At 45.1% G+C, this 123,017-nt stretch overlaps 2 protein-coding genes across 5 annotated transcripts; one reads left to right on the plus strand and one right to left on the minus strand.

The window, feature by feature from the left end:
- The first annotated feature begins 28,686 nt into the window (after positions 1-28,686).
- On the plus strand, positions 28,687-36,891 carry ZFTA (zinc finger translocation associated). The gene is made up of 5 exons (XM_024255346.3): positions 28,687-28,932; positions 31,100-31,597; positions 32,162-32,548; positions 32,818-33,369; positions 33,538-36,891. Exons 1-5 carry the CDS (start codon positions 28,794-28,796, stop codon positions 33,984-33,986), a joined length of 2,025 nt encoding a protein of 674 aa, XP_024111114.2. The 5' UTR covers positions 28,687-28,793; the 3' UTR covers positions 33,987-36,891.
- Positions 36,892-37,484: 593 nt separating this feature from the next.
- RTN3 (reticulon 3) lies at positions 37,485-116,214 on the minus strand. Of its 4 annotated transcripts, XM_054523712.1 has the most exons (8): positions 115,786-116,114; positions 92,700-92,756; positions 47,174-47,381; positions 44,688-44,826; positions 44,196-44,265; positions 43,616-43,662; positions 41,174-41,232; positions 37,485-39,247 (listed from the first exon to the last, which is right to left on the minus strand). In XM_054523712.1, exons 1-8 carry the CDS (start codon positions 115,925-115,927, stop codon positions 39,202-39,204), a joined length of 768 nt encoding a protein of 255 aa, XP_054379687.1. In that variant the 5' UTR covers positions 115,928-116,114; the 3' UTR covers positions 37,485-39,201. The 4 variants fall into 4 exon arrangements, with proteins under 4 accessions (XP_054379687.1, XP_054934485.1, XP_054379686.1 ...); XM_055078510.2 differs by lacking the exon at positions 92,700-92,756 and having other exon boundaries at positions 115,786-116,214; XM_054523711.2 differs by lacking the exons at positions 92,700-92,756; positions 115,786-116,114 and adding an exon at positions 76,570-79,062.
- Between the last annotated feature and the right edge of the window lie 6,803 nt (positions 116,215-123,017).

Below are 123,017 nucleotides of genomic sequence, written 5' to 3' on the forward strand. Positions count from 1 at the left end.
TTGGTTTTGTTGATTTTCTCTATTGATTTCTTTTTTCTTTCTTTTTTTTTTTTTTTTTTTTTTACTTTCATTCATTTCTACTCTAATTTGTTACTTCTTTTTACTGCTTACTTTGGTTTTAATTTTCTTTTCTTTATCTAGTTTCCTAAGTTGGAAGCCTAAGTTGCTTTTATTAGATATCTTTCTTCTTTTCTCTTCTTTTTTTTTTTTTTTTTCTGAGACTGCACCCAGGCTGGAATGCAGTGGCCCAATCTTTTCTCACTGCAACCTCCGCCTCACAGGCTCAAGTGATCTTCCCGCCTCTGCCTCCCAAGTAGCTGGGAGTACAGGCACGCGCCACCATGCCTGGCTAGTTTTTGGATTTGTTTTGTTTTGTTTTTTTGAGATGAAGTCTTGCTCTGTTGCCCAGGCTGGAGTGCAGTGGCTTGATCTTGGCTCGCTGCAACCTCTGGCACCTGGGTTTAAGCGATTCTCCTGCCTCAGCCTCCAAAGTAGCTGGGATTACAGGTGCGTGCCACCACGCCCAGCTAATTTTTTGTGTATTTAGTAGAGATGGGGTTTCAGCATCTTGGTCAGGCTGGTCTTGAACTCCTGACCTCGTGATCCACCCACCTCAGCCTCCCAAAGTGCTGGGATTACAGGCGTGAGCCACCGCGCCCAGCCTAGTTTTTGTATTTTTTGTAGAAATGGGGGTTTCACCATGTTGCCCAGGCTGGTCTCGAATTCCTGTACTCAAGTGAGTTGGCCTTGGCCTCCCAAAGTGCTGAGATTACAGGTGTGAGCCACCATGCCCAGCCTCTTTCTTCTTTTCTAGTATATGCATACAATGCTATAAATTTTCTCTAAGCACTGCTTTTGTTGCATTCCACAAATTTTGATAAGTTATGGGTTTTTTTCTTTTGTTTTTCTTTTTTTGAGACAGAGTATTGCTCTGTCCGCCAGGCTGAAGTGCAGTTGCGGGATCTCAGCTCACTGCAACTTCCACCTCCCCGGCTCAAGCAATCCTTCCACCTCAGCCGCCTGAGTAGCTGGGACTGCAGGTGTGCACCACCACACCCGGTGTGGCTAAGTTTTTGTACTTTTTTTTTTTTTTGTAGAGATGGGGTTTTGCCATGTTGCCCAGGCTGTCTTTTTTCTTTTTTAAATTTATTTTTATTTTTAGGGGAGACACGGTCTTACTGTCTCCAGGCTGGAGTGCAGTGGAGCAAACATTGCTCACTGCAGACTTGAACTCCTGGGCTCGAGTGATCCTCTCGCCTTGGCTTTCAGAGTAGTTGTGATTATAGGCATGTGCCACCAAACCTGGCTAATTTTAAATTTTTCTGTAGAGATGAGTTCTTGCTATGTTGCCCAGGCTGATCTCGAATTCCTGGTCTCAAGCAGTCCTCCCGCCTCAGCTTCCCAAAGTGCTAGGATTATAGGCGGGAGCCAACCTGCCCGTCCAAGTTCAAAATATTTTGCAATTTCTCTTGAGATTTTTTATTTGACCCATGTGTTATTTAGAAGTGTGTTGTTTAATCTCTCAAGTTTTTGGGATTTTCCAGCTATCTGTCTTGTTTATTTCTACTTTCATTCCATCATGGTCTGAGAACATACTTTGTATCTTTTCTATTTTAAAAAGTTTATCGGCCAGGTGTGGTGGCTCATGCCTGTAATCCCAGCACTTTGAGAGGCTGAGGCAGGCTGATCACAAGGTCAGGAGATCGAGACCATCCTAGCTAACACGGTGAAACCCTGTCTCTACTAAAAATACAAAAAAAAAAAAAAAAAAAGTTTATCATCGGCAGGGTGCAGTGGCTCACGCCTGTAATCCCAGCACTTTGGGAGGCTGAGGCAGGTGGATCACTCGAGGTCAGGAGTTCAAGACCAGCCTAGCCAACATGGTGAAACCCAATCTGTATTAAAAATACATACATTAGCTGGGTGTGGTGGCAGGCACCTGTAATCCCAGCTACTCGGGAGGCTGAGGCAGGAGGATCGCTTGAACCCAGAAGATGGAGGTTACAGTGAGCAGAGATCACGCCATTGCACTCCAGCCTGGGTGACAGAGCGAGATACTGTCTCAAAAAAAAAAAAAAAGGTTGACTGGGCACAATGGCTCATGCCTGTAATCCCAGCACTTTGGGAGGCTGAGGCGGGTGGATCACTGAGGTCAAGAGATCAAGACCATCCTGGCCAACATGGTGAAACCCCGTCTGTACTAAAAATGCAAAAATTAGCTGGGTGTGGTGGCATGCACCTGTAGTCCCAGCTACTCAGGAGGCTGAGGCAGGAGAATTGCTTGCACTCAGGAGGCGGAGATTGCAGTGAGCCAAGATTACACCACTGCACTCCAGCCTGGTGACAGAGCAAGACTCTGTCTCAAAAAAAAAAAAAAAAAAAAAAAGTTTATCAAGATATCATAATTCCAGCACTTTGCAAAGCCAAGGCAGGCAGATCACTTGAGGTCAGGAGTTCGAGACCAGCCTGGGCAACATGGTGAAACTGCATCTCTACTAAAAATACAAAAATTAACCAGGCATGTAATCCCAGCACTTTGGGAGGCCAAGGTGGGTGGATCACCTGAGGTCAGGAGTTCGAGGCCCAGCCTGGCCAACATGGTGAAAGCTTGTCTCTACTAAAAATACAAAAAATTAGCTGGGCATTGTGGCAGGTGCCTGTAATTCCAGCTACTCAGGAGGCTGAGGCAGGAGCAACGCGTGAACCCAGGAGTTGGAGGTTGCAAGGAGCTGAGATTGCACCACTGCACTCTAGCCTGGGCGACAGAGGGAGACCATCAAAAAAAAAAAATTATCAAGATGTGTTTTGGCCGGGCGCGGTGGCTCACGCCTGTAATCCCAGCACTTTGAGGCCAAGGTGGGCAGATCATGAGGTCAGGAGATCGAGACCATCCTGGCTAACACAGTGAAACCCCATCTCTACTAAAAATACAAAAAAAAATAATCAGCTGGGCATGATGGCAGGTGCCCGTAGTCCCAGCTACTCGGGAGGCTGAGGCAGGAGCATGGCGTGAACCCCGGAGTCAGTGCTTGCAGTGAGCCATGATCGAGCCACTGCACTCCAGCCTGGGTAATAGAGCGAGATTCCGTCTTAAAAAAAAAAAAAAAAAAAAAAGATGTGTTTTATGTCCCAGAATGTGGTCTATCTTGATTAATGTTCCACGTGAACTTGAGAAGAATGTATACTCTGTGGTTGTTGAATGATGTCATCTATAGATGTCAATTTTAGACAGTTGATTGATAGGGTTGTTGAGTTCCACTGCATGCTTACTGATTTTCTGCCTGCTGTATCTGCCCATTTATTTATTTATTTATTTACTTATTTAAGATAGGGTCTTGCTGTGTCACCCAGGCTGGATCACAGCTTACTGCAGCCTTGACCTCCTGGGCTCAAGTCATTCTCCCACCTCAGCCTCTCAGGTAGCTGGGACTATTGGCATGCACCACCATGCCTGGGCAATTTTCAAATTTTTTGTAGAGACAGGATCTCCTTATGTTGCTCAGGCTGGTCTTGAATTTCTGGGCTCAAGTAATCCTCCTACCTTAGCCTCCCAAAGTGCTGAAATTACAGGCATGAGCCACCATGCCTAGCCTGCCCATTTCTCTCTCTCATTTTTTTTTTTTTAAGATGGAGTCTCGCTGTGTTGCCCAGGCTGGAGTGCAGTGGCGTGATCTCGGCTCACTGCAACCTCTGCCTCCCAAGTTCAAGCAATTCTCCTGCCTAAACCTTCTGAGTAGCTGGGACTACAGGCACACGCCCATGCCCGGTTAATTTTTTGTATTTTAGTAGAGACAGGATTTCACTGTGTTGCCCAGGCTGGTCTCGAACTCCTGAGCTTGGGCAATCCACCCTCCTTGGCCTCCCAAAGTGTTGGGATTACAGGTGTGAGCCACCGCACCCGGCCCCATTTCTCTCTTGTTTTTTCTTGTTTTTTGTTTTAGTCTGCCGATTTCTAATAAAGGGGTATTGGAATCTCCAACTGTAATAGTGGATTCATCTATTTGTCCTTGGAGTTGTACCAGTTTTTGCCATTGATCCCAGTTGTTAGGTGCATACACATTAAGAATTAGAGTCCAAGAGTTTACAAGAGTTTACAGTCTAAGAGTTTGAGACCAGCCTGGGCAATACCGTGAGACCTCTTCTCTACCAAAAATTTTAATAAAACAGAAAAGTTAGCTGAACATGGTGGTGTGTGCTTGTGGTTCTAGCTACTCAGGAGGCTGAGGTGGGAGGATCATTTGAGCCTAGGAAGTGGAGGTTGCAGTAATCCCAGATTGTGCCACTGCACTCCAGTCTAGGTGACAGAGTGCTTCATAGTGAATGTGAGTACCTTATGATCACAAAATAATCCCAATTCTGCCGGGCACGGTGGCTCACGCCTGTAATCCCAGCACTTTGGGAGGCCGAGGCGGGCGGATCACGACATCAGGAGATTGAGACCATCCTGTCTAACATGGTGAAACCCCGTCTCTACTAAAAATACAAAAAATTAGCCGGGTGTGGTGGGGGGCGCCTGTAGTCCCAGCTACTCGGGAGGCTGAGGCAGGAGAATGGCGTGAACCCGGGAGGCAGAGGTTGCAGTGAGCTGAGATCATGCCACTGCACTCCAGCCTGGGTGACAGAACGAGACTCCATCTCAAAAAAAAAAATCCCAATGCTTCTCTCTCATTCCTGTATTATTGCCATCATTCATTTCATGTATACATCAATATACATAAATATATGTCTATGTACATAATAAATGCATACATAAGTACATCATTATTATTAGTTTAAACCAACTGTTATCTGTTTTTGTTTTACTTTGTCCTTGTTCAGTGCTCTTTCTTTTTTTTTTTTTTTTTTTTTTTTTTTGAGATGGCGTCTCACTCTGGTTGCCCAGGCTGGAGTGCAGTGGCACGATCTCGGCTCACTACAACTTCCGTCTCCTGGGTTCAAGCAACTCTCCTACCTCAGCCTCCAGAGTAGCTGGGATTACAGGCTCCTGCCACCACGCTCAGCTAATTTTTTGCATTTTTAGTAGAGACGGGGTTTCACCATGTTGGCCAGGCTGGTCTCGAACTCCTGACCTCAGGTGATCCGCCCGCCTCGGCCTCCCAAAGTGCTAGGATTATAGAAGTGAGCCACTGCGCCTGGCCGCTCTTTCTGTCTTTATGTAGATTTAAATTTCTGACCTATACCATTGTCCCTCTCTTGAAAGAACCTCTTTTTACCATTTCTTGCAAGGTAGGACCACTGGCAACAAATTTCCTCAATTTCGTTTGCCTGAGAAAATATTTCACTCCACTCTTTTCCTGTTTGCATGGTTTCTGAGAAGTTGGATGTAATTCTTTGCTCTTCTATAGGTAATGTATTTTTCTTCTCCTCTGGCTTCTTTCTGGATCCTTCCTTTCCCTTCCCTCCCTTTCCCTTTCCCTCCTTTTCCCTTTCCCTCCCTTTCCCTTTCCTTTCCCCTTTCTTTCTTCCTTCCCTCCTTCCCTACTTCCCTCCCTCTCTGTCTCTTTCTTTCTTTCTCTCTATTTCTTTTTTTCTTTTCTTTCCTTTCTTCACGGTCTTGCTGTGTCACCCAGGCTGGAGTGCAGTGGAGTGTGTGATCATAACTCACTGCAGCCTCAACCTCCTTTGCTCAAGGGACCTTCCTACCTCAGAATCATGAGTAGCTGGGACTACAGGTACATGCCACTGCCCTCAGATAATTTTTATTTTTATGTTTTATTTATTTTATGTTTATTTTTTAATGTTTTTGTAGAGAGGGAGTCTCCCTATGTTACCCAGGCTGACCTCGAGCTCCTGGGTTCAAGTGAGCCTCCCACCTTGGCCTCCCAAAGTGCTGAAGTTACAGGTGTGAACCACTGTGCCAACCTTTTTTTTTTTTTTTAACAGATGGGATCTTGCTTTGATGCCCAGGTTGGAGTGCAGTAGCACAATCATGGCTCACTGTAGCCTTGACCTCTGGGGCTCAAACGATCCTCCCACCTCAGCTTCCCCTGTAGCTGAGACCACAGGCAGGTGCCACCACACCCAGAGAATTTTTTTATTTTTTTTGTAGAGACAGGGTCTCTCTGTTGCCCAGGTTGTTCTCGAACTCCTGGCCTCAAGTGATCCTCCTGCCTCAGCCTCCCAAAGTGCTGGGATTACAGGCATGAGCCACCACGCCCGGCTAGGTGTCATTTTGGCATTTATCCGGCTTGATGTTTTCTGACCTTTCTAAATATGTGATTTGGTGTCTGACATTAATTTTGAAAAATTACTAGTCATTGTTGTTTCAAATATGTCTTTTCTTTTGTTACTTTCTCTTTTTCTTCTCCTTCTGCTATTCTCAGTACACATCGTTACAGCTTTCATAATTTCCCACAGTTCTTGATGTTCTGTTTTTGAGGGGTTTTTTTTAAGTCTCTTTTCTCTTTGCTTTTTAGTTTTTGAGGTTTCTATTGAAATATCCTCAAGCGCAGAGATTCTTTCCTCGCTGTGTTCAGTGGATTACTGTACCACTAAGTAATCCGCCAAACACATTCTTCATTTCTGTCCTCATGTTTTCCATCTCTAGTATTTCTTTTTGGTTCTTTCGTAGAATTTCCACCTGTCTTACACTGTCCATCTGTTCTTGCACGCTGTTGACTTTATCCATGAAAGCCATCGTATTATTCATCGTTGTTTTAAATTCCTGGTCTAATAATTCTGAATATCTCCCATATCTGAGTCTGCTTATGATGCTTGTTCTGTCTATTCAAACTCTGTTTTTTGTCTTTTTAGCATGCCTTGTAATTTTCTCTTGATAGCTGGACATAATGTACTGGGTAAAAGAACCTGCTGAAAACAGGCCTTTGTAAAGTGGTGGTAAGGTATGGGGGAGTGTGGTAAAGGTTGCTATTGTCCTGTGAATAGGTCGCCGTCTTTCAGTAAGTCTGTGCCTCTGGACTGTTGACTTCACACATGCTGCTAGTCTCCCCACCACCTTTAGGTGGGTCTGGATGTGTACAGTGGGTTGGATTGGGGTATTTTCCTCTCCCACAGGGAAGGTTAGAGGGGTCTGGAGTTGGGTACTTCCCTTCTCCCAGCTGAGTTAAGCCCTGATAAAACCCAGAAGCTTAGGCCCTGATTTCTCCTGAGGGCAGACTTTGTTGAGAACAGAATGCTCTGGTGTATTTCAAAATGGTTCCTTTTCCCCTCCCACTGCTGGAAGCATGAGGGAATTTTTCTCCAATATTTACTGTGAAAACCAGGTCAAGCTCCTGGAGGTAAAACTCACAAAGGTGTGGAGGCCTGCCTGTGACTGGGTCATCCTGGAGTTTTTAACTTTCAGGCATTTTGTCAATTGCAGTTCTTGGTTTCTTCTCCAGCACTGGTTCCCCCAGAGGTTTCTCGGTCCCCTTCCCTCCCCTCCCCTCCCCCCCGCCCCCGGCTCACTCTGTAGCCCAGGAGGGAGTGCAGTGGCACGATCTCAGCTCACTGCAACCTCTGCTTCCCGGGTTCAAGTGATTCTCGTGCCTTAGCCTCCCAAGTGGCTGGGATTACAGGATTGTGCCACCGCACCTGGCTAATTTTTGTATATTTAGTAGAGACAGGGTTTTGCCATATTGGCCAGGCTGGTCTCAAACTCCTGTACTTAAGTGATCCGCCCACCTTGGCCCCCCAAAGTGCTAGGATTATAGGCGTGAGCCACTGCGCCTGGCCCCGTCAGAGGCTTCTGCTTGGGTAAATGGTGATTCTCTGTATTCACCTGTCTGTGTCTCCAATTTTGAGGACAGTGGTTTGCCCTGTGACTCCACTTCTCTTATGGATCTAAGAAGCGTTGTTGATTTTTCAGCTTGTTTAGCTTTTTACTTATTAACAGGATGGAGTGACAACTTCCAAGCTTCTTACATGCCTGATCCAAAGAACCATTATCTTTCATACAGAAGATTTTATCTTCCACTGGAGAGTGTTCTACTTTTACTCTTTTAGGTTAATAAAGTTAGAAATTGATCACCTCAATACAGTCAGGAACTGAGCTGGATTTAGGATGAGTCTGGCTACTTCTGTTTTATCCCTGTTCCACAGCCATGATCCTCCTGGGCTTTTGAAGGGGAGCCTGGAAGGTGTCTGTCTCTTCAGCTTATAAACTGTGGGAGATTTTGTTCTGTTATTTATTTATTTATTTATTTATTTTTATTTGTTTATTTATTTATTTATTTTTTAGATGGAGTCTCCCTCTGTCGCCCAGGCTGGAGTGCAGTAGCACAATCTCGGCTCACTGCAACCTCCACCTCACAGGTTCAAGCAATTCTCCTGTCTTAGCCTCCTATTTTTATTTATTGGAGACAAAGTCTTGTGCTGTGACCCAGGCTGAAGTGCAGTGGTGTGAACATAACTTACTGCAATCTCGAACTCCCGGGCCCCGTTGATCCTCACACCTCAGACTCCCGAGTAGCTGGGGCTATAGGCGTACACCACCATGCCCAGATAATTTTTAAAAATTGTTTTGTACAGATGGGGTCTTGCTATGCTGCCCAGGATGGTCTCAGACTCTGGCTTCAAGTGGTTCTCGTGCTTCAGCCTCCCCAAGTGCTGCGACTGCTGGTGTGAGTCACCTCACCCAGCCTCTGCCTTTTAGAGGTTTTGAGCCTCACTCTTTTGCCTCTTGACCATTGTATCTTCAAAATCTGGCAAATGTCCTATGTTTGGGACTTTGTCTACTGAACACTATGAGGCTACAGATTTCATTCTGCCTTTGAGGAGCTTCTAGGAGCTTCCACTGCCTCATGACCACCGAAAGCTCTGCTGGTTTCTCTTCTTACCAGGACAGTCCCTTTGCCTGGACTAAGCTTTTATGCCCAAAATGGGGGAATTGCCTCTAGGAAAAAAATTTGACCAATGATGGTCAGCTCATTCATTCTGGAATTTTTTTTTGAGGGGATTTAAAAAAACATTTTAAAGGTCGGGCACAGTGGCTTACGCCTGTAATCCCAGCACTGTGGAAGGCCGAGTTGGGTGGATCACCTGAAGTCAGGAGTTCGAGACCAGCCTGGCCAACATGGCGAAACCCCATCTCTACTAAAAATACAAAAATTAGCCAAGTGTGGTGGCACACGTCTGTAATCCCAGTTACTAGGGAGGCTGAGGCAGGAGAATCGCTTGAACCTGGGAGATGGAGGTTGCAGTGAGCCGAGATGATACCACTGCACCCCAACCTGGGTGACAGAGTGAGACTCTGTCTCAAAAAATTAAAAAAAAATTTTTAATTCATTTCATTCTCGTTGTATTCACAGTCTCTACTGTCTTTAAAAAAGATGATTCTTTTGTGGCCAGGTGTGGTGGCTCATGCCTGTAATCCCAGCACTTTGGGAGGCCGAGGCAGGTGGATCATGAGGTCAGGCGTTCGAGACCAGCCTGACCAACATAGTGAAACCCTGTTTCTACTAAAAATACAAAAAATTAGCCAGGCATGATAGCGGGCACTTGTAATCCCAGCTGCTCCGGAGGCTGAGGCACGAGAGTCGCTTAAACCTGGGAGGCAGAGGCTAAGTGAGCCTAGATCATGCCACTGCACTCCAGCCTGGGCAACAGTGCGAGACTCCATCTCAAAAAAAAAAAAAAAAGATGATTTTTGCGATTAAAATTTTTTTGTTTTGCAATGGGATCATTGGCCTGCTAAAAACTTCTATATCCTCAAAGGAAACAGAAGTCTTTTTGATCTTTTCCTAAATTGTAATACATTTTATTTTTATTATTTCTTCAAAAACATTTTTTTTTGAGACAGAGTTTCACTCTTTTTGCCCAGGCTGGAGTGCAATGGTGCAATCTCGGCTCACTGCAGCCTCTACCTCCTGGGTTCAAGTGATTTTCCTGCCTCAGCCTCCCGAGTAACTGGGATTACAGGCATGCACCACCAAGCCCGGCCAATTTTTGTATTTTTAGGAGACAGTGTTTCACCACGTTGGCCAGGCTTGTCTCGAACTGCCGAACTCAGTTGATCCACCTGCCTCTGCCTCCCAAACTGCTGGGATTACAGGTGTAAGCCACCATGCCCAGCCATGTTATTTCTTCAATTTTTTTTTCTTTTTTTTTTTTTTGAAACGGAGTCTTGCTCTGTCACCCAGGCTAGAGTGCAGTAGCGCAATCTTGGCTCACTGCAACCTCCATCTCCCCGGTTCAAGTGATTCTCCCGCCTCAGCTTCCCAAGTAGCTGGGATTACAGGTGCCCGCCTACGGGTGCCCACCACTAAGCCTGGCTAATTTTTTTGTATTTTTAGTAGAGACAGGGTTTCGCCATGTTGGTCAGGCTGGTCTCAAACTCCTGACCTCAGGTGATCCACCCACCTTGGCCTCCCAAAGTGCTGGGATTACAGGCATGAGCCACCGCGCCTGGCCTTTCTATCCATTTTTATGTGTGTCTTTCTGAAATTTTATTATCTGGGTATTTTTACTTCTACTTGTACCCTCTGCATCTTATAGTTTTTATTTTATATTTTCCTATTTTTTGTATTTTGTTTCTTTCTGGGAAAGTTACTCAAGTTGGTCTGCCAGTTCACTAATGATTTCCTGAGCTGTATTCATTCTATTTATCTCATCTACCTGGACTTGTCAGCACTTCTGGTTGTTTTTTTTTTTTTTTTGAGACCAAGTCTTGCTCTGCCACCCAGGCTAGAGTAGAGTGGTGCGATCTCGGCTCACTTCAACGTTCGCCTCCCAGGTTCAAGCGATTCTCCTGCCTCAGCCTCCCGAGTAGCTGGGACTACAGGCATGCACCACCACGCCCAGATAATTTTTATATTTTTAGTAGAGACAGGGTTTCACTATGTTGTCCAGGCTGGTCTCAAACTCCTGACCTCAAATGATCCACCCGCCTCGGCCTCCCAAAGTGCTGGGATTACAGGTTGAGCCACCATGCCTAGCCAGCACTTCTGGTTTAAAGGGCTACCAAGGAATAATCAGACTGTTGTATTCATTTGTTTATGCCTTCATTCATTTATTCATCAAATGTTCAATGAAGACCCATCTTCTGCTTTTGCATGGGGAATTCAACTTCCATCTATACAAAGGAGAGTTACCAATTTAAACCTCTAGATTAGACCCACATTTGCATCAGCCAACTTGATATCTCCACTCTGAGGTACCTCAAATTTACTGTGTGTAAAATTGAACCTGGGATCTTCCCTAATCAGGACTATCTTGGTGGCAAGTGCCAGAACCCCAACCGAAACTGGCTTAAGCCATAATGGAAAGTTATTGGCTCAATTAACCAATAAGCCCAGGGTCAGGGTGACTTCAGGGTAAAATGATATTGAGAAGACTCAATGTCTGTCTTTCCATCTCTTGCTTCTGGTTTTCTCTCTTCTGACTTCACTCTTAGGCCTACCCTCCTCTCACAGGGGTGAGATGTCCGCCAGCAGCTTCAGGCTTACATTCCTCAAGCTCAGCAACTCCCGTGGACAGAGATTTCTCCTGCCCAATAATTCTGTCACCAGCTCCATGCTCAAGTCTTGCTGACTTGGCTTGGGTTGGGTTATATGCCCAGCTATCAGTCAAACATTGTAATTGGGGAAAATAGTATTCTGATGGGCCAGATTTGGGTCATGGGCCCATATCTGCAGCTGATCATATGTTCCGCTAGCTTTGCAACCCCAGTAGAATGAGACAGGCTCTTTCCAGAGAGCTCCAGCAGATGTCCAAAGGATGACTCTCCTCAGCCTACCTTAGGACTCATGGCCTTTTCCAAATCAATCTAATGTCCTATTAATAGGCCTGGATGTGGAGTTGCCAGATTTAGCACATAAAAATACAGGACATTTGAATTTCGGATACACAATGAATAAATTTTTTTGGATTTGTATTCCCAAGTATGCATCCTGTGTTTTATCTGGCAACCCTACCTGGGTCATATGTCAACTCAGTGTGGGGGATGAGATCAGCTATACCCAAACCACTTAGTTTGAGTGTGAGAAGAGGTATCATTCCAGAAGGAAAAATGAAGCTGGTGTTTCCAGAAAGAAATGGAGGTGATATGCACAAATGATAGTGTACCTATGTATGCTCAGTTCACTGTGACCCACCAGCCCTTCCCAGCTCCTGTATCCTGCCAATATATGTCTGCTTGGTACAGGAAGTAGGTGGAAATCCCTTGATTTTTAGGAATACAGGCTCCCCCCGCAACCCCAGGGGATGAACTATGGTTAAACTACCAATGATAATTGCTTTTCCTGTTGTCAAATGCTGAATACAAATATTTCTAGCTTCCTTTGTAGCCAGAGACGACTATGCAACCAGTTCTGGCCAATGAGAGGTAAGGGAAAATTTCCTGGGGAGTTTCTAGGGAAGAGTTTGATTCCCAGATAAAAGACAGAGCCTCTGGAGGAAAGAACTTTTGCCCTTGTCTCTTTCTTCTTCCTTGGAATGCTGGTATGAGCACATATTTGGAGCTGTGGTATACAGCTTTTGATCGTGAGATAACAAACACAAGAGTTAAAAGCCAGCTAAAAATGATGGAGCTGAAGAGGGAAGAATTTGAACTAAGTCTGGGACCTCCAACCCCTGGACTTCTTACATAAACAACAAAGAGCTTTATATTTTAGCCTCTGTCCTCTGTTACTTTCAGCCAAATGTAACACATACACCCTGTCTGTTACTCAAGCTGATACACCCCTTCCTCCAAGCCCACTTCCCTCCTACTGTCCCTCAGTTCAATGAGTAGCAATACTATCTTTCTTTTCATGCAAATTCAAAACTTCATTCTCATCATTGGAACCCCCTTTTCTCCCCTAGTCCATCCCCTATTCTGTTAAACTTCCTTCCTCAGTAACTCTGAAATCTGCTCCTTTCTGCATTTCCTTCTCCACTGTCTGTTCCTGGCAGCTTCTCTTTCTCTGATAGTCCAATTCGATAGCCTTCTAATCAGTCTTCCTGCCTCTACTCTTTGTCCCCCTGAAATATATTTCCACAGTTATTCTATCAAAATAAAAATCTGGTAATGTAATCTCTACACACACACACACACACACCACACACGCACGCACCCACGCACACGCATGCGCGCACACACACACATACACACACACACACACACACACACACACACTCTTTAGTTACCTCCCATCGCTCTTAGTATAAAGACCAAAGCCTTTTTTTTTTTTTTTTTGAGACAGAGTCTCGCTCTGTCGCCCAGGCTGGAGTGCAGTGGCGCAATCTCAGCTCACTGCAAGCTCCGTCTCCCGGGTTCACGCCATTCTCCTGCCTCAGCCTCCCCAGCAGCTGGGACTACAGGTGCCCACCACCACGCCCAGCTAATTTTTTTGTATTTTTAGTAAAGACAGGGTTTCACCATGTTAGCCAGGAAGGTCTCGATCTCCTGACCTCCGGATCTGCCTGCCTCAGCCTCCCAAAGTGCTAGGATTACAGGCGTGAGCCACTGCACCCGGCCGACCAAAGCCTTTTTAAAAAGCCCTGAATGCTTGGCCTTGCCTAAGCCATACCTCATCTATGCTGCTTTCCTGTTAGTATCAATCTGTTCCCTTCCACCACAGGCCCTTTCCGCATGCTGGAATGACCTCTTCCCTACCCTCAAATCACTTGATTCAACTCTGTCCTTCCTTCAAATCTCTTTATTACCCTGGCCTTCTTAGGGGAGTCTTTTCTGACCACCCAGATCCACTGTTAAACTTTTTCAGAGCTTGACAAACTTCACCTTGAGTAAAATACAGAGAGACCCTTCCCATTGCTGTCAAGACCTAGGAGGTGTTCATAGTCATCTCTTCTCATCTTCCCTAGAATCCTGCCAGCTCTTTCAGCTCCTGAGATCCTTCTTCCCTGGAACAATCAGGCTACTTTGTTGTTGTTGTTAAGACAGGGTCTCACTCTGTCACCCAGGCATGAGTTCAGCAGCAAGATCACGGCTCACTGCAGCCTCAACCTCCTAGGCTCAAGTGATGACAAGGCTTGAGCCAGGAGCAGAGGGAGCTGTGTGTGCAAAGCTGCCCCCTTGAGAGGGGCTGAAGTATTGGTGGTGGGAGACGAGGCTGAAGGGGTAAGCTGGGCTGTAAAGGAACAGATTCTGATTCTGAGAGCAACAGGAAGCTGGTGGCAGCTTTAAGCAGGGCAGGGATGAGATCAGATTTGCTTTAGAAAGATCATTCTAGGGGCCGGGTGAGGTGGCTCATGCTTGTAATCCCAACACTTTGGGAGGCTGAGGTGGGCGGATCACGAGGTCAGGAATTCGAGACTAGCCTGGCGAACACAGTGAAGCCCTGTCTCTACTAAAATTACAAAAAAATTAGCTGGGCGTGGTGGCATGCGCCTGTAGTCCCAGCTACTTGAGAGGCTGAGGCAGGAGAATCACTTGAACCCGGGAGGCAGAGGCTGCAGTGAGTCGAGATCGCGTCACTGCACTCCAGCCCGGGCGACAGTGCAAGACTCCATCTCAAAAAAAGAAAAAAGAAAAAGAATAAAAAAAGATCATTCTAGTTGCTGTGTGGAGAATGGATTGCAGGGAAGAAGAATGGAATGGGGAGATACAGGAGAAGGCTGATGAAATGGAGTGGGGAGCAATGTCTGGCTCTGGAAGTGCAACCAGTAGAGAAGATGTGCAGGTTAGGAGTTAGAATCTAGAGGCATTTGTGGTTGATTTGACACAGTGGGGATGATTCACATTCTCCGGCAGTTATAAAGTCAATACAACCCCAAAGAGGACGTAAATGTCCCAGCAGCTTAGGTTGTGAGTTTTCCATGTCCCTTGTGCTGCTGCCAGCTTTGAACATTGGGCAAACCTTTGACTACTGAGAACTTGACATTAGAAGTCTGCTGTCCCTTCAGAGAACTTCCTGAAGGCCACATACGAGTGCCAAGCAATTGGACGTAGATTGTGTACGTGGGGAGATAAACATTTATTTTTATCAGAAAAATGCCCGTTTTTTCCTAAGGTTTTTTCCTAAGAATTGGCCAAATACATCCTAATGAAATACCGTGACAGTTTTTTTTTTTTTTTTGAGACAGGATCTTGCTCTGTTGCTCAGGCTGGAGTACAGTGGCATGATCATGGCTCATTGCAGCCTCAACCTCCTGGGCTCAAGTGATCCTCCCAACTTGGCTTCCCAAGTAGCTGGGATTACAGGTGCATGCTACAGTGTCTGGCTAATTTTTAATTTTTTTTTTTTGAGATGGAGTTTTGCTCTTGTTGCCCAGGCTGGAGTGTAATGGCATTATCTCAGCTCACTGCAACCTCCGCCTCCCGGGTTCAAGCGATTCTCCTGCCTCAGCCTCCCAAGTAGCTGAGATTATAGGCATGTGCCACCATGCTAAGCTAATTTTTGTATTTTTAGTAGAGATGGGGTTTCACCATATTGGTCAGGCTGGTCTCGAACTCCTGACTTCAGGTGATCCACCCACCATGGCCTCCCATAGTGCTGGGATTACAGGCATGAGCCGCTGTGCCCAGCCAATTTTTAATTTTTTCGAAATGGAGACATGGTCTCATTATTTTGCCCAGGCTAGTCTTGAATGCCTGGCCTCAGGGGATCCTCCCTCCTTGGACTCCTAAAGTGCTGGGATTACAGACATGAGTCACTGTTCCTGGCCTCTACTTATTTTTTTTTTTACTGTCACATAGTATTTATAGAATAAATATACCCTGGTTTATTCAGCTTTTCCCCTACTGAAGGACCATTAGGTAATTCCCAGGTTGTCATTAGTACCTGCCATGCTGCAGGGAACACCCTTGTCCGTGAGTCCTTGTGCATGTGTTTTTCTCCAGGGTACAGTTGCTGGATGATAGCATATGTGCATTTTGTAAATAAACTTTTAAATTTGGGAATAATTTAAATTTATAGAAAAGTTACAAAAATAAGAGGCTGGGCGCGGTGGCTTATGCCTGTAATTCCAGCACTTTGGGACATCGAGGTGGGTGGATCACCTGAGGTCAGGAGTTCAAGACAAGCCTGGCCAACATAGTGAAACCCCATCTCTACTAAAAATACAAAAATTAGCTGGGTGTGGTGGCAGGTGCCTGTAATCCCAGCTACTCAAGAGGCTGAGGCAGGAGAATTGCTTGAACCTGGGAGGTGGAGGTTGCAGTGAGCTGAGATCGTGCCACTGCACTCCAGCCTGGATGACAGAGCAAGACTCTGTCTCAAAAAAAAAAAAAAAAGAAAAGAAAGAAAAAAAAAAAAAGAAAAGTTACAAAGATAGTACAAAGAGTTCTCATATACCCCTTACCCACTCTTCCCTAATGTTATCATCTTACATAATCATGGTGTATTTATCAAGACTAAGAAAGCAACATTTTTATATTACTACGGGTTGGGCAACCTTAATCCAAAATCTGAAATGCTCCAGAATCTGAAACTTTTTGAGCACCAACATGACACCACAAGTGAAAAATTCCATACCTGACCTTATGTGATGGGTTGCAATCAAGACACAGGCACACAACACACAGTTTATTCAGCGTTTCCAAGGGGAAAATAAAATTACCTTCAGGCTATGTGTATAAGGTGTATATGAAACATAGATGAATTTCCCTTTTTTTTTTTTTCTGAGATGGAGTCTCAGTCTGTCGCCCAGTCTGGAGTGCAGTGGAATGATCTCGGCTCACAGCAACCTCTGCCTCCCAGGTTCAAGCGATTCTCCTGCTTCAGCCTCCCGAGTAGCTGGGATCACAGGTGTGTGCCACTATACCTGACTAATTTTTGTATTTTTAGTAGAGACGAGGTTTTGCTATGTTGGCCAGGCTGGTCTCGAACTCCTGACTTCAGGTGATCCTCCTGCCTTGGCCTTCCAAAGTGCTGTGATTACAGGTGTTAGCCACCACACCTGGCCTTAGATGAATTTTATGTTTAGACTTCAGTGGGTTCCATCCTCAAGATATCTCATTATGTATATGCAATTGTTCCAAAATCTAAAAAAATCTGAAATCCAAAGTACTTCTGGTCCTAAGCATTTCAGATAAGGGATATTCAACCTGTATTAGCAGATCCCAGACTTTATTTGCATTCCACTCGTTGTATTAGTCTTCTCAGGCTGCTATAACAGAATACCACAGACTGGTTGACTTAAACAACAGAAATGCATTTTCTCATGTGTATTTTGTACATATACAAACATACATGCACATTTCTCACATGTACATTTTCTTACATGTATCCAAAATGCATTTTGGAAGCTGGAAGTCTAAGATCAAGGTGTCATCAGGGTTTATTTCTGGTGTGGCCTTCCTTGCTGGCCACCTTCTGACTGAATATAACAGAATACCACAGACTGGTTGGCTTAAACAACAGAAATGCATTTTCTCATGTGTATTTTGTACATATACAAACATACATGCACATTTCTCACATGTACATTTTCTTACATGTATCCAAAATGCATTTTGGAAGCTGGAAGTCTAAGATCAAGGTGTCATCAGGGTTTATTTCTGGTGTGGCCTTCCTTGCTGGCCACCTTCTGACTGAATATAACAGAATACCACAGACTGGTTGGCTTAAACAACAGAAATGCATTTTCTCATGTGTATTTTGTACATATACAAACATACATGCACATTTCTCACATGTACATTTTCTTACATGTATCCAAAATGCATTTTGGAAGCTGGAAGTCTAAGATCAAGGTGTCATCAGGGTTTATTTCTGGTGTGGCCTTCCTTGATGGCCACCTTCTGACTGTATCCTCACGTAGCTTTTCTTCTGTGCTGGAGGAGAGAGAGAGATATCTGTTGTTATCTGTTGTCTCTTCCCATCTTCCCATTCTTTTCTTTTCTTTTTTTTGATATGGAGTCTCGCTCTGTCTCCCAGGCTGGAGTTCAATGGCGTGATCTCGGCTCACTGCAAGCTCCGCCTCTCAGGTTCACGCCATTCTCCTGCCTCAGCCTCCCAAGTAGCTGGGACTACAGGCACCCGCCACCATGCCCGGCTAATTTTTTGTATTTTTAGTAGAGATGGGGTTTCACCGTGTTAGCCAGGATGGTCTCAATCTCCTGACCTCGTGATCTGCCTGCCTGGGCCTCCCAAAGTGCTGGAGTGCTGGGATTATAGGCGTGAGCCACTGTGCCCGGCCGTCTCTTCTCATTCTTGTAAGGACACAAGTCCTGTTAGATTAGAGCTCCACTCTTTTTTTTTTTGAGACTGAGTCTCACTCTGTCACCCAGGCTGCAGTGCAGTGGCACAATCTCAGCTCACTGCAACCTCCACCTCTCGGGTTCAAGCGATTCTCCTGCCTCAGCCTCCAGAGTAGCTGGGATTACAGGCACACACCATCACACCCAGCTAATTTTTTTGTATTTTTAGTAGAGATAGGGTTTTGCCACATTGGCCAGGCTGGTCTCAAAGTCCTGACCTCAGGTGATCCACCCGCCTTGGCCTCCCAAAGTGCTGGGATGACAGGCGTAAGCCACTGCACCTGGCGGGGCTCCACTGTTATGACCTCATTTAACTTTAATTAGTTCCATGAATGCCCTGTCTCTAAATACAGTTGCATTGGGAGTTAGGGCTTCAACATATGAATTATCTGGGACACAATTTATTTTCATAACACTCGTCTTTTCATTAATGTTCTTTTCTGATCCAAGATCAATCCAGGATATCACAATGCATTTAGGAGTATGTGCATTTTCAGATTTAAATAGAATTGGCCAAGTTACCTTCCACTGTGGCCCTACTAGACAGATTCCCAGCTGTGTGTTCCCCTATCCCCATACCTTCCCTGATCATATCAACCTTTTACATCTTTGCCAATCAGATGGATGATTAACCATATCTTGCAGTGGCAGTTCCTTGAATGCAAGTAAAGTTGAGCTTTTATTTGCCAGCCACATGTTTTTCCTGGGGTATGAATTGCTTCTTGCTAGCTCTTGACCTTTTTTTTTTTTTTGAGATAGAGTCTCTCTCTGTCGCCCAGGCTGGAGTGCAGTGGCGTATCCTGGCTTACCGCAAGCTCTGCCTCCCGGGCTCACGGCATTCTCCTGCCTCAGCCTCCCGAGTAGCTGGGACTACAGGTGCCCGCCACCACACCCAGCTAATTTTTTGTATTTTTAGTAGAGACGGGGTTTCACCATGTTAACCAGGATGGTCTTGATCTCCTGACCTCGTGATCTGCCCGCCTCGGCCTCCCAAAGTGCTAGGATTACAGGCGTGAGCCACTGTGCCTCGCCTGGTTTTTTTTTTTTTTTTTTTTTTTTAATGTATTTGTCTTTTTCTGTATGAATTATAGGACCCTATAGCTTTTTTCTTTTTTCTTTTTTTTTTTGAGAAAGAGTCTCACTCTGTTGCCCAGGCTGCAGTGCAGTGGCATAATCTCAGCTCACTGCAACCTCCACCCTCCGAGTTCAAGAGATTCTCCTGCCTCAGCCTCCCGAGTAGCTGGGATTACAGGCACCTGCCACCACGCCTGGTCAATTTTTTGTATTTTTAGTAGAGACAGGGTTTCACCATCTTGGCCAGGCTAGTCTTGAACTCCTGACCTCGTGATCCACCCGCCTCGGCCTCCCAAAGTGCTGGGATTACAGGCGTGAGCCACCCGCCTGGCCTCTTGCTTCTATTCTTCATGATAGATTTGTGCAGTTTCAAGTCAGTCTCAGAGATCATTTGGCTGTCTATGAAATCCCCCAAAAAGAGTGTCAGGAGAGAGATCTGACTGGTCTTTCATGGGTCAGAGTGACCACTCTTACTGGGTAGGCAACTGTAGGCTTTTGGGCTGGAATGTTTGGAGGAAAGGTGGCTGCTGTGGGCCCCATTCTGGGTCGGGAGGGGTCGATCTTGGGGACAGCCCTTGGAGAGCTGGGCAGAGAGCAGAGGAGAGCCATTTCCTACAGGGCTGTGAAGGGATAGAATGGAAGGGCCAACCCCTAAGATGTGCCTCACTCCTGTTACTGTGTCTTGCTATTAATTGGAATGGTAATATGTTCTCAACATGAGTGACTAGACTTCTGTTCTTTCTGCTGTTCAGCATTACTTCGCATGTTAACTCCATCCAGTTTTTCTTTATAGCAAGCACCCTTAGTCCACATGGTTGGGAGTCCTGACTCCTCCAGGAGCGGGCCTCTGATCCAGGCTTGAGTGAATGGCATATCCCATGAGTTTAGTTTCAGTAACTGGTTGAAGGATAGGCTCATGATCCAATGTGATCCAGTGAGATTTAGACCTGGGATTTTGTTCACATTGTTGGAGGAGAGAAGATCTCTTTCTTTTCTGTGAGCCTTACAGTTGTCAGGTTGTGAGTCTGGAGGTGCTGGGGTTCATCCTGTAGAAAGACCTTTCCAAAAGGACAGCCAACAAACAGGGGAGCAGGGTAAAGATGAAGAGAGACAGACAGACAGACATTAAGATCACGGGGACACTGCTTGAACTTCGCATCAAGCCACATCTGAAGATCATTTTTTAATTTTCAGTCCCATGAACCAATACACCCTCTCCCGCTTTAAACATTTAAGCCAGTTTTATTTTTATTTTTAATCATTTATTATCAAAAGTGTGCTGATTTGGCTGGGTGCAGTGGCTCATGCCTATAATCCCAGCACTTTGGGAGGCCGAGGCAGGCGGATCACTTGAGGTCAGGAGTTCAAGACCAGCCTGGCCAACATGGTGAAACCCCACCTCTACTAAAAATTCAAAAAATTAGCCAGGTGTGGTGGCACATGCCTGTAGTCCCAGCTACTCGGGAGGCTGAGGCAGGAGAATTGCTTGAACCCAGGAGGTAGAGGTTGCAGTGAGCTGAGATTGTGCCACTGCACTCTAGTAGCCTGGGAAACAGAGTGAGACCCTGTCTCCAAAAATAAAAGGGTGCTGACTCAGTCTGAGGGGATTGATAAAACAGTAAGCAGCCACTGGAATACTCTGAGGTTATGGAAAGGGGACAGAAATACAAAATGTACACTTTTGACACATTTAAAGAGGGACAGGCTGGGTGTGGTGGCTCATACCTGTAGTCCCAGCACTTTGGGAGGCTGTATTAGTCTGTTCTCATGCTGCTCATAAAGACATACCCAAGACTGGGTAATTTATAAAGGAAAGAAGTTTAATTGACCCACAGTTCCACATGGCTGGGGATGCCTCAAAATCAGGGCAGAAGGCGAATAAGGAGCAAAGTCACGTCTTACATGGTGGCAGACAAGAGAGCTTGTGCAGAGTAACTCCCATTTATAAAACCATCGGATCTTGTGAGACTTATTCACTACCACGAGAACAATATTGGGGAAACTGCCCCCCATGATTCAATTATCTCCACCTGGCCTCACCCTCAACATGTGGGATTATAATTCAAGGTGAGATTTGGGTGGGGACACAGCCAAACCACATCAGAGGCCAAGGCTGGAGAATCACTTGAGCCCAGGAGTTTGAGACCAGCCTCGACAACATAGGGAGATTCTGTGTCTATGTTTTTTTTTTTTAATAAAAAAAAATTTTTTTTTTTTAATAAAGAGGGACAGGAATGAAGGCCTTGTTGGTCAGCTACCCCTTGTTCTTCATCCCTGCTCATGGTCTTGTCAAAGAGTTGGACCATTATGGGACCGTCCCTCTTCAGTGGGGTGGAGGGGTTAGGACATTGGGGTCATCTTAGAGGTCCCCAAAACCAGGAATTGGGGAGCCAGCAGCAGCCAGCATCCAAGGCTGGCTCTGAGAAGCACCGTCCAATGCATCTGTGGTTTTCCACACTGGCAGGGGGAACTCAGGCCACTTGTGCCCTGGCCCTAAGAATTATCCTTCCATTGGCACCAGCAGGTAGGGCCAAGAAGACTATCCTGTGGTTTTTTTTTTTTTTTTGAGGTGGAGTCTCACTACGTAGCCCAGGTTGGAGTGCAATGGTGTGATCTCGGCTCATTGCAACCTCCGCCTCCCGGGTTCAAGCCATTCTCCTGCCTCAGCTTCCCAAGTAGCTGGGATTACAGGTGCCAGCCACCACGCCCAGCTAATTTTTAGTAGAGACAGGTTTTCACTATGTTGGCCAGGCTGTTCTCAAACTCCTGACCTCAAGTGATCCACCTGCCTCAGCATCCCAAAATGCTGGGATTACAGGCATGAGCTACCGCTCCCGGCCGGCTATCCTGTATTTTCTCATTGACCAGGTCACCCCAGTAAATGGTTTGCATAGCTGAGGCATTCAGAGTGCTTCACTGTAGAGGACAATCACTGTTTGTACGGATGTGGGGAAGTCGGAACCCTTGCACACTGTTGGTTAGGAATGAGAAATGGTATAGCCACTGTAAATCTCACTTCTGGGCATTTATCCAGAAGACTTCAAATAAGATGTCAGAGATATATTAGCACTTCTATGTTTATTCATAATAGTCAAGATGTGGAGACAGCCTAAATGTCCACCAACAGATGAATGAAGAAAATGCTTTGTATACATACAATGGAATCTTATCCAGCCTTAAAATAGAAGGAAATTTTTCAACATGTGACAACATGGATGAATCTTGAGGAAATTATGCTAAGTGAAATAAGCCAGTCACAGAAAGACAAACACTGCATGATTTCAGGGATATGAAGTTTCTAAAATAGTCAAATTTGACTGGGCATGGTGGCTCACAACTGTAATCCCAACACTTTGGGAGGCTGAGGCAGGAAGATTGCTTGAGGCATGGGGTTCGAAACCAGCCTGGGCAAGATAGTGAGGAGACCCCCATCTCAACAAAAAAATTAAAAAATTAGCTAGGTGTGGTAGTGGGTGCCTGTAGGCCTAGTTATTCAGGAGGCTGAGGCGGAAGGATCCCTTGAGACCAGGAATTCGAGGTTACAGAGAGCTATGATTGTGCCATGGCACTCCAGCCTGGATGGCACAGCAAGATCCTGAATTTAAAAAAAAATTTTTTTTTTAATTCAAATTCATAGAATCAAACTGTGGAAGGATGGTTGATAGGGGCTGGGGATAGGAGGAAAGAGGGGTTACTAATCAATGAGCATAGAGGTTTTTTTTGTTTTTGAGACGGAGTCTCGCTCTGTCGCCCAGGCTGGAGTGTGGTGGTACGATCTCGGCTCACTGCAGGCTCTGCCTCCCAGGTTCACACCATTCTCCTGCCTCAGCCTCCCGAGTAGCTGGGACTACAGGCGCCCACCACCACGCCCAGCTAATTTTTTGTATTTTTAGTAGGGACGGGGTTTCATCATGTTAGCCAGGATGGTCTCGATCTCCTGACCTTGTGATCCGCCCACCTCGGCCTCCCAAAATGCTGGGATTACAGGCGTGAGCCACCGCGCCCGGCCTAGATTTTTTTATTTTGTTTTGTTTTGTTTTGTTTTGTTTTTTGAGACGGGGTCTCATTCTGTTACCTAGGCTGGAGTGCAGTGGCACAATCTTGGCTCACTGTAACCTCTGCCTCCCGGGTTCAAGCGATTCTCCTGCCTCAGCTTCCTGGGTAGCTGGGACTACAGGCGTGTGTCACCATGCCTGACTAATTTTTGTATTTTTAGTAGAGACAGGGGTTTCACCATGTTGGTCAGCCTCGTCTCAAACTCCTGATCTCAGGTGATCCGCCCTTTTTAGCCTCCCAAAGTGCTGGGATTATGGGCGTGATCCACCACGCCTGGCCAATGAGCATAAAGTTTTAGTTAAATAAGATGAATAGGCTCTAGAGATCTGCTGTAGAACCTAGTACCTATGGTCAACAATAGCGCACTGTACATTTAAAAGCTTGTTTAGAGGATAGATTTCATGTTAAGTGTTCTTACCCCAATTTTAAAAACAAAGAAGCCGGGCGTAGTGGTTCATGCTTGTAATCCCAGAACTTCGGGAGGTCGAGGTGGGAGGATCGCCTGAGCTCAGGAGTTTGAGACCAGCATGGGCAACATGGTGACACCTCATGTCTGCAAAAATACAAACATTAGGCCAGGCGCAGTGGCTCACGCCTGTAATCCCAGCACTTTGGGAGGCCAAAGAGGGCAGATCACCTGAAGTCATGAGTTCGAGACCAGCCTGGCCAACATGGTGAAACCCCATCTCTACTAAAAATACAAAAATTAGCTGGGTGTGGTAGCGGGTGCCTGTAATCCCAGCTACTTGGGAGGCTGAGGCAGGAGAATCGCTTGAACCTGGGAGGCAGAGGTTGCAGTGAGCCATTGCACTCCAGCCTGGGCGACAAAAGCAAAACTCCATCTCAAAAAAAACATTAATTAATTAAATAAAATAAAATTCCACACTCTCTCCCCTCAACACACACATTCAAAGCTCAAGGTTTTGGCTTAGACCTGGATATAATCCTTAAGTTTGAAATTCCTTTGGGATTTTACAAGGGATGATTTAATTTACAATCTACATAGGAAGTTCCTTTAACATTACAGCCTATATGACTGATCTTAGTTTTTTGAAGGAGTTTGGGTCTGCTCTCTGGAGAATGTTGAAGGCTACTTTTAGAACCAGCATTTTTTTTTTTTAGTTCTGAAAAGTAGAATCCAGAATTTGTCACAAATTTGGGTCTAGGAAGGTTAATGTTTTACCTCCTTAAAAACCTTCCTTTGGGAACACAATTCACAGTTCCTCCGTTTTTGTTGTCAGTGGCCCTTCCTTTAACGGGACCTGCCCAAGGAGCCACTGAAGCACTAGGAGAAGGCTGCCCCACTGGGGGACGCTGGCCCTTGCAGGCTGGGACCAACAACCTTAGAAATTCTAGGGCTGGCTGGAGACACCATACAGGGGACTAAGTGAATCTGAGTTAGAGAATGGAAGAGGTAAGGTGTAAAAATCAGGAGTTCTGGGTTTGAAATGGGCTCTAAAGTTCCCAGGTTGTGACCTCATTTTCTTTTCTTTTCTTTTTTTTTTTTGAGACGGAATTTCACTCTTGTCGCCCAGGCTGGAGGGCAATGGCGCAATCACAGCTCACTGCAACCTCCACCTCCCGGATTCGAGTGATTCTCCTGCCTCAGCCTCCCGAGTAGCTGGGATTACAGGCCCGCGCCACCATGCCCAGCTAATTTTTGTATTTTTAGTAGAGATGGGGTTTCACTAGGTTGGTCAGGCTGGTCTTGAACTCCCAACCTCAGGTGATCCACCCACCTCAGCCTCCCAAAGTGCTGTAATAGGTGTGAGCCACTGCGCCCGGCCTGTAACCTCATTTTCTACCTCCAAATCTACTTTTCTTTTTATAGCCCCATCCTCTCAATCCAGATACTTGGGAGTTAGCAGGGCCTTTCCTGGATCATCACATTCAAGCAGGCACCACGTCCTGTAATTCTATCTTCTTGATATGCTCAAGCTAGAACCACTACTAGCCCTCAACACTCCTGATCCCTGCCCCAGGCATAGGCAACTTTTAGGTATATCACTTAGGTAAGAAATAGCCCCTTGGTGAGAAGAGGTATCCTTTCTCCTGGCTCTGCTGGTACTCATCCTCCAGTTGCCTCCCCTTCCTCCTCCTTCTTGCCCTCCTCCTTCTCCCCCCCCTCCGTCCTCTTCCTCTTCACTCAGCTGGTATTCATCCTCCAGTTGCCTCCTCCTCCTTCTCCTCCTCCTCCTCCTCCTCCTCCTTCTCCTCCTCCTCCTCCTCACTCAGCTGGTATTCATCCTCCAGTTGCCTCCTCCTCCTCCTCCTCCTCCTTCTCCTCCTCCTCCTCCTCCCTCCTCCTCCTCCTTCTCCTCCTCCTCCTCACTCAGCTGGTATTCATCCTCCAGTTGCCACCGCCTCTTCCTTCTCTTCTTCCTCAATGCAGTGAAGTTTACACCATGATGTGCTGTGGCTGCTCAAATCTTTTGCCTCCTCTCCATTGGCCCTGGGGCTGCCGCCTTGACATGAGTCTTTGTTGCTGTCCCTCTCCCTAGCGTTCTCCCAGCTGCCTCCATAATTGTCCACAATTCCCAGCATTCCCAGTACCTTCAGGACAAACTGAGACTCTCCAGGTGGCACCTAAGGCTCTAGTCCCTGCCAATTTCTATTTCCTCTTCTGCCTCTCCCACCTGAAACCCTCCTTCATCCAGAGTTTCCCCAGCCTCTGCCGGGAAACCCTTGTTCCCTTTCTCCTTCTGGCAATACCTCCTGGTCTGTCTAGTCTTGGTTTAAACAATGCCCTCCTTAGGAAGTCTTCCCCAGTTGGGTGACCATTCCCGGGGCTTCCCTCTTCCTTGGTGCTTATCACCCTCTACTGCAATCAGTGCCGGGGACGCAGGGCAACGGAGGCACTGGTGCCTAGAGTGCAAGGTATTTTTAGGGGCTCATGAAAATGTTTTATTTTAAAATTAGATGAAAAAAATGTAAGGGTCAAAGAAAATGTGTTTTTTTCCTCACATCAAAAAAATAAATGCATAGGGCCCATGAAAATCTACTGAATTATTTAAATTTTTATTTTTTTTTAAATAGAGGAAGATACCTCATGAAGACAAAAACACCTAAGGCCTGAGAAAGTGAGACTGTGGCCCTGACTCACTGCCATTGGTTTCCTCTTCCCCCAGTGGGGTTGGGGGGTACCCCCCACTGCATTATGTTATTCTTAAGTCTCTGCACCCCCAGCCCCGTTCTCATCACTTATGACTGCTTTCTGAACAAGAAAAGAAGTGCATAAATAAATGAATGGCCTTGTGCAAGGCTCTTGACTCTCTGAGTCTCCATTTCTTCATCCCGACAACAAAGTTCCAGCTTCACGGGGCTGCTGCGAGGATCAAGTAGTGAGTGGGAAACTTTTAGAACTGCCGAGCGTGCAGCCGTTCCTGAGGTCGTGCAGAATGTGGGTGGGAAGGGGAGGGCAGAGGTTGTTGAAGGTGGCTCCAGGTGGCTTTGATACCTTTCTTCTGGTAATAAAATTACCCTTTTTATACACACACAGCACTGGAAGGACAGACACCAGAGTCTCACAGGGGTTGGCCCTCAGCATTGGTTCTCTGTGGAGTGAGCAACTAAACTAGAATAAAGCACAAGGGCCCTTGGCCCCAGAAGAACAGGCTTCATTTTAGGACATTAGGCTCTTTTAGCTTCTTTTCCTTTCTTTTCTTTCTTCTTTTTTTTTAAACCATACTACTTAGAAGTGCGTGAAGCCCAGGTCTCTGTCTCACTTTCCCTTTGTGTTCCCGGGCCTGGCACAGGTGAGGGACATAATGAATGAAGGAATCCCCCATCTCAGGGCTCTGCGTGGCACCCATCAGCATCAGGGCCTCTGACCCCAGTGGGTGAGAGGAAGTGCAACCCCCCCCCCGCCCCCCTGAGCGCAGGGCCTGCCGCGAAGAGAGCAGAGCTGTGAAACGGAGACTCAGTTTACCCAAGGTGGAGTCTCAAGCACGTCAACATGGGGGCTGAGGAAGAGACGGGACATCTCCGCGGCGACAGAGCCCAGAGGCATTTAAGAAATCTTAATTCTTGTCCCCTCCTCACAAGCACTTCGGGGACAGGTTTCCTGTGTTCCAAGTAATTTAATTCCCATGGCTCCCGAAAGGCTGGAGCGGTTTCCTCTTCAGAGGCTGTGGGTGCCTCTGAGAAGGAAAGTCACAGGCAGTATCAGTCTTGCCCATTTTCTTCAGTGCTGTGTGTCCAGCGTCTGAAAGCATGCGGGCACACAGTAGGTGGTGACAAGCGGACGAACTGCCATCGGCGACCGCTGGGTAACTCCCCAGTGCAGGGAACAAAACCCGCCTCCAGACAAGAAGACCCCGCAGGCCTCCCGCACCCTGTAATTTGGATCTCCAGGAATCGCCTTTGTTGTGGGCGCCCAACCTCAGGCAAAGCGAGCACCTGCTCCTCCCGCCGGTCCTCACAGGAGGACCCCAGGCTGCTGCGCCCTGGCTGCCTCTCCCGCTCCCTGCGCTCCGCTTCTCCGGAGCTGGGGGACCGGGGGCGCCCCGGGACCCGCAGCCAGGGTCCGCCCAGAGCTTCCGAGCCGTGGTAACGCGCCTCTCCAGGTGCCCGACACCCCGCCCGGGGCCAGCATTCTTCGCTTCCTGGGGCCGGGCCGGGGGTCTGGGGCTGCGTCAAGGGCCTCGTCAGGCACCCCCAGGCCTGCGGGGGCAGGATCCTGAGTCACCGCCGCGCACGCCCTCTCCTCCCGGCTTCCATCCTGGGGCCACCTCCGCCCCGCAGCGTCGGGCCCCGGCGCAGCCGGCTCTCTGCGGGTCTGCTGTGCGCCCCTCTCCCCAGCCCGAGTCACTGCGGCCGCCGCCCCCACCCCTGGCTGGCTCGGGGGAGCCTCCCTTGTCCGCCCCTCCCATGAGAAGCCCGAGCTCTCAGCGCTCCCGGGCGGCTCCCGCGGGAGGGGGCGCGGCCGCCCCCACGGCTCCACCCTCTCGGCGGGGCCGCAGCCATCTGGGGCCCCTGCCAGTAGCGGCCGCTCCGGGGCCCGCACCGAGCTCGCGACCCGCTTGCGCGGCGGGAGGCAGCCCCGGGCAGGGACCCCGGCCTCCCCAGCGGGCGCTCCCGGCGCTGAGATGCCCCGAGGGGGCGGTGGCCGCGAGCGGAGCCCGGGTGGAAGCGCGTCGCAGCGGACGCGGGCGCCCCTCGCCACCTCAGTGACCCTTTGGGAGCCGGGACCGGAGCCCCGGAGACGGCGGTGCTGGCCCGCGGGGGCGGCGAGGTCCGTGCCCCTAGCGTCCGGAGCTGGCGCAGGCTGCTGAGCCTCGGCTGGGCTCGTTGCCTCCCGCCTTTCCCCCCAGCCCCCCGCGAGCTGGCAGGAGGAAATAGCGCGCGGCCCCTTTAAATTTACCCAGGAGCCCTTAAAGGAGCCCCAGGGGCCCCAGACAGGAATCCCCACCCCGGTCCAGCCCGCGCCGCCGAGCGAGCAGCCTGCCGTCCGTGCGGCCGGCCGCCCCGTGCATGCGCCCCGCGCCCAGGGGGCCCGCGCAGCGAGCGCTCCGCGCGGGCTGCCGCCGGCCCCGCGGCCCCGAGCCCCGCCGCCCCGGGGCCCCGCTCCGCAGCGCAGCGCATGGAGCCCGGCGGGGACCACCGGAGCCGGAGCAGCGGCGGCAAGGGCGGCCCCGGGCCAGCAGTGGCCTCGGCACGGAGCCGACGGCTGCCGCCCGCCGGATCGAGCGGCAGCGCGGAGCCGGAGGAAGACGAAGGCGGTAAGAGCTGGGGCCGGCGGCCCAGGCGGGGGCCCCGGCGTGGGGGAAGGGAGGGCTGCGGCTCGGGGCCCCTCTCCGCCGCCGAACAAAGCGGGGGACGCGAGCAGGGCGGTCGGGGGCGCCACCTGGTGGGCGCGGAGCGCGGCTGCAGGGCTGGCGGGGGAGCCCCCCGCCCAGCTCCCGGGGTCGGTCCGCGGGGCTCGGGCGGCTCGCCTCCCCCTTAAAGGGCCCCGCGGCCGCCCGCAGCGCCCCGCCTTGGGGGCCAGGCCCGAGGGGCCCCACGGGGCAGGGCGCCACGGAGCGAGGCTGGTGGACTTGCAGCCCCCGCCCCTTTCTTTTTCAGACTCCCAGGTTGGTCTCCCTAATCGGGCTGTCTCTTAAAAGTCCGCCCAGACCCTGGGTCCCCTTCGGGGGCTTTTCCCCAGCGGAGCTGAGCTCAGCTCCGAACTCTGCTGTTTTAAATCGGCTGCTCCTCTCGTCTCGTGGCCTTGTGAGAGACATGTATCCTTTTTCTTTTCTCCCACATTCTCCCTAGGAAAGTGTATCGCTTGCGCCCCGGGGGCCCCCACGTCTTTTCCCACCGCGGGCAGTTTTTAAAACGATGGGTTCTCCCACAAAGGCAGACACCCCTCCGGCCGGTGCATTCTCCCTTCCCTTCTTTTCAGAATTTTTTTTTGCCCTAATTTGTCAGCTCTAGCGGAACCAACCAGTTCTCCTCGTTCGCTCTCAAAGGAGACTGTTTACTCATTTCCCGGCTGCAGGGTCACGCCTTAAGACCCTTGAAGGTTTCCTCCAGGCCAGGGAGACGCAGCCCGAATCTCCAGGCTCCCCTCCCGGTCTCTCCCCTCCCAGAAACGCCCCATCTCCTTTTGTTTTTAAAGAACCTCGGCTCCTCCCCCTTTTTCGGCTCTTAAAGGGCCAATCCACCTTAGACTAGCCTGGATCCAGCGCTGGAAGGATGCTTAGAGACCAGCCAGCTAGCCAGTGTCTTTGCAGACAAAGAAGCTCAGGCCCAGAGGGCGGACATGACCTATCAAAGGTCACAGAGCAAGTTACCAGTGAAGCCAGCACTTGAACCCAGGCCTATGACTCCGAAGCCAGTGGATTTTATGGCTCTACTTAAATAAAAACTAAAACAAACAAAAAAACTTCCACAAGGGCGACAGGAGCCCTTTCTGATCCTGTCTTTTGTTTTCCCAACCCTGTGATTCTCCACTGGGAGAATGACCAGAACCTGCCTGTGTGCCCAGGAGACCATTTTTCTAAATCAAGAGGAGTGGGAACTGTAGGGAGGGTAGGGGACTGCTCTGGGTGGGTGTCTGGCACAGGGAACACCATTGGGTTAGTGGGGCCTCTCCAGTGCCCAGCCCTTTTGACTGCTGGGCAGTGGCCGGCTCCCTGCCAGAGCAGCAAATAAAGCCCCAGAAGGACTTAATGGGCTTCAGTGGATGGTGGCCACTCCCTGCCGCAGTGTCATTAGTTGCCACTCTGGTGGCCCTGCTGCCATCCCTTTACAGGGTCATTGGCTCCTCCAGAATCTGGAGAAGTTTCAGTCTCAGAAACTCCTTTCCCTGGAGATGTTGGCAGCTTTGTCTTGGGGATCCCTCCCATGTGGGGGCCTAGATTTGGGGAACTGAGAGTGTCTAGCCCATCCCCAAAATGGGAGTCTCAGGAAGCTGTATTTGAAGCATTACTGGAAAAAGGGAGAAGACCTGTGGGTGGGGCCCTCCTGGCGGGGGCCCCAGGCGGGTGGGTCCCGTGTGCAGCCCTGGCTGCAGACAGATGCCCCCTTTGTTTGTCTGGCCCCACTGCCTGCTCTGCTCCGGCTGGAACCGCCCTGGCCTGCTGCTCTCCTGGCTTTCTCCCTACGGCTCTTGTCCAGAAAGGGCACCTTACAGAGCTGGTTGGCTCCTTGGCCCTCACCTTATTTTTTAAAAAGTCAGCTATTTCCACAGTGCCCTGCGTCCTTTTGTTCTTGATCTCCTCTTAAAGGGTCCTTGCCCTTTGTAAAGGGCTAATGTTTTGGCTCCCGCTTCTCCTACCATCCCTTTTATTGCTCTTAACACCCCCTCCCCCAGCTCCCTTTCTCAGGGCTCACCATTGAAGCCCTCGCCTCTTTCCCTGGAAATCAGAGATTGAAAAACTGTCTCCCTTTCCCCTTCTTCAGGGCAAGATCTTCAGCTGGAAGGGGGTGCCTTGGGGTCCTGGGGGAGTGCCCCCCTGCCCTCCTCCAGGGCCAGGGGACCAGCATCTTCAGGCAGGAAATATTCAGACCACTGTGAGGCCCGGGCCTCCAGGCCTGGAAAGAGCCGCATCCCTGGCCGTGACCACCGGCGCTACTACCACGACCACTGGCGGCTGGAGTACCTGATGGACTTCAACCCTGCCCGGCACGGCATGGTGTGCATGGTGTGCGGCAGCTCCCTGGCCACCCTCAAGCTCAGCACCATCAAGCGCCACATCCGCCAAAAGCACCCCTACTCCTTGCATTGGAGTCCCCGGGAGAAGGAAGTCATCAGCAACAGCTGGGATGCACACCTGGGGCTGGGGGCCTGCGGAGAGGCCGAGGGCCTGGGGGTCCAGGGGGCTGAGGAGGAGGAGGAGGAGGAAGAAGAGGAGGAGGAGGAGGGGCCCGGTGTCCCAGCTTGCCCGCCCAAGGGCCCAGGTAATGCAAATGCAGCTTCTGTACAGGCAGGGGCCTGGGTGGCCAGTGGGGCACAGTGGGCCAGCTGCTCTGCCAAGGAGCTGGTGTTCTTGAGCAAGGCACTGCTCCTCCTCTGGGTGGGGTCTGTTTATTGCCCTTATTATACAAAGGTGGGGGAAGGACAGTGGGGTGAGAGGGTCTCTGATGTCCACGGCAGCTTGTACATTCTGTGGTTTTTGAAGTATCAAGGAGAGAGGTCGGGTGACAGGCAGTGGAAAGGCTTGGAGTGGGGAGGCCTGGCTGGGGTGGGTGAGGGAAGGGGGAGGGTGCTGGAGAGGTGTGGGCTGACGGTGAAGGCCAGGGACAGGGCTAGACTCCAGTCTGGGGGAGGTGTGGGTGGTGCTTGAAGTGCTAGCAGAGGACGGTTTAGGGAGGTTTAGGGAGTTAGGATTTCAGGAGAGAGGAAGAGAAGGGCAAAGGTTAGGCCTGGGGCCCAAGTGAGTGAGAGGCTTGTGGGAGAACTGGCTGTAGTGGGTGTGCTCCCGTGGGGCCAGCGTCTCAGTTCCTTCCCTCCAACCCTTTCAGGCAAAGCCCCAGCTGGTGGGGGCTGCCGGCGCCAGCGGCGAGGGGGCCCAGTGGCACCCCGGGCTCGGCGTCTGCGCCTCTCAGCCTCCCGGAGGGCCGGGGGCAGCAGGGGGCTGGGGGCCCGGCGCCTGGAGAGGAGGCTGAAGGAGTCCCTGCAGAACTGGTTCCGGGCCGAGTGTCTCATGGACTATGACCCGCGGGGGAACCGGCTGGTGTGCATGGCCTGTGGCCGGGCACTGCCCAGCCTGCACCTGGACGACATCCGTGCCCACGTGCTGGAGGTGCACCCTGGCTCCCTGGGGCTCAGCGGCCCCCAGCGCAGTGCCCTGCTGCAGGCCTGGGGGGGCCAGCCCGAGGCGCTATCAGAGCTCACCCAGTCCCCACCAGGTGCGAGGCGCATCCCAGGCTGAGACCCCCTCATATTGGGGCTCTGAAGTGGGGTCTGTGGCCAAAACTGGGAGGCAGGGACTTAGGGCTGAGGGCTGAAGGCCAGGAGCTGGCGCTCCACACACATATACTCCCCCTTCCCCCAGACAGAGACAGACTGGGGCCTCTAGCTTGGGGCTGGGGTGAGGAGCCAGGATGGACCCCTCTGCGTGGGCAAGGGCAACCCAGCCAGCAGGCTGAGCCCCTCTCCCTCACCCCTTCCCCAACAGGCGATGACCTCGCCCCCCAGGACCTGACCGGAAAGAGCCGGGACTCGGCCTCCGCTGCTGGAGCCCCCTCCTCTCAGGATCTCAGCCCCCCAGACGTAAAGGAAGAGGCTGGCTGGGTCCCTGAGAGGCCCGGGCCCGCAGAGGAGGAGGAGGAGCTGGAGGAGGGCGAGGGCGAGAGGGCTGGGGTCCCGGGCCGGTCGCCACGGGGCCGCGCCCACCGCCGCCACCCCCAGGAGCGCTGGCGGCTGGAGTACCTCATGGAGCTGGACGGCGGCCGGCGCGGCCTGGTGTGCGGGGTGTGCGGGGGCGCGCTGGCCTCGCTCAAGATGAGCACCATCGAGCGCCACATCCGCCGGCGCCACCCGGGCTCCACGCGCCTCGGCGGGCCCGTCCAGGCCCTCATCGCCCGGGAGTGGAGCGAGAAGGCCGCCCACCTGCTGGCCCTGGGGTTGCCCCAACCCGATTCCCCCCAGGGCCCCGGCACTGCCGCAGCCTCCGAGGAGGGGGGAGGGGACGAGGAGGAGGAGCCAGAGGAGGAGGAGGAGGAGTGGGGTGAGCGGTGGGGCCAGAGCAGGCGGAGAGGGAGAGCCGGGCAGCCGCTGGGGCAGAAGGGACTGGAGGATGGGATAGAAGGGCAAAGATGGGGTGACCGGAGATGAGACGCGGGGCCCAGCCCGCTGTCCCCCGCCGTCGCCAATGCGGTCCTTTGTCCCTCCCTAGGCGACGTTCCGCTGTCCCCTGGAGCTCCTTTGGAGCGGCCCGCCGAAGAAGAGGAGGACGAAGAGGACGGCCAGGAACCTAGGGGACTCGCCTTGCCGCCACCGCCTCCCCCGCCGCCGCCCCCGCCCCGCAGCCGGGAGCAGCGGCGGAACTACCAGCCGCGCTGGCGGGGCGAGTACCTGATGGACTACGACGGCAGCCGGCGCGGCCTGGTGTGTATGGTGTGCGGGGGCGCGCTGGCCACGCTCAAGGTGAGCACCATCAAGCGCCACATCCTGCAGGTGCACCCTTTCTCCATGGACTTCACGCCTGAGGAGCGCCAGACCATCCTGGAGGCCTACGAGGAGGCGGCGCTGCGCTGCTACGGCCACGAGGGCTTCGGGCCGCCTGCCCCGGCGCCGCGTGACGGCGGCGCGGACCTCAAGTCTGGCGCTGTATGTCGGGCGTAGCGGCCTAGCGGGCCCCCGGGTCGGGTCGGGTCGTATCGGCGCCGCCCCGCCCCGCCCTGTGCTCGCCCGGCCCTCCGGCTGGGAGACCCTCGCGTCCGGTGTTAGCGCTTCCCGCGGCCGCGCCCCCCGCTGGCCGGGCCGGGCGGAGACGGGGGATCGGGTGGGGCCACCGGCGTCCGCGCGGTGCCACTTGGGTCCCTGAGCCAGTCGGTGCGCTGCGGGAAGCGCACTCTCCCATCGGCCCGGAGCCCTGCCCTCCCCGCGCAGGGCCCACGTTTTCCGAGAATGCAGAGCGGCCTCCACGTGTTAGCGCCGAGCGCTCCCGGCCGCACCCCGCGAGGGGATCCTCCGCAGGCCGGGACTGGGGCGCCGTCACTCAGTATTAGGGCCGAAGGGGGGCCGTGCGGGCTCTGGCTCTGGCCTTGGCCCTGGCCCTGGCTGGGGGCCCAGTTCCCTGCAGCCTTGCACGCTGGCAGGCACGGCTCCCGGCTTGGGGGCTGCTGGCTGCCCTTCCCTAATTGGGATTCTCGGCCTCTCGGAGGCCCCGGCTGCGGACTGGGGCTTCCAGCGGGAGGTTGGGCCGCGGGGCTCGGGAGCCTTCCCGGGGTGGGAAGGCGCGTTGGACCGAGGGCGGGGCTATGCGCCCGGGGCCCGGGCTGGACCAGCTGCGCTTACCTCCCCGGCAGGCTCAGTGAGAACCGTGCGCCCGGCGGCCCCACCCTCCTCCCAGGCCGCTGCCACGCCCTCCAGGGCAGATCTTGTAAAGGGATTAGCACTTTTTTCCTTTGCTCCTTTTGCCCCGAGGGCCCCTGCTTACCCCTAAACTCAGAGTCAGGCGCCACCAAGTCCGTGGGAGCCCGGGGCACAGGCGGTCCCGGCAGTTAGCCTTCGATTCCCGTCCCATCCCCATCCCCCTTTGTCCGCGGTGGATGCGGTGTCCGTTCTCAACCCGCAGGGCCTGGGGCCGGGCCTCAGCCTCTTTTCCCCGTGGCAGCCCCAGGCCCTGTGGGGCAGGGATGGGGCCCCGCGATCTCCCAGGCAGGTCCGAGAGGGATGTGTAGATTCATTCTCCTGTGGAGAACAGGTGGCCCCGAGATCAGGCCCTTTTTTGCTCTTTGTATTTTATTTTGAAACTGTATTTAATGCTTCTATATGAAAGGGGGAGGGGCGGGGACAGAGCTGACCCAGTCACCCTTATGTGCAAATGTCTTATTTATTATGCGTATCAGAGATAAGCTGTGAGGTGGTGGAGGGAGGACCTGAAGGAAGGAGGAGCGAGGGCAGAGGCGGGGACGGGAGGACCCCAACAAGCTGTGCTGATGTTACTCCCGCTGGGAGACTCCGGGCCCTACTGTCTGCTCTTCACAAAGCCAGGCTGCTGCAGGAACAGTTCCCGCGGTCCTAAAGTCGGGGCGGGGAGGCTAGTGGGTGGAACTTGAGGGTTGGGTCTGGAGGAAGAGATGCCCTGGCAGCGGGGTCCAGCCCCTGCCTCGGGGTGGGAAGGCAGAGAGCAAAGAGGAGGCCCCTCTTCTCATCCCTGACCCCCAGGCCAGAGCCCAAGGTTCAAGTGCCTCAGGCCCAGTTCCCTTGACTCTTCCTGTTTGGGAGTTGGATTTTATACCACGGATTTTATAGCATTTTTATATAATTCAGGATTGTCAGAATTGGAAAGGGCCCTGGAGATCACTAGTACCACCCTCCTCACCTTCACAGATAGCTAAATTGGAGCCCAGGAACCAAAATGATCACACAGCCAGGTAGGGACAGTACAAGAACTAGAATGAAAATCCTAGCTCCCGACTCAGTGTTCTTTGCACGATAGCACGCTGCTTCCCAATTCGCTGGTCAGTTATTAAAATTTGTCAGGCCTGCCGAAGGATTGACATGCTGGACAATGCAGGCCACCACGGTGGATCTGTTGACTCCTGAAGGTGGCAAAGCCCTGCACACTGCCTTGGGATGAGCACACTGAGCTCTGCAGGGCCTCAGCTGGAAGGCGCCATCCAATCGCCCTTCCCCTCCCCAGCAGAACTCCAGAGGTGGGGCGGCTGCTGCAGGGCCCAAGGCCGCCTCGGCAGGGGGCTTTGTGCTCTGTGTTGTGCTCTGTGTCCAGGGATTCAGGAAGATCCTGAATGGGTTGTCAATTAACTGAAAAGTAAATTCTCAGTAAGTTTGAACCTCTACGGTTTTTGAGACAGTATTAAAAGCTTGAGAATGGAGATTATGGAGGGCACCAGGCTGTGCACTGCCGTTCTTTTACTTTCCTTCATGCATTTTTTCGGATCCAGAGTATTAACACCACTTTTTTTACTCTGCCCACTCAAAAACAGTAGGTAAATTGGGGCAACCAATTTATAATCACTCAAGCCCACTGCCAAAGTTCAGATAAGCCAGGGCAGAGGGGTTAGGAGAGGTTCCCCCCCCCCCCCATAGGCAGGGAGAGGCCTCAGGAGAGTGGACATCTGTACTGACTGAGACAGCCCCAAACACACCAGTGGTTCTCAAAGTGTGTCCCTGAGACCAGCAGCATCACCTTAGGAATCTGCTAGAAATAAAAATTCTTGGGCCATACCCCAGGGTTACTGAATCAGAAACTTTGTTGGGGCCTAGCAATCTGTTTTCATGAGCCCTCCATTGATCTTGATGCAGCTGAAGTGCTGGGCACCAGTGAAGGGGAAGGGCTGCGGTAGTGATTTCAGTGATTCCTGCTTTGATGGAAGTTATGGCCTCACAGGTTAGAGGTTGCAAGTTGAGTTGGCCCTCTTGCCTAGGTGTGCCTCCTTGCCTTGGGATTCTGACATGAACAGGTGAAGTCTCTTCATGATTTTTTTTTCTTTTTGTTAATGGTATGCTTGCTATTATGGCCAATATGTAAATGTTACTCTGAATACATATTTATATACCATGTTACTTAGTGACATTATTCAAACATTTGTATGCGTATTTGTGAAATTGTTTGCATCAGTCATTTAAAAAATATTTCAGCCTAAGTTTTCTAAGAGGTATGTTGAATACATTTTTAAAAGCCAGCTTAAGAGTCACAGCAGCCTTAGTTTAGGAGAAGAGCTAATCACTGGTGACCACTCAAGTTCTTTCAATGAAGACCTGATGATGTATTTAGTTCCCATTTTCCACGGTGAGTGACTCAATTTAAGTGTATTGTGGCTATATGTAATTTACAGGCTGCTTTACGTTGCAGGCAGGAAAATCTCCCAGGCTGGTGTGAGGCTGAACTGGGGTAAAAGACCCCCTGACCCCTCCTCATTCTTCTAAGGTCACCACCTCTTAGAGGGTCTCTTATTTTCTTTCAGAGATCAAATGCACAGTTATGGTCTACAACTAAATTCTGCAGTCTTGGGAATCCTTACGAGTACCAACTATTAGTCACTTTTTAAAGTCCCCAAAGTGGAGTGAGGATAGGGGGAGTGGAAGCAGTGTTTGGTTCTTACTCTACCCAAACTGTGTATAAAGAATAAAGTTAGCAGAATGATGCCACAGTCATTGTGTTTTTTTTTATTAATACCACATCAATTTGCAATTTTACAGGAACCAAGATTCAAGCTCCTTAGGTGCTACTGTATTTTTATGCTGCACGCACAGACACGTACACACGGTTTCATTAGTAATTTTTCATCTATAGGTTTTTCTTAAAAAAAAAAAAAATCCTGTGTGGCACAAAGATCTCTTCAATTATCTAAACACAGCAGCAACAAAAGAAAAGAACTGGATGTGGTGCTTCCACTGCAGAAGGTCCTTTGGAGGGGAAGCCCAAAAAGACAATCACTGACTTCCTGGGAGGGCAGAGGATGAGGATGGAGAATGCACTTCCTACTAGGACATGAAACCAGTTAAAACACTCAAAGGGGGCTAAGAAAATAAGATGGAGTAAGGCAAGGGTACCTTTTACCCATCCAAATTCCTAACTAATTTTCCCAAAACACGTAGAAAGACAATTTCCTTCCACTACTTTTTGCAGCTGCCATACTTTGGGACCATCAAATATCATAGCCCTTACTTTAAACTCGCCAGTGCATATTCCCTCTGAAGGATCATGACTATGAGTGAGAACCTGAAGGAACTCACAGATGATTTTTCTTTCAAGTTCGCTGAATTTTCATATTGAAGGTGAAGAAAAAACCTTGCCCCCAAATGGGAATTGGAGATTTGAATCTTGGGAAAAGATCGAGAAAACAACAACTGGGAAAAGATCAAGAAAAAAGGCTTTTTGTATTTCACCTCTTGAGAATGTTCCCCCCACAGACTGAGATAGGATCACAATAACTCAATAACTGAGGAGCCCACATGCAGGTTATTTTTTTCTCTAACGAGTTTACAGCAGTGTACAGCAGTTACAGACATTTATTTTATAATAAGAAAAGTACAACCATATTTATTAAACTTACGGTGAGGTGGGCAGGGGACAGGGAGGAAAGCACATTCGGGAACGAGTTCTCAAACTAACGCTCACAACTGGTGTCCAATGACATAGAAACCACTTTCCCAAATGGCGGAGCCTTTCCTTCCCTGGGGATAGTGGCAGAGGGAGTGGCGGCCACCACAGCATTCCTGCTGACTCCCTCTCAGTCCCACTTTCCATTTCTATTCTTTTTTATCAGATGGCATTCTTGGAATCAGGAATTATCACTATCACCTGTAAGTTATTCATCAAGTTGAAAGTTAAATCATTAAAGGAGTATCAGCTGCTCACATTGGGGGGCAGGAAGATAGGATTTGAGGGCTGCAAAAAAAAAAACCAAGGAAGGTACCACACTCCTGTCCCCAAATAATTTTTTCATAAGTTAATCATTACTTCTTAACTTAAGGGCAAAACTATAATGGATAGCTGAGTAAGACTAGTGCTGAAAACTGGATAGAAGGACCCAGAGGTGTTCTTTCATTTTCTCTTACCTCCAATCTTTCCCCTTTCAAGCTACAGGTAAAGGCTCCACCACCATTAAGGTATTGACTTATCCTATGAATTTGATTCTTTCTTTCTTCTTCTGAGTTCTAAGATAGTTCTTTTATCAGTCCATCAATTTTTGTGCTTGATACTGAGGGTTAAAGGGAAAGGATGGGAGAAAACACCAAATTTAAAAAAAAAGCTTGGAATGCAGGCTCAAGCTGACACTGAGTATGTTCCTTCATAGTACAAGTAACGACGTTATAACTATTAAATGGTGTTTTAGTAACTGTTGCATTTCTGGTTTCCATGTACTTATTCTGCCTTTTTTTTGGCGATTCCAGGGAGTTTTGCTTGGATCCTATTGAGAAAAGGAGGGGAAAAAGAAAGAAAGTGAAAACATTAGCATTTGCTCTAGGTTTTTATTTTAACTGTGATGCTAGAGGACAGTCCTGGACTTGCATAAGCAATGTGAAACGCATTCTCCCGGCCGGGCGCGGTGGCTCACGCGTGTAATCCCAGCACTTTGGGAGTCCGAGGCAGGCAGATCATGAGGTCAGGAGTTGAAGACCAGCCTGGCCAATATGGTGAAACCCTGTCTCTACTAAAAAATGCAAAAGTTAGCCAGGCGTGTTGGTGTGCACCTGTGATCCCATCTACTCAGGAGGCTGAGGCAGGTGAATCCAGGATAATCACTTGAACCCAGGAGGTGGAGGCTGCAGTGAGCAGAGATCGCACCACTGCACTCCAGTCTGGGTGACAGCGAGACTCCATCTCAAAAAAAAAAAAAAAAAAAAAAAAAAAAAAGAAAAATGTTGACAAATTCAAAGCGTTGGGTTCACAGTATTTGCTATGAATAATTCAAAATAAAAGCAGGGCTCATGCCTGTAATCTCAGCACTTTGTGAGGCCAAGGTGGGAGGATCACTTGAGGCCAGAAGTTTAAGCCTGGCCTGGGCAACATAGGAGACCCCCATCTCTATAAAAAATAAAAAATTTGCCAGGGCATGGCACATGCCTGTAGTGTCAGCTACTCAGGAGGTTGGGGTGGGAGGATCACTTGGGGCAAGGGAGGTCAAGGCTGCAGTAAGCTTTCAGTTTGTGCCACTGCACTTCAACCTGGGTGACAGAGTGAGACCCTGCCTCTAAAAAGCAAAAAGAAAAAAGAAAAAAAAAATTGCCCTCTAGGTATGGGGGAAAAAAGTAAAAAGAAGAAACAACTCTTTGATATAGGGAGTCATAAAGATGTTTGTCAATATTTTATTTCCTGATTTAATTATTAATTGGTTTAAAAAAATAGGAACAGAGATTTGGCAATCTTAGAAAAGACAACTTTGATCCTTAAGTTACTTATTTACTAGAACTTTTGTTTCTGAGAGGGATACATGTGAAAATAAATGAAGGTGGGGAAGCAACCAATAACTTTTTGTTTTTTTTTGAGACGGAGTCTCACTGTCACCCAGGCTGGAGTGCAATGGCATGGTCTCTGCTCACTGCAACCTCGCCTCCCAGGTTCAAGCGATTCTCCCTCCTCAGCCTCCCGAGTAGCTGGGACTAAAGTTGCATGCCACCACACCTGGCTGATTTTTGTATTTTTGGTAGAGATGGGGTTTCACTATGTTGGCCAGGCTGGTCTTGAACTCCTGACCTCGTGATCCACCGTGCCCAGCCTGCAACCAAGAACATTTAAAAGCCAGTTCAAAAAGGCAGAGTAGTCTATGGTCCTTGTTACTGGAGAAGCTGAGGTGGGAGGATCACCTGAGCCCAGGAGGTCGAGGCTGCACTTCAGCCTGGGTGACAGAGCAAGACCCTGTCTCCAAAAAATTCCACTGATCTTTTTTTTTCCATTGATCCTCTTGTCTCAGCCTCTCCAGTAGCTGAGACTAAAGGCACGTGTTACCATGCACAGCTAATTTTTTATTCTTGGTAGAGACAAGGCCTAGCTATGTTGCCCAGGCTGGTCTTGAACTCCTGGGCTCAAGCAATCCTCCTGTCTCGGCCTCCCAAGGCACTGGCATTACAGGTGTGAGTCAAAATGCCTGGCCTGTTGATAATTTTTAATCTAAGATACAAAGGTCCAGAAGGCAGGGCCAAAAAAGATATAAAGGATTTTTTTTCCTTTTTACAGAAGCAGCTATAATAATTTCTAGTAAAATGAAACTATTAACTAAGGATTTTATCAAAATGAAAATTACTTTCTTTGGCATCAGCATTTTGTACAAGGGACTAAAGATAATTGGGGGGAAGGAAGCATACCTCATGATGATGTGGTCTCTAAATGTACTTACTTTTCAACAATTGACTTCGTCTGATCTCGGGCGATGCCAACATAGTGATCAATCTGGGTCTTTAAGGAAGGAAAATAAATTCAGTTGTGGTAACATACAGATCACCAATTTTCCTGAAGGCACTGCTCTTTTGTCTAGTTTAACCATTTTTTAAACACTACTGACCAGTCTAGAAAATGCAAATACCCAGTTTTTAAAAGTTTTTTGTTTGTGAGACGGAGCCTCGCTCTCACCCAGGCTGGAGTGCAGTGGCGCTATCTTGGCTCACTGCAAGCTCCACCTCCCGGGTTCACGCCATTCTCCTGCCTCAGCCTCCCGAGTAGCTGGGACTACGGGTGCCCGCCACCACACCCGGCTAATTTTTTATATTTTTAGTAGAGACGGGGTTTCACTGTGTTAGCCAGGATGGGTCTTGATCTCCTGACCTCGTGATCCACCCACCTCGGCCTCCCAAAGTGCTGGGATTACAGGCATGAGCCACTGTGCTCAGCCTTTTTTTTTTTTTTTTTTTTTTTGAGACGGAGTTTTGTTCTTGTTGTCCAGGCTGGAGTGCAATGGTGTGATCTCGGCTCACCGAAACCTCCACCTCCTGGGTTTAAGCAATTCTCCTGCCTCAGCCCCCCAAGTAGCTGGGATTACAGGCATGCGCCACCATGCCTGGCTAATTTTGTATTTTTAGTAGAGACAGGGTTTCTTCATGTTGGTCAGGCTGGTCTTGAACTCCCAACCTCAGGCAATCCACCTGCCTCGGCCTCCCAAAGTGCTGGGATTACAGACATGAGCCACCACACCCAGCCTTAAAAGTATTTTTAAAACCTCTGGTTTTAGAATCCAAATTACACCATAAACACCCGACATTTTGTTAAAAAATCACTCATCTTTTGCAGAGGTTAAGTCTTACTTGGTAAGTATTTTCTTTAGAGACACTGGAGTATATAACAGTTTCCAATTACTAGAAACTGTGTGTCTAATCTATTTTCTGTCATCATAAATATGTTATGGCTCTTGTGTAACACTAATTCACTTAATACCAAAAAGCCAAAAAGTCTCTTGATGGATGACTTAATCCATAAAGAATAATCTCATAGCATTTAGTATACTTGGTACACATCATCCAACAATGCAAACACCTCTTCACACTGATGGATTACCTGAATCACCTAGAGTTTAAAGTTTCCTTTTGGACACCCGGCTTTTATTCATCTAAGCATTTTTTTTTTTGAGACGGACTCTCCCTCTGTTGCCCAGGCTGGAATGCGGTGGCGCGATCTCGGCTCACTGCAAGCTCCACCTCCCAGGTTCACACCATTCTCCTGCCTCAGCCTCTCTGAGTAGCTGGGACTACAGGCGCCTGCCACCACGCCTGGCTAATTTTTTGTATTTTTAGTAGAGACGGGGTTTTACCGTGGTCTCAATCTCCCATCTAAGCGTTTTTTTTTTTTTGAGATGGAGTCTTGCTCTGTCACCCAGGTTGGAGTGCAGTGGCGCAATCTCAGTTCACTGCAACCTCTGCCTCCCAGGTTTAAGCAATTCTCCTGCCTCAGCCTCCTAAGCAGATGGGACCACAGGCGCCCACCAAGCAGCTGGGACCACCCGGCTAATTTTTTGTATTTTTAGTAGAGATGGGGTTTCACTGTGTTAGCCAGGATGGTCTCAATCTCCTGACCTCGTGATCCGCCTGCCTCGGCCTCCCAAAGTGCTGGGATTACAGGTGTGAGCCACCGTGCCCGGCCCCACATTGGGCTAATTTTTATATTTTTAGTAGAGATGAAGTTTTACCATGTTGGCCAGGCTGGTCTCGAACTCCTGACCTCAAGTGATCTGCCTGCCTTGGCCCCCCAAAGTGTTAGGATTATAGGCATGAGCCACTGCTCCTGGCCTTTTTGAGACAGGGTTTCACTCCCATCACCCAGGCTGGAGTGCAACGGCATGATCTCGGCTCACTGCAACCTCTGCCACCCGGGCTCAAGTAGATTCTCCTGTCTTAGACTACAGGTGCAGGCCACTGCATCTGGCTATTTTTTTTAGAGACAAGGTTTTGCCAGGTTGCCCAGGCTGGTCTTGAGCTCCTGGGCTCAAGGGATTCTCCCACTTAAGCATCCCAAAGTGCTGGGATTACAGGCACAAGCCACCACCCCTGGCCTAATCATTTTTTCAACTTATTACTTTTGCATAGAAAATACACCCACATGATTAAAAACTCAAAAGGCACACAAGTATAAAAAGGAAGTTTCTCTTTCCCAGTCATCTCTCTCCTAAATATCCAGTTTCTCTCCTTGGAGGAAACTACTGCCACCAGTTTCTTATAGGCACTTGACTCATAAAATTAGATTGTAGAAATAGTTATAAAAAGACTGCTCTGAACATTCAATGTCTCAAAAATGAACTACAACTACTCATACATCAACTGGCACATTTGATTTGGAACAGATAAATGCTTACCTTGTACTTCTCATAGACAATCGGGACACTGAAAATGAGCAGTTCAGCTGTAAGACAGAATCATGGGACATGGCAAGTGTATATGAGAGACAGTCACATCTTAAGACTCAGAGTAACATATACATTTTTCCTCACAAAATACAGGAAAACACAGGCATTCCTCAAAATGAGAAATCCTGGTTAGCACTCCCAATTAAGACAGCTAATTTAAAGTAGTGTTAAAACAAAACAAAAAACAAAACAAAAAAAACCTCTTCAGGTATACAGGCTACCTTCTTTGTACCACAAATAACAATTTCCAAATTACCAAAATGGTTTCTGTAAATAAGATCCCCATATGTAAACCAAATCTAGACGACTGTCCTTTACTTCCAGCTGTTTTGATATTTCTTAATTTATAACTGAGACCATTTCATAAACCTGTGACCACAAACTCCGGTTCCTCCAGTGTCAACTCCCAGGTCTCTATGGGTCAAGACTGGGCATTGAAGAATGAGTAGAGCCATGCTGGGCATTCTCTTCACTCTTATTCTTACAAACTACTTCAAAGAGCGTGGGCACATTCTCCTTGCCACCTTACCAAGAATTAGAAGGGTGATTCCGTTAAAAACAGCACCAACATAGGTCATCAGCCACATGAAGACAGCCAGCTGTGAAGGCCAATATCAAAAGTTAAGCAGGAATAACCATAAGGCAAAATTCACATTAACTGATGTCATTCTCCTCCAGCTAATTAAGTCTGCATAAATTTAGTGATGTGTGACATGGATAATTTCCAAATGAAGGTTCCCTACTTGTGTTATACATTTGAAGGTATGTGAATGAAGTCTGTAGTTTTCTGAGGTCCAAAGACAAACTGCACTGCTGCCAATTATATCACCTCTCTTCTGATGTTTGTTCCCCAGCAGAAGGCTATACCTTTCTCTAGTGACTCCTATCCCATTACAGAATGACTGAGTTAAGCATACGTTCATTTTTGTCTGATAAAATCCTATGTACTGTTTTTCCTCCAAATTATAACCCAGTCTTAGCTTTTTCTGTTTCACCACCAAGAGCTGCAGAAACAACTAACCTTCAAGGAGTCAACCAGATCTTCTACCAGAAAGAGACGAATAATGAGTTTCAGGGCCCTGTTGATGTGCACCATGGCAGCATTCATGTAATTATGGAAAGCTTCCGAGGACAGAGTAATGTCTACGTCCAGGTAGGCTCTTCCAGAAGAAGAAACAACAGTCATACATTTGACATGGAAGAAGATTTTGTTAGCATAGTAGTTACCGAGAATGTAAAATTGGTTCCCAGGGTGCATTTTAGAACCTGTAGGAGCATTTTTTTGTTGTCGTCAGGTGGGGTGGAGACACACTGTCATTTAGTGGGCAGAGGCAAAAATGCCAGATGTCTGCAAAGCATGGGACGGTCAAGCACAGTAAAGAACTGACCTATGTTCTGTGTCACTTTTACTACCTCACTGGATATTCATGAAGGTGAATCCATTTATAAATAAGAGCCCAGAACACATAAAAACAAGGTACTTTTTTTTTTTTTTTTTAGCAGTTTTAACATTAACATATCCTGAAGTTTCTAAAACTATATTTTGTTTATGCTAAAATTTTGCTGTTTTTTTTTTTTTTAAAAACATTTTGGAAAACCACATTTGTATTTGTAATTAAGAGCCCAGAACACATAAAAACAGGGTACTGGGTTTTTTTTTTTTAGCAGTTTTTTTTCTGAGATGGTGTTTTGCTCAGTTGCCCAGGTTGGAGTGCAATGGTACAATCTTGGCTCACTGCAAACTCCACCTCCCGGGTTCAAGATATTCTCCTGCCTCAGCCTCCTGAATAGCTGGGATTACAGGCACCTGCCACCTCGCCCGGCTAATTTTCATATTTTTAGTAAAGACGAGGTTTCACCATGTTGGCCAGGCTAGTCTTGAACTCCTGACCTCAAGCAGTCTGCCTACCTCAGCTTCCCAAAGTGCTAGGACTATATGCGTAAGTCACCGCGCCTGAACTGCAATAAAATTTTTAATGCCACATATAGTTGTAAGTTATTCCTTCTATTTCCACCAAGAGAAAATACAAGGAGCACAGGTGCGGCCAGAAACCTATTCTGTTGTAGTCCTGAGAGGTCACAGCAGGGTCTCCTTCTCTATGAAAAAAGAGCTTTCAAAAAACTGTCATTTGCTCACGTTAAAGTCAACATTGTTTATGGGGTAAGATTTTCAAGAGGGAAGTGTGAAGAAAACATTTGTTAAAGTTACAGCACAATAAAAAAAGCTAGAAATTGTATACTAGAAATGTAGTCAGAAGATCTACTGACTTCATTAAGACCTCCAGCGTTAAGAAAACTAGTAAGAGATAAGGAGGAAATCAGTAATAAACCAAGAATGAAAACACTGAGTTCTGATATTACCAAAGCACAGACTCAACAAGATTTGAAAGTCATGTCAAGTCTTACCTATGTGGGGGATTAAACATGCACTCGGAACCCCATCTAACCGAGCGCTGCTCTAGGTGCTGTGCTTTCCCTGCCCTGCTCAAGAATTTAGAGTCGCCAGGTGCAGTGGCTCATGCCTGTAATCCCAGCACTTTGGGAGGCCGAGGCAGGTGGATCACGAGGTCAGGAGTTCGAGAACAGCCTGACCAATATGGTAAAACCCTGTCTCTACTAAAAATACAAAAATTACGGTCGGGCACGGTGGCTCACACCTGTAATCCCAGCACTTTGGGAGGCCAAGGCGGGCAGATCACAAGGTCAGGAGTTCGAGACCATCCTGCCGAACATGGTGAAACCCTGTCTCTACTAAAAATACAAAAAAATTAGCCGGGCATGATGGTGGGCACCTGTAGTCCCAGCTACTCGGGAGGCTGAGGCAGGAGAATGGCATGAACCCAGGAGGAGGAGCTTGCAGTGAGCCGAGATCGCACCACTGCACTCCAGCCTGGGCGACAGAGCGAGACCCTTGTCTCAAAAACAAAACAAAACAAAAAACAAAAAAAAACAGCACTTTGGGAGGCTGAGGCGGGCGGATCACCCGAGGTCAGAAGTTCGAGACCAGCCTGACCAACATGGAGAAACCCCGTATCTAGTAAAAATACAAAATTAGCTGGGCATAGTGGCGCATGCCTGTAATCCCAGCTACTCAGGAGGCTGAGGCAGGAGAATCGCTTGCACCTGGGAGGCAGAGGTTGTGGTAAGCTGAGATCGCGCCACTGTACTCCAGCCTGGGCAACAAGAGCAATATCTGTCTCAAAAAAAAAAAAAAAAAAAAAAAAAAAAAAAAAAAAAGAATTTAGAGTCTTCTTTGAAGGACTCCCTTCAAGGACTCCCTCTTTGAACTTCAAGTATGAACCTCTAATTTGTCAAAAAGTTCTTGGCTTCTAACTTGGCCACTTCTTAAGGTGATTTCAAGGTCTCTAGGGGATGCTTCATGCCACCAATCAGCTGCATTAGGCCCCATAATTCTTGATTTTTAGTCAGGTCTGAGTTTTAGACCTATCAGCTTCAGTGAACCCTTCCACTAAAATGTAGAATGTTGCTTTTAAGACTTCAACTCACTTGAATGGATGGCCTTCTTCTGACTTCTGTACAGCTTGGATGACGGACTTGTAGATCCTGAAGCTGATGGTGACAGAGAGAAGAGCCAGGATGAGGTAAGAAACCACACTGATGACACTGAAAGCTGCCAGGGAAAGCAGCATGATCAGCGTGGTGCCAAAGACAAACCCAGTCTTCTTCACATCTCTCCAGAAAATCAGATCGTGCACTGACAAAAGAAAAGGGAATATAAGTTATAAGAAACATCCACAGCTACTATGTCTTGCATGACTGTGAAGCCTCACATTAGCACACAAATACAGGTATGCCCCACTTTAAGATAATCTGGTTTTGTTTTTTTAAAGAGATGGGGTCTCACTATGTTGCCCAGGCTGGCCTGGAACTCTGGGCTCAAGTGATCCTCCTGCCTTCACCTCCTGAGTAGCTGGACTACAGGTGTGTGCCACTGTACCTGGTTCTAAGAGAATCTTATAAATGAAAATCAAATTATGTCAGGGGTGATAACTCACGAGGCAAAAGGTTCTTCTGCTACACTGATTAGGTTTCAGGATAGGATTATAAAAATTTAAGAGCTTATTTCAGCTATGGAAATACACTGGGGTAAAGTGCCATTTACCTTAAATATTTTGGCAGAAAGGATGATAAAGCAGGTGTGGCAAAATCTTGCTGTTAACTAAATTATGCAAACCAGGCCTATAAATTAGTCGGGTGAACAGACTATAAAACCAAAGCTAATTTTGTCCCAGTGTATAAATTGGGGCAGGGGCAAAGAAAGTGGTAAATAAAAATAGACCATGCACTATTATTGCTAGTTACAAAGAAACACCAGTCTCGATGTTAATCTGAAAAGAATTCAGGAAGGATTATGTATAGGGGACCATATAATTATCCAAGCCACAATACCTCCTCCTCCCTTTTTTGAGACAGCGTCTCACTCTGTCACCCGGGCTGGAGAGCAGTGGCACTATCATTACTCATTGCAGCCTTTAACTCCTGGATTCAAGCAAACCTCCTACCTCAGCCTCTGAGTAGCTAGGACTACAGGTATGTGCCAACATGTCCAGGTACTTTTTATCTTTTTGTAGAGACAGGGTCTCAATATGTTGCCAGGCTAGTCTCGAACTCCTGGCTTCAAGCAATCCTCCTGCTGTGGCCTCCCACAGTGCTGTGATTACAGGCATGAGCCACCATGTCTCGCCAAGCCGCAGTACTCTTAAAAAAAGTGAGTGGGGGCCGGGCGTGGTGGCTCACGCCTGTAATCCTAGCACTTTGGGAGGACAAGGCGGGTGGATCACCTGAGGTCAGGAGTTCGAGACCAATCTGGCCAACATGGTGAAAAGCCAGTCTCTACTAAAATACAAAAATTAGCTGGGCATGGTGGTACGCGCATGTAGTCCCAGCTACTCAGGAGGCTGAGGTAGGAGAATCGCTTGAACCTAGGAAGCGGAGGCTGCAGTGAGCCGAGATCACGCCATTGCATTCCAGCCTGGGTGACAGAGTGAAACTCCGTCTCAAAAAAAAAAAAAAAAAAAAAGAAAAGTGAGTGGGGCTGGCAGGGCGCAGGGGCTCACGCCTGTAATCCCTGCACTTTGGGAGGCCGAGGCAGGCGGATCACTTGAGGCCAGGAGCTCAAGACCAGACTGGCCAACATGGTAAGACCCCTGTCTCTACTAAAAATACAAAAAATACCTGGGCGTGATGGTGCACGCTTGTAATCTCAGCTACTCGGGAGGCTGAGGCACAAGAAATCACTTGAACCTGGGAGACGGAGGTTGCAGTGAGCCAATATCGTGCCACTGCACTCCAGCCTGGGTGACAGAATGAGACTGTTTAAAAAAAAAGTGAGTGGGACACTATTAATAATTATGTCAGGAAATGAGTTTAAGTAGAAGTATTTCGATTTTCCCAGTTTGGAAGTCCTCAACTGTAAGATCCAGTTGCCCAGGATGGTCCTGGTTTAAAGACACCTCCAACTCTCTGAGTGGCAGCTGCCGGCAATCACCTCCAATCTAGAGTGACGTTACTTTTTTTTTTTTTTGAGACAAAGTCAGGGTTTCACCGTATTGGCCAGGCTGGTCTCAAACTCCTGACCTCTAGTGATCTGCCCGCCTCGGCATCCCAAAGTTTTGGGATTACAGGCATAAGCCTCTGCACGTGGCTGCCATTACCTTTTGCATTTCTATCTATGAAGGCTAATTTCCCCATGAATAGCTAGAGGACTTTCCTCCCAGCCACTATCTGCTCTTAAAAAAGAGCAAGGGCTTTGGAGTTGGAGAGACATGAGTTTGAGTCCTGGTAATTTCTCACTATATTACTTTAACCTTTCCAAGCCTCCATTTCCTCATCTGAAGAATGAAGAAAATGAAATCTACTTCCTAGAGTTTAAGGAATAAAGAAGGCTAAGACACTGTAAATGACATGCAGTAAATACTTTAACCATAATTCAAATAAGGTTAGCTGAAAAGACTGATTTGGGATAAAATGAACCTGGGTGTGATTCAAGTTGTCTTGCGGGTACCTAGTTCTTCCCCACATTCAGCTACACAGCTCTCTTCTGAAACCATTTCTTTGAAGACTAACCTTCCTAGAGCCAAAGAACCTTAACTTGAAACCAATAAAACACTAAAAATATGCTGATTGTATATAAGAAGTAATCACTGGTTCAAAGAGTCTGGCTAAGGGATGCAACTTACTAGGAGAAAGAGAAGGTATTCTGACTCCTGATGGGAACCCCAGAGTCCCAGATAGTGATGCTGCAAAGGAGGGAAAGAATTGAGAGGTAACTCAGGCTCACTTGATGAACTAAGAGATTGAACAGAAGAACTTAATAGAATGCTGCCTACTTAAGAGTGAATTCCTATAAGTAGGAGAATTCCTATAGTCAGAATTCAAGTATATACATGTTAGAGTTCATATAACTACAAGAACAGTTTCAAAACAGAAGGCTTAGAGGGCCGACGTCATCAGTAGTAGAACAAACAGATACCATATGCCTCCAGACATAGTACACGCACTGAGAAAGACACAACATCACTTCTATGGTATTCCTGCCCAAAACATGTAACCTGCATCTAATCAGAAAACACCAGACCAACCCAGATTGAGAAATATTCTACAAAACAACTGGCCTGTAGTCTTCAAAAATGTCAGTGGTGTGAAAGAGAAAGGCTGAGGAACTTACTTCTTTTAATCTTAATTCTCAGATTAAAGGAGAGTAAGGAGACAGGATGAGGCACAAAGTGTGATCCTAGACTGGACTCTGGAAAAGGGGTAAACACAGTTATAAAGACATCATTGGTACAACTGACAAAATTTAGATGTGGACTATGTAATTGACAAAAGTACTGTTATCAATGTTTAATTTGCTAAATTACTGTTAAATTTCCTTAACAGCCGGGCGCGGTGCCTCACGCCTATAATAATCTCAGCACTTTAGGAGGCCGAGGCAGGCACATCACGAGGTCAGGAGACTGAGACCATCCTGGCTAACACGGTGAAACCCCGTCTCTACTAAAAATACAAAACATTCGCCGGGCGTGGTGGCAGGTGCCCGTAGTCCCAGCTACTCGGGAGGCTGAGGCAGGAGAATGGCATGGACCCGGGAGGCAGAGCTTGCAGTGAGCCAAGATCGCGCCACTGCACTCTAGCCTGGGCAACAGAGCAAGACTCCATCTCAAAAAAAAGCAAAAAACAAAAAGCAAAATTTCCTTAACAATAACTTTCGTTGGTTATGTAAAACAAACAAAGATGTTTTGTTCAATGGAAACACACTCCAAAGTAGGGGTAAAGAGGCAGAACGTTTGCAATCAGCTCTCAAGTGGTTCAGGAAAAAAACATCTATCTATACTGAGAGGGAGGGGGTGATAACGCATATGTGGCCAAATGTTAACAACTGGTGAACTAGAGTGAAGATTATACGGGAGTTCCTTGTAGCACAATTGTAATTCTTCTATACATTCAAAATATTTGAAAGACAGGAAGAGAAAACTTCGAGAATAAGGCTGGGACCCAGAGAGAAAAGGACCTTGATGTATCAGAGAAGGAAAAGGGATAAAGACGACACGTGCCTAGATGCAAATCAGAAGTGTCTACACCTTTAGGCCGGGTGCGGTGGGTCACTCCTGTAATCCCAGCACTTTGGGAGGCCAAGGTGGGTGGATCACTTGCAGTTAGGAGTTCGAAACCAGCCTGGCCAACATGGTGAAACCCTGTCTCTACTAAAAATACAAAAATTAGCCAGGCATGGTGGCACGTGCCTGTACTCCCAGCTACTCGGAAGGTTGAGGCAGGAGAATCGCTTGAACCTGGGAGGCGGAGGTTGCAGTGAGCCAAGATCGCATCTTTGCATTCCAGCCTGGGTGAAACAGTGAGACTCCATCTCAAAACAGACCTTTGTGCAAATTAGAAAAAGTTGTTACTGCCATCTGCTGGAAAACTCATAAGAAATATTCAAACCTACAAAGATAACAAATGTAAACAGTGCTCCTAGATGTGTGCAGTAAACAACCTGCATAATAATATAGGTCCTGGGCTCAGCCTTAAGATAAATGGTGGAATTATGGTCTGGGATAGAAAGGGGACATAGTGACTGAAGAGAGGATAACAGAGGAAGAGCTTGGAAAAGATGGTTCAACACATCAAGTCTCTGTCTGGAATGCTCTTCCCCAACTCCCCATGGCTTGCTTCTTTACTTTTCAGGTCTCAGTACAGGGCTACTTCTTCAGACACTGACCAGCCTGTCTAACAGCCCCTGCCTTCATCACTTTCTATTCCCTTTAACAGCTTTATTTTTCTTCAGAGCACCTACCACTTTATTTGTAGCAGGCTCTTCACAGTTGCTACTGGATGCTTAAACATGGGGCCAAGCTAATGACCAAAAGACAGCAAAACCATTTATTTCCTAATAATTCCCCTTAAACTAGTCGAGTTTTCGCACATGACTCTATTGACCACATAAGACTAAGGATTCCAAGTATAGAACACCAAAGGAAGGAAACTGGCATGGTTTTTGGAAACTTTTCCCTCTCTAATACCTTGGGGGAGAAGACGATGAAAAATACGAAGAAAAAGTGAGAAATGAGGCAGTTGCCAATAGTTTAAAATATGAAGCCACTAGACTTACACTAGTTCTAGTGTGTATTTCATAACCAGCAAGAGGCTGCATGGTTTGCGTCCATGATATTTTCTTTTCTTTTCTTAGACAAGGTCTGGCTGTATCGCCCAGGTTGGAGTGCAGTGGCACAATCTTGGCCCATTGCAACCTCTGCCTCCTGGGCTCAAGCCATCCTCCCATCTCAGCATCCCAAGTAGCTAGGACTATAGGCACGCACCACCATGCCCGGTTGATTTTTCTATTTTTTGTAGAGACAGGGTTTTGTCATGTTGCCCATGTTGGTCTCAAACTCATGGGCTCAAGCAATCCACTGTCCACTGGCCTTGGCCTCCCAAAGTACTGGGATTTACAGGCATGAGCCACAGCGACCGGCAGAAACTTTCCTTTTTTTTTTTTTTTTTTTTTTGAGACGGAGTCTTGCTCTGTCGCCCAGGCTGGAGTGCAGTGGTGCGATCTTGGCTCACTGCAAGCTCCGCCTCCTGGGTTCATGCCATTCTCCTGCCTCAGCCTCCCGAGTAGCTGGGACTACAGGTGCCTGCCACCATGCCTGGCTAATTTTTTGTATTTTTAGTAGAGACGGGGTTTCACCATGTTAGCTAGGATGGTCTCGATCTCCTGACCTTGTGATCCACCCGCCTCGACCTCCCAAAGTGCTGGGATTACAGGCGTAAGCCACTGCGCCTGGCCAGAAACTTTCTTTTCATTCTCTTTTATTTTCATGTACCTGTTCCGGCTGAGTATAGTACAGTTATGCACTAAATGACATGTGGACAACAAGGCACCACATACATGACTGTAGTCCCATAAGATTAGAATATTGTATTTTTACTGTATTTTTTTAATGTTTAGATGTACAAATACTAAGCACTGTACCACACTGCCTACAGTATCCAATATAGTGTAACATGCTGTATGGATTTGTGGCCTAGGAGTGATAGATGATACCATATTGCATAGGTATGTAGTAGTATACCTTCTAGGTTTATGTAAGTTAGCTATGGTATTTGCTCAATGATGAAATCACCTAATGACATGTTTCTCAGAGTGCATCCCACTGGTAATCAATGCATAACTACTTTTTAAAACAGGAAATTATTTATTTTTTAATGTGTTATCTTTCCTTCCTTTCCCACTTTTTTTTTTTTTTGAGACAGTCTCGCTCTGTCACCAGGTTCGAGTGCAATGGTGTGGTCTCGGCTCACTGCAATCTCCGCCTCCCAGGTTCAAGCGATTCTCCCACCTCAGCCTTCGAGTAGCTGACATTACAGGCGCCTGCCACCACTCTTGGTTAATTTTTTGTAATCTGACCTCGTGATCCGCCCGCCTCGGCCTCCCAAAGCACTGGAATTACAGGCATGAGCCACCGTATCCGGCCCCTTTCCCACCTTTATCTTCCTTCATCAAGTTTTTGTTTGTGTTTTGAGATGGAGTCTCAGTGTGTTGCCCAGGCTGGAGTGCAATAGTGAGATCTCGGCTCATTGCAACCTCTGCCTCCCAGGTTCAAGCAATTCTCCTGCCTCAGCTTCCCGAGTAGCTGGGATTACAGGCGCGCACCACCAAGCCCAGCTAATTTTTTGTATCTTTAGTAGAGACGGGGTTTCACCATGTTGGCCAGGCTGGTCTTCAACTCCTGACCTCAGATGATCCGCCCGCCTCAGCCTCCCAAAGTGCTGGGATTGTAGGCATGAGCCACTTGACATTTGTGCCCAGCCTGCAAAAATTCTTAACAAAAATTTAGCAAACCAAACACAACAATAAATAAACACAATACTACTACATCATGACTGAGGTGTTTCTTTTGAAAAAATACAGGATTGGCTTAACATTCAATAATCAAAATAATTCTCCATTTTAAAGAATTCCACCAAGGAAGAATTTCATAATTCACCATATTAACAACTAAAAAAGAAAAACCATATGATACAGAAAAAAAGCATTTGGGAAAATCCAACATTCATTCCTCATTTTAAAATCTCAGGAAACTAGGGAAGGGAAATCCCTCAACTTGATAAAGGGAATCTACTAGTAACTTACAGCAATCATCATACTTACTGAAAGAAGGCAAGAAGTTCTCTCTGCCTCTATTCCTGTTTAACACTGTATTAAAGGTTCTAGCCAGTTCAGTAAGTCAAGAAAAACAGGCTGGGTGCGGTGGCTCACGCCTTTAATCCTAGCATTTTGGGAGGCCAAGGCAGGTGGATCACCTGAGGTCAGGGGTTCGAGACCAGCCTGGCCAACATAGTGAAACCCTGTCTCTACTAAAAATGCTGGGCGTAGGGCAAGGCACGGTGGCTTATGCCTGTAATCTTAGCACTTTGGGAGGCCGAGGCGGGTGGATCACCTGAGGTCAGGAGTTCAAGACCTGCCTGGCCAACATGGTGAAACACCATCTCTACTGAAAATACAAAAAAAAGGCCAGGTGCGGTGGCTCACACTGGTAATCCCAGCACTTTGGGAGGCTGAGGCGAGTGGATCACCTGAGGTCAGGAGTTCAAGAACAGCCTGGCCAACATGGCAAAACCCTGTCTCTACTAAAAATATAAAAATTGCTGGGCATGGTGGTGCGTGCCTGTAATCCCAGCTACTAGCGGGGCTGAGGCCAGAGGATCACTTGAACCTGGGAGACGGAGGTTGCAGTGCCGAGACTGCGCCACTACACTCCAGCCTGAGCAACAGAGCAAGACTCTGTCTTAAAAAAATAAACAAACAAAAACATTGCCGGGCATGGTGGTGGGCGCCTGTAATCCCAGCTACTCAGGAGGCTGAGGCAGGAGCATCACTTGAACCCAGAAGGCGTGGTTGCAATGAGCTGAGATCATGCCACTGCACTCCAACCTGGGCGACAGTGTAAGACTCCATCTCAGAAAAAAAAAAAAAAAAAGATTAGCTGGGTGTCGTGGCATGCTACTGTAATCCCAGCTGCTCAGGAGGCTGAAGCAGGAGAATCGCTTGAAGCCAGGAGGCAGAGGTTGCAGTGAGCTGAGGTCGTGCCACTTCACTCCAGCCTGGGCAAAAGAGTGAAACTCTGTCAAAAAAAAAAAAAAGAAAAGAAAAGAAAAGAAAAACAAATAGGCATTCACATTGGAAAGTAGTAAAACTGTCCTTATTCACAAATGGCACGATTGCCTTTGTGGAAAATCTGATGGAATCTATTTAAAAAAAAGCTACTAGGGCCAGGCGCTGTGGCTCATGACTGTAATCCCAGCACTTTGGGAGGCCGAGGCAGGCGGATCACGAGGTCAGGACATCAAGACCATCCTGGCTAACATGGTGAAACCCCATCTCTACTAAAAATACAAAAAATTAGGCAGCGTGGTGGCGGGTGCCTGTAGTCTCAGCTACTTGGGAGGCTGAGGCAGGAGAACGGCGTGAACCCGGGAGGTGGAGCTTGCAGTGAGCCGAGATCGCACCACTGCACTCCAGCCTGGGCGACAAGAGCGAGACTCTGTCTCAAAAAAAAAAAAAAAAAAGAACCTAGAAGAGCCAAAACAATTTTGAAAAATAAAGTTAGAAGATTAACACAACCTGATTTTAAATATAAAGCTACCATTATCAAGATACTATAGTACTGGCCGAAAGATAATAGAGCAATAGAATGGTATAGAAAATCCAGAAATAGACAATTGTGCATTAAGAGATGTTTAAAGATTATTTCAGGCCAAGCGCAGTGGCTCATGCCTGTAATCCCAGCCCTTTGGGAGGCTGAGGCGGGAAGATCACCTGAGGTCACAAGTTCGAGACCAGCCTGGCCAACACGGCAAAACCCCATCTCTACTAAAAACACAAAAGTTAGCTGGGCATGGTGGTGCATACCCGTAGTTTCAGCTTCTGGGGAGGCTGAGGCAGTAGAATCACTTGAACCCGGGAGGCAGAGGTTGCAGTGAGCCAAGATCATGCCATTGCATTCCAGCCTGGGCAACAGAACGAGACGCTGTCTCAAAAAAAATAAATAAATGCTGGGTACGGTGGCTCACGCCTGTAATCCCAGCACTTTGGGAAGCTGAAGTGGGTGAATCACTTAAGGTCAGGAATTTGGGACCAGCCTGGCCAACATGGTGAAACCCCCTCTCTACTAAAAATACAAAATTAGCCAGGCGTGGTGGCACAAGCCTGTAGCCCCAGCTATTCAGGAGGCTGAGGCACAAGAATCGATTGAACCTGGGAAGCGGAGGTTGCAGTGAGCCAAGATCAAGTCACCGCACTGCAGCCTGGGCGACAAGAGCGAAACTCCATCTCAATAAATAAATAAATAAATAAATAAATAAATAAATAAATAAATATAAATAAAATAAAATAAAGATTATTTCACCCCTTAATGGTTCCTGGCTTCCACTTGGCCACGGATCCCTACCTAGTAAAATACTTTATCCCCAGCTTTAGAGTTAGTACAGCACAGAAATGACTCTGGCTCCAGAATGCCTGGGTTTGATCCTCTTCCATTTGCTAGCTGTGTGATTTTGGACAAGACAATCTCTCTGTGCATTGGGCTCCTCATTTGTAAAACAGGATAATACAAGATCAACTTCATAGAGATGTTGCCAGGATTAAGTGGATTAATGTGTAGAAGTGCTCAGAATACTGTTGATTAGATAGTAACACAATGTCAGCTATTATTATTCATTTGACTGCCAACCTCTGCTACAATTGTAACAGAAAATTTAAGAATTGAAGTTAAAGTTAGCTATAGAGCAACAAGATTTTTTCCTTTCCTCTTTGTTGCCAGTAACATACAAAAAAATTAGAGGTGGCTCATGACTGTAATCCCAGCACTTTGGGAAGTGGAGGCTGGAGGATCGCTTGAATTCCAAGAGTTTGAGACCAGCCTGGGCAACATAGTGAGACCCTGTCTCTATTAAAAGAAAAAAAAAGGCCTGGCGCGGTGGCTCATGCCTGTTATCCCAGCACTTTAGGAGGCCGAGGCAGATGGATCACGAGGTCAGGAGTTTGAGATCAGCCAGGTCAACATAGTGAAACCCTGTCTGTGCTAAAAATACAAAAAACCCACAAAAATTAGCCAGGCATGGTGGCAGGCACCTGTAGTCCCAGCTACTTGGGAGACTGAGGCAGGAGAATCGCTTGAACCTGGGAGGCGGAGGTTGCAGTGAGCCGAGATCGTGCCACTGCACTCCAGCCTGGGTGACAGAATGAGACTCCGTCTCAAAAAAAAAAAAAAAAGAAACTAAGATGGGGAGGTTAGAAGGGGCCTTATTAACCAAATCTATTTTATGTATCAAACTTCCATATAAACTTTTCTACAAAAAAGTGCTACACTATCAGAATTATGATTAAATAGATTGGTGTGTAAATGATATATGGAGACAGAGGACCAGGAGATAGAGGCAGTATGATACATCACCTATGGGGCAGACCAGACCAACATATAGTATAGATTTGGGAGTTATCAACATGTAGGTGGTAATTTGAAGCTACAGAAACAGAAGAGATCACTTTGAGGCATCTTGACCCCTCAAATTCCACACATCAAAGAAAACAGCATTTCTGACTGACACTCTTCCCTGATCAGAAAATAGTTCTACCATCCACCCAGAAACCCAAGACAAATACAGAAATAGGGTTCACTCTTCCTTCTCCCTCATCAACTACACTCAAACATCAGGGCAGGTTAAAGTCTATCTTTTTGAATCTATCAGAAAAAACTAAATTCTTTTGATTAAGAGTCTTCAACATTTTTATGTCTTAAATTTACCTTCTATGAGCAGACTCTTTAGAGAAGACTGTCCAAGTCGGTGACTCTCAGCTGCGTGTGAGATGGGACAAAGGACGTGGGATGGGGAGTAGATCCTGACTCCTGATGGTGCATGTCACCTTTATAAAGCTATGGACAAATTATTGCTTGATTCTGGTATGTGTCAGGTAGAGAATCACTACTGGAGAGAGCCACTGATACAGACAGGGAATGTCCTTTTCTTTGGGTGTGCTATGTGTATCTTGGGTGATCTAAAACAAGAGAATTGTGACGCAATGGGTTAACGAACTGCCACACTAGTACACAACCTTATAGAGACAGAATGAAGCCTTGGCTAGTCTCTTCCTAAAGTCCTACAGGGAAGTGACCCAAGCTAGTTCAAAAGGTACTGGAAAAATAAAAAGCCAAAAATTCTCAAAAGAACGAAGTCAATGTTCCCTTACTTTTCAGGTTATAACTTTATCTTTAATATCATACCACTTAATTTCTCTTTTCATTTAAAGGACCTTACTTTTTTCTCTTTTCATGATTCATTACATAAGTAAAATCACTGATTTTTCAGTTATATTATTTTGCTAACAACAGATGAAACATCTGACAAGGAATGTCTGTACCAAGAGTGTTTATGTTGCTGGTGGAATTATGAGTGATTCCTTCTTTTTATTTTCCAAATCTTTTGTAATGTGGCCATATTACTTTTATTTTAAAAACTTTAAAATAAGGTATTTATTTTAAAGTTTTATTAAAGTATCTATTTCTTGCCCCTGTTATTTAAGGACGTTGGCTGCAGTACCCATGTTACACCTGAAGAGGGCACTAACACATCCAATGGTAATCTCAGGCTAAGGAAAAAGGAAATCAGTCTCGTGCCATTTCCAGCAGGCACAAACCCATTAATTTTATTATCGAATTTGGGGAAAGCTCTTGCTTTGATTCTAACTAGCCATTTCCAAAAGTCAATTGACTTTATTCTCCCAAGTATACACCTCAAAGGTAGAAAAGAAGAGCTGTTCAAATACTTATTCTGAAAAGGAATAAATGTGAAAGAAATTTCAAGGTTTAGTAGTCTGTCAGCTTCACTTTCTTCTTCTTTTTTTTATTTTAAAGACAGAGTCTCACTCTGTCACCCAGGCTGGTGTGACTACAGCTCACTGTAGCCTCGACTTCCCGAGCTCAGGTGATCCTCCTGCCTCAGCCTCCCAAGTAGATGGGACTACAGGTGCATGCCACCATGCCTGGCTAATTTTTTAAATTTTTTGTACAGATGGGGGTCTCTCAGTTTGTTGCCCACGCTGGTCTTAAACTCTTGGGCTCAAGCAATCTGCCCTCCTTGGCCTCCCAAAATGCTGGAATTAAAGGTGTGAATCACTGAACCCAGCTACTTCATTTTTTAAGAACAAATAAATCTCCAATTCATTCCATCTTCCTTGCAACAATTTCTTAAAATTTGTCTATAACACATCTCTAAGAACACTCAAACATGCATGAAATAACTAAAAGGAAAAAAAAAAGGCCACGCTTTATAACCTCAAAAAGGAAACTGTGAATAAAGGGGAAACAGTTAAGCTTTTTAATATAAACAATTTATGTAAAGATAAAGATGCAGACATTTTTACATAGATTATTTCTTTTCTTTGGTTACTTTCACATTAATAGTTATAATAAATGAAGCCACTTTTGAGTTGCAAGAGACATGAGGTGATGTGTTTGTAAACTCAGGCCCAAATTTTGTGGCTGCTGAAATGGGTTGAGTCTGCTCTGCTACAGATTTATCCTTAATCAAAGAAATCCACCCCCTCAAAAGGCACAGAAAGATCACTGACAGAATACAAAGCTGTCACTGTCAAAGACAGACACACATACTTTTGGCCGTAGATGAGTCTGGCAGCAGGCCAGAGAAACATGTAGGAATCTGTTTCAAACTAACGTTCATCTCACACTCTCAGAAAAAATAGTTGTTTGTTCATTAAAATAACCTACCATCCCCTTTGCCCTCAATTTCAGATTTATAAAACAGAAAACAAAATGGCATTGTCTACCCCTCTCCAGGTGAATAGTATGGATCTAAAAATGTGAACTTTTGACCTTAGTTACCTAAAGAGTATTTTTTTCTTTTTTTTTTGGAGACAGAGTCTCATTCTGTTGAGCAGGCTGGAGTGCAGTAGCATGATCTCAGCTCACTGCAACCTCCGCCTCCTGGGTTCAAGCAATTCTCTTGCCTCAGTCTCCTTAGCAGCTGGGGCTACGCGTACCCGTCGCCACACCTGGTTAATTTTTGTATTTTTAGTAGAGATGGGGTTTCACCATGTTGGCCAGGCTGGTCTCAAACTCCTGGCCTCAAGTGATCTACCCACCTTAGCCTCCCAAAGTGCTGGGATTACAGGCATGAGCCACTGTGCCCGGCCATCAATCTTTAATTTTATGGTTAGTGCATTTTACCTAAGAAATCTTTGCCTACCCTATGTCATGAAGATATTTTCCTATGCATTTTTGGATAAGTTTTTTGGTTTTAGTTTTTATGTTCAGAGATCTAATTCATTTTAATTTCTGCATATCATGTGAAGTTAGAATTGTGGCAGGCGGAATTCTAAGATGGAGCTGGGCATGGCGGCATATACCCGTAGTCCCAGCTACTCAGGGGGCTGAGGTGGGGGGATCCCTTGAGCCCAGGAGGCAGCAGTGAGCTAGGACTGCAAAACTGCACTCTGGCCTAGGAACAGAGCAAGACCCTATCACAGGGGGAAAAAAAAAAAGGATTCTATGATGGCTTCCAAGACTCTTGCCCCTTGTTGTACATGCCTTGTATAACATTTTCCCCTGCCCCTAAATTGGACAGAATCTGTGAATATGATGGGATAGTCACTCTAGTTTTTGCATTTGAGTTATATAAACAGTCATTCCTCAGTATCTGAAGGGGACTGGTTCTAGGATTCCCAAGGATATAAAAATCCATGGAAGCCCAAGTCCCTTATATAAAATAGCATGGTATTTGCATATAACCTAGACATATCCATTTGGATACTTTATTTTTTAAAATTTTTGAGATGGAGTCTCTGTCGTCCAGGCTGGAGTGCACTGGCACAATCTTGGTTCACTGCAACCTCCGCCTCCCAGGTTCAAGTGATTCTACCGCCTCAGCCTCCTGAGTAGCTGGGACTACAGGTGTGTGCCACCACATCCAGCTAATTTTTTGTATTTTTACTAGAGATGCGGTTTCACCATGTTGGCCAGACTGGTCTTGAACTCCTACCTCAGGTGATCCGCCTGCCTCAGCCTCCTAAAGTGCTGGGATTACAGGCATGAGCCACCATGCCCAGCCTTTATATTATTTTTTATTGTTTTTTCTTTTGTATTTTCAATCTGAGGTTGGTTGAACCCAAGGATGCGGAACCTGTGGATGCAGAGGACTGACTGTATAAGATTCTCCTGATAGCTTCGAAGAAGCAAGCTACCATGTTGTGAGAGGGCCATGAGGTTAGGACCTGCAGGCAGCTTCCAGGAGCTAAGCATGATCTCCCCAGCTGACATCCAGGGAGAAAGAAAGTGGGTATCTCATTCTACAACTTCCAGGAACTGAATTCTGTCAACAACCAGCCAGCTTGGAAAGAAAGAGGTCCCTGAGTCTCAGATGGTATCACAACCCTGGTGAGGCCCTAAGCAGGAGGATCAGCTAGCCCATGCCTAGAATGCTGATCCATGAAAACTATGAGATAATAAATTTAAGTTGCTAAATTTGTGCTAATTTGTTATTTCTGGGTTCTCTGTTTCTTTACTTGTAGACTCGTCAGTACCATACTATCTTTATTACTGGAGTTTTATAATGTCTTTAAATAAATGTTCCAAGTTCTCCAATTTTGTTCTTTGCTCTGTGTATTTCCACAGAAATGTTAGAATTGGCCAGGCGCTTTAGCTCACACTGGTAATCCCAGCACTTTGGGAAGCCAAATTGGGCAGAATGCTTGGGCCAATGAGTTCAAGACCAACCTGGGCAACATGGCAAAACTCCATCTTTACTAAAAATACAAAAATTAGCTCGGTGTGGTGGCAAATGCCTGCAATCCTAGCTACTCAGGAGGCTGAGGTGGGAGGATGGCTTGAGCCCAGGAAGCAGGGGTTGAAAGAAAGAAAGAAAGAAAGAGAGAGAGAGAAAGAAAGGTTAGAATCTGGGACTTTGAATTGTCTTGAATCCATAGATCAGTGTGAGTAGGACTGACATCTTAACAACACTGAGTCTTCCAATTCATGAACATAGCACTTCTCTCCTCTTAGTCATTCTTTAGCTTCTCTCTGCAGTGTTTGGTAGCTTTTAGTATTGAGGTCTTAAGTGCTTTTTTGGTTAAATTTATTCCAAGTATTTTATGCTTTTGGTGCTATTATAAATGGAACTATTTATTTAAAAAAATTAATTTTCTAGGTCAGGCATTGTGGCTCACACCTTGTAATCCCAGCACTTTGGGAGGCTGAGGTGGGCAGATCACTGGAGGTCAGGAGTTCCAGACCAGCCTGGGCAACAAGATGAGACCCTGTCTCTACTAAAATTACAAAAATTAGCCAAGTATGGTGGTGCACACTTGCAGTCTCAGCTAGAGGTGGAGGTTACAGTGAGCAGAGATCGTGCCACTGCACTCCAGCGTGGGCGACAGAGAGAGACTGTCTCAAAAAAAGTTTTTTTTAAATTGTCAAATAATATATAACAACAAAATTGAGTTTTATCAACCTAATATCTATCCTGCAATCCTAAGTTCACTTATTAATCCTAATAGTTATTTTGTGGATTTCTTAGGATTTTCTATGTAAACAATCATGTCATCTGCAAATGAAGAAAGTTTAACTTCTTCCTTTCCAATCCTGATTCCTTGTATTTCCATTTATTGCCAGAATTCAGTGGCTAAGACCTCCAGTATGGGGGGGGTGTGTGTGTGTGTGTGTTTTTTGAGACAGAGACTCCCTCTATCACCCAGGCTGCAGTGCAGTAGCGCGAACTCGGCTCATTGCAACCTCCGCCTCCTGGGTTTAAGCGATTCTCCTGCCTCAGCCTCCTGAATAGCTGGGATTACAGGCGTGCGCTGCCATGCCTGGCTAATTTTTGTATTTTTAGTAGAGGTTTCACCATGTTGGCCAGGCTGGTCTCGAACTCCTGACCTCAAGTGATCCGCCCACCTCGGCCTCCCAAAGTACTGGCATTACAGTCGTCAGCCACTGTGCCTGGCTATTTTTGTTTGAGACAGTCTTGATTTGTTACCCAGGCTGGAGTGCAGTGGTGTGATCTCGGCTCACTGCAAGCTTTGCCTGTTGAGTTCAAGGGATTCTCCTCCCTCAGCCTCCTGAGTACTGGGATTACAAGTGTGCACTACCACACCTGGCTAATTTTTGTATTTTTAGTAGAGATGGGGGTTTCACCATGTTGGTGAGGCTGGTCTCAAACTCCTGACCTCAAATGAACTGCCCACCTCGGCCTCCCAAAGCGACCTCCAGTATGATGTTGTATACAAATGGTGAGAGTGAACATTGTACCCAATCTTCAGGGGAAAGTGTTCAGCATTTCAGTATTAAGGAAGACATCAGCTGTAGTTTTCAACAGATGCTGTTTATTAGACTGAGGGGGATTACCTTCTATTCCTTGTTTGTAGAAAATTCTATCAGAAAAGGATATCGAACTTTTTATTTAAAAATTTTAGAAACAGGATCTCACTGAATGTGTGTGTATATGTATGTGTGTCTGCGTGTATATGCATATATACATATGTGGTTTTTTTTTTTTTTTTTTTTGAGGCAAGGTCTTGTTCTGTCACCCAGGCTGGAGTGCAGCTGTACAGTCATGGCTCACTCCAGCCTCAACCTCCTGGGTCCAAGCAATCCTCCTGCCTCAGCCTCCCGAGTAGCTGGGACTACAGACACACACCACCACCACCACACCCAGCTAATTTTTCTTTTCCTTTTCTTTTTTGGGGGGGTTGGTAGAGACAGGGTCTCATTTTGTTGTCTAGGCTGGTCTTGAACTCCTAGGCTCAAGAGGGTTGAGATTACAGGAATGAGCCACTGCACTCAGCCAAACATTTTCAAACACTTTTTATGAACTGAACTTATGCCACAGTTTTTCTTCATTGTTAATGTGGTGAATTATACTGATTACCCAATCTTTTTTTTTTTTATTCTGAGATAGAGTCTCTGTTGCCCAGGCTGGAGTGCAGTGGTGCAACCTCGGCTTACTGCAACCTTTACCTCCCGAGTTCAAGCAATTCTCCTGCCTCAGCCTCCCAAGTAGCCGGGACTACAGGTGCGTGCCACCACGCCCGGGTAATTTTTTGTGTTTTTAGTAGAGACGGGGTTTCACTGTGTTAGCCAGGATGGTCTCGATCTCCTGACCTCATGATGTGCCCGCCTCGGTCCTCCCTCCTGACCTCATGATGTGCCTGCCTCGGTCCTCCCAAAGTGCTGGGATTACAGGCGTGAGCCACTGCGCCCAGACTTTTTTGTTTGTATTTTTAGTAGAGATAGGGTTTCACCATGTTGGCCAGGCTGGTTTTGAACTCTTAACCTCAAGTGATCCACCTGCCTCGGCCTCCCAAAGTGCTAGGATTATAGGCGTGAGCCACTGAGCCCAGCCCTGATTATTTAATCTTAAAACAACCTTGTATCCTGTATATCCTGTAACAAACCCTACTTAGCCATGATGCATTATTTTATATGTTGCTGGTATGATCTGCTAATATCTTCTGAAGGATTTTTCATTTACGTTCATGAAGAATATTAGTCTATAATTGTGTTTGCCATGTCTTTGTCCAGTTTTGGTATTACTCTATACATATGTATTATATATGACATATATACTAGTTCATAAATTGGGAAGTATTCTCCTCTCCTTTTTCCTTAAATGCTTCGAAGAATTCTCCAGGGAAACCTCTGGGCCTGGAATTTCTTTGTGGAAAGAGTTTTGATACTGAATTTAATTTCTTTCATATAAATTGTGTTAGTGTTAAGTAGTATTTTTCAAGGATTTTGTCCATTTCTCTAAGTTGATAAATCTGTTGGCATAAAATTGTTCATAATAATCTACTGTTCTTTTAATATCTGTAGGATCTGAATGGAAAACCCTTTTTTCATGCTTGATATTGGTAATCTGTTTTTTTCTTGTCCAGTCAAGAAATAATTTTGGCCAAAAGTGGCTCACACCTATAATCCCAGTGCTTTAGGAGGCCAAGGTGGGAGGATCACTTGAGGCCAGGAGTTCGAGACCAGTGCGAGCAACATAATGAGACCCCATTTCTACAAAAAGTTTTAAAAAATTAATAAAGTGTGATAGTGCATGCCTGTAGTCCTAGATGCTTGCCTGTAGTCCTAGCTACTTGGCTGAGGCAGGAGGATCGCTGAAGCCCAGGAGTTTGAGATTACAGTGAGCTATGATCATGCTACTGCACTTCGGTCTGGGTGACTGAGCAAGACCCTGTTTCCAAAAAAATAAAAAATAATTTTGTTGAACTTTTCAGGTACCAAATTTTGGCTTTGTTAATTTTTTCTATTGTTTGTTCTTTGATTCCATTGATTTCAGCTCTTTTCTTCTTTCTTTCTACTTACTGGGTTTACTTTGCTCTTTTTTTTCTAGATTTTCAAGTTCGAACCTTAGATCACTGTTTTAGATTTTTTGTCTTTTCCAATATAAGCATTTAAAGCTATATACCTGGCCGGGCGCGGTGGCTCCCTGCACTTTGGGAGGCCAACGCGGGCGGATCACAAGGTCAAGAGATCGAGACCATCCTGGCCAACATGGTGAAACCTCATCTCTATTAAAACTACAAAAATTAGCTGGGCGTAGTGGCACACGCCTGTAATCCCAGCTACTCGGGAGGCTGAGGCAGCAGAATCGCTTGAACCCGGGAAGCAGAGGTTGCAGTGAGCCGGGATTGTGCCACTGCACTCCAGCCTGGTGACAGTGAGACTCCATCTCAAAAAAATAAAAAATAAAAAATAAAACAAATAAAGCTATATACATTTCCCTCTCAGCACTGTATTCCACAAGTTTGATTTATTTTCATTGTTCAGTTTAAGTGATTCAGTTTAAATCACTTAATATTTTTCTTGTGATTTCTTCTTTGATCTATAGATTAGGTAAAAGTGTCTTGCTTAATTTCCAAATATTTGGGAATTTTCCTAGATATCTTATTGTTGTCTTCATCACAGATATCTTCATTAATTTAAAGCTTAAATTCATTATGGCCTTAGAACATATTTTGTATGATTTAAATCCTTTGAAATTTGGCCGGGCACAGTGGCTCACGCCTGTAATCCCAGTACTTTGGGAGGCCAAGGTGGGCAGATCACTTGAGGTTGGGAGTTCGAGACCAACCTGGCAAACATGGTGAAATCCTGTCTCTACTTAAAATACAAAAATTAGCTGGGCGTGGTTGTGCACGCCTGTGATCACAGCTACTCGGGAAGTTGAGGCACAATAATCATTTGAACCAGGGAGGCGGAGGTTGCAGTGAGCTGAGATAGCACCACTGCACACCAGCCTGCGAGGCAGAGTGAAACTGTGTCTCCAATAAATAAATAAATAAAAAAAAAATCCTTTGAAATTTGCTGAGTTGTTTTGTGGGCCTAGTAGTATATTATCGATACTGATGAATGCATACCTTATACACTTGTAAAATAATGTGTATTCTGCTACTGTAGGGAGTAGTGTTCTATAAACACCATTTAAGTCAAATTTGTTGATTGTACTCTTCAGATACATGTGTGTGTCTAGTTAACTGCTGAGAAAGAGGTATTAAATTTTCCAATTATTATTACAGATTGCCAATATCTCTCCTTAATTCTGCCTTTTTGGGAGACAGGGTCTCACTCTGTCACCAGGCTGGAGTGCAGTGGTGTGATCATGGTTCACTGCAGCCTCCACCTCCTAGGCTCAAGCAATCCTCCGCCTCAGCCTCCTGAGTAGCTGGGACTACAGATGCATGCCACCAAACCAGTTAATTTTTGAATTTTTGTAGAGATGGGGTCTCTATAAAAAAACTCCAGGGTAAGGTTATGTTGCATTATGGGTTATGTTGCCCAGGCTGGTCTCAAACTAGCCTCAAGTGATCTTCTCACTTTGGCCTCCCAAAATGTTGGGGTTACAGGCATGGGCCATTGCCCAGCCAATTCTGTCAATTTTTGCTTTGTGTATTTTGAAGCTACTATTAGGCACATACACACTCATAACTGTCAAGACTTCCTGATATCTTTTATCATGATAAGATGTCCCTTATTTATTTCTGGTAAAAGCTTTCATCTTCTTATGCTTTTTGCATGGCATACATTTATAAATTTTTTGGGGTATCTTTTCCATCCATTTACTTTCAACCTGTGTCTTTATATTTAAATAACATCTTTTGGCCAAGTGCGGTGGCTCACGCCTACGATCCCAGCACTTTGGGAGCCCAAGGAGGGTGGATCGCTAGAGGTCAGGAGTTTGAGACCAGCCTGGCAAACATGGTGAAACCTCATCTCTACTAAAAATACAAAAATAAGCCAGGCGTGGTTGTGAGTGCCTGTAATCCCAGCTACTTGGGAGGCTGAGGGAGGAGAATCCCTTGCACTCGGAAGGCAGAGGTTGCAGTGAGCTGAGATCACGCCACTGCACTCCAGCCTGGGTGACAGAGTGAGACTGTCTCAAAAAATAAATAAAAATAAAATTAATTTAAAAACTAGTTGGGCATTGTGGCATATACCTATAGTCCCAAAAAGGTGAAGTGGGAGGATTGCTTGAGCCTGGGAGGTTGAGGTACAGTGAGCCGTGTTCATGCCACTCACTGCACTACAGCCTGGGTGACAGAGTGAGACCCTGTCTCCAAATATATATATATATATTTATAGTACCATTACATTAAAAATGTAGAAACAGGCTGGGCATAGTGGCTCATGCCTACAATCCCAGCATTTTGGGAGGCCAAGGTGGGAGGATTACTTGAGCCCAGGAGATCAATGCCAGTGTTGGCAACATAATGAGACTCTGTCTCTACTAAAAAAATAAAAAAATTAGCTAGGTGTGGTGGCATGCACCTGTGGTCCTGGGTACATGTGAGGCTGAGGCACGAGGATTGCTTGAGCCCAGGAGGTCTAGGTTGCAGTGAGTCATGATTGCACCACTGCACTCCAGCCTGAGATACAAAGCCACAGAGCCAGAGCCTGTCTCCAAAAAAAAAAAAAAAAAGGCAGAAACCTTTGCTATAGTACAAGTCCATATACTCTTGTTTTTTTCTGTTATAATTGTCATAAGAAATAAACATCATAACCTCTACACGTTATTACAATTTTTGCTTTAAGCAACCCTATATATTTTAAGAAATTAAGAAGAAAAAAATAAGCCTTTCATATTCACCCAGGTGTTTACCACTTCCAATTCTCTTCATTCCTTCCTAAAGGTCTGAGTTTTTATTTGGTATCACTTTCCTTTAATCTGAAAAACTTCCTTTAGCATTTCTTGTAGTGCAGGTCTTCTGGTAGAATTCTTTTAGTTTTCTTTTATCTAAAAATGTCTTGTCTTTTAATCTTGCAGGGTTTTTTTTTTTTTTTTTCTGAATACACAAACCTGGGTTGACAGGTTTTTTTTCCCTGTTGGGCACTTTAAAAGACGTTACTCCACTGCCTTTTAGCCTCTGTGGTTTCTAGTAAGAAGTAAGCTCTAATTATAATTGTCATTTCCCTGTGTCATTCTTCTCTAGCTACTTTCGTTTTTTTTTTTTTTTTGAGACGGAGTCTCGCTCTGTCGCCCAGGCTGTAGTGCAGTGGCGTAATCCTGGCTCACTGCAACCTCCGCCTCCTGGATTCAAGTGATTCTCTTGCCTCAGCCTCCCGGGTAGCTGGGATTACAGGTGTGCACCGCCATGCCCAGCTAATTTTTGTATTTTTAGTAGAGATGGGGTTTCACCATGTTGGTCAGGCTGGTCTCCAACTCCTGACCTTGTGACCCACCTGTCTCGGCCTCCCAAAGTGCTGGGATTACAGGCGTGAGCCACCGCGCCCGGCCTCTTCTCTAGCTGCTTTCAAGATTTTCTCCTTATTTTTGGTTTTCAGCAACTTGACTATGATATACTGTAGAGGAAAGGGTTAAAACTCAGCAGGCCTAAAATGCCAAGCCCTGTACACGCCAAAGAAAGGTCTGTCTTCAGGACTAGCCCTTTGCTGGCTCCTTGGAGATGGCCTCTGAGCCCTTTGAATATTCTGCTTGATAAGTATTTTTGCATGCCTGAGGTCTTAGGCCATGCTGTATCAGATAAATTTATCCTAACAATATGATTTATTGCCAGTACATGTTTTTGCTCTGGGGGATCTGGGGTCTGAGTAGCTGAGCTCAGTCATATGGGCACTGCATGCCGTGCTAGACACCAAAGACTGAAAGAGCTTCCTTGGTTGGGAATACTTTGCACATTTTATCATGCATCACTGTAAAAGAATTAAGTACATCCCTGTATGACTCCATTCAACACCTGGAAGCTTGCATCTGTTCTCTCCTAGATTTTATCCCGTGTGTCTTTTCCTCTGGCCAATTCTAATCTATGTCCTTTTGCTGTAATAAACCATTAACTGCTAGTTTACAGTTTATGAGTCCTATGGGTCCTTCTAGCAAATCACTGGCCCTGATGTTTATCTTGGGGACCCCGACACATACACCAAGGTATGGTTTTCTTTGTAATTATCCTAGTAGGTGGTATTTGATGAGCGTCTTTCATCAGTAAATGTGCCTTTCATAAAATTTAAGAAAATTTCGGCCATTTTATCTTTAAATATGTCCTTCTCCAGTCTCTCACTTTCCTCTCCTGCTAGGACTCCAATTATAAAAGGTAGGTTTTGCAGGTCTCGCATTCCTGGGCTCAAGTGATCCTCCTGCCTCGGCCTCCCTAAGTGCTGAAGTGGTGGGATTACAGGCGTGAGCCACTGTGCTTGGCCAAAGTTAGGTCTTTTGATATTGTCCCACAGGGTTCTGAAGCTCTGGTGATACTTTTAAAAAACATGTTTTCTTTCTGTTCTTTAGTATTCTATCAAGTTCACCAGCTTCTTCCCTTGTCATCTCCATTTTGCTGTTAAGGTCACCTGGTGAATTTTAATTTCAGTGGTTATATTTTACAGTTCTAGAATTCCCATCTGACTCTTTTTTGTTTCCATTTCTAGATTGAGATTTTCTTTTTTATTCAATACAAGAATATCTCCCTTTACTTCTCTGAGTGATTAAAATGAAAACCCTTAAAACCCCGACTCCTAATTCCAACATATGCAGTTAGTTTCTATCGACTGTCTCTTTTTCTTCAGACTGAGTTATAATTTCTTGGTTCTTAAAACATGTAGTTTTGGATTATATCCTGGACATTGTGAATATTATGCTGTACAAATTCCAGACTGTGTTCTATTCCTCTGGAGAGTTTCATTACTTTTGTTTTAGCATGTAATAAATTTGGTTAGATTCAAACTGCAAACTTTTTTTTTCAAGACAGAGTCTTACTCTGTCACCCAGGCTGGAGTGCAGTGGTGTGATCTGCACCCCTGACCTCCCTGGGCTCAGGGACTACAGGCACAGGCCACCACGCCTGGCTTAATTTTGTATTTTTTAGTAGAGATGGGGTTTCACCATGCTGCCCAGGCTGGCCTTGAATTCTTGGGCTCAAGTGATCCACCTGCTTCAGCCTCCTGAAGTGCTGGGATTACAGGCATGAGCCACTGTGCCTAGCCTTCAAACTACAAACTCAGTACACTTCTTCTTTTTTTTTTTTTTTTTTTTTTTGAGACGGAGTCTCACTCTGTCACCCAGGCTGTAGTGCAATGGCGCAATCTTGGCTCACTGCAACCTCCAACCCCGGGGTTCAAGCGATTCTCCTGCCTCAGCCACCCGAGTAGGTGGGATTACAGGCGCCTGCCAACATGCCCGGCTAATTTTTGTATTTTTAGTAGAGACGGGGTTTCACCAGCTTGGCCAGGCTGGTCTTGAACTCCTGAGCTCGTGATCCACCCGCCTTGGCCTCCCAAAGTGCTGGGATTACAGGTGTGGGCCACTGCACCCGGCCCAGTTCACTTCTTTCATCTCTAACTGTGCTGCTTACAATCTTCTGTGCGTTAAGTGTGGTTCACAATTAAACAGAGGCTTAAACACAGTTTATTTTATCTGCAGAATTTTAGGCTGTCACTCTCTGGATCTCTCCTTTCCAAGATTCCTCCTCCCGTTACATTCCACTGACTCAATGGTTGTGGCTGACCCAAATTCCGTCCACTGCTTAGGTTTTCTATGAAGGTTTGAGCCAACCTGTCAGGTGCCCACTTCAGCCTGTCCTCTAGCTAAAAGCAATAAAAATAAAAAACTAATTTCATGCTGTCTCTTCTTACATGTGTCAACTCTCTTTCAGAATCTGACTGCTCCCGTTCATCCTCCAGTGCGTTCAGGTCTTTGTTTTTTAAAAATTTTGTCCAGTTATATTCAGGAAGGTCAGGTCCAGTAAAAGACTACTTGGCCATAAGAAAAGAAAACCATTCTGACATTGCTTTTAAAAATTACTTCAGATTCCTTGTATATGTAGGTATATAGATTCATTTTTTTTTCTTTATGGAATCTTTCTAGCCATAGATTCACTTTAAATGATACCAAGATAGGAATTATTTTGTATCCCTTGTTTTGTAACTCTTTTCATTCCATTTAGCACCCACCATCTGCAGGGTGCTCAACAATGTAGTTTTTACTAATAAATTACGAACATTTTTACATAACAGAAGACACTAACTTTGACAGTAACTAGAAAAATAAGGCACAGAGCTAGAAGTAAAACTGGTAAGCAGTAGCACCCTAACACTGGAGAAATATTCACATATGTGTAAAAACAGACAAGTATAACAACATTAACTTCAGGCCGGGCGCGGTGGCTCACGCCTGTAATCCCAGCACTTTGGGAGGCCAAGGCGGGCAGATCACGAGGTCAGGAGATTGAGACCATACTGGCTAACACGGTGAAACCCCGACTCTACTAAAAATACAAAAATAAAATTAGCTGGGCGTGGTAGCGGGCGCCTGTAGTCCCAGCTACTCAGGAGGCTGAGGCGGGAGAATGGCATGAACCCAGGAAGCGGAGCTTGCAGTGAGTGGAGATTGCATCACTGCACTCCAGCCTGGGCAACAGAGCGAAACTCCATTTCAAAAAAGAAAAAGTAAAAGTAAAAAAAAAAAAAAAAAAAAGAACGTTAACTTCAGCACTGTCTATAATAGTCAAAAATAGGAAAGAATCTAAATCCTTATCAAAAGAAAATAATATATTCATACAATGGATTACTACATAGCTGTTAAAATGAATAAATTATATAAATTCCAACATGAAAGAAGTTTAAAAACCTAATGTTGAATGGAAAAAGTTATACAACAAACATGATAACATGAATGAATGGTTAAAAAGCACAAAACGATACAAACACATTTATTTAAAATAAACTGGAAGGATGTACCAGGTCCATGACGGTGTTAGTCTGGGGAAGGGGAGATGGAGGGAGTGGCCAGGTGATAATCAAAGAGTCCTTCAGTTTGGAAGCAAATATGACTACCAATGCTAACAATTAACATAAATTAATTCTACATATAGAGAAGATATGGGTGTAGGCTGCCTTTGTACTTTTCTATATTTTTCCATGTCTTAAAAAAAAAAAACTTTAACAACTTCAATGATTGTGTAATATTTGATTGCACAATTATACCATAATATACTCAACGAATCTCTAATTGTTAAGACACTGAGATATCTGCCACTATCATAAACAGCGCTATAACGAACATCTGTGTAGTTATTTTTGCATATTTTTAAAAAAGGATAAATTCCAGCTGGGTGCCGTGGCTCACACCTGTAATCTCAGTACTTTGGGAAGCCGAGGCGGGCGGATCACGAGGTCAGGAGTTCGAGACCAGCCTGGCCAACATAGTGAAACTCCGTCTTTACTAACAATACAAAAAATTAGTCGGGCGTGGTGGCAGGAACCTGTAATCCCAGCTACTCGGGAGACTGAGGCAGGAGAATCGCTTGGACTCGGGAGGTGGAGGTTGCAGTGGCCCGAGATCGTGCCATTGCACTCCAGCCTGGGCAACAGAGTGAGACTCTGTCTTTAAAAAAAAAAAAAAAAAGGGCCAGGCACGGTAGCTCACGTCTGTAATCCCAGCACTTTGGGAGGCCGAGGTGGGCGGATCACGAGGTCAGGTGATCGAGACCATCCTGGCTAACATGGTGAAACCCCGTCTGTACTAAAAAATACAAAAAATTAGCCGGGCGTGGTAGCAGGCGCCTGTAGTCCCAGCTACTCAGGAGGCTGAGGCAGGAGAATGGCGTGAACCCGGGAGGCAGAGCTCGCAGTGAGCCAAGATTGCACCACCACACTCCCGCCTGGGTGACAGAGCGAGACTCTGTCTCAAAAAAAAAAAAAAAAAAAAAAAAGAATAAATTCCTAAAAACAAGATTGCTAGGGCAATTCTAGGTCTGTTACATATTGCCAACCGCCTTCCAGAAAGGCTGTAACAATTTACATGTACTTCACCAAACTATATGCTTATTTCCTTGCATCCTGCCAATCTGGATACTAAAACACAAAAAACTATCTTCACTACACTAGGTATGTGAGAGGCACGGATCTGATTTTCTTCCCCAAACTATGAGAGTCTATCATAACTTAATTACTCAGTAACCAACTATAATATGATAAAGGCTTCATTACAAGTTGTTATGTAATATACCATAAAATAGCAAAAACAAACAGAAAACCAGTAATTCTTTCATTGTTTCTTCTGCCTATTTTCCCAAACAACTTTAGGCAGAATATAATTAAAGCACTGTTTTTATCTTAGAAAGGAAGAATATGCAGATACATGTATTTAAAACTAGACAATTGGCTGTGTGTGGTGGCTCAGGCCTGTAAATCCCAGCACTTTGAGAGGCCAACGCAGGCGGATCACTTGAGGCCAGGAGTTTGAGAGACCAGCCTGGCCAACATGGTGAAACCCCATCTCTAGTAAAAATACAAAAAATTAGATGGGCATGGTGGCACACGCCTGTAATCCCAGCTACTCGGGAGGCTGAGGCAGGAGAGTCGCTTGAACCCTGGAGGCAGAGGTTGCAGTGAGCCAAGATCGCGCCACTGCACTCCAGCCTGGGCAACAGAGTCTGAGACTCTGTTTCAAAAAATTTAAAAAAAAAAGAAAAAAAAAAGATAAATAAAAATAGACACTGATGCGTTTTACTGAAATGGTTTATATTTTTATTTATTTATTTCACTGCAATGAAATGGATTATATTTTTAAAGATTTATTCATAAATAAGACAATTTTAAAAGGTTTTCACTTTTGAAAGCTGCAAGAAAGGACTTTAAACTTCTTGGTCTAAAGAATACCAGTCTTCTTTAATTATCATCTAAAAATATACACTAATCATAGAATTTGGTCAGTGACAAATATCCTGAACTTCCATAGCCCTTTTCATCTCTCACGCTAGATTAAATAATTCAGTTGATAATCACTAATAATTAGCATTTACACAGCACTTTATTTACTGCAACAAACAAAGCAGGGCAAAATAATGATCATCACATTAACGAAGGAAGATGCTGAACCAATTAGACTAGTCATCTAAGGTCATGCTAAAACAGGAATTTGCCAGAATTAGACACTGGAGTTCTTGTAGCATAATTCCTATATGCCTTATTACTCAAAAGTTACTACCTGTAAGAATTATGACAACTCAGGAAGAAACCTAGAATGTACCAGAGCCAGAGAATCATATTATTGAAATGATAATTGAAGACCATCTACTTCACTTCACATCCTCACTTTACAGATACTAAAACTGAGGCCCCCGAAAGGTTATGTAAGTTACTTGCTCAAAGTCACACTTCTAGGCACAGCACAGCAAGAATTAGAACCTAGTACTCTTTAATCCAAATTCAGTGAGCTTCAAATACTAGAGTATAAGAGCTATCCTTAATTGGTAATTCAAAATTTTTGGTTTATCAAAAAGCCTCAATGTCTTCACTGATAATTGTTAGTGAAATAATTCATATCATTCATTCAACAAATAATTATCCAGTACTTATTATGTAGCATATCCTTTATTTGGTGCTAAATCTGACTGAATATTTACTATGTGCTAGGCACTGTATTACCTGCATTTTCATATTTAATCCTCACAATACCATTGTAAGGTTAAGTACAATTTATCTATTTTAAATATTAAAACTTAAAAAGATAAATCTACCTACAGTCTCCAGTAAGAAAATGCCTTTATAAAACGTAAATAGTATAATCAAACACAAAATACATTTAGCCTAACAAAAACCTAATTTTCTTGTAAATACTACAACTCTGTGTATGATTTCATTTGAAAAAAAGATCTATAATCAAATAGGTTAAAAACCACAGACCTCTACATAGCACCTAACACTGACCATACAGTAGATGTAAAACTTGGTATTACATTAAAGGATGGGGGTCCCTTGTAGAGAGGTTTGAAAGATCCTTTTTTTTTTCTTGTACTTTCCAAGATCCCAGAATAGACAGCATTTGCAGTAATCTAACTGAAAGCCACTTGCTAGAAAAGTGATCATTTGAAATAGATAAAAGACAAGAGAAGGGGTTTCTGGTACCATCTAATAATGAGTTTTGGTCTGAAGAACATTCAGTAAGATAGAAAGTAGAAGAATGCATGAGTTCTCCTAAGCATTACTCACAAAATAGTACTACAATACTGGTTACCTACTTTCAGGGCATAAAATCTCTATAGTATATGATCACATTAATTAAAAGTTTCATTTACTATCTTTCCCAGCAGGAATTCCTTTATCTTTGATTGCTAAGATTCCACAAGGCACATATCAAAAAATCCAAGTGCTAAAAAGTATGACTATTATGGAGATTTAAAAACAAGCTTTGTAAACAAGTAGGAACCTGATGATATTAGGTTCTCACCTAATATCACCCTAGAGCCAACCTATAAGAAAAGAAGTACCTTGAAATATAACTGGAGCACAGAAAAATTTTTTTTTTTTTTTTTGAGACAGAGTCTCACTCTGTCGCCCAGGCTGGAGTGTACTGGCGCGATCCTGTCTCACTGCAAGCTCTGCCTCCCGGGTTCACACCATTCTCCTGCCTCAGCCTCCCGAGTAGCTGGGACTACAGGCGCCCGCCACCACGTCTGGCTAATTTTTGTGGGTTTTTAGTAGAGACGGGGTTTCACCGTGTTAGCCAGGATGGTCTCGATCTCCTGACCTTGTGATCCGCCCGTCTCGGCTCCCCAAGTGCTGGGATTACAGGTGTGAGCCACCGCACCCGGCGAGCATAGAAAAAATTTTTAGGGGAAGATTAATGTTACCAAGTGGTCTACTGCTTTGGGAAATATTGGTATTAAGGAAACCAAATCAAGCAATCACTTAAAAAAAAGACAGTAGAAGAATCTGCCTTTCCCATTATACAGTATATTACATTTGTATTCTAGCCATAATTTTGTAGGTATAAATCAGACTCTAACATAAATGGCACGCTGATAAGTAATCAATCACAGAATTAACCACATGCAGTATTCTAATATAAATGGTTACCTGAGAAGTCTGTCAGAAGTCTTGCTAGGACATGCTTTTTTACCAATTCAGTCTTGCTAAGGCTGGAAACAGCATCTACCCTAGTAGTTTCTCTGATAGTGGTGGGCTTTTGGGAAATCCCAAGATCAGATCCATTCTTGACATTACGTTCTAGGATGTCATATGATCCCTGTGGCCAAGATTCTGGAGCAAATGTGAAAGTTTGCTTCAGTACTTCTTCAGAAGGCAATTCTGCGTCACGCCGTGCAGAAGTTGACTTCTCAACCTGTCTTTCACCTAATTCTTTAAGAGCCTTAATTGTGAGCTGTTCTTGTTCTAAGTCGAGAGATGCTACTGGAGTACCTTGGGTAGGGAAAACACCTAGAGGCTCACTTCCATTTGTTTCTTTGCTTTGTTCACTGTATTTGCTTCCAATGTCTTTAATTTCAGAACCACCGGACTCATTTTCATGTAAGACTTCTACAGGAGAAGTTGTTTTAAAGTCTGTCATCTTCTCTGATATTGCTTCAAAAGCATTTCCTTCACTATCTACTATTCCTTTATCTCTGGTTTCTGTAAAGGCTGCTATCAGGTCCTCTGGGGAGGAATCATCTATATGTTTAACATTTTTCCCATGTAATGACTCCAAATAGGCAGATGTTGTCACATTTAATGAGAATTCTGTCTCATTAAAAACATTTGGAGACACTGTTGAAGGAAGTTTGGGGTTCTCAGTAGTAATAGGTTTTTCAGGAGCAACTTCACTCACATCTTCTAAGGAGACATTCATATCGGGTACTTTTGAACATGCTGCCTCATTAGCTGGACTCCTTCCAAGAATATCAGGCTGATCTTGATGCGGCTCAGAGTCACTAACCAATTCTTCAAAGTTTTTAGATGTTTTTTCTTCTCTCTTACAACTGGGAATCTCTTTGATTTCTCTTTCACCTGTTTTTACAACAGCATTTGGAATGGAAACAGGTTTTTCAGCCTGAATTTTGTTATTTTCAAATGATGTATCTGCTGTGATGTCCTCTATTACTGTGTCATCAGACTCACCAGAACTATCAGCTTCTGTGATTTCTCCCAATGCAGAGCTCTGCCAGTTCATTTCATCTTTCAGGTGGTCATCAGGTAAAACCACTTTCACTGTGGCCACTCCAGAACCCAAAGAGTCACATTTCTCAGGTGGAGATCCAGGTAATTCTGCAAGTGTGTCATCCTGTTTCTGCATATTGCCTTGCACACCTTTGATACTGAATTCTTTTGTGGAATTCAAAGAGTCGGGTACAGGTTTTCCAGTGATAGCATTTTCTTGCAGGAGAGATGCTTCTGTCCCATCACCTGTTGATTTAGTGATGGGAGTGCTCCCATTAATAGAACATACAGGAATTTTCTGATGAGTGCTAGTTTTAAGATTTACAACTGGAATTTCTGAATTATATTCACTCATGTCAAGTCCTGTAGTTTTTCTGATGCAGTCAGAAGGCTTATCGGTCTGTTGTTTCACTTGGGGAACCAGATCCCAAGTCAGTATTTCGTTAGTAAAGTTATGCATATCATTCACGCATCTGGACACCTCTTCCAGTGCTGCATTTGTGTGTGAAAACTGCCTACTGAGCAATGCAGACGTTGGGTAACGTCCTGCCTCTTTATTTCTCAGTGGAAAAAGCTTGTCATTAGTCTCTGAAATGTCTTCGGATGATTCTCTATCAGTGTGCACAGACCAGCTACCAAAATCATCTGTGCTCTCCTTATATGAGTCTTTAAATTCTTTGTCAAATGCTGCTTTGTCAATAATTACTTCAAATGGTGATTCAGGGGAATCCTTTTCAATAACATCATCTCCTGAAACTTTGGATGGGGACAAAGAATATGTATAAATGCCTTCCACCTTAGAGTACTCAGCAGGTGGTTTCTGGGCTGTTAGCAAAGTGAATCTGTCATCAGCATCCAATGCAGTTTTAGCCTCCCTACTTGATACCTCATTTGGGTTCTTGGTCTGTTTAACTATTTGCTCTTCCACTTGACCAATTTTCTTTGCGAGAAAAGCAGGATGCTCTGGGAAACTGGCTGGAATAGAAGGACGGTCACAATGAACTTCTGCTGCAAGAGAAACTGGAGAGTCTGATAAGTTGTTGCTGGTCCCCTGATGCTTTTCCATCTTTTTCATATCTAGAAGATCCAAGTGGTCTTTTCCTTCTTTGGCTAAAATAGGCTGGCTCCCTAACACATTGCTTTTTTCTCCATGTAGTATTGTAAAGCCAGTGTTACGTATTTCAGAAGATGAAAGAAAGGAAGAAGTCATAATTTCTGAAGATGGCTCATCAGAGCAAAGAGAGCTCAATCCCTCTATGATCAGAATTTCAAAGAAAAAAGTTGTTTACCAGGTACAATTACACATTAGCTAGCCAAGCCAAGCAGCATGCTTTTTATTTTTTAAATTACATAAATATATATATACACACACACAGGATGTATATATACACACATAAATATGTAACAAAACGATCAAGTTATCCTACAGGACATGCATAAAACTGCCAACAGTGAAACAGAAAAGCCATATCATGCCACAAACTGCAAATGACAAAAAATTTTCATGACAAATACTTTTGGTCTACTTTTCCATTGTACAAAGAAGGCATAAAGAAGGGCGGTAAGATTGAGAAACCTTGGGAGGTTTTTTATTCTTTTGGTAGAGCTAATCAACAAAAGCAAAATAATTTATACAAAACAAATAACCTGATACTATAAAGGGCTGATAGACTTCAATCTGTAAGCTGAACAATTCAGAGCACAGACTGCCTCTATAAATCCACTGTTGGTCTCACAATCTGAGAAGGAAAAAAACAAGTGGCCAGACTTTTCTGATTTTTAGGAGATGCAATGGACTCTTCCTGAATCTGAAAAATGAGACTAGAATTATTCTGTTCTATCCACAGGAAGAATCTGTCCCACGTACAAATAAATAGCTGTGATGTTCTAAACTAAAGGGTACTGAAAAAGGTGGACCCCCCTCCAAAATCTTTTTTTTTTTTTGATATGGAGTCTTTTTCTTGTTGCCCAGGCTGAAGTGCAATGGCGCCATCTCAGCTCACTGCAAACTCCAACTCCCAGGTTCAAGCCATTCTCCTGCCTCAGCCTCTCAAGTAGCTAGGATTACAGGCAGGCACCATCAAGCCCAGCTAATTTTTGTATTTTTAGAAGAGATGGGGTTTCACCATGTTGGCCAGGCTGGTCTCTAACTCCTGACCTCAAGTGATCCACCCGCCTTGGCCTCCCAAAGTGCTGGGATTACAGGTGTGAACCGCTACGCCTGGCCCCTCCAAAATCTCTTGTACTAACTTGTCATTTAAATCAATATTGTACTGTGCAAATTGATTTCTTTGGTTAAAACAGAGTTAACTTGGCTGGGCGCAGTGGCTCACCTGAGGTCAGGAGTTCAAGACCAGCCTGACCAAAATGGTGAAACCTCGTCTCTACTAAAAATACAAAAAAACTAGCCGAGCGTGGTGGCAGGCACCTGTAATCCCAGCTACTCGGGAGGCTGAGGCAGGAGAATCCTTTGAACCCAGGAGGCACACATTGATTGCAGTGAGCTGAGGTCGCGCCATCGCACCCCAGCCTGGGCAATAAGAGTGAAACTCTGTCTCAAAAAAAAAAAAAAAAAAAAAAAGACAGAGTTAACTCCAGAATTACTTTTAAAATAGAAAATATCCTTCTCAAAGTAATATGTTAAGTCTTATCAGTTAATACCGTAGTAGCCATCAATCTACCACACTGTTTTCTAACTTCCCATGCTAACAAGTTTTTACTGGGGAAAAGGATCAAAACAAATATCCCAAGGGCTGGTGCTTTCTTACTTCACTTGTTTGTTTGTATTTGAGACAGGGTCTTCCTCTGTCCTCCAGGCTGGCGTGCAAATGGTACAACTGTGGCTCACGGCAGCCTTGACCTACTGGCCTCAAGCTATCCTCCCACCTCAGCCTCCCAAGTAGCTGGGACCACAGGCACATGCCACCACACCTGGCTAATTTTTAAACTTTCTTTTCTTTTTTTTTTTTTGTTTTTTTGAGACAGAGTCTTGCTCTGTCGCCCAGGCTGGAGTGCAGTGGCGCGATCTCCGCTCACTGCAAGCTCCACCTGCCGGGTTCGCGTCATTCTCCTGCCTCAGTCTCCCAAGTAGCTGGGACTACAGGCGGGTGCCCGCCACCACGCCCGGCTGATTTTATTTTTGTATTTTTAGTAGAGACGGGGTTTCACCATTTTAGCCAGAATGATCTCAATCTCCTGACCTCGTGATCCACCTGTCTCGGCCTCCCAAAGAGCTGGGAATACAGGCATGAGCCACCGCGCCTGGCCTAATTTTTAAACTTTCTACAGACATGGTGCCTCGCTACATTGCCAGATTGGTCTCAAACTACTGGGCTCAAGCAACCTGCCCACCTCGGCATCCCAAAGTGCTGGGATTATAGGCATGAGCCACCACGCCCACCCTAGGCACTGTCTTTCTTGCATACTGTTGTATCTTTGGAGCTGGGATAAAGTGGGTCTTAAATAAATAGCCCCAAATAAGTGAATCAAAGATTCAGCTTGGTCAGCTGAGACCTAAGTAGGCTCAGGACAGCAATGCCTTGAGCATGAATGAGTAACTGGGAAAATGTGACAGAGAAGTTCTTTTGGGATTACCTTTATTCAGCTTATGTTCCCTTTTTCATGTAAACATCCAAATACCAGATAAAAGCAAAATTATGACTTCATTCAAAATTATTTTATTAAAGACAAAAATATTTTACTACAATAAATAAAATTCCAGTATTATGAAAATGTTTTGAAATGCCATATGAAGTTCCCCTACTTCAACACATCACTGAAACTTGATGTAATAAGAGCTGAGCTTTAGAAATAGTATAACTGTAATCTGGTTATTAGAATAAAAAGTCTTTGTACATTGAAGGAAAACTGTTAAAGCTTGGTGGCAAAGCTATATTACCAAAACAAAACACTTGAAGTAAACTGTAACTCAAATGTAGTTCTAATTTAGTAAACATGGTTTGCATCTACCATTATATAGTATGGATAATTCAGCATGAATGACTAGATTAGGGCATAACAGAAATGAAGCCCAGTATTGTAGGTTAAAAGGTTCAAAAATCTGAAGTGTAAAGTACTACAGATTACATTGAAATCAGAAATATTCCACAATCTGAGCCATGCATTGTTACTGAACTTACTAGTCAGTGTTTCTACCAGAAAACATTCAGTGAACTAAGGTTATGGTAAAACTGTTTGGGAACCTCTCTCTTCAAACAACTCTGAGGTGAGTCAAACTGACTCCACCCCACAGGGAAGGTTCAGCTTATATGTTTTTTGTGTGTTTTTTTAAGACAGAGTCTAGTTCTGTTGCCCAGGCTGGAGTGCAATGGTGCAATCTTGGCTCACTGCAACCTCCGCCTCCCAGATTCAAGCGATTTTCCTGACTCAGCCTCCGGAGTAGCTGGGATTACAGGCCTGCACCACCATGCCTGGCAAATTTTTTGTATTTTTAGTAGGGACGTGGTTTCACCACATTGCCCAGGCTGGTCTCGAACTCCTGAGCTCAAGCAATCTGCTCGCCTCAGCCTCCCAAAGTACTAGGATTACAGGCATGAGCCACTGCGCCCAGCCAGCTTATATGTTTTATGGAGATGGAGATTTCAGATGATTCAGATCTGTCATCTTACAGATGAAAGTCTACAAAATAAATTAGTAATAATTCAACAGGTATTTATTGAGTGCCTACCACGTGCCAGACACTGTTTTAGAAACTGGGCTTAAAGCAGTGAATAAAACAGAAAAAATTTCTTGCCTTTATGGAGCTTACAACACAGAGGGGAAGGCAGACAATAAGCAAAATCAATAAGCAAAATGATGACAATGATATAGTGGTGATGGTGCTTGACTAAAAAAAAAGAAAGCAACCAAATTGAATGCTAACCAAAGAATATTCACGTCACTGGGAAGAGCATGGTAAAACTGTCTATGCTTTAGCAGGTCACAAACTGGTCAGTTTATCAAGCTTTGCTTTTCTCTTAACTTCCTTGAACCTTTAGTACTCCAAAAGTTCCAAGTTAGATGTAGAATAATCTTAGGTAAAACTAAAGATACAGTTAGAAGTCCTATTCTCAGAATACTAACATGTCCTCTGCTGAGCACCATGATAGCCTGACAGACTTCAAACATTAAAGATTCTTTAGGCTGGGTGTGGTGGCTCATGCCTGTATCTTAGAAATTTGGGAGGCAGAGGAGGGAAGATTGCTTGAGTCCAAGAGGTCAAGATCAGCCTGGGCAACATGGTAAGACCCCACCCCTACAAAAAATAGAAAAATTAGCCCTGCATGGTGGCACGTGCCTGTAGTCCCAGTCACTTGGGAGGCTGGAGTGGGACAATCGCTTGAGTCTGGGAGGTCAAGGCTGCAGTGAGCCATGGTCATGCCACTGCACTCCAGCTTGGGTGACAGAGTGAGAAAGAAGAGAAGAGAAAAGAGAGGAGAAGAGAAAAGAAGAGAAAAAGGAAAAAAAGAAAAAGAAAAGGAAAAAAGAAAAAAGATTATTTAATGACATGGCTATGAGATATATTAAAAAAACCTCTAATAATGTTCCCTAATAAAAATATTATAACTTACTATTTAGGGTATAATTGTTTTCCGGGGGCAAGCTTAGAGGGTAAACAGAGCTCAGTGCTGCATTCATTTCTCAGTGATTGTGAGATGCAGGCGCTAATCATTATTATCAATCAAGCTTTCTCACATGTAGAAAAATAAGGTAGCATCATCATCTGTGCTTTAACTTTAATTATTTTGTTTAGAATTTCAGCAAATGAAAAGACCATTTTTGGCTAGCTGAAACCCTAACAAACTTGGACACAGCTGACCTGTACCAAGACAATGGGAAAAACTGGGCTGGAAGTAAAAAGTTTATAAAGGCATGAAAACATTAAATAGAATGAAGACCAAAAACTAATAAGCCTTTTAGAACAGCTCCGATAAGCAAAGACTCTTCCAATTGGTCAGTTTGGCACTTGTAGTCACTGCTGTTGCCCAAGTCAGTACCTGGCAAAAGGACAGAAAAGTCCAGTGAATCTGAAGGCAGTTAGCTCTTAAAATACTATACACTGTAAAGCTGTCTGGTGGAATAAATCTGGATTATTTTATGTCTCAGAAAATGTCTACTACCTTTCTTTTCTCAAAAGATTCATCCCTTCACACGCACTCCAAGAGCCTTTCAACATTACTCAAAACAAACAGCCATCAAAACTCTCATTATGAACATTTTCTAAATTAGTTCTTTGCTATAATGGAATTTAGTGTGGATATTCATTTTCAAGAGTTCTAATCACTTAAAAACATGGTGCTACTCTAATTATTAACAAATAAGGTCATAGATCTAGTAGATTTACTAAAAAGGGAATCAGCTGGGTGTGGTGGCTCATGCCTGTAATCCTAGCACTTTGAGAAGCCAAGGTAGGGAGACAGCTTGAGCCCAGGAGTTCGAGACCAGCCTGAGCAACACAGTGTGACCCCATCTCTACAAAAAAATTAAACAATTAGCCAAGCATGGTGGCATACACCTGTGGTCCTGACTACTTGGGAGGCTGAAGTGGGAGGACTGCTTGAGCCCAGGAGGTCGAGACTGCAGTGAGCCATGCACTCCACCCTGGGTGACAGGGCAAGACCTTGTTTCAAAAAATGGGGGGTGGGTGAGAGTCGATATATGGTAAGAGGTAAAAAATGTCATATCCCCACAATGATCATGAACATGTTCTCAAACTTATCAAGTACTCAGCTCCATGATTACTCATCTTCTTAAACTCTGAATACTCCACTGAGATATATTATCTGAAACAAAGACTAACAAATTAAGTTGGTAGTCATATTCTAAATTCTAAATTTTTAGACCCAAATAAAAAATTCTTTTTTTTTTTGAGAGATGGAATTTCACTCTTTTTGCCCAAGCTGGAGTGCAATGGTGTGACCTTGGCTCACCGCAACCTCCGCGTCCTGGGTTCAAGCGATTCTCCTGCCTCAGCCTCCGGAGTAGCTGGGATTACAGGCATGCGCCAACACGCCTAGCTAATTTTGTATTTTTAGTAGAGACGGGGTTTCTCCATGTTGGTCAGGCTGGTCTGGAACTCCCGACCTCAGGTGATCTGCCCGCCTCAGCCTCTCAAAGTGCTGGGATTACAGGTGTGAGCCACTGTGCCCAGCCAAAAAATTCTTATTAAAAAATTCGAAGTCGGCCAGACACGGTGGCTCACACCTGTAATCCCAGCACTTTGGGGGCCGAGCTGGTCCTGATCACGAGGTCAGGAGTTCAAGACCAGCTGGACCAACATGGAGAACCCCATCTCTACTAAAAATACAAAAAAATTAGCCGAGTGTGGTGGCGCATGCCTATAATCCCAGCTACTCGGGAGGCTGAGGCAGGAGAATCGCTTGAACCCAGGAGGTGGAAATTGCGGAGAGCCAAGATCACACCACTGCACTCTAGCCCAGACAACAGTGTGAGACTCCATCTCAAAAAAAAAAAAAAAAAAAAATCAAAGTCCTTTAATCACAATTACTACTCGTGTGGCCTTGAGTAAACTGCTTAATCCAATCTCATCAAAACGGGAAAATTAAAGCACCTAACTTTAGAACTGCTATGAGGATTAAATGAGTTAATACATGTTCACAGTATTATCTGCCACTTAGTAAATCCCCAATAAATGTCCCCAAACACCACATTCTCAAAAAACTCTCTTGACATAGAGACTCCAGACCACATGCCTTTTTATTAGGGGAGAGAAAAGGCATATTGGCAAACTGTAACCACCTTCATCTGGTATATAATACAGAAAATCCTCATGTAGAGCTTTAGACACTTTCCCTCCTACCATTCACATATTAAGGAAAATAATTCAAAGAGCTTTTATCTACTTCAAAATCTTAGGTGATACAACGTCTGAATACGTTGGTACAAACCAAATGCCTATGGTATCCCAAGAAATGTGCTAGGTTCTATGCAGATAAAGATGCTTGAGAGCCCAGCCTGGCATAGTGGCTCATGCCAGTAATGTCAACACTCTGGGAGGCCCAGGTGGGAGAATTGCTTGAGCCCAGGAGTTAGACGAGCCTGGGCAAAATAATGAGACAGATCCCTTCTCTATAAAAAATTGTAGGGCCCAGCGCGGTGGCTCACGCCTGTAATCCCAGCACTTTAGGATGCTGAGGCGGGTGGATCACCTGAGGTTGGGAGCTCGAGACCAGCCTAACCAACATGGAGAAAACCCATCTCTACTAAAAATACAAAACTAGCCGGGAGTGGTGGTGCATGCCTGCAATTCCAGCTACTCAGGAGGCTGAGGCAGGAGAATCACTTGAACCCGGGAGGCAGAGGTTGTGGTGAGCTGAGATCGCGCCATTGCATTCCAGCCTGGGCAACAAGAACAAAAACTCCGTCTCAAAAAAAAAAAATTTGTTTTAAATTAGCTTGGTGTGGTGGCACATGGCTGTGGTTCCAGCTACTCAGGAAGCTAAGGTGGGAGGATTGCTTGAGCCTGGAAAGTTGAGGCTGCAGTGAGCCCTAATTGACCCACTGCACTCCAGCCTGGGCAATAGAGTGAGACCCTGTCTCAGAAAAAAAAACAAAAAACAAACAAACAAAAAACCCAAAAAACAAAACCAAAAACCCCACAAGAGAACTCAACATATAAGAAATTCTAAGCCAACGCTGAAAGATAAATAACTTTTCCTTTTTTTTGGAGACAGTCTCAGTCTCACTCTGTCGACCAGGCTGGAGTGCAGTGGCCTGATGTCAGCTCACTGCAACCTCCACCTCCCTGGTTCAAGTGATTCTCATGCCCCAGCCTCCTAAGTAGCTGGGACTAGAAGCGTGCACCACCATGCCCAACTAATTTTTGTATTTTTAGCAGAGATGGGGTTTTGCCATGTCAGCCAGGCTTGTCTCAAACTCCCGACCTCAAGTGATCCACCCGCCTCGGCCTCCCACAAGTGCTGGGATTACAGACATGAGCCACCACACCCAGCCAATAAATTGTCCTGAACAAAATGTTTCACAAATGATCTTTACCACCAGCAGGGTCAAAGCATATTTTAGTTCAATGTACAACCAGCTGAACAATTTAATAACCGAGCACAAAGACAGCCTTTGGCACAATTTTTCACAATCCCTCTCAAACTTAAGAGCAACTACTAGTTCTTCATGGGCTTTATCTCTGATTTACTGCTTCAGAACTTCCTAAGGAGGACAGAGCTCAGGAATCTGTATTACAAGTTTCCCAGGCAACGAACCTGGTTTCAGAACCACAGCCTTAATACATTTGGTATGTGTTGGAGAGCAGAAAGATAAGGGCCATACTTCAGAGCTCTAGTCCCATAAAAATCCCACAGGAGGAGCCACCGTCATGGCTTCTCCTCACATAGATGGGCTTGCACAACTTAACAGTAGCAAGGCATACAGCAGGAGCGGTCTTCCCATGCCTACTTTAGACACTTCCATATACTAATTCTAAAGTACAGTAATTCTGCATTTTTATTGGAATAAGGAAAAAAACACATCTGACTAGAAAATCTGGTATGGGAATTGAGGAAGAAATTTCTCTCTTTTATGCCTAGAGTATTTTATCTTTCAGAGCAAGATGGGGAGTTTAAAACAACATGATTTAAAAAAAAAAACCACAATGTCTAAGACCGGGCACAGTGGTGCCCGCCTGTAGTCCCAGCTACTCAGGAGGCTGAGGCAGGAAGATTGCTTGAGTCCAGGAGTTTGAGACCATCTTGGGAAACACAGTGAGACCACATCTCTTAAAAAACAAAGAAACAACCAACAAAAAATACTTATGAGTAAATACATTTGAATTGAAAACCCTTCATATACTGTTTATTCTGCTTCTTTTTCCCCAAAGTGTCTCTGAGATAAAGTAAAAATTTAGTACTTATCTATTCAAGTACTTATAACTTAATTACTAAAAACAAAATGTGATCTATAATTAAGGAATAAGGAACGTTATATCCTATATCAGAGAGTTATTCCTAAAAAAAGTAAATAGTTTAAAATTAGGTTATAGTTACCATGTGATTAATTACCCACTTACCTAAGAAATTCATTACTTTTTACTAAAAGGATATCTATAACATGGAATAACTATACACATCAGTGAAGAATGGGTGCCAGCCTGTAGTAGCCACTAACTTACTTTTTCATATCCATACTATGCATATTCATTTGAGGGAGATTTGAAATATTCAGGTATAGGTTTTCCTACACTTGAATTTTCTCATGTTCACAAAACAAGAAGACAAATTCGTGCAAAACAGTATCAACAACTTTCAGCCACAGCATCAAAATAGGAAGTTAGCCAGCAGACATTCTGCAGCCAAGCTAGATCCTAAACAAAACGTCTCTTTTGTACAAAGAAAAATGTTTTTCTTTTGTTTTGTTATTTTTTTTTTTAAAAAAAGGCTGTAACTGGCAAATTTATTTTTTCCTCAATGCTTGCCCCCAAAGTTCAGGGTTGTAACTTCCTATTCCAGATGCCTACTGCATTAGTCAAATTGAATGCAAGCATTCATTGATGCAAATGTGCTTCCAATGCGGCATGGTGGATGGATCCTCTCTTTCCAATCTCATTTTCACCTACTTTTCTTCCAATGTTTTCTAAAGAAACAGTATTTTGTAGCTTCCACTCTCAAAGGTTTTGAAAAGTAAAACAAAATTTTAGTTTGATTTTGATTTTGTTGGAGGGAGCATATACCCCAGATGATACTAAATTATATCACTAATAGTGATAATATGGTCATAACAATGGTATCTGCCTCTTCTGCTGTCATGATTTTAATATTAACTTCAAAATGCCATCTCTAAAAAGAAGTCTAAACCCTAAAATACAGCTAGTTTATTTGATCATCTTTATTATAGGTACAGCAGTTATGACCACGGCTTTGGCATCCTCCATCTATCACTTACTTGCTGTGTTACCTTGAGCAAGTGATTTCACCATTTTCAAGTCATTTCAATTGGTAAAAGAGCTAGTCCCTTCCCTTCATACAACTGCTTATGAAGATTAAATGAGATGATTCATGTAGTTTACTGGGCATAGTTAAAGTTCAATAAAAATTAGCCACATACTACATCTATACTTCTGTCAATATCTTTGTATGTTTTATGAAGTACAGGAAAACATTAAAATGTAATCCACTATTTTGAAACTCTCAGGGATTAGGCTGAAATATAATTGTTGCTTGATAGAAAAAGGAAACCATAAGCAAAAGACTGCAAGGACAAGGACTACTCAGGGGTACAACTTATTGAAGAAGGAACTGATTATTCCACTGACATTCTAACTAGAAACCTATTCATATCAAAAGTTTAACTTCCTAGCTTATGTAGCTGTATTCTCAAAGCAGTACAACTTAGTAAATATCACAAAATTTACTTTTAAAAACTTTAACTGCCTTTAACTCAGTCTGAATCAATGACATTTTTTATACATGCATCTACCTGACACCCAATAATGATACATATGTATTTCAGGATTAAAAAAAAAAGTCATTTTTAAATCTTAAAATGTCCTATTTAGGCCAGGTATGGTGGCTCATGCCTGTAATCCCAGCACTTTGGGAAGCCGAGGTGGGAGGATCGCTTGTGCTCAGGAGTTCAGCCTGGGCAACCTAGTGAGACCTTGTCTCTATTTTTTAAGTCCTATTATTACTACATATTGCTTAATATGATTGGGGTATATAAAAATAGCCACAACTTCCCTAAGGCTAGATAGCTAAGGTATATGAAACCAAAGAAATTAGTTGGGTTAGTGTCAGTGACGGACTCAAGGTGCATGCTGGTGGCAGCGTCACTTTCAAAGGCCTGTGTGGAAGTGGACTGCTCCCAGAGCCCTCATCCCCCATCCAGGGTTTTAATACAGTTAGCCAACTATATATCAACAGCTTCCTCTTCCCTTATTTTTACTAAGGCAGACTGGAAGCTACCAGTCTTGGCTACCCTAGAAAACACCTAATCATCTGCCAAGGTGTTCCCTCAAACAACTGAACAGGCTAACCTCTAGACTGCCAATGACGTAGGGCCCCACTGGGCTACTTTTCCATCATGTGTTTTGTTTATTTGTTTGTTGCAGGAGAAAATGCTACTAATAGAGGTTAAATGAAACCCATTCGAGGATAGGGCATTCTTTTGTTTTGTTTTGTTTTTGAGACGGAGTTTTGCTCTTTCGTCCAAGCTGGAGTGCAATGAATGGCGTGATCTTGGCTCACCGCAACCTCTGTCCCCCGGGTTCAAGTGATTCTCCTGCCTCAGCCTCCCGAGTAGCTGGGATTACAGGTGCCTGCCACCACACCTGGCTAATTTTTGTATTTTTAGTAGAGATGGGGTTTTGCCATGTTGGCCAGGCTGGTCTCAAACTCCTGACGTCAGGCGATCTACCTGCCTCAGCCTCCTAAAGTGCTAGGATTACAGGTGTGAGCCACCGCGCACAGTCAGATAGGGCATTCTTAATTACCTTTTTACAATAACACTACTCTCAATCTACATTGGTCAAAAAAAATTTTTGTAGGCAAAAACGAAGAAGTATATGCTGTCTTACAAATTCTAATACACACTGTGAAACTGAAGCCTATTAAAACATTCATTTTTAATTTAAATCCTTTTTATTTACCTCCCTTCTACTTGAGTGTACATGTAAATTTTGTTAACCAGGGATTAAAATAATTTTTAAAGCTATGACAGTTATCTTTTCAACGTCATACATTAGGTATGTTAGCCATGGGTTACCCTGTTACACCGTTCAGAGTATCAACTATCCCTTTTCTATATGAAAAAAGTGACTTGGCCTGGTGACGTGACTCATGCCTGTAATGCCAGCACTTTGGGAGGCCAAGGCAGGCGAATCACTTGAGGTCAGGAGTTTGAGAACAGCCTGGTCAACAATTAGCTGTTGCAAAAATTAGCTGGGCGTGGTGGTGCACGCCTGTAATCCCAGCTACTCAGGAGGCTGAGGCAAGAGAATTGCTTGAGCGATTCTTGGGTGGAGGTTGCACTGAGCTGAGATCACACCAATGCACTCCAGCCTGGGCGACAGAGTAAGACTCCATCTCAAAAAAAAAAAAAGAAAAGAAAAAAGAAAAAAAATAGTGACTTAAGGTTAGAATGTATTCTTAAAGATCCGAAATACTTACAAGAGGAAATAATTATTTGTTCTATTTATACCATATTTTTCTTCCACAGTAGAATAATTTAATACCTATTTGCTTAAATTATTAAGTTTCTCATGAGAAAAAAAAACCTTAAAAATAAAAATATTGTCAAGTTCCAAATGTCAAGAACAATATAACTACTTCATATGTTTGAGTTACTTTCTAACATTAACAAAATTTCTATCTTTTAACATAAACATGTTAATTTCAGAGGTCATTATTTGGCCCACAAGATATCCAAATTCACACAATGAGGCACATTATAAAGGAACTGGGGGTTCTAATGTCATCAGTTTAAATTAAAACAAATTGTTGGCCAGGTGTGGTGGTGTCTCATGTTTATAATCCCAGCACTGTGGATGACTGAGGTGGAAGGACTGGCTGAGCCCAGGAGTTTGAGACCAGCCTGGGCAACATAGCAAAATGTCTCTATGAAATAAAAATTAAAAAATTAGCAGGGCATGGTGGCATGTGCCTGTAGTCCCAGCTACTCAGAAAGCTGAGGTGGGGGATCACTTGAACTCAGGAGATTGAGGCTGCAGTGAACTATGAATGTGCCATTGCCCTTCAGCCAGGGTGACAGAGTGAGACCCTATCTCAAAAACAACAACAACAACAAATTAAATTAAAAAAAAAATTCCCTACCATGTTTCCTAAGAAGCAGATTTAACCAGGCAAAAGTTTTACTAATTTTTTTAAAATCCCATTATGTTTTTATTCATATAAGGTAAAAGTCTTTTGCAGCTAGAGAACTCCACCTGCAACAACAAACTGTTTGCACAAGACTTCTTAAATCTATCAATCTATCTAGTGATTTTAATTATTTTTTCCTCTTTTAAAATAAAGGTTCTCAATTGACCTATATTTGGGTCTAGTAAAAACAGCGCAAATGAAATACTACTTTATTATTAGTATAAATTGATGAAGCACATAGTACCCTCTCTTTCAGCTTCTTGGCAATGTTACCTCCACAAACTGATTCCCTTCCCTACAGATTGACAGATTAAAAACAAAACAAAACAAAACAAAACAAAGCCACATCTCAATCTCTAGGACAAGAAGCCTTGCTTGCCAAAAGTCACATAACTGACTTGTTCAATGTTCGTAGGCAATTTGGAACTAGCCTAGCTTTTATGACGTGTCTCAGATAAATTCACTTCAAAATACCCTAGCTAGGCTGGTATTTTTCTAGTTCAGTGGAAGCACACTTTTATACTGTTTTTCCAATCTGCTACCTCTCTAAACCAGTTTCATAGCTCCAAATCAATATATTAAATGCATTCTAGGGGTTGGGTGTTTTCTGAGCCACAATTTTGTTGCTGTTGGTGGTGACACAAGGTCTTGCTCTGTCACCCAGGGGGGAGTGCAGTGGCACGATCATCGCTCACTGCAACCTCCAGCCCCTGGGCTCAAGCAATCCTCCCACCTCAGCCTCCTGAGTAGCTGGGACTATAGGCATGCACCACCAATGCCTGGATATTTTTTGCAGACACAGGGTTTCACCATGTTGCCCAGGCTGGTCTCAAACTCATGAGTTCAAGTGATCTGCCCGCCTTTGCCTCCCAAAGTGCTGAGATTACAGGTGTGAGCAACTGCACCTGGCCTCTGAGCCACAATTCTATCTGCTCCAAATTCTGGTGGGCAAGTTTTTAATTTTAAAGAAATACTCAAAACTACTCCTGAAGTTTATGCTATGTTACAGGGTCCACCCAGCCTCATTTTACTTTATTAACCATTACACGAAACCCACTGGAAACTGCTAAATAGAAAGAATCAGCTTGTAATTAGTTTTTATTTTAGGGGATTTGGGACAATAGAAGACTTGTGCCTCGTATCCCCAGTTACAGCCTCTTTCTCAACATTTTTCTTTTACCAATGCACACAAAAAAATTACAGACTTGCCTTGTGAGGTCGAAAATAGGGATACAGGCTGAGAGGAAGAGGAAGAAACAAAGGAATCTGAAAGAAAATATACAGCATGAGAATATGACAACCTCACACAGGAATTTTAACTTTAACTTTCTTTTTGATGGGGAGGAAGAGCCAAGCATCATAATTTCATTGGGTTTAACAAGGAGGAAAACTCAAATCTTTATTTCCAATTATTGTTTTCACTCACCTGGTAGCAAAACCTTATTTTATTTTCAAGATGCATTTCTAAAAGTTAATCCATTCAATTTTTTTTTTTTTTTTTAGCCAAACATTCTCACCTTCAAAAAAAGAAAAGAGGAACACCTAGCATTTTACATTAAGCACAACCTCAAGCACAGATGCTGCTGCTCTGCTACTCTGTGTGGGAAGGGGAAAATAAGTATCTGAATACTAATTAATATTTGCTTTTAACCATTCCTGGATGCATTTTGAGGAGTTAAGTCACTAATATAAGCATTTAAAAATATCTAATTGGCAAATATGTGAAGTTGACCCTAAATATTTTTTTAAAAATCACAATTTATCCATGGGGAAAACAGGACTACATGAGAAATCTATCTTCTAAAATTATACTCCTCTAGGCTGGGTGCGGTGGCTCACATCTGTAATACCAGCACTTCGGGAAGCTGAGGCAGGTGGATCACCTGAGGTCAGGAGTTCGAAACCAGCCCGGCCAACATGGCGAAACCCCGTCTCTACTAAAAATACAAAAATTAGCCGGGCGTGGTGGCACATGCCTGTAATCCCAGCTACTCAAGAAGCTGAGGCAGGAGAATCACTTGAACCTGGGAGGCAGAGTTTGCAGTGAGCCAAGATCCTGCCACTGCACTCCAGCCTGGGCAACAGACTAAGACTCCTTCTCAAAAAAATAAATAAATAAATAAATAAAATAAAATTATACTCCTCTAATTCAGCAACATGTATCAAAATTTAAAATGCACATATTCTCCTCCCGGTCCCCCTGCACAATACTAACTCTACAGTTACACTTCTAAGAATATATACTATGGACATATTTGCATACATGTACAAAGATATGTGTTGCCAGGCGTGGTGGCTCATGCCTGTAAGCCCAGCACTTTGGGAGGCTGAGGGAGGCGGATCACGAGGTCAGGAGATCAAGACCATCCTGGCTAACACAGTGAAACCCCGTCTCTATGAAAAATACAAAAAATTAGCCAGGCGTGATGGCGGGCGCCTGTAGTCCCAGCTACTGGGGAGGCTGAGGCAGGAGAATGGCGTGAACCCAGGAGGCAGAGTTTGCAGTGAGCCGAGATTGCGCCACTGCACTCCAGCCTGGGAGACAGAGCAAGACTCCGTCTCAAAAAAAAAAAGAAAAAAAAATGTGTATGGAGATATTCATAAAAGCTCTGGTTATAAATATTAGGAATACTCTAAAGTTACACCTATCACTTGCTTTGGCAACACATATACTAAAACTGGAGGGATACACAGAAGACTAGCATGGCCCCTAAGGTTATTTTTTTTTAAAGTTACATGCAAACTATGAAATACTTGCTGCCATGAAAAAGAATGAGGTACAGCTATACCCTGGTATCTGAGGGGGATTGGTTCTAAAACCACCACCCCCCATCACCAAAATCTGAAGATGCTCAAGTCCTATGTATAAAATGGCATAGTATTTGCATATAACCTACACACATCATCCCTTATACTTTAAGTATTCTTTAGACACCTAATACAACGTAAATGCTATGTAAATAGTTGTTACACTGTATTGTTTTTTAAAATTGTGTTTTTTTATTGTTTTTTAAAAATATATTTTTGATCCACAATTGGTTGAATCCACAGATGTACAACCTGAGATAAGGTGGGCTAAGTGTATACGTAGACATAGTCCATCTACGAATTAAACTTCAAAAGCAAAGTGCAGGCCAGGCGCAGTGGCTCACACCTGTAATCCCAGCACTTTGGGAGGCCGAGAAAGGCGGATCACGAGGTCAGGAGATCGAGACCATCCTGGCTAACACGGTGAAACCCCGTCTCTACTAAAAATACAAAAAAATAGCTGGGCGTGGTGGCGGGCACCTGTAGTCCCAGCTACTCAAGAGGCTGAGGCAGGACAATGGCGTGAACCCGGGAGCTGGAGTTTGCAGTGAGCTGAGATCACGCCATTGCACTCCAGCCTGGGCAACAGACCAAGACTCTGTCTCAAAAAAAAAAAAAAAAAAAAAAAAGCAAAGTGCAGTGTGCTTAAAAAGCAGTGTGCTCCCATTTGTTAAGTAACAAAGGGACGGCTGGGCGCAGTGGCTCACGCCTGTAATCCCAGCACTTTGGGAGGCAGAGGCTGATGGATCATGAGGTCATGAGTTCGAGACCAGCCTGGCCAACATGGTGAAACCCTGTCTCTACTAAAGATACAAAAAATTAGCCGGGCGTGGTAGCACGTGCCTGCAATCTCACCTACTCCAAAGGCTGAGGCAGGAGAATCACTTCAACCCGGGTGGCAGAGGTTGCAGTGAGCTGAGATCACGCCATTGCACTCCAGCCTGGGCGACAGGGCGAGACTCTGTCTCAAAAACAAAACAAAACAAAACAAAACCAAACCAAAACCAAAAACACACAAAAAAAACCACACACTAAGAACATAAAATGACTTTTTCAATAAAAATGATGAAAAAAGAATAAAAAAGCCATGTGAAAAACAAAACCCTCCAAAATTGTCCCTAAATACTGAACTTTACATATTAACTCCCTTTTATCTTGCAATTATAAAAATGTTTTCACAAATATTAGAAATATATTTAAGCTAGAAGATTGCTTTAAAGGACTGGGATATAACTATAAGTACTAATTCATGAAAACTATTTAGTTTCAAATATAAAGCTGCTTTTTAATTATATGAAAATGAAGTACCACATTTACTCCTACAAATTAAAAAATTGTCCTTTCCTTATTTATTTTTGAGACAAAGTTTCTGCTGCCCAGTGCACTGACACGATCACAGCTTACTGCATCCTTGACCTCCTGGGCTCAAGTGATCTTCCTGCCTCAGCCTCCTGAGTAGCACTGACTACAGGTGCACACCACTAAGCCCAGATAATTTTTTATTTTTTTCTGGAGACAGGTGTTGCCATGTTGCTTAGGCTGGTCTTGAACTCCTGGGCTCAAGCAGTCCTCCCACTCAGCCTCTCAAAGTGCTGAGATTACAAGCATGAGCCACCACACCCAGGTCTAAGTGATACTTTAATCAAGGGTAGCTCTCTTGCTCCTGTTTTTGCCATGTGACGTGCCTGCACCCCCTGTGTCTTCTGCATGATTGGAAGCTTCCTGAAGCCTCCCCAGAAACTGAGGGGTCTCCGGCACCTTGCTTCCTATAAAGCCTGCAGAATTGTTCACAAATAGAGATAAATTTTACTCTCTGGCTCATACCCTGAGTTTCATTATACTTTATGTAGATGATTTAAATAAGATATGGGACTTTTTAGCTGATTAAATTTAGAAATTGAGAAGATGTTAACACATATTCTAGAATGAGCTATCAAGACACACAAAGACATGAAGGAACCTTAAATGCTTATTGGTCTGTGAAAGAAGCCAGTCTGAAAGGGCAACATACTGGCCCAGTCCAACTATATGACATTCTGGAAAAGAGCTGTACATCTGATATCAGGAAAAAAACAAAAACAACAAAACGATATCAATACTTCAAACAGCAAGGGTTTAGAAAGTATAAAACTTTGGAAGAGAAGTAATGTAAGAAACAAATTATATATGAGCACTAAAAGCTGAAAATTCTTTTTTTTTTTTTTTTTTTTTTTGAGAAGGAGTCTCGCTCTGTTGCCAGGATGGAGGGCAGTGGCGCAATCTTGGCTCACTGCAACCTCCGCCTCCTGGGTTCAAGCAATTCTCCTGCCTCAGCCTCCTAAGTAGCTGGGACTACAGGCACGCACCACCACACCTGGCTAATTTTTTGTATTTCAGTAGAGACAGGATTTCACCATGTTGGCCAGGATGGTCTCGATGTCCTGACCTCGTGATCCGCCTGCCTCAGCCTCCCAAAGTGCTGGGATTACAGGTGTGAGCCACCAAGCCTGGCCTGAAAATTCTTATCAGGATACACAGTGACCAATGAAGAAGATCAAACAAAAAATAACAAATTTCAATTAATCCTTTACTTCTCAGGAGGCTGAGGTGGAAGGACCATTTGAGCCTAGGACAGGGGAGTTGCAGTGAGCTGAGATCATGCCACTGCACTCCAGCCTGGGTGACAAAGTGAGATCCCGTCTCAAAAAAAAAGGATGGGGGCAGGGAAACAGGTCAGGTGAGGTGGCTCACGCCTGTAATCCCCGCACTTTGGAAGGCTGAGGCAGGTGGACCGCTTGCGCCCAGGAGCTCAAGACCAGCCTAGGCAACACGGTGAGATCCTGTCTCCACAAAAAATTAAAAAAAAAAAAAAAAAAAATTAGCTGGGTGTGGTGGCATAAGCCTGTAGTCCCAGCTACTTGGAAGGCTGAGGTGAGAGGATTATTTGAGGCCAGGAAGCTGAGGCTGCAGTGAACCATGATCACACCACTGTACTCCAGCCTGGGCAACAGTGAGACCTTACCTAAAAAAAAAAAAAAAAAAAAAAGTAAAAGAATCATGTTTTCCTATCTCTATGTTTCCAGATGGATCCATTTCTATATGCATTTACTATCAACATTAAATCTCTGCCAATGATGAGTTTAAATCCCAACAAACCTGAAAAACCAAATGTTTCAAGCCCAATGCCAAAAAAGAGCCTATGAACATGACAGCTGTTTGCCTTTTCACCTTCACCTAACACCACTCCCTCCTAATGGAAAATTTCAACATGCAAATTGTTATGCAGATGCAGAACACAGATAACTGGTAATGGCTGGAACAATATTCCATGAGGTTTCTAACTTACAAAACCACATTGTATTCATATTCTGTATTTCTGTCACAGGGAACTAAACCCCAGAATGATCTTAATCCTCAAATGCCATTAATGAAACCATTTTCATTAAGTGGCGAAGTCCGGGACCTGTGTTAGTGCTGGTAAAACAGTGCCCACAAGTAGCTGAAAATCAAATATGCACCAGTAAAACTGTATGAGTTGTGGGAATGCAGCTGAGACAGCCACTATGGTAAATTAAGAATGTTTCAGAAGAGGTGGTAAACTTGGTCTTAAAGATCTAAGTTCATGAGGTGAACAAGGAAGGCAAAGGCATTCTGGGGAGAAGGAACAATTGGCCAGATTCCAAATGGCTTTAAATGCCATGTAATCTGGATTATATCCTTTGTGTAATAAGGAATCACTGAAGCTTTTTAAGTAAGGGTGTGACAATATCACGTGTTTTAGAAAGAACTCTGGCAGCAGGGTAGAGCATGGACTGAACTGAAAAGGTACTGCATAATCTTGGCAAGAGATAAGGGCTCGCACTAAGGCAGTGAGGATAGGATGGGAATGAGAGGACTGCTGACAAGAGAGAAGACAGGTCTTGAGACCATCTGCCTGGATGTTGAAGACTGGAGAAGTAAAAGATCACTGAGGGACTAAATGAAATGCCATGGTTGGGAACACAGAAGGAATTCTTTTTTTTTTTGAGAAGGAGTCTCAGCTCTGTTGCCCGCCCAGGCTAGAGTACAGTGGTGTGATTTCGGCTCACTGCAACCTCTGCCTCCCAGGTTCAACTGATTCTCATGCCTCAGCCTCCCGTGTAGCTGGGATTACAGGTGCACGCCACCACACACGGCTAATTTTTGTATTTTTAGCAGGGGTTTTGTATTTTTAGTGGGGTTTCACCACGTTGGCAGGCTGGTCTCAAACTCCTGACCTAAAGTGACCCGCCCACCTTGGCCTCCCAAAGTGTTTGGATTACAGGCATGAGCCACTGTGCCCGGCCAGGAATCCCTTATATCATTAACTTTCAATATAAAAAAAGTTGCCTAAGGCATATATAAGTAGCAACTGTTGAACAGGCAGTTCAGTAATAGAGACAGGCTCAGGAGAGGTAAATGCTATAGATAAAGATCTGGGAATTAACATTTGGGTGAGAACTGACATCACTGCAGTGAATACCTTCATCCAGGAAGAAATACAGAAGTTTTACGAAAGAATCTTGAGGTATCTCAATATTTAAAGGGGCCAGTGGTAGGAGCTCGGGAGCAGGTGCTAGCAGTCAGTCAGAACAACCTCTCCCAGCCTTGCCTCATGTACAAGACAGTATCTGGAGTCAATGGTTCCCCAGTGATCTTAGATCATGTTAAGTTTCCCAGGTATGCTGAGACTGTCCAGTTGACCTTACCAGATGGCATGAAGAGAAATTTTAAAATATGTATATTTAAAGGGGATCAAGAAAGAAGGACTGGTGAAGAAAACAGAAAGAAGTCAAGAAAGGAAAAAATGGTGCCATTTGGAGAATGCTTCAGAGAATGGTTAAGAGTCAAAGCCACTGAATGGCTAAATTAAGACTATGAAAAACGATCAGACGCAGTAGCTGATGCCTGTAATCCCAGCACTTTGGGAGGCTGAAGCAGGTGGATGGCTTGACCTCAGGAGTTTAAGACCAGCCTGGGCAACATGGTGAAATCCCATCTCTACAAAAAAATACAAAAATTAACCAGGCATGCTGGCTTGCTCCTGTAGTCCCAGCTACTTGGGGGGGCTGAGCTGAAAGGATCACTTGAGCCCAGGAGGCGGAGGTTGCAGTGAGCTGAGATTGAGCCACGGCACCTGGGCAACAGAGTGAGACACTATCTTAAAGAAAAAAAAAAAAAGACTATGAAAAGGGTCACAGAAATTAATTTGGCATTGATGACTAAAATGAGAGTGGTAGAGGGGGAGGGAACAGACACTGAAGACTGAGGAGTGAAGGTAAGTTTAAAAAACACTGAAAACAAAAAGTATGGGAAATACAGGTGATAAAGGGAAGAACTAAAAACTGGGCAGCAGCTATAGGGAGAGGCAATGTTGAGAGAAAGTTTTTTAGAAATGAAAATGACAAGTATATTTACAGAGAGACACAAAGGAGCCAATAGAAGAAAAAAGTCTGAAAATACATAAAAAAGAAACAATTTTTTCTGGAACAAAGCCCACAAAATTGCTAGAAGATATGGGATTGAAAAAGCACAGGTGGGACGGGCGCGGTGGCTCTCACCTGTAATGCCAGCACTTTGGGAGGCCGAGGCGGGCAGATCACCTGAGGGAAGGAGTTCAAGAACAGCCTGGCCAACATAGTGAAACCCCGTCTCTACTAAAAATACAAAAATTAGCCAGGCGTGGTGGCAGGTGCATGTAATCCCAGCTACTCGGTAGGCCAAGGCAGGAGAATTGCTTGGACCCAGGAGGCAGAGGTTGCAGTGAGCCAATATCGCGCCATTGCACTCCAGCCTGGGGTACAAGAGTGAAACTTTGTCTCAAAATAATAATAATACTAATAATACTAATAATAATAAGCTGGGTGTGGTGGCACATATCCCAGCTACTTGACTTGGGAGGCTGAGGCAGGAGAATTGCTTGAATCTGGGACGTGGAGGTTGCAGTGAGCTGACATGGAACCACTGCACCCCAGCCTGGGCGACAGAGCGAGGCTCTATCTCAAAAAAAATAAAAATAAAAAAAAGCATAAGTGGACCTGCTGAAAATCTAATTCCAATAAATAACCAGTCATTCGTGCAAATATGTGGCTATAAGATTATTCATCACAATATTCTTATTTTTAAAATTTTCTTAAAATAGCAACAGGGGGCTGGGCGCGGTGGCTCACGCCTGTAATCCCAGCACTTTGGGAGGCCGAGATGGGCAGATCACAAGGTCAGGAGATCAAGACCATCTCGGCTAACACGGTGAAACCCCATCTCTACTAAAAATACAAAAAATTAGTCGGGTGTGGTGGCGGGCGCCTGTAGTCCCAGCTACTCGGGAGGCTGAGGCAGGAGAATGGCGTGAACCCGGGAGGCGGAGCTTGCCGTGAGCCAAGATCGTGCCACTGCACTCCAGCCTGGGCAACAGAGCAAGACTCCAACTCAAAAAAAAAAAAAAAAAAAAAAAAAAGAAAGAAAATAGCAACAAGGGCCAGGCGTGGTGGCTCAAGCCTGTAATCCCAGCACTGTGGGAGGCCAAGGAGGGTGGATCACCTGAGGTCAGGAGTTTGAGACCAGCCTGGCCAACCATGGTGAAACCCTGTCTCTACTAAAAATACAAAAATTAGCTGGGTGTGGAGGAAGGCACCTGTAATCCCAGCTACTTGGGAGGCTGAGGCAGGAGAATTGCTTGAACCCAGGAGGCAGAGGTTGCAGTTGGCCAAGATGGTACCACTGTACTCCAATGTGAGCGACAGAGCAAGACTCCGTCTCAAAAAGAAAAAAATAGTGACAGGGTCCCACTATGTTGTCCAAGCTGGTCTTGAACTCCTGGGCTCAAGCCATCCTCCTACCTTAGCCTCCCAAAGTGCTGGGATTACAGGTATGAGCCACCGCACCTGGCTTCATCACAATATTCTTTTTTTTTTTCCTTTTGAGACAGAGTCTTGTGCTGTTGCCCAGGTTGGAGCGCAGTGGTGTGATCTCGGCTCACTGCAACCTCCACCTCCCAGGTTCAAGTGATTCTTCTGCCTCAGCCTCCTGAGTAGCTAGGATCACAGGTGCGCACCATCACGTCTGGCTAATTTTTGTATTTTCAGTAGAGACGGGATTTCACCATGTTGCTCCTGACCTCGAGATCTGTCCGCCTAAGCCTCCCAAAGTGCTAGGATTACAGGCATGAACCACCAAGCCCGGCCTCATCACAATATTCTTTAAAATAGGTTTTTTTTTTTTAAAGGAAACTTAACAAAGGTCTAATAATTAGACTAAGTTTCGTATATCCAAACAATAGGATAACAGTCATTAACAATTGGGTTGTAGATGGGAATTTATTGACACTAAGAGATGTTCATCGTATTCTAATAAAAAAGAATATTACAAAGGTAATTTTTACTTATGATTTATTATTTTTTAGAGAAGGAAGGTCTCACTCTGTCCTTCTTTCTTGATCCCCTTTAATTTTTCCCTAATGCCCCTTTTCTCTTCCCAAGATCCTATCCAGGATACCATATCACATTTTGTCATCATGTCTCCTTAGCCTTTTCTGGACTGTCAGCTTCTCAGTCTTCTCTTGACAGTTTTAATAAGACTCTGGTCAGATACTTTACAGAATGTCCCTCAATTTGAGTTTGTCAGATGTTTTTCTCATGGTTAGACTGGAGTGATGGCTTTTCGGGAAGAATACCAAGGGCCATGCTCATCACAGCATATCAAGAGTACAGACTATCAACATGACTTATCATCTGATGATATTAACCTGATCACTGGCAGAGGATGTACTTGCTAGGATTCTCCACCTGGGTGGAGGAAGCAGTACTTCTCCCCACCCTTCCACACTGTACTCTGTGGAAACAAGTCATTAAGCTCATCATCCACCCCTAAGTGGTGGAGGAGTTAAGCTCCACCTCCTCAAGGGGAGAATCTACACAAACTGGCAGGCTGATTTTTATTTATTCATTTATAGCTAACATAACTACTATAAAAACAGACCAACTAGTTGAAGCTCAGGAATTTCAGGGGAAAAAAAAGAAAAAAAATTATTAATGTCTTAGTTCTCAGAATATCTAATGAAATAATTCAATTTATTTATTGTCGGAAAATAATTACAAACTGACTGGAAGCACCTGAGGGTTAAAGCCCTCTTACATATCTTCGTATCTTTCAGGTTGACCAGCATATAGCAGAAGTCATGAAATATGGAGGTTTGAATATTACAGGAACTTCATAAATGTTTGTTGAAACCCAAACTCTTAAGGGATTTTTAGATTTAGCTTGTTGTTTCAAAACTAGACTGAGTAGTAACTAGTAACTGGACATTCGTCTTATTAATGTAGTAGTTACTAAGACAGCAGTTCCCTCTCATATACGTCAAAACAGTGCTAATTTCCAAGATGCCCATTCTTCTGTTACATCACTAAAAAGAGTTGGAAAGCTTTCTTTGTACCATTTATTAGAGTAAATGCATATGCAATCTAAGAGGAAGAACAAAGCAGAAGTCTTGTTGCAAAAGAAAATTAGAAAGCCTGACAGAAACAAAATGGACTACGCAGATATGAAATTGGTTAAAGGTTGGGCGCGGTGGCTCACTCCTGTGATCCCAGCATGTTGGGAGGCTGAGGTGGGAGGATCACTTGAGCTTATGAGGTCAAGATCAGCCTGGGCAACATGGTGAAACCTCGTCTCTAGAAAAATACAAAAAATAGCCACGCCTATAGTCCCAGCTACTTGGGAGGCTGAGGTGGGAGGACGGCTTGAACCTAGGACATGGACATTGTAGTGAGCCGATATCATGCTACTGCACTCCAGCCTGGGTGACAGAGCCATGCCTTGTCTTAAAAGTAAATTAAAAGGCCAGGCACGGTGGCTCACACCTGTAATCCCAGCACTTTGGGAGGCCAAAGCAGGAGGATCACCTGAGGTTAGGAGTTCAAGAGCAGCCTGACCAACATGGAGAAACCCAGTCTCTACTAAAAATACAAAATTAGCCGGACGTGGTGGCGCATGCCTGTAATCTCAGCTACTTGGGAGGCTGAGGCAGGAGAATTGATTGAACCCGGGAGGCAGAGGTTGCAGTGAGCCGAGATCACGCCATTGCACTCCAGCCTGGGCAACAAGAGCAAAATTCCATTTCCAAAAAAAAAAAAAAAAAAAAAAAAAAAACCACAATTAATTAATAAACTGGTTACAAATATATCTTAATACCCCAGCCTTCTTTTTTTTTTTTTTTTTTGAGAAAGGGTCTTCTGTCTTCTGTTGCCCAGGATGGAGTGCAGTGGTAGTGCAATCACTGAAGCCTCGACCTTGAGGGCCCAAGTGATACTCCCACCTCAGCCTCCTAAGGAGCTGGGACTACAGGCATGTACCACCACACCCAGATTATTTTTAATTTTTGTAGAGATGGGGTTTCATTATGTTGTGCAGGCTGGTTTCAAACTCCTGGGCTCAAGCAATCCTCCCATCTTGGCCTCCCAAAGTGCTGAGATTACAGACATGAGCCACTGTGCCCGGCCAGAGTCTCTTTCTAATATGCCAGAATGTGGCATTCAAGTGGTTATGAAAAGATGTTTTTCTGGATTAAAGTCATTAGCAGAAAATACCTACAGTCCAGAAGAAATAAAAGAGGCTAACCTTAAACATATTTTTATTACAGATATAGTTTTATGGGCTTACAGGAAAACTCTCTCCTCAGCACTTAAATGGATACATCCATTTCCATAGAGATCTTATAGAAATTACAAATTATAAGCATGTAACAAAGTTTACAATTTGACTTTCAAAAACCAAATGTTCTTAACCTGAAGTTTATGAATGAATTTGACAGCAGTTCATGAACCCTGTGAAAACTATGCAATACTTTTTTTTTTTTTTTGAGATGGAGTTTTGCTCTTGTTGCCCAGGCTGGAGTACAATGGCGCGATCTCGGCTTACCACAACCTCCACCTCCCAGGTTCAAGCGATTCCCCTGCCTCAGCCTTCCCAAATAGCTGGGATTATAAGCATGTGCCACCATGCCCGGCTAATTTTGTATTTTTAGTAGAGACGAGTTTTCTCCATGTTGGTCAGGCTGGTCTCGAACTCCTGACCTCAGGTGAAGGCTGGTCTCGAACTCCTGACCTCAGGTGATCCACCCGCCTCAGCCTCCTAAAGTGCTGGGATTACAGGCGTGAGCCACTGCATCTGGCCACAATACTTTGTTAATATGCATGTTTTTCTGGGAAGAGTTTCTCCACTCATTCTTCCCATAAATATTTATTGAACACCTCTTATGAGCCAAGGGCTTGTTTTAGTTGCTGGACAAAACCAATAAGGAAGCTGGGCATGGTGGCTTATGCCTGTAATTCCAGCACATCGAGAAGCCAAGGAATTCAATCAAGACCAGCATGGGCAATATGGTGAGACCCCATCTCTCTCTTTTTTTCTTTCTCATTGAACTTTTTTAATAGGTCTCAAAATTCTGTGACAAACTGTGACAAATTTGGTCAAGTTGTTCCCATTAAAAAGTACTAACTGCCACATGACATGCAAAAAAGAAAACCAAAGTGGTCTATAAAACATTCCTTCCTTCTGAAGGTGTTTTTTTTTTTTTTTTTGAGACGGAGTCTCGCTCTGTCACCCAGGCTGGAGTGCAGTGGCACGATCTCGGCTCACTGCAACCTCCGCCTCCCAGGTTCAAGCGATTCTCTTGCCTCAGTCTCCCGAGTAGCTGGAACTACAGGCGCGTGCCACCACGCCCAGCTAATTTTTTTTTGTATTTTTAGTAGAGACAGGGTTTCACCATGTTAGCCACGATGGTCTCCATCTCCTGACCTCATGATCTGCCTGCCTCAGCCTCCCAAAGTGCTGGGATTACAGGCATGAGCCACCGCGCCCGGCCAGGGGGTTAGGTTTTAACATATGATTTGGCCGGATTGCAGGGGTGGGGACATAAACACTGCGTCTACTGCAATGAAAGAAGAGCATTCTAGGCAGAGTGAACAGCAAATAAAACCCCGAGGTAGAGGGTTATTTCTGGTGTAAAGAACAAGGAAACCTGGGCACAGTGGCTCATGCCTGTAATCCCAGCACTTTTGGAGGCCGAGGTTGATGGATGACTTGAGGTCAGGAGTTCAAAACCAGTCTGACCAACATGGTGAAATCCCGTCTCTACTAACAATACAAAAATCAGCCAGGCATGGAGGTACGCACCTGTAATACCAGCTACTTGGGAGGCTGAGGTGAGAGGATTGCTTGAACCTGGGAGGCAGAGGTTGAAGTGAGCCAAGATCGCGCCACTGCACTCCAGCCTGGGCGACAGAGTGAGACAAGGAGGCCAGTATGGCTGAAGCCAGGTGAGAAAGGGGGAGGTTGAGGCCAGATATCACACGGTATTCATTAATAAGTCTTCTGAGGATATCAGCATTTACGGAGTGTAACAGGAAGCCACTGTAGCACTTTGCCCATAAGTGACATGATCCAGCTTGCATTTTCACAGGCTTACACCAGCTGCTGTGTGGAAAATGGACTGAAGAGAGGCAAGGGAGAAAGCAGGGAGACCAGATAGGAGGCATCTACAATAATCCAAGAGAGCTAGCCTGGACCAAGCTGGTAGCAATGGAGATTGACAGAACTGGTCAGACTTTGGATATCTTTTTGAAGGTAGAATCAAGAGCATTTGCTGACGGCTTGTATGAGGGATAGAAAGGAATCAATGATAAAAAATCCAAGGTTTTTGATTTGAGCAAAAGAAGGAAAGAACAGAATGGCCATTTATTGAGATTGAGAAGAACAAACTTAAAAGGAAAGATTGGGACAGGCACTGTGGCTTATGCCTACAATCCCAGCACTTTGAGAGGCTAAGGCAGGAGGATCGCTTGAGCCCAGGAGTTCAATACCAGCCTAGGCAACATAGTGAGACCTCGTCTCTACAAAAATAAAAATAATTAGGTCGGACACAGTGGCTCACACCTGTAATCCCAGCACTTTAGGAGGCCAAGGAGGGTGGATCTCCTGAGGTCAGGAGTTCGAGACCAGCCTGACCAACATGGTGAAACCCTGCCTCTACTAAAAATACAAAAATTAGCTGGGCATGGTGGCACATGCCTATAATCCCAGCTACTTGGGAGGCTGAGGCAGGAGAATTGCTTGAACCCAGGAGGCAGACGGTGCAGTGAGCAGAGATCGTGCCATTGCACTCCACCCTGGGTGACAGAGTGAGACTCCATCTCAAAAAAAAAAAAAAAAAAGAATTAGCAATATTAAATCTCAAGAATAAGGAAATCCACAGAGTCAGAGAGTAGATTAATAGTTGTCAGAGAATTGAGGGGAGGGAAGAACAGTGAATGACTGCTAACAGATATGGGGTTTCTCTTTGGGGTAATAAAAATGTTCTGGAATTAGATAATGGAGATAGCTGTACAACCTTGTGCATACACTAAAACCCACCTTAAAATGGTGAATTTTATGGAGACAGAGGATAAAATGCCAGTGAGAGTGAGAAGACAAATTAAAAAAGCATTTCAAGAAGAGAATAATCAATTATGTCAAAAGCTGTTGTGAAAGCATGTTAAGAGGAGGATGGAGAAGTGACCACTGAATTTAACAATGTGGAAAATATCTGGTGAACTTGACTAGAAAAGTTTCTGTAGAGCAGTGAAATAAAAAGGCACCTGGCTTAAGAACCATGGAGCTAGAAATTAAAGCTTTTAAATTAAACTGATCACTGAATTCAAAAGGGTAACTGAGCCACTTTTACTACATGTTGCTTCAAATCTTAAAGCGTGGGCATTAAACTCTCTGTGCCTGAGTCCCCATCTGTAAGAAGGGGGTTATATCGCTACCTGTCTACCTCACAGATAAACATAATACAAGTCTTTCCTCTATCGAATATGGCCTCTAGAGGAATGATCTATATTGTATTTACCTTTCTGTCCAAAGAGCTTTCATGTATGCTCAGTTGTTGAATTAAGGTAACATATGGGCACAACTTAAATCATAAAGCAGTACACAAATGTAAGATATCATGAAAATCAAGTACTTCTATCTCATACGTAAAATAAAGACAATGCCCTCCATTGAAATATGTTCAAATAACAGGACAAAATTTTCATAACAAAAGGTTTTCCAGAATGTCCTTCCATATATCTTGAAGGGCAAGCTACCAATGAGGAACACGTCAAAAAGCTCACTGTCCCCTCTGGTTAAGTTACGATGATATGGTTACAGGAGATAATAAATCAGTTGATTGGAGAAAACAGGTAAGAATAATTCTTTGAGGCTGGGCGTGGTGGCTCACACCTGTAATCCCAGCACTGTGGGAGGCCAAGAGGGGGCAGTTCACCTGAGGTCAGGAGTTCAGGACCAGCCTGACCAACAGGGTGAAACCCCATCTCTACTAAAAATACAAAAATTAGCTGGGCATGGTGGTACAAGCCTGCAATCCCAGCTACTCAGGGGGCTGAGGCAGGAGAATCGCTTGAACCCGGGGGGCGGAGGTTGCAGTGAGCAGAGATCCCACCACTGCACTCCAGCCTGAGCGACAGAGGGGGACTCTGTCTCAAAAAAATAGTTCTTTGAAATTAAAAAAAAAAAAAAATCAAAAATCACAAGAGTGGGCCACTTGCTGATAAGCTCACTGTCTCCTCTCGTTAGGTTACGATGATATGGTTATAGGAGATAATAAATCAGTTGATTGGAGAAAACAGGTAAGAATAGTGCTTTGAAATTAAAAAAAAAAATCACAAGAGCAGGCCACTTGCTGATAATCTTCTCCCATACATAAAATGGAAATGCAAACCCTGTTACAGTATTTAAAGAGATTCTCTCTGAGGTTGCAATATCACAGAGTAACATGTCTTACAAAACTCACAGATGCCCAGAAGACTTCAATGATGCAATCACAAGCAATACTGATTACAGCTAAACTTATTTAACACACACATTTCTTTCAAAACATCAACACCATACCCTATGATCCAAAATAACTCTACAACTAGTAGCTGTCATAAATGAGCAGAATAGAAAGTTAAGTCAGTTTTCCGGGCAACTTCTGAATAAGTCAATTATAAGAACAAAATATCGACCTGCTAATTTTTGTCTAAAAAGTTTTACTATGAGTGCTTACTTCAGCAGCACATATACCAAAATTAGAACAATACAGAGAGGATTAGCTAAATTAAGAGAAAAAGTTATACTACAAAATTGATGAATTTTTCACAAGTTTGTATACTTTAGGAGGCTAAATTCATCATCAACAATAAAGTTAACACAAACTATAAGCTAAGTGCACACAACAAATATGCACATTTGTATTAGAAAACCTACTTACTTAATGAAGCCTTTGTAATTCTGTTCAGAATTACAAAAATGGTAAATTCTAGGATTATGGGTAAAGTGAAGTGTCTTTCTGCAAAATATACTCTTGGCTCAAACAAAATTGGAAAGCTCAACTTTCCCTTTTCCCTTCAACAAGACGTCACCAATTCCTTCATGACCAAACTTCATTTTACAAGGCTTGAAACATGCACAGGACTAGACAGGTAACTCCTATATCAGGATAAATATATTATTTCCTCACAGGAGAATTTGATAAAAGCAGTAATATTAGTTTTTATTTTCAGCCCATCTTTAAAACACCAAGAATAAAAACACTGAGGTTCTTACCAGCCACTTGATAACCCCTTAGAAATGACAATTTAGGGTAAAGGTGCACCTACTAAATGTACGTAGACTGGTTGTTTAATTTGATCAGAGTGGTTCCATTACTTGTGAATTTGACAATAAACAAAAACAGCATTAAAAAAACTTCTTGGCCAGGCGCGGTGGCTCACGCCTGTAATCCCAGCACTTTGGGAGGCTGAGGCGGGCGGATCACGAGGTCAGGAGATCAAGACCATCCTGGCTAACACAGTGAAACCCCATCTCTACTAAAAATACAAAAAATTAGCCAGGCGTGGTGGTGGGCACTTGTAGTCCCAGCTACTCGGGAGGCTGAGGCAGGAAAATGACATGAACCCGGGAGGCGGAGCTTGCAGTGAGCTGAGATCACGCCACTGCACTCCTGCCTGGGCGACAGAGCGAGACTCCGTCTCATAAAAAAAAAAAAAAAAAAAAAAAAAAAAAACCAAAAAAAAGCAAAAAAACCCACTTCTTATTCTTGGAGAATAAAAACAATCCAAGTCAGCAGGCATTTGCAGGCCATATTGACATGACCATTCTTGCTGCCTCCTGTATGCTTGCTTCTGTGCTGAACGGGGTTTCCTAACGTATCATAACAACATTTATTAGTCAGAATCTGCATAAGTATTTAAGCATATTGATTCATGCCAAGCCTCCTGGGAAACATCTTGGCTCCTCCCTCTACCTCTTTAACAGACCACCTTAGTGGAAGCGGGTGGCAGCTTTATGACATTAATGTGAAGGGTGACAAACTGAAACAACTGACTCACATGTGGGAAGGGAAAAAAGGCATAACAATAGTCTTTGATTGTGAGGAAGACAGATTTCTCATTTGTACTTGAACTGCTATGTTGTATCTATTAATATGTGCAAGTAGTTTGTAACCTACAAATGGATTTGTCAAACATTAGGTATTGTTATTTAATAAAGGTCAGGATTTAAGGGTACAAAGCAAATGTGTCTAGGTCACATTGTTGATCTATATTTCATTTCTTCACATTAATGGTACAGTTATTTACTACGGGCAAGACACTGTGTTAAGCCCTATAAATGTGTTTACTTTTTTTTTTTTAGATGGAGTCTCACCCTGTTGCTCAGGCTGGAGTGCAATGGTGCTATCTTGGCTCACTGCAACCTCCACCTCCTGGGTTCAAGTGATTCTCCTGCCTCAGCCTCCTGAGTAGCTGGGATTACAGGATTACGCCCAGCTAATTTTTTGTATCTTTAATAGAGGCAGGGTTTCACCATGTTAGCCAGGCTGGTCTCGAACTCCTGACCTCAGGTGATCCGCCCGCCTTGGCCTCCCAAAGTGCTGTGATTACAGGTGTGGGCCACCACACCCAGCCAAATTGTGTTTAATTTTCATACCAACTCCAAGGTAGATACTATTATCCCAATTTCCAAGTTAAGGAAACTGAGGCTCAGGACTTGCAAGAGATCACATAATTATTAAGAGACAGGGCCAGGATTGAAATCTAGGCATTCCTGGAGCTCAAGTCTGTGTTTTAACACATTACACTGCCACTGATAATCTGACATGAATGTAACACTCAAATGATGTCAGTGTTGGACAGGCGGCCACATTCCTTTTTATTTAAGAGTTAACTCAAAACACAAATTACATATTCACATTTGATTAATATGTTAGAACAAAGTGTGAAAATGAAACCATAAAAAGTACACAGAACAACTAAGTTTCATGAGTGAGGAAAGAAATATTAAAGCAAAACCTTTTTCAAAAAATTGCCCAAGCTGTTTTTGCTTTGAGCTAATTTCTATGAACAAACAATATAAAATGTAGTTTTATTTTGGCATTATGATTTTCTTTTTTCCTTTTCTTTTCTTTTTTTAAGACAAGTTCTGGCTCAGTCACCCAGGCTGGAGTGCAATGGCACAATCTCAGCTTACTGCAACCTCTGCCCCCAGCTCAAGCCATCCTCCCACCTCAGTCTCCTAAGTGGCTGGGACCACAGGCTCACATCACCATGCCCAGCTAATTCTTGCTCTTTTGTCTTTTTGTAGAGATGGGGTTTCACCATTATTGTCCAGGCTGGTCTCAAACTCGTGAGCTCAAGCAAGCCACCCACCTCAGCCTCCCAAAGTGCTGGGATTACAGGTGTGAGCCACCAGACTCAGCCAACTTTCATAACAACAATAAAAAGCAGTCTCTAGCAAGTTATAGAATTTGTTCTCTTTTTTTTTTTGGAGACGGAGTCTCGCTCTGTCCCCCAGGCCGGAGTGCAGTGGTGCAATCTCGGCTCACTGCAAGCTCCGCCTCCTGGCTTCACGCCATTCTCCTGCCTCAGCCTCCCGAGTAGCTGGGACTACAGGCGCCTGCCACCACACCCGGCTAATTTTTTGTATTTTTAGTACAGACAGGGTTTCACCATGTTAGCTAGAATGGTCTTGATCTCCTGACCTCGTGATCCGCCTGCCTCAGCCTCCCAAAGTGCTAGGATTACAGGCGTGAGCCACTGTGCCCGGCCAAGTTACAGAATTTCAACATCGTGTCATCAGCAAACTATTAAAGTACTTTTAAAGTTCAGATGATAGACGTATCTCTATACTTGAGGCCTAATAAAGGCAACTCTTGCTCTGAAATGAACACTGAATATTTCAGTCTCTTTTACCTCAACCTCAAATTTTTGCCTCTGATATCTTCAGTTTCCTTGAAAGGCAGAAATCTGGGAAGCCATCCTGACCCCTGATCCCCATCTCTAAGCATACTACATTGCTGGCTGCATTAGAACCTAAGGCACTAAAGTACAGAGTGCCATCACTCATTCTTGACCTGTATGCAGTAACTAATACTTCTAAAATTCATTACTGGACAGGTCGGTCAAGACAAAATTGTTTTCTGTAGGACATCAAGCAATCACTTACTTTTCTTTAACTAAAACCAAGACAAGTCTCCAAAACCAAGAGGAGCTTGGTGAAAGAACATGAAGCTGGAGGATGACAGCAACACGTGCAGATTTTTTTTAAACAAGGTAATTTTTTAGCATCTACATTTTAAATAAGTTAAATTTTGGAATAACAAACTTCACCTTATTTTCATGATGCAAAAGCCTGAGACACTTCCTTTGTGACATGAAGAAAAACATCCTGCAAAGAGGAAAGGCTTCTGCAATAAAAATGATTACAACACATTGCAGTACCTTTTTTTTTTTGAGATGGAGTCTTGCTGTGTCGTCTAGGCTGGAGTGCAATGGTGTGATCTCAGCTCACTGCAACCCCCGCCTCCTGGGTTCAACAAGTGATTTTCCTGTCTCAGCCTCCCGAGTAGCTGAGACTACAGGTGCCCGTCACTGTGCCCGGCTAATTTTTGTATTTTTTAGTAGAGACAGGGTTCCACCATGTTGGTCAGGCTGGTCTCAAACTCCTGACCTCAGGTGATCCACCCACCTCAGCCTCCTAAAGTGCTGGGATTACAGGCGTGAGCTAGTATGCCCGGCCCCACATTGCAGTATCTTAAGGTAAACTTTTATGTTCAAGTAGTGACCCGACAAATGAGGATCTTGCATTGGGCCCACCAAAACTGTATTAGTGCTTTTTAGACAATATGAATGCACATTTGCAATGGATAAGCATTTAAGATAGAAGTCTCTCGGCCGGGCTCAATGGCTCATGCCTGTAATCCCAACACCTTGGGAGGCCGAGGCGGGCGGATCACTTGAGGTCAGGAGTTCAAGACCAGCCTGGCCAACATGGCAAAACCCCATATCTACTAAAAGTACAAAAATTATCTGGGCGTGGTGGTGCACATCTGTAATCCCACCTATTCAGGAGGCTAAGGTGGGAGAATGGCTTGAGCCCAGGAGACAGAGGTTGCAGTGAGCCAAGATCACACCACTGCACTCCAGCCTGGGCTACAGAGCAAGACTCCGAAGAGAGTCTCTCTTTAGTTTATTTCTCAAGTGTGCCTTTCTAGCTCGTAAATTTGATAATTTATTCAACAAATACTTACCAAGTACTACTATATATCACTGTTTTAAGTGCTAATAGTGATACGTGTCTACCGCACATCTAAGAAATACAAATTCTGTAATAAAATTTCACTAAGAAATAATGGGTAAAGCTGGTCACGGTGGCTCACACCTATAATCCCAGCACTTTGGGACGCCGAGGAGGGCAGATCACATGAGGCCAGGAGTTTGAGACCAGCCTGGCCAACATGGCAAAACCCCATCTCTATCAAAGATATAAAAATTAACCAGGTGTGGGCCGGGTGTGGTGGCTTATGCCTGTATTCCCAGCATTTTGGGAGGCCGAGGTGGGCAGATCACGAGGTCAGGAGATCAAGACCATCCTGGCTAACAGTGTGAAACCCCGTCTCTACTAAAAATACAAAAAATTAGCCGGGTGTGGTGGCGGGCACCTGTAGTCCCAGCTACTGGGAGGCTGAGGCAGGAGAATGGCATGAACCCGGGAGACGGAGGTTGCAGTGAGCTGAGATTGCACCACTGCACTCCAGCCTGGGCGACAGAGCGAGACTCCGTCTCAAAAAAAAAAAAAAAAAAGAAAATTAACCAGGTGTGGTGGCGCACGCCTGTAATCCCAGCTACTCGGGTGGCTGAAGCATGAGAATCATTTGAACCCCGGAGGTGGAGGTTGCAGTGAGCCAAGATGGCTCCACTGCACTCCAGTCTGTGACAGAGCAAGACCTTGTCTCAAAAAAAAAAGAAAGAACAGAAAAGAGAAATAAATAACGAGTGGAAACTGCGGCATTTAATATTATTCAGAAAATGTAATGCAAACTCATGTACTTGGAACAGCACTTCACGATATAAATTCTACTACTTTCGACAAAACACATAATTTCAGCACCTTTTCCACTATCATAAAGAGAAGTGCAAAAAATACACAATAGATAAAACTTGTGACAAGGGTAGATGACATAAAAAAAGGTAAGCCAAACAGAAATATGTTATATCATTAAATTCGTATTGCCAATTTAGGTGCCAATTAGGTTGCGGTATGCCTGTGTGTCTGTGAAGAAAATACTCTTATTTCATTGGCCTACTAGGCCAGTTCTTCCATAAGTGCATTAAAAGAATGAAAAAGGTGAATCTCAAATGATTTCACCATTTAGTTACAAATAAACTAGGACTAAATTTTCAAATCTGCTAACTAGAATGACTCTTCAACACTTAACATCTATCTTATCTTGAGCTTACAGAGCCAAGTTTCTAAAACTAGGTCTGAATCAAAAATGAAAAATCAAGAAAACCCAAAAGGTACGTACAAAAGGGCCTACCAAACAGTAAGCAATGACAAGTGATTAAAGCAAAAAGATCAAGTTGCTAAGTTATAAGGAAGTCGCTATTCATCTGGACCTTAGCCCAGAACACAAAAATTTGGAAAAACGGTTGGTGGTTTAAAGGGGACAAGGTTCTAAATTTGCTGCCTCATTCTTTTATCTGCAAAAGCTTCCTGATACTGCCTGTTTCTACTGAAATAGCCATAACCACACTGAAAAATCCAACAGGGCTCCAAAGCTCTCAGACAGGTGAAAATTCACTGTTAGAAAAACACGTAGAGAATAATACATTTAAGGCTAAGATCAGAAATTTTTTCTTTAGAACCCAAGATTCTGCCAAAGGAGACAACGAAACATTAAAAAAAATTATCAAAATCCTTTAACATAACTAAATAGAGAGCAAAATTATCTCTACTCTCCTGAATTTACGGCCCTGCCTTTGACAAAACGCATTTTTTTTTCCCTTCAAAGACTCCGTTCCTTTAAGAACTACCACCTGCCTATGGTGGGTTTTTTTCCCCCCCTTAAGAAGGCATCTGCACTGCAGATTTCTGCATAAGGGGAGCTTGCCAGGCAGCTCCCACCAGCAGGCAGACGTGTATACAATGGAAACTAAAGGAGGTCTGCAGCTTCGCTCTTAGTCTTTCACAGAGATGGGAGAAGGGGACTCAACCAGCCCTTGCTTTGTCTGAATGTTCTCCCCCTCCCCCTTTCTGCAGTAAACACCCCCCTTTGTTATACTTCGATCAATAGTAACCCACAGAAAACATGAAATCAAAACATGTTGATAGCTTAGCATGACTGTATTTTCTAGAATATAAGCGACTGATTGCGTGTCCCCACCCCCACGCAGGGCCAGGGAAGAGCAGGCTGTTGCAGATGCAGCCACGGATCCATCTTGGACCATCAGCAGCTCCCTCCCAAATCTTCCCTGAGCTATTCTCATCACGCCTCCTTCTACCTCGGAGCCTCAGAAAAATCCGGCATTCATGGAGTCTAGCCGAAAACAATAAAAAGAAAACAAACAAACAAACAAACAAAAAAACGGGCTACAATGCTTCCATTAAACTTCCTCATCTTCCCCATGGGCAGCCAAAAATATTTTGGAGGACTATCATGAATGCTTGATTATGTCAATACCTGTCTGCAAACCTGCAGTGCAACCCTTTCACCACCATCCCCTCAAAAATCGTAACAAATTGCTTCTCCCACCACCCACCTGCCCGTATCCTCTCAATCTCTCTCATCCTCCACTAAATCACCCAGGTTCACCATATGCATCGAGCAACTCTCCATTTTATCCCACGAGCTGGTATTTTTCCCCACCTGCCCAGTCTTGGCGTTAACGCCCACTAGACTATCTCCCCGCCCCCAACCTGTTTTCCTCACACCCCGCTATTTCCTCACCGCCTGCACAACCTTAGGTTCCCCTTCCCCTTCGCCCATTTTCCAAACGCTCGTCCCCGGGGGGCTGAAGCCGTCAGTAGTTGAGGGTAATTCGCCCTCCTCCCGCCTCGCCTCTTAATCCCCCCAGCCCCCAGGCCACCGCTCGCCCTCCTTCCCAGGGCGGGGGCTCCCCGCGCGCCTTACCCGCACAGGAGGAGCTGCAGCTCTTCGTCCCCAGGGCGGGGCAGGCTCCTGGGCTCCCGCCGCCGCCGGGCGCGGACGGCTCGGCTCCGGAGGACGACGAGGAGATGGAAGGGGACTGAGTGGCCGCCGACGGCTCCGCCATGGCTACGCGAGCGAGGGTGGGAGAAAGGTGAAAAGATACGGGGCGGGAGAGAGGGAGGGGAAAATAGAATAATCCGGCAACTGGCTCGCTCAAGTCCCTTTACTCCGCCTGCTCCGAGGACAGACTCCGACAGACTGACCGACTCAGCCGAGCGCAGCGAGAGGGCGGGAGCGCGAGCGCGCATGCGCACAAAGGGCTCCGAGCGGGTGCCAAAGCGCGCAGCGGCGCAGGGCGCAGGCGCAAGAACCGCTGCTCTGCGCTCTTGCAGGGAAGGAGGGGCAAAACGGGCCTCACGCGGCGCTTCGCGCGCGGAGGGTTGGGGAGCGTCCCTTGGGGACCAGACGCAAAGGGCGTACCCAAAGCCCCAATCCCCGCCCACGACTGCGGCCGAATCGGGGGAGCTGCTGGGTAGTATTCCCTCCTACCCTTTATGTGAATGTTTTAGGGTCGGCAGATTATGTATTTTAACGGTAGAAATTTCTTTGGGCTTCCATTAGCCCATGGAAACTCTCTTTCCCATACATTCCAGAGCCTATATCTTTTGTTTGATGCATTCCCACCTGTGACTCCAATAAAAAGTGAAAACCAGAGTGTAGAGTAGGCCCACTCTGCAAGGTGCTTTGTGAATCTCTCTGGCTGTGTCGTAATATCTCCTCACCGAGAGGCAGAGATGGCACGGCCCCCCATTTGGTAGGTGGAGAAAGATGCTATACAGAATGAAAAACGATTACTCATTCCAATCACATTGCAATGCAGTCGCGGAATCTGCTTCGTATTCTTATCTCGTTACTGTTGCCAGAGAAGGGTCCACCTTGGGTCTTAAGGTTTTCTTTTCCTCCAAATAGACTGTCAGATAGAGACGACATATTTTAGAGGGGGAAAAAAAAAGGCTGAGCTGATGAAGAAGAGCCAGGAGATAAGAAAATGTTGGCTGTGATTATGGGGGATGATAAAATTAGATATTAAAAATTCAAAATAAGGCCGCAGTCAGTGGCAGAGGCCCGTAGTCTCTGCTACGGCAGAGAAGGGAGGATCACTTCAGCCCAGGAGTTGGAGTCCAGCCTGGGCCACACAGCGAGAACCTTCCTGCCTTAAAAAAAAAAAAAAAAAAAAAAAAGTTAAAAAAAAATCAGAATAAGGCACAAAATACACGTAATTGAATTTTATTCGTAGACTAAAAGGGGTCCTTAGTAGAACATGTATTTAAAACCAGATTTCTAGCGTAAATTGGATTTTGTTCATTTTTTGCTTGTCCTGGGCTGGATTGCCAAATTCAAAGCCTTCTCCCTACATCTGGTCAAAATATTGGAAAGGTGCATAGTCTTTGTTAAAGGAGGACTGTTGGCTGGGCGCGGTGGCTCATGCCTGTAATCCCAGCACTTTGGGAGGCCGAGGCAGGTGGATCACCTGATGTCAGGAGTTCAAGAACAGCCTGGCCAACGTGGTGAAACCCTGTCTCTACTAAAAATACAAAAATTAGCTGGGCGTGGTGGCAGGCACCTGTAATCCCAACTACCTGGGAGGCTGAGGCAGGAGAATTGCTTGAATCCGGGAGGCAGAGGTTGCAGTGAGCCGAGATCACACCATTGCACTCCAGCCTGGGTGAAAGAGCAAAACTCCGTCAGAAAAAAAAAAAAAAAGAGGACTGTATCCTGGAAATAATAAAAATCAAGGCTGTAGACTGTTATTGCTAAAGCAGCAATCGATGACCCAAAGTACAATTGCAGGATCAGCAGATCCTGTAAAGATGCAACCTCATGAAGCAGGAGGTGGTCAGCCAAGCTGCCACTGAGGGGAAAGGCGATCTGACCAGTGGAAATCTTCTAGAACAAGCTGTGTACTACATCTTACATCTGCCCTTGAGTTTTTAAGGTCAGGTAAAGCCCCAGAGGGTGGGAGGATGACTCCTGGCCTTTGCAATGCTCTGAAAAAGGCATAGAAAAATATTTCCCAAAATAACTTTGTGGCTAATGTCTTACCCTGGCACTTACAGCATCAGCTGATAATGCAGCAAACTGTCTCTTGGATGGCAAAGGGAAATAATAGCAGATGTGATAACCAAGCCAGTTATCTACCCATTCTGATACGTGCATATGTTTTTTAAAAAATCTACATTATTAGGGGAGCTGTTTTCTTCTTCCTTCCTTCTTGTCTATTAAATGCTCCGCTCCTTAAAACAAAACAAACAAACAAAAATCTACATTATTAGGTGCTAGATAAGGAAATAAATGATGCTAGTACCTAACTCTGACAGCACTTGCTACAATCTGGGGACTCCAGCTGGAAGGAAGTCCATTTTCTTAATATGTAGCAGCAGACAAGTTAAAAAGCAAGATATGCACGTGGTCTTACTGGTCTTTTTAGACCCTTTGGAAATTTTTTTTTTTTTGAGATGGAGTCTTGCTCTATTGCCCAGGCTGGAGTGCTGTAGTGCGATCTTTGCTCACTGCAACCTCCGCCTCCCGGGTTCAAGCAGTTCTCCTGGCTCAGCCTCCTGAGTAGCTGGAATTACAGGCACGTGCCTCCAAGTCCGGCTAATTTTTGTATTTTTAGTAGAGGCGGGGTTTCACCATGTTGGCCAGGGTGGTCTTGAACTCCTGACCTTGGGTGATCCTCCTGCCTCAGTTTCCCATGCTTGGAATTATAGGCGTGAGCCACTATGCCAGGCCAGTTCTATGAATGTGTATTGATCATGTGCTGTGTGTATAATACAATCCTGGGAATTTTGAAGAGACCTCCAAAATATGTTAGTCTTGTCTTCAAGGAGCTTACAAGCTAGTTAGGACAAAAAACATACTCACATAAAGTTAAATAATATAAATTAAATAGCAACTAAAAATAACCCCAAACACCATAAAATCATAGTGCTTTGATTAGATGGCAAGTAAATTAAATGAATTTAAAAGAGGGGGGCCAGGCGCAGTGGCTCATGCCTGTAATCCCAGCACTTTGGGAGGCTGAGCTGGGCAGATCACCTGAGGTCGGGAGTTCGAGACCAGCCTGACCAACATGGAGAAACCCTGTCTCTACTAAAAATACAAAAATTAGCCAGGCGTGGTGGTGCATGCCTGTAATCCCAGCTACTGGGGAGGCTGAGGCAGGAGAATCGCTTGAACCCAGGAGGCAGAGGTTGCGGTGAGCCGAGATCGTACCATTGCACTCCAGCCTGGGCAACAAGAGCGAGACTCTGTCTCAAAAAAAAAAAAAAAAAAAAAAAGAGAAAAGGCTTGTAATCCCAGCACTTTGGGAGGGCAAGGTAGGCGGATCACCTGAGGTCAAAAGTTTGAGACTAGTCTGGCCAACATGGAGAAACCCCATCTCTACTGAAAATACAAAATTACCCAGGCATGGTGGTGTGCACCTGTAATCCCAGCTACTCGGGAGGCTGAGGCATGAGAATCGCCTGAGTCTGGGTGGCAGAGGTTGCAATGAGCCGAGATCATGCCACTGCACTCCAGCATGGGCAACACAGTGAGACTCCACCTCAAAAAACAAAAACAAAAACAAAAACAAAAAAAATGAGGGGAAGGAATTACCATGAAGTTATAGTGGCTTAGGGAGGTTTTTTTTTTTTTTTTTTTTTCTGTCACCCAGGCTGGAGTGCAGTGGTGCGATCTCGGCTCACTGCAACCTCTGCCTCCCAGGTTTACGTGATTCTCCTGCCTCAGCCTCCCGAGTAGCTGGGACTACGGGTGCGTGCCACCATGCCTGGCTAATTTTTTGTATTTTTAGTAGAGACAGGGTTTCACTGTGTTAGCCAGGATGGTCTCGATGTCCTGACCTCGTGATCTGCCTGCCTCGGCCTCCCAAAGTGCTGGGATTACAGGCGTGAGCCACCGCGCCCGGCCAGGAGGTTTTATGAAGATGTTCAAAGTTAGATAGGTGTTTGGAGTTGTAAGGAAGTCATTAAAAGCAGAAAAGGATGGTATGAAGCAAACACAGGGGTTGCTTGTATACAAAAAAAGTACTCTTCTGGGCAGATGAATCGCAAAAAAAGAACCTCTTTCTCCCAGCCCCGCCCATGATACAGTTCCATGCTGATTTGTCTAGCAGAACCTCACCTAGATTTGATCCCCTCTTGCCCGTCTCCACAAGCTGTCTTGGTGTAACACTCAGACTGCACAGCCATATGTGGTGGCTGAAGCCTCAGACGTGTGAGCGTGTATAAGGTGTCTTGGGTGTTGGTTAGACCAAATTGGCTGGAGCTGAAGGCTTGAATTAGGACAGGAGGGAAGATATAGGGATAACATCTAAAATGAGAAAGATATGTTGGGGCCAGTGTGTGGAGAAGCAGTAGTATTGAACTAAAGAACTGAGGCTTTGTCTTAAGAATAATGGGGATTGAGTGGAAGTTTTTGGTGGGAAATGGCTCAGGTGGGATTTTTTTTTTCTTTTTTTTGTCCAAGATGGGATTTTTTTTTTTTTTTTTTTTTTTGAGATGGAGTCTCACTCTGTCACCCAGGCTGGAGTGCAGTGGCATGACCTCAGCTGACTGCATCCTCCGCCTCCTGGGTTCAAGTGATTCTTCTGCCTCAGCCTCCCGAGTAGCTGGGACTACAGGCCCGTGCCACCATGCCCGGCTAATTTTTATATTTTTAGTAGAGACGAGGTTTCACCATATTGGCCAGGCTGGTCTTGAACTCCTGACCTCATGATCTGCCTGCCTCAGCCTCCCAAAGTCCTGGGATTACAGGCGTGAGCCACCGCACCCGGCCCAAGATGGAATTTTTAAAGTGCTCCCTGGCTGGCACGGTGGCTCACCTCTGTAATCCCTGTACTTTGAGAGGCCAGGGCAGGAGGATGGCTTGAGCCCAAGAGTTCAAGACCAGCCTGGACAATATAGCGAGACCTCATCTTGAAAAATAAAATAACTCCAGGCGCGGTGGCTCACACCTGTAATCCCAGCACTTGGGAGGCCGAGGTGGGCGGATCATGAGGTCAGGAGATTGAGACCATCCTGGCTAACACAGTGAAACCCTGTCTCTACTAGAAATACAAAAAATTAGCCGGGCTTAGTGGCGGGCACCTGTAGTCCCAGCTACTCAGGAGGCTGAGGCAGGAGAATGGTGTGAACCCGGGAGGCAGAGCTTGCAGTGAGCTGAGATTGCGCCACTGCACTCCAGCCTGGGCAACAGAGCAAGACTCCATCTCAAAAAAAAAAAAAAAGAAAGAAAAATAAAATAAAGAGCACGCTGGAGTATGGCCATTTCTCTGAAGTTCCCTTGAACACCTGAGGCACTGTCCTAGGTATCTTATTCTTTGGCCCTGTCTTTATAGGACTGGTATTTTTGTGTGCGTGTGTGAGTACATGGTAAGGACTGGTATTTTTTGTTTTTTTTTTTTTGAGATGGAGTTTTGCTCTTGTTGTCCAGGCTAGAGTGCAATGGTGCGATCTTGGCTCACCACAACCTCTGCCTCCCGAGTTCAAGCGATTCTCCTTGCCTCAGCCTCCGGAGTAGCTGGGACTACAGGCATGCGCCACTACACCCGGTTAATTTTGTATTTTTAGTAGAGACAGGGTTTCTCCATGTTGGTCAGGCTGGTCTTGAACTCCTGACCTCAGGTGATCCACCTGCCTCGGCCTCCCAAAGTGCTGAGATTACAGGCATGAGCCACCGCGCCTGGCCAGGACTGGTATTTTATACAGATAATTTCTTTATTTTTGAGACGGAGTTTTGCTCTTGTCGCCCACACTGGAGTGCAATGGCATGATCTCAGCTCACTGCAACCTCCGCCTCCTGAGTTCAAGTGATTCTCCTGCATCAGCCTCCCCACGGGCTAGGATTACAGGTGCACGCTACCAAGCCCAGCTAATTTTTATATTTTTACTAGAGATGGGGTTTCACCATGTTGGCCAGGCTGTTCTTGAACTCCTGACCTCTGGTGATTGGCCCACCTCAGCCTCCCAAAGTGCTGGGATTACAGGCATGAGCCACTGCGCTCGGCCTATACAGATAATTTCCCAGTTTAACTTTTAAGCCATCTAATTACCCTATATTTTCTTGACTTTTAGAAAAAATTATATATATTTTATTTTATTTTTAAATTATATATTTTAATTTAAAACATTTGAAGACCGGGCGCAGTGGCTCACACCTGTAATCCCAGCACTTTGGGAGGCCGAGGTAGGCAGACTGCCTGAGGTCAGGAGTTGGAGACCAGCCTGCCTAACATGGTGAAACCCTGTCTCTACTAAAAATACGAAAAAATTAGCCAAGCATGGTGGCACATGCCTGTTGTCCCAGCTACTCAGAAGGCTGAGGCAGGAGACTTGCTTTAACCTGGGAGGCAAAAGTTGCAGTGAGCCAAGATTGCGCCACTGCACTCCAGCCTGGGCGACAGAGTGAAACTCTACCTCAAAAAAAATTTTTTGTAGTCACAGATCATTCATATATAGGTACACAAATATTCAGGAATATATATATTATAAAGTTTTATCACTAACTCCTTCCACTCCTCTATACACATATAGGTAGCTACTATTAGGATTTTCTTTTTTTTTTTTTTTGACATGGAGTCACGCTCTGTCGCCCAGGCTGGAGTGCAATGGCGCGATCTCAGCTCACTGCAAGCTCTGCCTCCTGGCTTCACGCCATTCTCCTGCCTCAACCTCCCAAGTAGCTGGGACTACAGGCGCCCACCACCACGCCCGGCTAATTTTTTGTGTTTTTAGTAGAGAATGGGTTTCACCGTGTTAGCCAGGATGGTCTTGATCTCCTGACCTCGTGATGTGCCCGCCTCGGCCTCCCAAAGTGCTGGGATTACAGGCGTGAGCCATGGAGCCCTGCCACTATTAGGATATTCCTGTGGCAAACATAAGCAAAGGTGAATATAGCAAATCTGTATCCTCATCCCCACCGCCTTTTTTTTTTTTTTAATGGAGTCGCTCTGTCACCCAGGCTGGAATGCAGTGGTGGCATGATCTCGGCTCACTGCAACCTCTGCCTCTTGGGTTCAAGCCATCCTCCTGCCTCGGCCTCCCAAGTTGCTGGAATTACAAGCATACGCCACCATGCCTGGCTAATTTTTGTATTTTTAGTAGAGACAGTGTTTCAGTATGTTGGCCAGGCTGGTCTTGAACTTGTGACCT

This window comes from Pongo abelii, chromosome 9 (assembly GCF_028885655.2).
Source record: "Pongo abelii isolate AG06213 chromosome 9, NHGRI_mPonAbe1-v2.0_pri, whole genome shotgun sequence".
Taxonomy (NCBI): domain Eukaryota; kingdom Metazoa; phylum Chordata; class Mammalia; order Primates; family Hominidae; genus Pongo; species Pongo abelii.

Coding starts and splice junctions, on each gene's coding strand:
- RTN3 (XM_054523711.2), bottom strand. CDS start 78,856: ATGACTTCTTCCTTTCTTTCATCTTCTGAAATACGTAACACTGGCTTT. Junction 41,233..43,615: donor TTGTCTATGAGAAGTACAAG/GTAAGCATTTAT, acceptor CCTTCCTTAAAG/ACCCAGATTGATCACTATGT. Junction 39,248..41,173: donor ACGAAGTCAATTGTTGAAAA/GTAAGTACATTT, acceptor TTTTCTCAATAG/GATCCAAGCAAAACTCCCTG.
- ZFTA (XM_024255346.3), top strand. CDS start 28,794: ATGGAGCCCGGCGGGGACCACCGGAGCCGGAGCAGCGGCGGCAAGGGC. Junction 28,933..31,099: donor GCCGGAGGAAGACGAAGGCG/GTAAGAGCTGGG, acceptor CCCCTTCTTCAG/GGCAAGATCTTCAGCTGGAA. Junction 32,549..32,817: donor GCTCACCCAGTCCCCACCAG/GTGCGAGGCGCA, acceptor CTTCCCCAACAG/GCGATGACCTCGCCCCCCAG.